Below are 144,179 nucleotides of genomic sequence, written 5' to 3'. Positions count from 1 at the left end.
TTCATGATTGGCTGTTGTGTTACTACTACACAAACAGTAATAAATGCTACTTGAAACAGAGAATGTTGACATGATGATCATTGAAACTCAAGTTCAAGCACATTCATGCACACTTGCAGTACTCAATTAGTAACAATGCTCTAAGTTCCACTAATAACATAAAATAGTGCCTATGATAAATGCTGTATAATGCTGTATCACATATCATACATAACATCTCCTCCCTTCCAGCTATGTTGTACTCTGTCAACATCAACGAGCTATGCATGTCAATTCAGCTGTAAAAAAAAAAATGAAGCCACTTACATTCTACGTAACAATTTTGTTTGACAACATTACATTTTTTTTAGGTTTTAGCTTCTTTTTTTTTTGGTTGTCAATGACAATTAAGTCCATTCTCTGAGGTGCTCTACAATTTCTCTCAGGGCATCGTTTTAGCTTGTGAACCAGTCAGTAGTTGTGGGACTCTGAGAGCTGGTATGCTCAACAGTCTCTTGAGGTTTAATGTCACCATTAGCAGGTAACACCTCTGGTGTTGCAGGGGCGAACTCGTCTAAGTCCGGTGAGGAAAAGCCACCAACAGCTTCGTCCTGTGTTTTTGTTTTGGGAATGCTGTTTATTTTGAACGTGTCTGCAGAGGTCTGACTTCAGAAGGTCCAAGTGAGATCAGAGGCTTCTTCCCATGAAGAGCATTGCTGGTGTCTGAACTGTTGTGCTGTGAGCCGTGTTTCAGTAAGCCAATAGGAATTTGCTTCTTTCTGCTGAAGTTACTTTCCCTCTTTTCCCATTGTTTTCAACTGTTTGAATGACTGGACAAAGCTTTCAGCTAGTCCATTTGCAGCAGGATGGTACAGCACTGAGGTGATGTGCTTTATGCTGTTCTTCCTGACAACTTTTAAACTCCAAGGTGAACTGACCTCATTATCACTAACCAACTGCTCAGGCAGGCAGGCCTGTGCAAGAGAACAGGGTGCAAAGGACGTCCACTGTCTTGATTGATGTTTCATTTTTAACAGTGAAGAGGCCATTTCGAATCAGTATCGACCACAATGAGGAACATCCTGTCCAGGAAGGATCCAGCATAGTCGACGTGAACATGTTGCCAGGAGGTAAGTAGTAGGCTACTCTCATGTGTGGTCTGTGGGTGTCACTGTGTCTGACATCCATTGCATGTCTTGGCCAGGTCCTCTATTTGATGGCCGATTCCAGGCCACCAGACATAGCTTCTGGCTAAGCACTTCATCTTAACCCCTCCCAAGTGTCCTTCTTGAAGCGCTTGAAGCACTCTTGAATGTAGCTTTGGTGGCACTATGATACATGTACCTCCTATGACACAGCCATGACACACTGATAATTGGTCATGTCGGGTGGAGAACTCAGGATGCAGCTAATCACCTTGAGCTGGCCAACCTTTCAGTCAGCTTGTAGACTTTAGCCAGTGTTATGTTTCTGTTTGCACTAGCACCCAAATCCAAAAACAGACTGAGGCATCATCTGAGTCAGGTGGAAGGCGCCAGCTGGGTCTGTAACTTTCTCAGCTTGAAGAAACTCCAGTGGAAGGCGTGAGGGTCTGTAGCGTTTCCATGTTGCTTAGTCCCCTTGAATTCAATGGTGTAGTCGTTAGCACCTAGAAACAACGCCCACCCCTGTAAACGTGCAGCTGCCATAACTGGAACACACTTCTGCGTGTTGAAGATTGAGACCAGGGGTTGGTGATCTGTGATTAAGGTGAAGTGTTTTCCATACAAGTACTGATTTAACTTCTTCACCCCTTATCCCAGACTCACGCCTTCTCTGTCAATCTGTGCATAGTTGCGCTCAACAGAGTTCAGAGACCTTGAGGCGAAAGCAATTGTTTGCTCAGATCCGTTAGCCATTTTGTAGGAGAGTACAGCGCCGGTGCCATACAGAGAAGCATCGCAGGCTAGGCGTAGTGGTATGCTGGGGTCATAGTGTGTTAACACCTCTTCTGAAGAGATCAGCTTTTTTTGTGGTCTCTTCGAGCTTGTTCAGACCACTTCCATTTGCTTTCCAGTTGCAGCCAACAGTGCAAAGGGTGCAACACAGTGGAGAGGTTGGGTAGTAATATTGACAAGGCCCAGGAATGAGCGGAGCTGGCTCATCTTCCTGCTTTGGTGCTTTCAGAACTGCGTAAATCTTGTCCTGACATTTGTGAAGGCCGTGTCTGTCAATTGCCCACAGTACTCGATGGAGTCCTTGAACTAATATTTGCTTTCAAGCCGTACTTTGCCCGTCGAGTGAGAACCTCCTGTAGGTTCGCTAGATGTTCGTCATCATCACAATGATATCGTCCAGATAGCACTGTGTGCCGGGAATTTCCTGGAGGACTTGGTCCATATCGAGTTGCCATATCGGTGGGGCACTGGAGACTCCAAAAACCAGCCGGTTGTAGTGCTAAAGGCCCTTGTGTGTGTTGATGGTGAGATATTTTCGGGATGGCTCCTCCATTTCCATTTGCTGCTACACTTGAGCCAGATCAATTTGTCAGTGATGTGAAGATATCCTCTATCCATGGCAGCGGGTACTGTTCTGGATGTAGTACAGGATTTACTGTGACCTTGAAATCCCCACAGATGCATACGGCACCAGTCTTTTTGGTTATGGGCACAATGGCTGTTTCCCTGTTAGACCAGTCGACTTTGGAGAGAATGGTTTCATCTTCCATACACTGGAACTTTGCCCCGATCTTGGGGCAGATGGCATACGGTACGGGATGAGCCTTTTGAAACTTCGGCTTCGCGTCATCCTTGAGTACAATCTGTGCTTTGTGTTTCAGGGTGCCTACTCCGTCTTGGAACACCTGTGTTCTGACTGAGACAGTAGCTGTGTTCGTCTTTTGTCTGTAGAGCGGCTGCTTTGTTTTGAAGGGATTTGCATCACCTTTACTGACTGCCAGATAAGCTAAATGCTCCTCAGCCATTCCATTACAAACAAAGGTACACCTCCTTTTTGTAGCATACATAACTCCAAAGTGGGTCTTTTGTTGTCTCACATTCACTGAGTTTTCCCATCGGAGCGACGTTCTCACCTGTGTGTTTTTAACTTCACTGTGGTAGGTTTCAGTTTCACATTTGGAAAGTTTTTCTTGTAGCCCGTATGAGTTGACAGACAGAGCTGATCATGTGTCTAATTCCATTTTTAGTGCCACCCCTCTACCTCAGGTGTCACCCAAATTATTTTGCAATCTGTCTCTTTAAGAAAGAGAAGTATTCTTCATCAGTAATTTTGAATCAGTTTCAGTAAACTGATGCACATTTTTGTCTTTTTTGGGACTTTATCACTGTGCTTTGATTTGCACATTTTCTGTATGTGTCCTCTTTTATTACATTGTCAACAGTCTTTGTCTTTAACCTCTCTAGGGTAGGGGGCAGTATTTTGGCATCCGGATGAAAAGCGTGCCCAAAGTAAACTGCCTGTTACTCAGGCCCAGAAGCTAGGATATGCATATAATTGGTAGATTTGGATAGACAACACTCTAAAGTTTCTAAAACTGTTACAATAATGTCTGTGAGTATAACAGAACTGATATGGCAGGCAAAACCCCAAGGACAAACCATCCCCCCAAAAAATATTTTCAGCTTACCACTTTTTTCAATGGCTATTACTTTAATTATAAGGCCAAGTCCTCCCAAATTGCAGTTCATAGGGCTTCCACTAGATGTCAACAGTCTTTAGAAAGAGTTTCAGGCTGGTTTTTGGAAAAATGACCCAGAAATGTTCGTTTTTCTAGGTGGCTCCCATTTTGGCTGTAGTGTTTCCAAGTGCGTGGAAGAAAGCGCGTTCTTTGGTATTTTTCTCCTGTAAAGACAATAACGATTCTCCGTCTTAAATTGTATCATTTATTTGCGTATTAGGATACCTAAGGTTTGATTATAAACATTGTTTGACTTGTTTGGAAAAGTTTATTAGTAACGTTTGGGATTCATTTTGTATGCATTTTTATGGAGGGAAAATGGGTGGATTATTGACTGAAGAGCCCCAGCTAAACTGAGTTTTTATGGATATAAAGAAGGACATTATTGATCAAAAGGACCATTTGTGATGTAACTGGGACCTTTTGGAGTGCCAACAGAAGAAGATCATCAAAGGTAAGGCATTTTTTATATCGCTATTTCTGACTTTTGTGTCGTACATGCCTGGTTGAAATATGATTTTTATGTGTTTGTATGCGGGTCGCTGTCCTCAGATAATCGCATGGTTTGCTTTCCCCGTAAAGCCTTTTTGAAATCTGACACGGCGGCTGGATTAACAAGAAGTTAAGCTTTATTTTGATGTATAACACATATATTTTCAAGAATGTTAAATATTTGAATTTAGTATTTTTGAATTTCGCGCTCTGCAATTTTACTGGATGTTGGCCAGGAAGGACGCTACCGTCCCACTTACCCTACCAGCATTCGGGCAGTCGTGACTTTTTACCGCACCGAAAGCATCCATGTGATTTCTCTTGATGTCAGGTGTGAAACTTGTTCACTGTGCATTCCACTGCATTTTTTACTCTGTAACCCGCCTGTGTCTTTAGCGGCAGTTCCCATTGATTTGGCGATCTTAAGTACGCTCACCAATGTCAGAACTCTTTCAGATAAGAGCTGTTTCTGTGTGCTCTCATTGTGTAACCCTCATACAAGCCTGTCTCTCATACAATCCCACTCCAAGCTGAGAGCTGCGAGAGTCGACGGAGCTCTGCAGTGTACTCCGGTGTTGACTCTGTCTTTTGCTGATTCCGTTTGTGAAATCGGAAACATTTGGCTATGTCCAGCGGCTTCGGATTTAGGTGAGTCTAACACATCTTTATGAAGGTTTCCTCTGCTGGCTTTGTTGGCGCTGTAAGGCTACGAAGCAAGTTAGATGTTTTTGCTCCTATTACACTGAGAAGTACTGCCACTTCCCTCATCTTCTACCCCATTAGCAAAGCAATACTGCTCAAGTCTCTCTACATATGTAGCCCAATCCTCTATGGTGCAATCGATGTTGTCCATTTGTCCTACACATACAAACATTTTCGCTTTGTTTGTTTTAGTTGAGCTAGGAAAGGGAGACAATCTGATCACTTTTTCCTTTATTCCTTTTTTACTCACACACCCCCGCATTTGTCCAGCAGCAGGCCGATTATGGGTTAATGTTAACAACGTGGTATCCTTAATATCAAGCAAATATAGACAATTTTTTGGTGTCCGTTGTCTCCCCGATTCCGGTGTCCATTACACGGTGGGGATTCCTTAAAAGCCTTGCCAATTCGGTTTTGTTCTTACTACAACACAAACAATAATACATAATACTTGAAACAGAGATAACGTTGACATGATTTATCGTTCAAGCACACTGCATTCATGCATAGGTGCAGTACTCAATTAGTCTCAATGCTCTAAGTTCCACAGTAACAAGATAAAGTAGTGCCTATGATAATGCTGTGTAAAGTTCCTTTAAAGTATTTACACCCCTTGACTTTTTCCACATTTTGCTGTGTTAGTCTGAATTTAAAATATATTAAATTGATATTGTCACTGGCCTGCACACAATACCCCATAATGTCAAAGTGTAATTATGTTTAAAAATGTACTAAACTTTTAAAGCTGAATTGTCAAGTATTCAATACCTTTGTTATGGCAAGCCTAAATAAGCTCAGGAGTAAAAATTTGCTTAACTAGTCAAATACATTGCCTTCAGAAATACCACTTGACATTCCACATTTTGTTGTGTTATAGCCTGAATTAGAAATTGATTAAATATGTTTTCCTCACCCATCCACACACAATAACCCACAATGAAGAAGTCAATTACACTTTTTTTGCAAGTTTAAAAAAATGATATACAGAAATATCTCATTTACATAAATATTCACACCCATGAGTCAATACATGTTAGAATCACCTTTGGCAGCAACTTTCCACACCTTGATTATACAATATTTGCACATTATTATTAAAAACATTCTTCAAGCTCTGTCAAGTTGGTTGTTAATCATTGCTAGACAGACATTTTCAAGTATTGCCATAGATTTTCAAGCCAAGTTAAGTCAAAACTGTAACTAGGCTACTTAGGAACATTCAATGCCATCTTAGTAAGCAACTCTGGTGTGTTTTACGTTATTGTCCTGCTGAAAGGTGAATTTGTCTCGCAGTGTCTGCTGGAAAGCAGACTGAACCAGGTTTTCCTCTTGGACTTTGCATGTGCTTAGCTCTATTCCGTTTCTTTTTTTCCTAAAGAACTCCCTAGTCATTTCCAATGACAAGCATACCCATAACATGACGCAGCCACCACCGTGCTTGAAAATATGAAGTGGTACTCAGTGTTGTGTTGGATTTAACGCTTGTATTCAGGACATAAAGTTAATTTCTTTGCCACATTTTTGGCAGTTTTACTTTAATGCCTTATTGCAAACAGGATGCATGTATTGGAATATTTTTATTCTGTACAGACTTACTCCTTTTCACTTTGTAGTTACTCCACAATACTAAAGTAAATGACAATGTTGTTGATTCATACTCAGTTTTCTCCTATCACAGCCATTCAATTCTGTAACTGTTTTAAAGTCACCATTGCCGCGTGGTATAGCAACTGCTTGGCATCCGATAGCAAGGCGCTACAGAGGATAGTGCATACATCACTGGGGTCGAGCTCCCTGCCATCCAGGATCTCTATACCAGGCGGTGTTGGAGGAAGGCCCAGCCACCCAAGTTATAGACTGTTCTCTCTGCTACCGCACGGCAATCAGTATCAATGCACCAAGTCTGGAACCAACAGGACCCTGAACAGCTTCTATCCCCAGACTGCTAAATGGTTATTTTAAAAAGTTAACCAAATAGCTACCTGGACATTGCGACAATCTGCATTTGCCCTTTTTTCATTAACTTCTTTGACATGCAATACGCTACTGCTACTGTTAATCTGCCACTTTATTCCTAGTTATTTGTACATATCTACCTCAATTACATTGTACCCCACCACATCGACTCGATACTGGTACCCCATTTGGAACCATTATTTCAGATCATCTGATGTTGGCTGGGCTCCCTGCTTGTGCCATCAAACCCCTGCAACTTATCCAGAATGCTGCAGCCCACCTGGTTTTCAACCTCCCGAAGTTCTCCCATGTCACCCCGCTCCTCCGCACACTCCACTAGCTTCCAGTCGAAGCTCGCTGCAAGACCATAGTGCTTGCCTATGGAGCAGCAAGAGGAACTGCCCCTCCCTACCTTCAGGCTATACTCAAACCCTACACCCCAACCCTTAGATAGGATCTTAAGATACTTGATTTATTTTCAAGTACTGTGGGGATGTTTTCAATGCTTGTAAAACAAATGTTACATTTTCGAGTAGACTTAAAGATATCAGTATTTGATCTTTTTTTAAAGGGAACTCTTCAGTACATTTCAGATATTTTATTGAAGAGATGGGACAAAGTAAAAGAAGGATAGTGAGGTGAGAGTTTGATGAGGTAGCGATGGGTATGGAATTGAGCACATATACTGTAGTACATTTGTGTTGAAGGTGGTGCTGTTAACCACTAGACCACCTCAAACGTGTTTGAAGATGGCACCGACAGAGAGGGCTGACGTGCTTCTAGCTCTTAGTTCTATCAACACATTGACTAGTACTCGCGCTGCTAAAACACTCGACCAGTGCTACTCCAACTTCCGGGATGCCTACAAGGCCCTCCCTGTCCTCCTTTCGTCAAATCTGACCACGACTCCATTTTGCTCCTCCCTTCCTATAGGCAGAAACTCAAACAGGAAGTACCCGTGCTAAGGACTATTTAACGCTGGTCTGACCAATTGGAATCCATGCTTCAAGATTGTTTTGATCCCGCAGACCGGGATGTGTTCCGGGTAGCCTCCAATAATAACATTGGCGAATATACTGATACGGTGACGGAATTTATCAGGAAGTGTATAGGAGATGTTGTACCCACTGTAACTATTAAAACCTACCCTAACCAGAAACTGTGGATAGATGGCAGCATTCGCGCAAAACTGAAAGCACGAACCACCGCATTTAACCATGGCAAGGTGACTGGTAATATGGCAGGATACAAACAGTGTAGTAGTTCCTTCCGCAAGGCAATCAAACAGGCAAAACGTCAGTATAGAGACAGTGGAGACTCAATTCAATGGCTCAGACACGAGACGTATGTGGCAGGGTCTACAGGAAATGACGGACTACAAAAGGAAAACCAGCCACGTCGTGGCACCGATGTCTTGCTTCTGGACAAGCTAAACACCTTATTTGCCCACATTGAGGATAACACGGTGCCACCGACGTGGCCCGCTACCAAGGACTGTGGGCTCTCCTTCTCTGTGGCCGACGTGAGTAAGACATTTAAGTATGTTAACCCTCACAAGGCTGCCAGCCCAGATAGCATCCTTAGCCGCAGTGTCCTCAGAACATGTGCAGACCAGCTGGCTGGTGTGTTTACCGGCATATTCAATCTCACCCTATCACAGTCTGTCCCCACATGCTTGAAGATGTCCACCATTGTTCCTGTACCCAATAAAGCAAAGGTAGCTGAACTAAATTACTATTGCCCCGTAGCACTCACTTCTGTCATCATGAAGTGCTTTGAGAGACTAGTCAAGGATCATATCACCTCTACCTTACTCGTCACCTTAGACCCACTTCAATTTTCTTACCGGCCCATTAGATCCACAGACGATGCAATCGCCATTGCACTGCACACTGCCCTATTCCATCTGGACAAGAGGTATACCTATGTAAGAATGCTGTTCATTGAGTTTAGCTCAGCATTCAACACCATAGTATCCTCCAAGTTCATTATTAAGCTCGAAGCCCTGGGTCTGAACCCCGCCCTGTGCAATTGGGTCCTAGACTTCCTGACGGGCCGCCCCAGATGGTGAAGGTAGGAAACAACACCTCCACTTCGCTGATCCTCAACACTGTGGCCCCACAAGAGTGCATGCTCAGCCCTCACCCATGACTGCGTGGCCATGCACGCCTCCAACTCCATCATCAAGTTTGCAGACGACACAACAGTAGTAGGCTTGATTACCAACAATGACGAGACAGCCTACAGGGAGGAGGTGACAGCCTACAGGGAGGAGGGCTCTGGGAGCATGGTGCCAGGAAAATATCCTCACTCAACGTCAACAAAACAAAGGAGATGATCGTGGACTTCAGGAAACAGCAGAGGGAGCGCCCCCCCCCCCCCATCCACATCGATGGGACCACAGTGGAGAAGGTGGAAAGCTTCAAGTTTCTCAGTGTACACATCACTGACAAATTGAAATGGACCAACCACACAGACAGTGTGGTGAAGAAGGCACAACAGTGCCTCTTCAGCCTCAGGAAGCTGAATAAATTTGGCTTGTCACCTAAAAGCCTGACAAACTTTTCCAGATGCACAATTGAGAGCATCCTGTCGGGTTGTATCACTGCCTGGTACGGCAACCGCACCGCCCGCAACCGCAAGGCTCTCCAGAGGATGGTGCGGTCAGCACAATGCATCACCGGGGGAAAACTACCTGTCCTCCAGGACACGTACAGCCCCCGATGCCACAGGAAAGACAAAAAGATCATCAAGGACAACAACCACCCGAGCCACTGCCTGTTCACCCCGCTATCATCCAGAAGGCGAGGTCAGTACAGGTGCGTCAAAGCTGGGACCGAGAGATAGAAGCTGTTGTTCAATCTCAAGGCCATCAGACTGTTAAATAGCCATCACTAGCACATATATATAGGCTGCTGCCTATATAGATAGACTTGAAATCACTGGCCTCTTTAATAAATGGAACACTAGTGATTTTAATATTGTTTACATATTTTGCATTACTCATCTCTTACGTGTATTTACTTTATTCTACTGTATCTTAGTCTATGCCGCTCTAACATTGCTCATCTATATATTTATATATTCTTAATTCCATTCCTTTACTTAGATTTGTGTGTATTGGGTATATGTTGTGAAATTGTTAGAAATTACTTGTTAGATATTACTGCGCTGTCGGAGCTAGAAACACAAGCATTTCGCTACACCCGCAATAACATCTGCTATACACGTGTATGTGACCAATAACATTTGATTTGAAGCGGATATGTTTAGAAACAGACATGTAGATTACCTACAGTTGAAGTCGGAAGTTTCCTTACACCTTAGCCAAATACATTTAATCTCAGTTTTTCACAATTCCTGACATTTAATCCTAGTAAAAATTCTCTGTTTTAGGTCAGTTAGGATCACCACTTTATTTTAAGAATGTGAAATGTCAGAATAATAGTAGAGAGAATGATTTATTTCAGATTTTATTTCTTTCATCACATTCCCAGTGGGTCAGAAGTTTACATACACTCAATTAGTATTTGGTAGCATTGCCTTTAAATTGTTTAACTTTGGTCAAACATTTCGGGTAGCCTTCCACAAGCTTCCCACAATCAGTTGGTGAATTTTGGCCCCTTCCTCCTGACAGAGCTGGTGTAACTGAGTCAGTTTTGTAGGCCTCCTTGCTCGCACACACTTTTTCAGTTCTGCCCACACATTTTCTATAGGATTGAGGTCAAGGCTTTGTGATAGCCATTCCAATACATTGACTTTGTTGTCCTTATGCCATTTTCCCACAACTTTGGTAGTATGCTTGGGGTCATTGTCCATTTGGAAGACCCATTTGTGACCAAGCTTTAACTTCCTGACTGGTGTCTTGAGATGTTGCTTCAATATATCCACATAATTTTCCTGCCTCATGATGCCATCTATTTTGTGAAGTGCACCAGTCCCTCCTGCAGCAAAGCACCCCCACAACACGATGCTGCCACCCCCGTGCTTCACGGTTGGGATGGTGTTCTTCGGCTTGCAAGCCTCCCCCTTTTTCCTCCAAACATAATGATAGTCATTATGGCCAAACAGTTCTATTTTTGTTTCATCAGACCAGAGGACATTTCTCCAAAAAGTACAATCTTTGTCCCCATGAGCAGTTGGAAACTGTAGTCTGGCTTTTTTATGGCAGTTATGGAGTAGTGGCTTCCTCCTTGCTGAGCGGCCTTTCAGATTATGTCGATATAGGACTCGTTTTACTGTGGATATAGATACTTTTGTACCTGTTTCCTCCAGCATCTTCACAAGGTCCTTTGCTGTTGTTCTGGGATTGATTTGCACTTTTGGCACCAAAGTACGTTCATTTCTAGGAGACAGAACGCGTCTTCTTCCTGAGAGGTATGACGGCTGCATGGTCCCATGGTGTTTATACTTGTGTACTATTGTTTGTACAGATGAACGTGGTACCTTCAGTCATTTGGAAATTGCTCCCAAGGATGAACCAGACTTGTGGAGGTCTACAATTTTTATTCTGAGGTCTTGGCGGATTTCTTTTGATTTTCCCATGATGTCAAGCAAAGAGGCACTGAATTTGAAGGTAGGCCTTGAAATACATCCACAGGTACACCTCCTATTGACTCAAATGATGCCAATTAGCCTATCAGAAGCTTCTAAAGCCAATTTTCCAAGCTGTTTAAAGGCACAGTCAACTTAGTGTATGTCAACTTCTGACCCACTGGAATTGTGATACAGTGAATTATAAGTGGAATAATCTGTCTGTAAACAATTGTTGGAAAAATGACTTGTGTCATGCACAAAGTAGATGTCCTAACCGACTTGCCAAAACTATAGTTTGTTAACAAGAAATGTGTGGAGTGGTTGAAAAAACGAGTTTTAATGACTCCAACCTAAGTGGATGTAAAATACCTCAGTTTTACATTTCCTGCATTACACTTTGTCTGAATTGGATCTTTAATTATGCATTGGATATTGCAGACATCCATACACAACATATTGTCCAGATGTCACGTCCTGACCAGTAGAGGGTGTAGTTGGGTCAGGACGTGGCAGAAGAGAAGTGGTTGTTTTGATTGTTTCGTTTATTTTGGCCGTGTGAATTCCAATCAGGCACAGCTGTAGAGGGTTGTGGCTGATTGGGAGTCACACAGAAGTAGCCTACGTTTCCTTTAGGGGTTGTGGGTAATTGTTCTTGTTACAGTGTTTGCACCTGACAGGACTGTGTTGGCTGTCAGTTTATTGTTTTTTGTAATTGTATAGTGTTCCGTTTTTATTAAATATGTTGAACACTAACTCCGCTGCGTTTTGGTCCACTCTCTGTAAAGACAGCCGTTACACCAGACCTATTCCCCTCAAAATAATTTGACTTCTGGGTCCAAAAGATGAATGAATTTTGTAAAAATACAAGTATTTTCCTGTTCAATCTGTTTTGATTTGTTTTCTATATATACAATGAGTATACAATGTTGTATTGTAGATATTGTAACATGTTTGGTTATTTTTGTAAATATTCATGGGAAACGACTGCTAGACAAAGCTGTTTGCTTTTAATGAACTGAGAAGCAGCACCAGGCTGTGTGTGTGTTTGTGTGTGTGTTTGTGTGTGTGTGTGTGTGTAACAACCGTCGCAATGAGGGGACCAAGGTGCAGCGTGGTAAGTGTTCATCTTGATATTTATTTTTTACTCAGAACACTAAAAACAATATAATAAACAATGGAAACGAAAGCGTACAGTTCTGTCAGGTAAAACACAAAACAGAAAACAACTACCCACAAAACACAGGTGGGAAAAGGCTGCCTAAGTATGATTTCTAATCAGAGACAACGATAGACAGCTGGCTCTGATTAGGAACCATACTCGGCCCAACACAAAGAAATACAACACATAGAATGCCCACCCCACACCCTGACCTAACAAAATAGAGAAATAAACCGTCTCTCTCAGGTCAGGGTGTGACTGTGTGTGTGTGTGTGTGTGTGTGTGTGTGTGGTGAGTGCATTTCTCTGATTTAAATCCAATGTTTTGATGGATAGAAAATTAACTGATACAGTGCATTCGGAAAGTATTCAGATCCCTTGACTTTTTTCAAATTTTGGTACGTCACAGCCTTACTCTAAAATTGATTCAATTATGTTTTTATCATCAATATCCCATAAAGATCAATGAAAAAAGTTGTTTGCTAATTTATAAAAAATTAAACAGAAATTCCTAATATAGATAAGTATTCAGGCCCTTTGCTATGAAACTTAAACTTCAGTTCAGGTGCATCCTGTTTCCATTTATTGTCCTTGATGTTTCTACAAATTGATTGGAGTCCACCTGTCGCAAATTCAATTGCTTGGACATGATTTGGAAAGGTACACACGTCCATATATGGTCCCACAGAGCAAAAACCAAGCCAAGCTGTCGAATTGGAGGTAGAGCTCCAAGACAGTATTGTGTCGAGTCACAGATCTGGGGAAGGGTACCAAAAAATGTCTGCAGCATTGAAGATCCCAAAGAACACATTGGCCTCCATTCTTAAATGGAAGACTCTTCCTAGAGCTGACCACCGGGCCAAACTGAACAATCGGGGGAGAAAGGCCTTGGTCAGAGAGGTGACCAAGACCCTGATGGTCACTGATAGAGTTCCTCTGTGGAGATGGGAGAACCTATCTCTGCAGCACTCCACCAATCAGGCCGTTATGGTAGTGGCCAGACAGCCACTCCTCAATAAAAGGCACATGACAGCCTGCTTGGAGTTTGCCAAAAGGCACCTAAAGACTCTCAGACCATGATGAAACCAAGATTGAACTCTTTGGCCTGAATGTCAAGCATCACTTCTGGAGGAAACCTGGCACCAAACCTACGGTGAAGCATGGGGGTGGCAGCATCATGCTGTGGGGATGTTTTTCAGCGGCAGAGACTGGAAGACTAGTCAGGATCAAGGGAAAGATGAACGGAGCAAAGTACAGAGAGATCCTTGATGAAAACCTGCTCCAGAGCACTCAGGGCCTCAGACTGGGGTGAATGTTCACGTTCCAACTGAACAACGACCCTAAGCACACAGCAAAGACAACACAGGAGTGCTTCGGTACAAGTCTCTGAATGTCCTTAAGTGGCCCAGCCAGAGCCCGGACTTGAACCCGTTCGAACATCTCTGGAGAGACCTGAAAATAGCTGTGCAGCGACGCTCTCCATCCAACCTGACAGAGCTTGAGAGGATCTGCAGAGAAATGGGAGAAACTCCCCAAATACAGGTGTGCCAAGCTTGTAGCGTAATACCCAAGAAGATTCGAGGTTGTAATTGCTGCCAAAGGTGCTTCAACAAATACTGAGTAAAGGGTCTTAATACTTATGTAAATGTAATATTTCAGTTTTTTTAATAAAAATGTTACACTTGTTTTTGCTTTGTCATTATGAGGTATTGTGTGTAGATTGATGGGGGAAAAGCAATTTAATCCATTTTAGAATAAGACTAATGTAACAAAGTGGAAAATGTCAAGGGGTCTGAATACTTTTCAAGTGCACTTACTAGGCTCTATTTTGTTTAGTCATTCCATACTGTCTTTTTCATGCAAATTGCTGTAGATCAAATTAAGTCATACCTGCAGTTGTGACAGACACAAACTTTTGTGTCAAATAACCGGAATTTAAATAAATTGAAAAGGAAATAACTCCTTTGTTCAAAGTTTCGTCATGCACTGTAACCACAACCATGTCTGCAGTTGGCATAAGTGCTTTACCAAATACCCATCCCAAAACAGCCACCTAACTGTAGCAGTCATTGGCTTTCTGCCCCCGCTACTCATCATCTTCTGCTACTCTGTCATCATCCTGCAACTGAGGATGAACAGGATGGCCAGGTCCTCCAAGAACTTCAGTCATGACTGCACTGATAGCCACGTTCTTCATCAGCTGGCTGCCTTGCCATGTCTTCATCAATCAGGAGCCAGGTATTACAATTTTCTAACTTTTATTCATGAAGGGCTAAAGATATCTGTGACTCTGGCTAGTGAAAACAGTTTTCTGAACCCATTTCTGTATGCATTCGTGAGCAAAAATGTCAAGCAGAAATGCTGGAGCTTTGTAGTCTCTAAAATAGAAGATGCTTTTGATGAGGAGGAGCGCTCTACAAGGAGTAGAGGGACCTCTTCCTCCCAGGCTGATTAAAAAAGGTCGACAAATGTCTGATTGCCTTTCAACAAATACTGTAATTACAGGCAAGTGTATGCTCCTTAACTTTTTTTCAATTTTCGCCTAAAATGACATACCCAAATCTAACTGCCTGTAGCTTAGGACATGAATTAAGGATATGCATATTCTTGATACCATTTGAAAGGAAACACTTTGAAGTTTGTGGAAATGTGAAATGAATGTAGGAGAATATATCACATTCGATCTAGTAAAAGAAAATACAAAGAAAAAAAACAACCCTTTTTTTGTATTTTTTTGTACCATCTTTGAAATGCAAGAGGAAGGCCATAATGTATTAGTTCAGCCCAGGCGCAATTTAGATTTGCTAGATGGCAGCAGTGTACGTGCAACGTTTTAGACTGATCCAATGAACCATTGCATTTCTGTTCAAAATGTTGTATCAAGACTGCCCAAATGTGCCTAATTGGTTTATTAATAACTTTTCAAGTTAATATCTGTGCACTCTCCTCAAACGATAGCATGGTATTCTTTCACTGTAATAGCTACTGTAAACAGTGCAGTTAGATTAACAAGAATTTAAGATTTCTGCCAATATCAGATATGTCTATGTCCTGAAAAATGTTCTTGTTGCTTATAACCTTACAACCTTAGCTCAACCGTCTCATGGGGGACCCACCGATCCTGTAGAGGTTAATTAAGGACATGTCCATATTGCCAATCAAATGATAAGGATTGTGACAATGATTCATAGAATGTTGGTTCTATGTTATCTATATCAGCTGCAATGCAAACTACCATATGCAGAACTTTTCATCATGTCACGTCCTGACCAGTCTAAGGGGTTATTGGTTATTGTAGTTTGTTCAGGACGTGGCAGGGGGTATTTGTTTTATATGGTTCGGGGAGTGTGTATGTAGAGGGGTGTTGGATTTATGTGTTCCGGGGTTTTTGGTTTATGTTCTTGTTTTGTATTCTAGGGTTTCTACGTTGTGTATTTCTTTGTTGGCCTGGTGTGGCTCTCAATCAGGAACAGCTGTACATCGTTGTTTCTGATTCAGAGTCATACTTAGGGAGCTTGTTTTTCACCTGTCCCTTTGTGGGTAGTTGTTTTTTGCATTGCTGTTTTGGATAGCCTGCGAAACTGTCGTACTGTCGTTTCTTTGTTTCTTGTTTTTTTTCTTCGTGTTCACATATAAATAAAATAATGATGAGCACGCAACCTGCTGCGCCTTAGTCTAATCCCTTCGACTATCGTGACAGAACTACCCACCAACCACGGACCAAGCAGCGGTGGAAGGAGCAGCAGGTGAGGAATTATATGGACTATCTGGAGACCTGGACATGGGAGGAAATTCTGGACAGGGCTGGACCTTGGCATCAGGCTGGGGAATACCGTCGCCCACTGGAGGAGATAGAGGCAGCCAAGGCGGAGCGGCGCCGGTATGATGCCTTGTACGCGCCGATGGGGAAGCACGGGGGGCACCCCCAATAATGTTTTTGGGGGGGCACACGGGTAGTTTGGCTGGGCCAAGGGTGCACCCTAAGCCAGCTCCCCGTGCTTATTACGGGAAGCATTTGGAGCGGAGAGCGCCGGAGTATGCTGTAGTACGCACGATCTCGCCCATGCGCACGCACAGTCCGGTGCGAGCGATCCCAGCCCCTCGCAAGTGCCGTGCTAGAGTAGGCATCCAGCCTGGAAGGAGGATGCCTGCACAGCGCATCTGGCCACCAGTGCGCCTCCTAGGCCCAGGCTACCCTACGCCTGCTCTATGCACGGCAACCATCAGGCCTCTGCACAGCCCAGTTCGCCCTGTACCAGCACTCTGCTCGTGCAGGGCTGCTATTACCATCCAGCCAGGACGGGTTGTGCAAGAGGTGCGCTCCAGACCTACATTGCTTACCCATGGCCCGGTGTATCCAGTTCCTGCTTCTCGTGCTGGCCCTGAGGTGCGAATCCCTAGTCTGGCACGTCCAGTACCAACACCACGCACCAGGCCTCCAGTGCGTCAGCCCAGTCCAACTAGGCCTGTTCCTGCTCCCCGCACTAGCCCTGAGGTACGTGTCTCCAGGCTGGTACCTCCACTACCAGCCCCACGCATCAGGCTTCCAGTGCGTCAGCCCAGTCCCGAGCTTCCGACGACAGTGCCCCGTCCAGAGTGTCCGACAACAGAGACCCGTCCAGAGTGTCCGACGACAGTGCCCCATCCAGAGTATCCGGCGACAGTACCCTGTCCAGAGTGTCCGACGACAGTGCCCCGTCCAGAGTATCCGGCAACAGTACCCCGTCCAGAGTATCCGGCAACAGTGTGCAGTCCGGAACCGAGGGACACGGCCTGCAGTCCGGAAACGAGGGAGACGGCCTACAGTCCGGAACCGAGGGAGACGGCCTACAGTCCGGAACCGAGGGAGACGGCCTACAGACCAGAACCGAGTGAGTCTGCTTACAGTCCGGAACCGAGTGAGTCTGCCTACAGTCCGGAACCGAGTGAGTCTGCCTACAGTCCGGAACCGAGTGAGTCTGAGTGAGTCTGCCTACAGTCCGGAACCAAGTGAGTCTGCCTACAGTCCGGAACCGAGTGAGTCTGCCTACAGTCCGGAGCTCCCAGAGTCGGCCTACAGTCCGGAGCTCCCAGAGTCGGCCTACAGTCCGGAGCTCCCAGAGTCGGCCTACAGTCCGGAGCTCCCAGAGTCGGCCTACAGTCCGGAGCTCCCAGAGTCGGCCTACAGCCCGGAGCTCCCAGAGGACAGTCCAGGGTCTTCAGGGACTGGCCTCTGGCAAAGGTATTCAGTGGGGGTGGACTGGTCAGGGAGGGGACCTAGGCCTGAGCCTGAGCCACCTCCACTGAAGGAGGTTTGGGGAGGGGGGGTGTTGCATGAGAGCCGTCGGTGACAGCAGCCACCCTCCCTTCCCTCCCTTTAGTTTAGGGATTTATTTTTGGTGTTGTTGTCAGGTGCATCCGGGGTCTGCACCTTTGGGGGGGTACTGTCACGTGGCAGGGGATATTTGTTTTATATGGTTCGGGGTGTGTGTGTATGTATAGGGGTGTTGGATTTATGTGTTCCGGGGGTTTTGGTTTATGTTCTTGTTTTGTATTCTAGGGTTTCTATGTTGTGTATTTCTTTGTTGGCCTGGTGTGGCTCTCAATCAGGAACAGCTGTACATCGTTGTTTCTGATTCAGAGTCATACTTAGGGAGCTTGTTTGTCACCTGTCCCTTTGTGGGTAGTTGTTTTTTGCATTGCGGTTTTGGATAGCCTGCGAAACTGTCGTTTCTTTGTTTCTTGTTTTTTTTTGTGTTCACATATAAATAAAATAATGATGAGCACGCAACCCGCTGCGCCTTGGTCTAATCCCTTCGACTATCGTGACACATCACCAAAAACGAGTAACAAATGTTGAATAATGTCTGTATGTTGACAGTCAGTAGTATTTGTATTTCCTGCCACACATCACCCATCTTATGTTTGACAGGTTTTTGTGTAATCAGATTTGTACCATGAAATGTAATTCAGCCCACCATGCCAACATTCATCTGTCAGATCATGTGCTGTGACACTGAAAGGTCAAGTGTAATTATATATCCTATAAAGCAGTTGTTCCCAAACTTTTTATAGCCCCGTACCTGTTCAAACATTCAACCTCCTGCTGCGTACCCCCTCTAGCACCAGGGTCAGCGCACTCTCAAATGTTGTTTTTTGCCATCATTGTAAGCCTGCCACACACACTATACGATACATTTATTAAAAATAAGAATGAGTGAGGTTTTTTTCACAACCCGGCTTGTGGGAAGTGACAAAGAGCTCTTATAGGACCAGGACACAAATAATAATATAATAATAATAATCAATAATTTTGCTCTTTAATGAGCCATCTTACATCTAAAACTTTATTTGTTCATCAAAAATTGTGAATAACTCACCATAGATTAATGAGAAGGGTGTGCTGAAAGGATGCACATAACTCTGCAATGTTGGGTTGTATTGGAGAGAGTCTGTCTTAAATCATTTTGCACACACAGTCTGTGCCTGTATTTAGTTTTCATGCTAGTGAGGGCCGAGAATCCACTCCCACATAGGTACGTGATTGCAAAGGGCATTAATGTCTTAACAGTGCGATTTGACAAGGCAAGAATCTCTGAGCGTAGCCCTATCCAGAAATCTGGCAGTGGCTTCTGATTTAAATTACATTTTCACAGAATCGCTTGTTGTAATTTCGATGAGGCTCTCTTGTTCAGATATGGATAAGTGAACTGGAGACAGGGCATGAAAGGGATAGCGAATCCAGTTTGTGTTGTCCATTTCGGAAAAGTACCTGCATAATTGCTCACCCAGCTCACTCGGGTGCTTTGCTATATCACATTTGACATTGTTCGTAAGCTTGAGTTCATTTGCACACGTCATACAATGATGGAAAGACCTGTGTGTTGTCCTTGTTAATGCAGACAGAAAAGAGTTCCAACTTCTTAATCATAGCCTCAATTTTGTCCCGCACATTGAAGTTGTGGAGAGTCCCTTTAATCCTAGATTCAAATCATTCAGGCAAGGAAAAAACATCACCCAGTGTTATAAGAATTTAATATCTTGATGATAATAATCAATAATCAATTCGCCTTGACTAATGCCCAAGGTTTGTAAGACAATGGGTTAAAATAATTAGGCAAGGACTCAGCTTTCTGCAAAAGGTTTCTGTAGCTTTATTCATGAGAACGTTCTGGCGTCAGGATAACAAAACAGTCAATATATAGTTCTTGCTTACTTACGCACATGCATTTACACACAATCCGTTGGTGACCTGCAACCCCCATAAACTTCTCACACTGTTTATCACCTTCTGGCTCAGCCTGTTCCTTTCATTCAAGGTTAGGAACTCTCTGAGGTTTTACTCCCTTGACCATCTGCTTCTCTATCTCTCTATACTAATTGCATACACACATTTCTTTCCCTCTCCAGTGGTTCCTGGACTTTCCGGAACTAATCAGACTAATCGATCCCTACATTGATTATTCATTAACCATGCTGTATGACTAATAATTAATCATGGTTTATTGATTCATTTACCTTTATAAGATAATTCTCTTATCACCCAGATAGGCCAGTTGTGTGAGAAACCCGTCATCATGCAAGCGGTCAGACAAGTGAAAATGATGGTCAGTGAAGAGAACTTTAAGCACATCTCTATTAAAAAAAACTTGTCAATACTTTTCTCCTTGATTACCAGCGCACTTCTGTATGTTGTAAAAGCGTTACACTGTCGCTGTCCACATCATTGCATAATGCAGAAAATACACGAGAGTTCAGTGGCCTTGTTTTAACAAAGTTAACCATTTTCACTGTAGTGTCGTAAACGTCTTTCAAGCTATCAGGCATTCCCTTGGCAGCAAGAGCATCTCTCTCGGTGGATGCTGCAGTGTACCCAAGTGGCGTCGGGAGCAACTGCTTGCACTCGCATTACTCCACTGTGTCTCCCTGTCATGGTTTTCGCGCCTACAGATACCAACACATCTTGACCACCAAAGTCCATCTGATGTCACAAAGCTGTCCAGTACTTTAAAAATATCCTCTCATGTTGACCTGGTTTCCAATGGTTTGCAGAAGAGGATGTCTTCCTTAATTGACCCCCTCATAAACGTAACGGACATATCCAAGGAGCTGTGCCAGGCCCGCCACGTCTGTTGACTCATCCAGCTGTAACACATAGAATTCACTGGCAGTAATTGTTTCAAAACATCTCCTGCCATGTCACTGATGCGTTGTGAAACAGTGTTGTTTGATGAAGTCATTGTCTGTATAGTTTTTTTGGCCTTTTACCCCAGCATTGTCCCAGCCATATCCGCTGCAGCAGGAAGAATTAAGACCTCCACAATAGTATGGGGCTTGCCTGTCCTAGCCACTCGGTAGCTCACCATATAAGACACTTCTAGCCCCTTCTTATTAATGGTATCTGTTGCTTTTATACATGTCTTACTACTCAAAATCAAATCAAATCAAATGTATTTATATAGCCCTTCTTACATCAGCTGATATCACAAAGTGCTGTACAGAAACCCAGCCTAAAACCCCAAACAGCAAGCAATGCAGGTGTAGAAGCACGGTGGCTAGGAAAAACTCCCTAGAAAGGCCAAAACCTAGGAAGAAACCTAGAGAGGAACCAGGCTATGAGGGGTGGCCAGTCCTCTTCTGGCTGTGCCGGGTGGAGATTATAACAGCACATGGCCTAGATGTTCAAATGTTCATAAATTTCGAGCATTGTCAAATAATAATAATCATAGTAGTTGTCGAGGGTGCAACAAGTCAGTAACACAAGAGTAAGTGTCAGTTGGCTTTTTCATAGCCGATCTTTGAGAGTATCTCTACCGCTCCTGCTGTCTCTAGAGAGTTGAAAACAGCAGGTCTGGGACAGGTGGCACGTCCGGTGAATAGGTCAGGGTTCCAGCAGGTATGGGACAACAGGTCTGGGACAGGTAGCACGTCCGGTGAACAGGTCAAGGTTCCATAGCTGCAGGCAGAACAGTTGGAACTGGAGCAGCAGCACGGCCAGGTGAACTGGGGACAGCAATTAGTCATCAAGCCAGGTAGTCCTGAGGCATGGTCCTAGGGCTTAGGTCCTCCGAGAGAGAGAAAGAAAGAAAGAGAAAGAGAGAATTAGAGAGAGCATATTTAAATTCACACAGGACACCGGAAAAGACAAGAGAAAAGAGAAAAGTCTTCTTTATTCTCGCTCAAACTCCCGTGGCTTATTTTTCAAATTGTCATGTTTTCGTTTCTAAATGTCTGCACAAGAGTGAAGGTTTCCCGCAAGAGAGTAACGGTTAATGTGATTGGATGTTAATTATTTGACTAGGCTACCTGTATTTGACATTGTGTTGTTATTTCGCTTAACACTAGATGGTTTAATTTTATTTTTGGCAGTGAAACAAGACTACACATGCGGGGGAAAAAAACCTCACCCAAATGTATAGCCCCGTTGGAAAATACAAATGTACTGTTTGAAAATGTGAATCACATTTTATTTGGCGTACCCCCGACGGTATTGCGTGTACCCCTTGGGAATACCTGCTATAGAGGATCTGAGAATTCAGCCTGGTCTTATAGACTAGACATAACATATTAAATGTGAATCCGGTACACTCAAATTAGTATGATATATGCTACGTTTGGTATGGTTACATAGGACAGACGGTTACTTAAGGCAAACATCTAGCAAACCAAATGTTGCGAGCTCGAATCTCATCATAGACATCTTTAGCAAATTAGCAACTTTTCAACTACTTACTACTTGATCAGCTACTTTGGATGTTAGCTAACCCTTCCCCTAATGCAAACGTCTAGCAAACTAAAGGTTGCTAGTTCAAATTTCATCACGGACAACTTTTGCATTTTAGCTAATTAGCTACTTTGCAACTACTTAGCATGTTAGCTAACCCTTCCCCTAATGCAAACGTCTACCAACCCAAAGGTTGCGAATTCGAATCTCATCACAGACAACTTTAGCATTTTAGCTAATTAGCAACTTTTATACTACTTACTTATTTTTGCTACTTTGCAACTACTTAGAATGTTAGCTAACCCTTTTAGCTAACCCTAACCCTAACTCTATCCTTAACCATTTAACCTAACTCCTAAACTTAACCATAACCTCTAGCCAAGCTAACGTTAGCCACCTAGCTAAAATTCATAACATATCATATGTTTTGTGAATTCTTAACATATTGTACATTTTGCAATTTCATAACATATAATAGAAATTGTAATTCGTAACATATCATACGAAATGGGTGATGGACATCCACAAATTAATACATACCATACGAAACGTAACATATCATACAAAATGGAGTATCTCAGATTTACATACAGAATAATACAATATGCTCTGAGACCAGGATGGAGAAAATAATTGGAGACTCCTGTGTTGATATTCAGGTTGAACAATACATGGAAAACACATTTCATACAACCGCTGTGAACTCATTGGGAGTTGGAATTGTTCATGTATTTGTAAAAACACAAGCATTGTTCTGTTCAATCTACCTGTTTAATTTGTTTCTCTGAAGAAGCTGACTAAGCGATGATCTTGTATTGTATTGGACCATGTTTGTGGTTATTTATGTAAATATTTGGTGTAAACCACAGAAAGAGAAGCTGCTTGTTAAAAGGAAATGAGTATGACAAGCAGAAAAAGTACTGTCCCCTACTAAACTGCATTTGTGATTCTGCAGCAGGCTGTTTCTGTTGTGTGTGTGGTGAGTGCCTTTTTCTGATTAAATCCAATGTTTTGAGGGATGTAATGTCAATTGATATACACTTATTAGGCTTTATGTTAACTTGGTTACAATATTGTTTATGTTTCATGCATTTTGTATTTATTTATCTAATTAAAAGTCATAAATACCTGTAGTTGTGACAGAAACAAATTGTGTCTAACCATCTTTGTGTTGGACACACCAAAGTAAAAATAAATAAATAATCAAATCTAATAACTAAAAAGTTATTTTCAAAACATGAACAAACATTTAAAAAGTATTATTTCAAGCTGTGTGAATCCAGGGTGAACAGTTTATTTGAAAAGTGAGTGTAATTACATTAGTTTATCAAGAGTTACAAAACAAGATTCAGAATATATTCACCTGCAGCCTCTGTAATATCCAAAGGGCCAAAGTCAGTGTTAGGTATTAGATGCTGTGCCTGACCAGGTTTAGGAGGAGGCTGCAATTCAAGTTGAGGTTCATTTTCACTTCATTCAAATTTTGAAATTGCATGTCAATTTCAGTTCCTGAATTTAAATAAATTAATAAGGAACCCTTAAAATAGGTCATTATAAAAGCATAGCTTAAAACCAAGTGCAGATAACTTGTACCTTCAAGCAAATCATGCATTTGTGTCAATAAGAGATTTTCATGACGTAGTGTGCCATTTAATGGCATTGTCACGGTCGTCGTATGTAATGGATCAAGGCGCAGCGGGTTGAGTGCTCATTTTAACGTTTATTAGACCACTAACAAAAACAAAACAAGAAAACGCTCAGTATCGCAGGCCACACACACACACACACACACACACACACACACACACACACACACACACACACACACACACACACACACACACACACACACACACACACACACACACACACACACACACACACACACACACACACACACACACACACACAGCTATGCAAAAACAACTTCCCACAAGGGACATGTGAAAACAGGGCTACCTAAGTATGACTCCCAATCAGCAACAACGATGTACAGCTGTTCCTGAGAGCCATACAAGGCCAACACAAAGAAATACACAACATAGACAGATCATAGAAATACAAACATAGAACATAACCAAAAACCCCGGAATACTCTAAACAAACACCCCTCTACATAAACACATATCCCAACAAACCCCGAACCACATAAAACAAACACCCCCCCTGCCATGTCCTGACCAAACTACATTAACAAATAACCCCTTTGCTGGTCAGGACGTGACAGGCATTGTGTTTTTTGATTTGTTTTACCCCACGGACATAAAATGGTATGAATATATTACAATGCAACTAATATTTTATCACTTAGTTAACTTAAGAAAATGTTCTGAGTTGACACAGCTAAAGCTTTTCAATAACATTCAAAATACTGACATTTCAATCCTCAAATCTTAAATTAATGTATTGAATGAAATGATATTCAAAGGTCCTACTGTTTGTTTTCTCTGAGGAAGCTGATTTTTATACTTGTGTTTGGACAGAACGAGAGAGCCATGGCAGCAGGGACATTAGACACAATTACAACGTATGATAATGATGATTATGATGATAGCAACAACCCCCCAACTCAGTCCTCATTTGGCCAACCACTGGATCCATCAGCCAGTTCACAAGGAGGCTGGGTCATACTCCTTGTGGTCAATGTTGTCATCTTACTGCTGGGGGTTTGTGGGAATGGGGTGGTCATCTGGATAGCTGGTCTCAAGATGAAAAAGACAGTCAACACCACCTGGTACCTCAGCCTGGCCATCTCCGACTTCATATTCTGTGCCTGTCTCCCCTTCAACATAATCTACATGGTAACAAAGGAGTGGATCTTAGGGCACTTCATGTGCAAGTTCACCTCTTTTGTGATGTTCCTCAATATGTTCAGTAGCATCTTCCTCCTGGTCGTCATCAGTGTTGACCGTTATCTACTTGTCGTATTCCCAGTTTGGGCCCAGAACCAGCGAACCGTGAGGAAGGCCTCTGCAGTTGTGGTTCTTGCCTGGGCCGTCTCTGTTGCACTGAGCATTCCCTCCACAGTGTTTCGTCAGGTAACCACAGACACAAAGTGCTTGAATTATTACCCACACCCAAACAGTCACATAACTGTAGCTGTCAGTCGATTTATCAGTGGCTTTGTGCTCCCGCTCCTCATCATCATCTTCTGCTACTCTATCCTCATCCTGCGACTGAGGACCAACAGGATGACCAGGTCCTCCAAACCCTTCAGAGTCCTGACTGCATTGATAGCCATATTTTTCATCAGCTGGCTTCCATACCATGTCTTCATCCTTCTGGAACTTAAAGCCCGCGATCAAACTTCTCTAACTGTTATTCATGAAGGGATAAATATATCTGCGACTCTGGCTAGTGCAAACAGTTGCCTGAACCCATTTCTGTATGCATTCATGGGCAAAGACTTCAAGCAGAAATGCTGTAACTCTTTCCTTTCTAAGATTGAAAATGCTTTTGATGAGGAGGAACGCTCTTCAAGGAGTAGAGGGACCTCTTTCTCCCAGGCTGATTCAAAAGTTTATACAAATGTCTGATTGCCTTTCAACAAATATTGTAAAACAGGGCAGACTTATGCCCCTTTTAAGTATATTTTATATATTGCCAATACAATAACCCATTAAGTTCACATATTAAGGTCCATAGTTGTAACAATATAAGATTTGCTCTGTCTTAGCCAACTGTAATGCAAACTATGCAAATGTTTTAACCCTGAGGAAATAACTAATTTAAAGTGGTTTCCTGTAACACCCACACAGTTGTTGTAACGGTATTGTTCAAATGTAGTTGAATGTAATTTTCACCACCACTCAAGTAACATGAGCAACAATATTGTACTGTATGTTGTCTGCATTTCCTGCCATGCATCACCAATCTTTTAGTTGACAGGTTTTTGTGTAATCAGATTTGTACCATGAAATGTAATTCAGCCCATCGTGCCAACATTCATCTGTCAGCTCATCTGCTGTGACACTGAAAGGTCAAGTGTAATTACATATCCTATAGAGGAGCTGAGAATCTAATTGAAGAGCCCTGTGTTTATACTTCACAAAACCGCTGTTGGTCAACAATTATTTTGGATGAACGTGAAGCCTTTGGAACTTCATACTGTACTAATATCTCTTACAAATTGTGAAATAGCTTTTTTCACATGTTAAGCTGAAACTTTCTCATGTGAATCCATATGTTCACATGTATTAAATTTAGAGTTTACAAGTTAACACCACCTTTCACATGTGAGGAGAATAACGTGTTTTCACATGTGAGGAGAATAACGTGTTGCAAGTTTACATGTAAAAAACATTCACATTTGCAATTTCACATGTAAGAATCATTCACATTGTGTAATTGCAAGGTCACGTATGGGGGTGAAATAGTGTTATTCTCCTCCCATGTGAAAAAGTGGTGTTAACATGTTGCAGTAGCAATTGTTCCACATGGGGAATTGCAAATTATGTAATGCCATTCTGTAAAAAAGTAATAATTAAAGTGTGTAAAAAATAATTATGGCGCCATCCACTTCATTTTTATTGTATTCCTCCGTGGTGTTGCATTGATATACATGTATATTTAGTGCTACCACGAGGAGGAGGCATTCGGAGTGTTTCTACTGCAGGCGCACGCTCTCTTCATACGTTGGTCTGTGGCCGTTGGAAGTAGCCCGGTGAAAAGAACCGAGAAGCTAGTTAGCTCGCTGTGTCTCCTTATTTTTAATATCCTGTGTTCCGGTTTGTATGCATGGTTCCGTTTTCAAAATCTAGAGAGAAAATGTTTAACTGAACTGTAATGAGTTTTTGGGTCATTTTGATATATAATTTAATTGTTTTGACCAAGTGAAAAACAAGTCAGATTTTTTCCATGAACATGAGTGTAGCGAAGCTAAGTAACTAGCTAGCTAAATCACTTTTGTATGCAAGTCAATGGTAACATGTTGGCATCTCAGATGATTTAATAAAAAATATTTGATACTTTTCGGATCTCTTAAATGGTAAAAATGTTTACAAAGAAGGGCTCATATTGAGTGTATTTGCATGTGTACATATGAACCACGCTAATTATATGTATTTTAGAATGTAATTTTTATTAAATCTATATCTAATAGCCGCATGCTAATTTCTAACTGCTAGCTTGCTAGCTAGCTTAGTGCTAGGTGCTAGCTAGCCTGCCATTTCATCCCAGCTAGCTAGTTTTAGCTTCCATTATTGTTAGTTGTCCATTTGGATTTTGTTAATTTTTATGCCGGTGTATTAAATGTATTTTAATGTATTTGAAAACTTGTGAATGTGTTTGCTATTAGAATGAATGTCAACAGATGCTTTTCTACAAAGAGAGGATTTTGAATTTGAAGAGTCAATTTTTTGAGATTGAGAGGAATTTGTAATAAATATACATTGGAAGAGAACCCCAGTGAAAATAAGCTTACTCCGTGTCTCCTTATTTATCGTGTTTAACATGTTAAAATTCACATTAAAATAGTCCCGCGATGAGGTATGCCCACCTGTGACTTCAGAATCAGTATTGACCCTCTTGGTCTAAAGGTCAAGACGTTGGTTTTAATCCCGGCAGTTACAAAAACTCACATGTGAAATATATAATATCACGTGACATTTTGGGAAACCACATCTGAGTTATGTGAAAAATGTACATGTGAAATCCATGTGAAACTTTACACGTATCCAAAAACCATGTGTCTGACTAAAAAAAAACTATGAAATAACACATATGGAATCAAGTAGTAACCAAAAAAAGAGTTAAACAAATCTATATTTTATATTTGTGATTATTCAAAGTAGCCACCCTTTGCCTTGATGACAGCTTTGCACACACTTGGCATTCTCTCAACCAGCTTCACCTGGAATGCTTTCCCAACAGTCTTGAAGGAGTTCCAACATATGCTGAGCACTTGTTGGCTGCTTTTCCTTAACTCTGCAGTCTGACTCATCCCAAACCATCTCAATTTGGTTGAGGTCGGGGGATTATGTAGGCCAGGTCATCTATGCAGCACTCCATCACTCTCCTTCTTGGTCAAATAGCCCTTACACAGCCTGGAGGTGTGTAAGGACCATTGTCCTGTTGAAAAACAAATGATAGTCCCACTAAGACAAACCCGATGGCGTATCGCTGCAGAATGCTGTGGTAGCCATGCAGGTTAAGTGTGCCTTGAATTCTAAATGAATCACAGACAGTGATTTATTTGGGCTGCAATTTCTGAGGCTCCTATGGCGATCCTCATGAGAGCCAGTTTCATCATAGTTTCATCATAGCGCTTGATGGTTTTTGCGACTGCACTTGAAGAAACATTCAAAGTTCTTGACATTTTTTTGTATTGACTGACCTTCATGTCTTGAAGAAATGATGGGCTGTTGTTTCTCTTTTCTTATTTGAGCAGTTCTTATGGACTTGGTCTTTTACCAAATAGTGCTATCTTCTGTATACCCCACCTACCAAGTCACAACACAACTGATTTGCTCAAACGCATTAAGACGAAAATAAATTCCACAAATTAACTTTTATGAAGGCACACTTGTTAATTGAAATGCATTTCAGGTGAGTACCTCATGAAGATGGTTGAGAGAACGCCAAGAGTGTGCAAATATAAAATATATTTTGATTTGTTTAAAACTTTTTTGGTTACTACATGATTCCATATTTGTTATTTTATAGTTTTGATGTCTTCACTATTACTCTACAATGTAGAAAATAGTAAAAATAAAGAAAAACCCTTGAATGAGTAGGTGTTCAATTGTTTTTGACCGGTAGTGTATATACTGCATACACTGAACAAAAATATAAATGCAACATGCAAAGTGTTGGTGTCATGAGCTGAAATAAAAGATCCCCAAAATGTTACATGTGTACAAAAATCTTATTTATCTGAAGTGTTGTGTACACATTTGTTTACATCCCTGTTAGTGAGCATTTCTCCTTTGCCAAGATGATCCATCCACCTGACAGGTGTGGCATATCATTAGCTGATTAAACAGCATGATCATTACACAGGTGCACCTTGTGCTGGAGACAACAAAATGCTACTCTAAAATGTGCAGGTTTGTCACCCAAAACAATGCCACAGATGTCTAAAGTTTTGAGGGAGCGTGCAATTGGCATGGAGACTGCAGGAATGTCCACAAGAGCTGTTGCCAGAGACTTTAATGTTAATTTCTTTACCATACGCCACCTCCAATGTCGTTTTAGAGAATTTAGTAGTACGTACAACCGGCCTCACAACTGCAGACCATGTGTATGGCGTTGTGTGGGCGAGCAGTTTGATGTCAATGTTGTGAACAGTGCCCCATGGTGGTGGTGGGGTTATGGGTTGTTTAGGCATAAACTACGGAAACGAACACAATTGCATTTTATCGATGGCAATTTGATACCATGACGAGATCCTGAGACCCATTGTGAGTCCCATTTTTTTTTTATAAGATATCTGTCACCAACAGATGCATATCTGTATCCCAGTCATGTGAAATCCATAGATTCGGACCTAATGAATTTATTTAAATTGACTGATTTCCTTATATGCACTATAACTCAGTAAAATCGTTTGAAATTGTAGCATTTTGAGTTTATATTTTTTTCATTGTACATATACAAAGTATTCAGAACCCTTGACTTTTTCCACATTTTGTTAGCTTAAAGCCCTATTCTAAAATTGCTTAAATAAAAAAATCAACAATCTACACACAATACCCGATAATAACAAAGCGAAAACAGATTGACATTTTTGCAAATATATATATATATATATATATATATATATATATATATATATATATATATATATATATATATATATAACTAAATAAATATTTACATAAGTATTCAGACCCTTTTGCTATGAGACTCAAAATTGAGCTCAGGTGCATCCTGTTTCCATTGATTATCCTTGATGTTTCTACAACTTGGAGTCCACCTGTGGTAAATTCAATTGATTGGACATGATTTGAAAAGGCACACACCTGTCTATATAAGGTCCCACAGTTGACAGTGCATGTCAGAGCAAAGAACAAGCCATGAGGTCGAAGGAATTGTCCATAGAGCTCCGAGACGGGATTGTGTCGAGGCACAGATCTGGGGAAGGATACCAAAAAATGTCTGCAGCATTAAAGATCACCAAGAACACAGTGGCCTCCATCACTCTTAAACGGAAGAAGTTTGGAACCACCAAGACTCTTCCTAGAGCTGGCCGCCCAGCCAAACTGAGCAATCAGGGGAGAAGGGCCTTGGTCAGGGAGGTGACCAAGAACCTGATGGTCACTCTGACAGAGCTCTAGAGTTCCTCTGTGGAGATGGGAGAACCTTCCAGAAGGACAACCATATCTGCAGCACTCCACCAATCAGGCCTTTATGGTAGAGTGGCCAGACAGAAGCCTCTCCTCAGTAAAAGGCACATGACCGCCCGCTTGGAGTTTGCCATAAGGCACCTGAAGACTGTCAGACAGTGAGAAACAAGTTTCTCTGGTCTGACGAAACCAAGATTGAACTCTTTGACCTGAATTCCAAGCATCACGTCTAGAGGAAACCTGGCACCATTCCTAAGGTGAAGCATGGGGGTGGCAGCATCATGCTGTGGGGATGTTTTTCAGCGGCAGGGACTGGGAGACTAGTCAGGATCAAGGCAAAAATGAACAGAGCAAAGTACAGAGATACTTGATGAAAACCTGCTCCAGAGCACTCAGAACCTCAGACTGGGGCGAAGGTTCACCTTCCAACAGGACAACGACCCTAAGCACACAGCCAGAATAACGACCCTAAGCACACAGCCAAGACAACGCAGGAGTGGCTTCGGGACAAGTTTCTGAATGTCCTTGAGTGGCCCACCCAGAGCATGGACTTGAACTTGATCAAACATCTCTGGATAGACCTGAAAATAGCTGTGCAGCAACGCTCCCCATCCAACCTGACAGAGCTTGAGAGGATCTGCACAGAACATTGGGAGAAACTCCCCAAATAGAGGTGTGTCAAGCTTGTAGCGTCATACCCAAGAAGACTTGATTCTGTATTCGCTGCCAAAGGTTCTTCAACAAAGTTCTGAGTAAAGGTTCTGAATACTCATGTAAAGGTTATCAGTTTTTTATTTGTAATAAGTTCGCAAACATTTCTTAAAACCTGTTTTGTTTGTCATTATGGGGTATTGTGTGCAGATTTGATGAGGAGAAAAAAACGATTGAATTACATTTAGAATAAGGCTGTAACGTAACAAAATGTGGAAAAAGTCTACGGGTCTGAATACTTTCCCGAAGGCACTGTATTCCTCACGTGACATTTTTCACGTGATTTGTTCACAGGTGTTCACACGTGTCCGAAAACCAATTTTTTACGTTTCTTTTTGTAAGGGTAGTCAAATGTGCAGAATGGGAATTAAATACATACTAAGCAACAACTTTGGTGAGTGATTCATAAAACTGGGAATGATGAATGTATATGTGTTGTTGATCTCAGTACTTTGAAACTGTATGTATGTATGCATGTATGTACAGTGAGGGAAAAAAGTATTTGATCCCCTGCTGATTTTGTACGTTTGCCCACTGACAAAGAAATGATCAGTCTATAATTTTAATGGTAGGTTTATTTGAACAGTGAGAGACAGAATAACAACAAAAAAATCCAGAAAAACCCATGTCAAAAATGTTATAAATGATTTGCATTTTAATGAGGGAAATAAGTATTTGACCCCCTCTCAATCAGAAAGATTTCTGGCTCCCAGGTGTCTTTTATACAGGTAATGAGCTGAGATTAGGAGCACACTCTTAAAGGGAGTGCTCCTAATCTCAGCTTGTTACCTGTATAAAAGACACCTGTCTACAGAAGCAATCAATCAGATTCCAAACTCTCCACCATGGCCAAGACCAAAGAGCTCTCCAAGGATGTCAGGGACAAGATTGTAGACCTACACAAGGCTGGAATGGGCTACAAGACCATCGCCAAGCAGCTTGGTGAGAAGGTGACAACAGTTGGTGTGATTATTCGCAAATGGAAGGAACACAAAATAACTGTCAATCTCCCTCGGCCTGGGGCTCCATGCAAGATCTCACCTCGTGGAGTTGCAATGATCATGAGAACGGTGAGGAATCAGCCCAGAACTACACGGGAGGATCTTGTCAATGATCTCAAGGCAGCTGGGACCATAGTCACCAAGAAAACAATTGGTAACACACTACGCCGTCAAGGACTGAAATCCTGCAGCGCCCGCAAGGTCCCACTGCTCAAGAAAGCACATATACATGCCCGTCTGAAGTTTGCCAATGAACATTTGAATGATTCAGATGACAACTGGGTGAAAGTGTTGTGATCAGATGAGACCAAAATGGAGCTCTTTGGCATCAACTCAACTCGCCGTGTTTGGAGGAGGAGGAATGCTGCCTATGACCCCAAGAACACCGTCCCCACCGTCAAACATGGGAGGTGGAAACATTATGCTTTGGGGGTGTTTTTCTGCTAAGGGGACAGAACAACTTCACCGCATCAACGGGACAATGGACGGGGCCATGTACCGTCAAATCTTGGGTGAGAACCTCCTTACCTCAGCCAGGGCATTGAAAATGGGTCGTGGATGGGTATTCCAGCATGACAATGACCCAAAAAACACGGCCAAGGCAACAAAGGAGTGGCTCAAGAAGAAGCACATTAAGGTCCTGGAGTGGCCAAGCCAGTCTCCAGACCTTAATCCCATAGAAAATCTGTGGAGGGAGCTGAAGGTTCGAGTTGCCAAACGTCAGCCTCGAAACCTTAATGACTTGGAGAAGATCTGCAAAGAGGAGTGTGACAAAATCCCTCCTGAGATGTGTACCAACCTGGTGGCCAACTACAAGAAACGTCTGACCTCTGTGAATGCCAACAAGGGTTTTGCCACCAAGTACTAAGTCATGTTTTGCAGAGGGCTCAAATACTTACTTCCCCTCATTAAAATGCAAATCATTTTATAACATTTTCGACATGCGTTTTTCTGGATTTTTTTGTTGTTATTCTGTCTCTCACTGTTCAAATAAACCTACCATTAAAATTATAGACTGATCATTTCTTTGTCAGTGGGCAAACGTACAGAATCAGCAGGGGATCAAATACTTTTTTCCCTCACTGTAACTGATTAGAACAAACATCAGTCATCCTTCATCAGAGTATTAATACACATTTAATACCAGGAATATCCTGGGCATATATTCAGGTCAATGTTACACAATATCATGTGTTATTCATTGATCAAGAAAGCGGGGGGGGGGTTGGGTTAATCTTTGTCCTTGTCGAGTTTGTACTTTTACTGTCATATTCTATCTTTTTTCAGATGTTTATTTGGAATCACTGTCCATTACTTCCATTGTATTACCTTATTTTTTGGGGGGTATAATCACATTACATTAATTCCATACAAAACACATTCAAATGTGACACCCCCTTTCAGATAGTGCCAGCCTGTTAATGAAAGTCTGTAACGAGTGTCGTAAGGATCAGACCAAAACGCAGCGGTAACGTGTATACTCATCTTCTTTTTAATGTGAAGAAGGAAAAAACAAACAAATCACGTATACAAAACAAACGAACGACACTAACAGTCCTATCAGGTGCTCAGACACTAAACAGGAGACAACTACCCACAAAATCCCACAGAAAAACACCTCTTAAATAGGACCTTCAATTAGAAGCAACTAGGAGCAGCTGCTTCCAATTGAAGGTCAACCCCATTAATTAAACATAGAACTAGACATACTAGATAAACATAGAAATATACTAACATAGAACATAGCCCAACAAACCCCGAAACACTCTAAACAAACACCCCTCTTACATAATAACATAACCCAACAAACCCCGAACCACATAAAACAAACACCCCCTGCCACGTTCTGACCAAACTACAATAACAAATAACCCCTTTACTGGTCAGAACGTGACAGTACCCCCCCCCCCCAAAGGTGCAGACCCCGGAGGCACCTTAAACAAAACACAAAAATAAACCCAAAACAAAAATAATCCCAAACTAAAGGGAGACAAGGGAGGGTGGCCACCGTCACCGACGGTTCTTGTGCTACACCCCCCCCCTCCCCAACCCACCTACTATGGAGGTGGATCAGGCTCCGGCCTTACTCCCCAACCTAACCTGTCTAACCCCACTAAATACTTATTAAATATTACCCCTCCCGAAGTCTCTGGGCTATGGCGCATCACTGAAGACCTCGGGTTGATGTGCGTTGCTGGAGACCTCAGGCTGATGCGCATCGCTGGAGACCTCGGGCTGAAGGGCGACTCTGGCTGCGCCGATTCCGGACTGTAGGGCGTTTCTCTCGGCTCCGGACTGTGGGCCGTCTCTCTCGGCTCCGGACTGTGGGCCGTCTCTCTATGGGGCACTGTCGCCGGACACTCTGGACGAGGCACTGTCGCAGGAAGCTCTGGACGAGGCACTGTCGCCGGAAGCTCTGGACGAGGCACTGTCGCCGGAAGCTCTGGACGAGGCACTGTCGCCGGAAGCTCTGGATGGGGACTGCGCACTGAAGACCTGATGCGTGGAGCTGGCTTAGGAAGTGCCAGACTAGGGACATGCACCACAGGGCTAGTGCGAGGAGCAGGAGCAGGACGAGCTGGACTGGGCTGACGCACTGGAGGCCTGGTGCGTGGGGCTGGTAGTGGAGGTACCAGACTGGAGACACGCACCCCAAGGCTAGTGCGAGGAGCGGGAACAGGACATCCTGGACTGGGCTGACGCAGTGGAGGCCTGGTGCGTGGGGCTGGTAGTGGAGGTACCAGACTGGAGACACACACCCCAAGGCTAGTGCGAGGAGCGGGAACAGGACATCCTGGACTGGGCTGATGCACTGGAGGCCTGGTGCTGGCTTAGGAGACACTCACCTCAGGGCTAGTGCGGGGAGCAGGAACAGGACGTACTGGACTGAGCTGACGCACTGGAGGCCTGGTGCGTGGGGCTGGTAGTGGAGGTACCAGACTGGAGACACGCACCCCAAGGCTAGTGCGAGGAGCGGGAACAGGACATCCTGGACTGGGCTGACGCACTGAAGGCCTGGTGCGTGGTGCTGGCTTAGGAGACGCCAGACTGGAGACACGCACCTCTGGGCTAGTGCGGGGAGCAGGAACAGGACGTACTGGACTGGGCTGACGCACTGGAAGCCTAGTGCGTGGGGCTGGTACTGGAGGTACCAGACTGGTGACACACACCTCAAGGCTAGTGCGTGGAGCAGGAACAGGACGTACTGGACTGGGCTGACGCACTGGAGGCCTGGTGCGTGGGACTGGTACTGTCTTCACCAGACGGCTAGCACGCACCGCAGGACAAGTATGGAGAATTGACTCAGGTGACATCAATTTGAGGACACGCTCCGTAGGGCGAATGTCGTGCCTAAAACACCAACACAGCAGCTCTCTTATAGCTTTCTCCTCCAATTTCCCCATGAACTCCTTCACTGTCTCTGCTTCGCTCACCTCCAATTTCACCCCGACTGGTTCTGGTTCCATCCTCGGCTCCGCCAATCTGTCCGTGTGCCCCCCCCCAAAAAAATGTATTTGGACTGCCTCTCAGTCTCCTCCAGCTTCCTTCGTTTGTCCTCCCAAAATCTTCGCTCATCCACCCATGTCCATCCTTCTCCCCGGTGCTCCAATCCCCGTGTATCTTCCCGGTCCTCTCCAGTCTTCCTCCATGGTCCTCTTCCAGCTAGGATATCCTCCCAAGTCCATGACTCCTTGTAGTCCACCTGCTGCTCCTTCCTCCGCTGCTTGGTCCTTTGGTGGTGGGTAGTTCTGTAACGGGTGTCATAAGGATCAGACCAAAACGCAGCGGGAACGCGTATACTCATCTTCTTTTTAATGTAAAGAAGGAAAAAACAAACAAATCACATATACAAAACAAACGAACGACACTAACAGTCCTATCAGGTGCTCAGACACTAAACAGGAGACAACTACCCACAAAATCCCACAGAAAAACACCTCTCTTAAATAGGACCTTCAATTAGAAGCAACTAGGAGCAGCTGCTTCCAATTGAAGGTCAACCCCATTAATTAAACATAGAACTAGACATACTAGATAAACATAGAAATATACGAACATAGAACATAGCCCAACAAACCCCGAAACACTCTAAACAAACACCCCTCTTACATAATAACATAACCCAACAAACCCCGAACCACATAAAACAAACACCCCCTGCCACGTCCTGACCAAACTACAATAACAAATAACCCCTTTACTGGTCAGAACGTGACAAAGTCAGAGCCACTTAAAGTCTGTGTCCAAAAATTGAAGTGATCATCTGTCCCATAATACTTGTTTTATTTTGTTGCACGTACTATAAAAATATGTGTATGTGTATGTGTGTGTATATATATATATATATATATATATATATATATATATAATATAGCAAGTAATCTTGTCTTTCATTGCTCTACAGTATGTCTTCAATAGAGACATATGCACATTGATCATCAGTCAACATAAAGTGGTGGGTGTAGAAAATTGAAACAGAATGCTTCACTTACAGATTATTTTGATTTATTTTTGTTTTTCTATGCTCTTGCTGCACAGTACCTACAGTATGGGTGGGACTATTGTATAGCTCGTTCTTCGATACCAAAGCAATCTACAATAGAAAATGGGGTGTGTCACTTTCAGTATTACTCACCTTCAATAACAATAATCAAGGATTGTATATCAAGAAAAACTAAGTATAGTAGATAACTCTAATCTAAACGAATCTATATCTTGAAGAAAATGCCTTTTGCTCCTTTGGAGTAGTAAGCTTTCAGTTATATAATTTACGGTGAAAGGCTTTTTGGGTCATATTCAAATTAAATAAGTGAACAAAAATATTTAATCCTTAAGAGTATATTGATGCACCCAATTTAAGTAACATAACCAAAAATAAAGGGTTAAATATGTGTCCAAAAAAACCAAAATATTTCCTGAGCTTTCGACATCGTCGGTGATGTCATCTACAAAATAGCTTCCATTACTCTACTCGGCAAACTGGATGTAGTCTATTACAGTGCCATATATTTTGTTACCAAATCACCTTATACCACCCACCACTGCGACCTGTATGCTCTAGTCGGCTGGCCCTCGCTACATATTCGTCGCCAGACCCACTGGCTCCAGGTCATCTATGAGTCTATGCTAGGTAAAGCTCCGCCTTATCTCAGTTCACTGGTCACGATAACAACACCCACCCGTAGCACACGTTCCAGCAGGTATATCTCACTGATCATCCCCAAAGCCAACACCTCATTTGGCCGCCTTTCCTTCCAGTTCTCTGCTGCCAGTGACTGGAACGAATTGCAAAAATCGCTGAAGTTGGAGACTTTTATTTCCCTCGCCAACTTTAAACATCATCTACCTGAACTGCTAACCGATCGCTGCAGCTGTACATAGTCCATCTGTAAATTGCCCACCCAATCTACCTAACTCATCCCATACTATTTTTATTTTATTTACTTTTCTGCTCTTTTGCACACCAGTATTTCTACTTGCACACCATCATATGCTCATTTATCACTCCAGTGTTAATCTGCAAAATTGTAATTATTCGCTCCTATGGCCTATTTATTGCCTACCTCCTCATGCCTTTTACACACACTGTATATATACTTTCTTTTTTCTACTGTGTCATTGACTTGTTTATTGTGTTATTGGCTTGTTTATTGTTTACTCCATGTGTAACTCTGTGTTGTTGTCTGTGTCACACTGCTTTGCTTTATCTTGGCCAGGTCACAGTTGTAAATGAGAACTTGTTCTCAACTAGCCTACCTGGTTAAATAAAGGTGAAATAAAAAAATAAATACAAATATCTCCTAGATATAGGCAGTTGCGTGTATTCATGGATGCCAAGGGAAGCCAGGCTTCCCCAAAAAATGTACCAAGAACATTTTGTAAAAACATAAAAAATGTAGCTTTCACCTCTCTGTGTTTCATAATTTTCCTTCAATTCGCAAGAGGCTGAATGCATCTCACCGAAGAAAGCATCAGAGTGAGCAAAACAGCACCCCTCTGTCTCTCTACGTGTAGGCCATCTATCTGATGCTGTCTGGTCCAAACGAGTATGACATTGATACAGCCCGTTGCATTGAATAGAATGAAAGTGAAGCCAGCGAACATTTGGCCTCCCTTGATAATGTATACAAATTTGCCAATGAGCGAGCTTAACTGTGAAAGGTCCTGGCGCACCAAAAAAAAGTGTCAAGTGAAGCCAGCCTGGATTTTGGCGTAACTGTCACGTCCTGACCATGGTAAGCTGTTATTTTCTATGGTAGAGTAGGTCAGGGCGTGACAGGGGGGTTTATTCTGTGTTCTATTTCTGTTCTTAGGTTCTAGTTTTTGTATTTCTATGTTGGTTTGTTTGGGATAATCTCCAATTAGAGGTAGCTGGTCCTCTCTCATTGTCTCTAATTGGAGATCATACTTAAGTAGGGGTTTTTCTTCCTGGGTTTTGTGGGTGATTATTTTTGAGTAGTGTTTGTTTCTCCTCTGCGTCACGGTTTGTTGTTTTGTCTATTCAGTTATTTGATGTATCGCATAGTTTCACAGAGTAAATAAAATGTGGAACTACACACACGCTGCACCTTGGTCCTCTCCTTTTGACAGCCGTGACAGTAACTCCTGTCAAATCGCATTGAGAGCATTCGTCATTGACAGAAACAACTTGAATTGTTACATCTCATTGTGTTGTCATTAGGTGGCTAGCTAGCTAAAATTGTCGCTTTCCTAAATTAGTCATGGATGGAGATAGGGATTATGACTTGTGGTTTTACTTATTTCTCCGTACTGGCCAATGATTATAACGCCGATTCTGATCCAACCATTAATTCATACATTGTTGTGCCCCTGGCCTGATAGGATGGAAGTTCAATATGTAGCTCGATATATATATATATATATTTTTTTTATGAATATTAAACTCCTTGCACACAGAACACCCAGCTGGTGATGGTGATAACTGAGTATACCAATCCTTGAATGGAAGTTCAGCTAGCTAGCAAGCATTTTCGCCAGGTAGCCTTGGACAACAAAAAATACAAGCGTGTACTTTATGACAGAGTGATAAACCTCTGGGGGATGGCATCAACATATTTCTCTACTTGCACGAACGTGCACACACACAGAAATCAGAACCATGGACATCCACATCATATTTAGTTTACGTTGATTGGACTTAATTGTTTTTGGTATCTTTTAGTTGCCACTGTATTAGACTAAGGAGAGGTGATTTGATGTTGAAATGTTGAAGTTGGAATAGTGGAGACAGTTCTTGTTTTCTTTGCAACTTGTGGTAACTCACTGTGGTTCTAAATCAATAGTTGTTTAGTGGTCCGAAAATGGGGGAAACATGAACTTTCTTGACCATGCTGTAGGTCATGTACTGTTTGTTACATGCAATATGCTTTGTTGAGTAAACCGGACAGAGGTTGCTATCCGGTTTTGTGATAAAACAAAGGTGTGATTGAATTTATTCTGACACTGTCTTCTTATTGTCTCGGCCTTTAGGCCTATATACTGTATCACGGTCGCAAGGCAAATTAATGAACAGGTTATAGAGCAAACAATGCAATTATCAAATAACATTGGTTGTAATATGACTGTTTTTTCTGGCTTCCACAGTGGTTTTACCCACACACCGCTACTGGATATAGGACAAATACTTCAAAACGTTATTCCTTTTTAGAATAATTTTGACTGTCTTTTTTGCAGTTCATTAATGTGTTATTCAATGCATTTCTATGGGCTATAGTAGTAAAGGCCAAATTCAATATTTTATCAAATAATGTAAGATTTTTTGTTTATCTAAAGGGTCCTAAAATTTTAAAATCAATAGCTAAATCATCCATGGTATGACCATCTTAAAACAATGCCATATGTTACAGTAGCTTAGTAGAACCCCTCCCCCCAACACCTTAGACTTTTAGTTAAATAATCAACCTACATTATCTCTTCATTATGAAGTCAATCATACAGACACAATATCAAAAAATACAGTTACAGTATACTATGTGGGTATGCTTGAGAACTCAATGGTGTTGAATAACATTCCTCGGCAACAATGTGATGTGGCATACTATCATTGATTGTAAACCCCAGCCTGTATTGAAATCTACAGTTATTTCAAAAAGCGTTAGGGTTAGGGTTAGTATTAAACTCCTTTGTTGTGGCAAGCCAAAATAAGTTCAGGGGTAAAAATTAGCTTAACAAGTCACTCTGTGTGCAATAATAGGGTTTAACATGATTTTTGAATGACTATCTCATCTCTGTACCCCACACATACAATTATCTGTAACTTAGTTGAGCAGTGCATTTCAAACAGATTCAACCACAAATACCAGGGAGGTGTTCCAATGCCTCGCTAAGGCACCTATTGGTAGATGGGTACAAAAAAGCAGACAATATTTCTAAGTTTGTGCATGGTGACGTTATTAATTACACTTTGGATGGTGCATCAATACACCCAGTCTCTACAAAGATACAGGACTCCTTCCTAACTCAGTCGCCGAAGAGGAAGGAAACCGCTCAGGGATTTCACCATGAGGCCAATGGTGACTTTAAAACAGTTAGAGTTTAATGGCTGTGATAGGAGAAAACTGAGGATGGATCAACAACATTGTAGTTGCTCTACAATACTAACCCAATTGACAGAGTGAAAAGAAAGAAGCCTGTACAGAATACAAATATTCCAAAACATCCATCATGTTTGTAACAAGGCACTAAAGTAATACTGCAAACAAATTGGCAAAGCAATGAACTTTTTGTCCTGAATACAAAGTGTTATTATTGTGGAAAATCCAATACTACACATTACTGAGTACCACTCTCCATATCTTCAAGCATAGTGGTGGCTGCATCATGTTAAGGGTATGATTGTAATCGTTAAGGACTGGGGAGATTTTCAGGATAAAAATAAATGGAATGGAACTGAGCACATGCAAAATCCTAGAGGAAAACCTGGTTCAGTCTGCTTTCCACCCGACAATGGGAGATGAATACACCTTTCACCAGGACAATAACCTAAAACTCAAGGCCAAATCTACAATGGCGTTGCTTTACCAAGAACATAGTTAATGTTCCTGAGTGGCCGAGTTACAGTTTTGATTTAAATCTACTTAGAATCTATGGCAAGCCCTGAAAATGGTTATCGAACAATGATCTACAACCAATTTGACAGAGCTTGAAGAATTTTAAAAAGAATAATGGGCAAATGTTGCACAATCCAGGTGTGGAAAGCTCTTAGAGACTTAACCAGCTGTAATTGCCACCAAAGGTGCAATCTACAAAGTGTGAATACTTATGTAAATTAGATATTTCTGTATTTCATTTTCAATAAAATGTGCAAAAATTTCTATAAGCATGTTTTCACTTTGTCATTATGGTGTATTGTGTGCAGATGGGTGAGAAATACATGTAATCAATTTTGAATTCAGGCTGTAACGCAACAAAATGTGGAACAAGTATTAATACTTTCTGAAGGCACTGTATTAGTCCAATGGAAATCTGTTTGAGTTCTCAAGCATTCTATCATTTCAGACACAGCAGTTGCATTAATTGCATAACTAGAACCTTGGTATTTTGTTCTCAGAAGTTAGAACACTCTCAACACTAAAGCGTTTGGTGATGCGTTAAGTGGCCAGTTTAATTAAGCAATAATCCCTGAGGAGGTGTGGTATATGGCCAATATATTACGGCTAAGGACTGTTCTTACAACGCAACGCGGAGTGCCTGGACACAGCCTTTAGCCGTGGTATATTGGCCATATACCACAAACTCCCAAGGTGCATTTATGCTATAATAAACTGGTTATCAACGTAATTAGAGCAATACAAATAAATGTTTTGTCATACCCACGGTATCCCATCTAATATACCACAGTTGTCAGACAATCAGCATTCAGGGCTCGAACCACCCAGTTTATAATATCAAATATCATCAACAATATATTCACATTACCAATAATATTTGATATTACTACTAATTTTCCCCCCTACATTTCAACTTAAAGCCAACAGCCAACTGACAGGAAAGGCACTGCATTATAATTTTACTTCAAACCACCATTATGAGAAAAAACTACTGGTTCTGCAGAGTCATTTAGCAGAAGTGGTAGATTCGAAATAGAGCTGTTTACAGAAAATTACATTCAATGAATCCACAATAAATTCATGTGCACAGTGTGGTTAGCTGACCACCTCTGTCGAGACGGATGAACAAGCAGTCAATGAGTTGATCAGTAGAATCGAGGCTAGTTATTGAAAGGGCTGTCTTGACAAGAGGCAGGAATGTTCCATTGAGCCTGTTGGTCAAAACAAACTATGGAGGGTTAATTATTCAGTGTTCCAGAGCTGTTGTCAGTAACCAAAAGGACTTCTGTACAGACATAATACATCAGTAGGACTGATACAGCACAGTTTTATGTGAGGCCACTGCTCCAGAAAACTAGAGATGCTGTATGATAGTGCTGTATCACCTCAGGCTCTCCTCATAGGAATACTGCTGAAGAATGAGGAGAAGAGTGGGGAGACCTGTCCTCATGGTGTGTCTGCAGGGATGGATGGATGGAGAGACGAGTGTTCAGTCCCATTCATTGCCTCTTCTAGGTGGACTTGGCTCTATTCAATCAGATCCGCTTTAGCCAATATCCGATAGCGGTTAGAGCTGTCAAATCCACTCAGCCAGCACAGCCACAAGTGGCTCCTGGCATTTTACCTAACACAGACATTGCCATTGGATCGCAATGAGTCGCATTATCAGAAACCCCATGCAGCATTGTTCAAAAATTAGAACACTGGAATGTGAGATGTAATCTACACCTCCATTAGGATGATAGAAACCCTCATTATTTAATTTAAAGAGTTTTACATTTGAATGTAATTATTTCTTATTTAGCCTACACTTTCTCGTTCTGAACTTCTAACTTGAGTTGCTTCATGACAATGATCGCAAGAGCAGCTGCTCACCGATTTGAAGGCTCCAATGCAGTTCCACCTCTGATTTGCCAAATCATCCTCTATTTGGGTGTCTGCTATCGCCAGTTAACTCTATATCTGATTCAATCTATGCCATGGTTGCTTTCGCAAGCTTGGTTGGTTGCTTTCTCCAACCAAGTCACGGATCAGATCCTGAGTGTCGCAGCCGTCTAAGGCACTAGTTTGGACCACATCCTCATTTTAAGTCCAGTAGCTTTCAAATATACAGCATTCAGCAAACGGAAGTATACATATAGTATATTTCATCTCTAACAAAACAAAACATTTAGTTGAAAATGACAGACCATTAAAAGGTTTTGTGACCATTTTTAAACCATTTCATAAAAGAGTATTTGTTATTCTAATCTGTGATAGCAGCAGATCCTATTCAATAACATACATTATGCATACAAATAGACTTCTTACAGTTCTTTTTAATCATCACTTTCAGATTAACAGGAATTTGCTCCTTGTGGTCAGCTGACAGTAATCCAACCATTATGTACTTGGATGTGCTTCCAACACAGCTACTGTACCTTAATGTTAAGTCATAGTGCACAACACATACATGTGTATAGAGGGGGAAGTGATTCTCATTGGTCCTTATTTGAGTTCCCCAATAAATCCATGTTCATCAGCCGAGTAGCTAAATGTCATTTCTAAAGTAGTATACATTATGATGTTGTTGTCAAAAATCAGCCAGTTAAACTAATAAAGAAAAAGGGATGTGAGAAATAAGGAGACAAATAAAGAGGTGGAGGGGAATAGGGAAGTACTTTAAATACAAATGTATTTCCTACACATAGATTTTCAGTTCCTGTGACTTTTTGGACATGGATGCCATTAATCCCAGTATGTGCGAAGGGAAGGGATATAAGAACAGAGTAAGAAAGAGAGAGAGAGAGGGAAAGGATATCATATCATCTCGAAGTTGGTCGGTACTCCTTGGGCACCCCGGCCATGTTCCTCTTCTTAAGGGCAGCGTCTACAGTCATGACCAGTTCGTCAATGCTAGCACGCATCTCGGGTGTGTACGGGTCATACTCTAGCTTACGCAGGCCAGAGCGCTTGAAGTTGCCATCCTTCTGTCCCTCTACACAGAGCAGGCGGTCCTCGGCCACCTCCAGGCCCAGAAACAGGACCATGTCCTTGAGCTTGGAGAACAGCTCCCTCTTCAGCTCTTCAAAGTGGACCACGTGGACGTTCCTCCCATAACGCAGCCAGTCCAGTGTGTGGGATGCCCACCAAGGAGCATAGTTCTTCACAAACTCAGGCCACTCTGCAAAATAACACAGGAAGCAGATTTATTAATATTTTTTTAAGGGTACACAATTGAGCCCCGGATACATCAAAGTGTAAATGATTCTAATAAAACATTTGAAAAAAACACCCATAAATGGCCCACTATTGGCTGAATGAACAGCAGTAAAGAATACAATTTGAGAGAAGCAGGTCATTTCTGCAGCTCTAAACATCCCCAGGGATTCCTGGGTAGTGAATTCAACAGAGGAGGCCTCTCTTCTAGCAGGCACATCCTTTTTTTTCATCAGGAAATTAAGCTGGGAAGAAAGGTACCCACCCCCTTCCCCCATCCCCTTTCCCTGCAGAATAATCTTCAAACACTGATGTTATTTCATTTGAGAGGTCTGGTGCAATTCAACTAGTGTAATCACAGCACATAATGCCTTCTCTGAGACACGGGCTTCCTTAAGGGGATTCAATTAATGACATGGAACAAAGCAAGTTTTAGTCCTTTTAGCAGACAGACAGACCTGCTGCAGTCTGGGAGGCTCAGGAATTACCACCAGGGTCAATGGAGAGCTGCATGGGAGAGCATACTGTTGAGCAGGTAACAGCTAGGACAGAGATCTCCTGTTGTGTACCAGCACCCCACAGTCTACACTGTTGTTCAATTGGCTGTTAAGACAGTTCACTTCACCATACCATTTTGGAATACTTTACTGGAGAAACTTTCCAATCATTTATAATCTACAGTTCATAAAGGAATTGGCAGGCAAAGCCAGGGCTGCATTAGCATGTACTGTATCTTTACTAGGAGGAGAGGGATGCTTGTTAAAGTGTAATCCCTGCTGAGTTAGCAGTGCAGGTTTGGGGATTCCGATGATATGGGAGTGGAAGCTACACTGCCACAGTGAACTACAGAAGGACATTGCATGTTAAAGTGAAACAGAGAAACTGTCTGCCACAGTTCTCTTCTCAGATAGCAACACAAAATCTGGAGGCCCAAAACACCACAGCTATTGAATCCCCCTTGAACAAACCTCATGTTTTCTATGCCAAGCCCAGGAAGGTTTGGTTAAATAACTACAGTAGACTGTCCTAATCAGAGCAGGAAAGTAAAATTCAACCATTTGAATGTAGTATGTGAATGGATAGACGTTTGTTTGCTTGTCAGCTAGTTGGGATTCAGTTAGAAGTCAGAATGTGCAGTTCATTTCTGGCCATGGACCAAGGTTGTTGAGCTCCTCTGGAAATCAGGAAGTACAGAATGTTAGCCTCTAAGGACAATATGAAAATGTGAAAGTAGTTGGGGCCCAGGGGGCCAAAAAGCTAATACAGTAAAGTGAAAGGAGCTGAGTGAATAACTGAATTATGTAGCCAAGGGACAATTGTTGGTTTAGAGATTGTCGGATAATGTTTTTGACAAATTCAATCATCCACATAATCATTCAGAGACCACTTCCGAATATGACACATAGCCTACTGATACTTATGCATGTGTAACATTCAAACTCTGGCCAAAATAAGTTATGCCCCCAAGGTAATTGTATGAGGCTACAGTGCGTTGAAAGGCAACAGTAACTCTAACGTTCTTACACAATATCCTGTTGACTCAGATATTCCATCCCAAACTGCACCCTATTCCCTATTTAGTGCAATACCCCTATGGGCTCTGGTCTAAAGTATTGAACTTTATAGGTATTATGGTGTCATTTGGAGCATGCCAGTGACTCTTCTTCCCTCCAGATCACAACTGGCAGCTATCAGAAAGCCTTTTCTCTCTCTAACGCTCTTACATCATCGCTACACCTACAAATAAAAGAGAAACAATCATGGCAGACAGCAGTCTGAATCTGCTGATGGTTTCGAATGCTGGGGTCTGCAAGTCTTCATCTCTCTCCCAGGAAAATCTCACTGGAGATTTCAGATAGGAGCCGGTTGCCATGGTTACCAACCCACTCGAGTGTGTCGAGGGAAAAATAGATAATGCGACAACACAACATAAAAAAAAATCTGCCTGTCGGAGAAGCTAAAATTGAGAAACTCTTATAACACGATAATCTGTTTATGTTTTTCTTTTTTTATCCGAAGACAATTCAAATTGAAAAAGGGATTGTAGAGTCTAGAAAGAGTGCAGAGAAACGGATCACTCAAACTTGTATTTTGGAGCAAACATGCAAAGAGAAGTCTTACCTCTGAAAGGCTCTTATCTTAAGCCTATTATCTTATCCCTTACTCTTATCTTACCAACATATACCAATGTTCATTTCTCAACATGTATACTGAAAGGTTAAATAATTTGTCTCCTCCCCTTCATCTACACTGATTGAAATGGATTTAACAAGTGACATCAATAAGGGATCATAGCTTTCACCTGGAATCACCTGGTCAGCCTATGTCATGGAAAGAGCAGGTGTCCTTAATGTTCTGTACACTCACACATCTATTGCACATCTGCTGTACTGGTCTCACAAAACAAAGCATAACCCAAAACGACATAGTGACAACATACTGGCACTTCCTCAAGGTCCTGAGTAAGGTCTTATCTGACTTATCATTTCCTGTTCTCTCTAAGGGTTAATGCAGAAGGCAGATCTCTGATCCTGCGAAGTCCAAAACCCCATTCTATCATTCATACATTACCAGTCAAAAGCTTGGACACACCTACTCATTCAAGAGTTTTTCTTTATTTTTACATGTGGTATCTTGTAGTAACCAAAAAAGTGTTAAACAAATCAAAACATATTTTATATTTGAGATTCTTCAAAGTAGCCACCCTTTGCCTTGATGACAGCTTTGCAAATTGTGGCTACTTTGAAGAATCTAAAATCTAAAATATATGTGTTATTTCATAGTCTTGATGTCTTCACTATTATTCTAAAATGTAGAAAATAGTACAAATAAAGAAAAACCCTTGAATGAGTAGACGTGTCCAAACTTTATTCTGGTACTGTAAATTGAAATCCTCTGTGGTTTACCACATTAATTGATAAGGAGAGAGCCACTGAACAATGGCACACAGTAGCATAATGGAGGAAGGGCACATCTACATTATACCAACCCTGTTCATATCTGTTGAGTTCACCTAGTCATGACTCATCAATAATGCAGACAATTGGGTAAAACTTTACATTACCCTTATTACTGTGCAACTATACTCATGTAATTACTGTGTAACAGTATTGTAAATACACACTGTACTTACACTGTACTTACAGCAGTAACCCTATTAACTTTAGCCCTAACCCTAGCCTCTTGTCCACATTCTGGCTCAACCCCAACCCTAAGTACAGTGTAAATAAAGTGATATAAAGAGAAATGCCAATAGTTGTTACACTGTAATTACAGCAATACTTACATAGCAATAAGGGCACTGTATCATTGGCTGAAGTCTCACCTTTCCCTCTCCAGTGGGCCTGTGAGGCAAATCCAATATGGCCGCCGTACTTGCGGTTGAACTCAGCCATGAGGGCTTTATAAGGGTTGCGGATCATGACGATGCTGGCGTCAAAGGCTTCAATCTCCTTCTTGCCGCTCTCATGTGTTTTAATGCAGACGTTCCTACCACTCCGCCAATGGTCTCGCTCACCTTTGAAGCCTTTTAAAAGAAAAAACAACAACGACAAAACGTGAACATGCTTAATAGTGTAATTTTGGCTGTTTAAGTGACTGTATGACTTCCCAATGTATAACTATCCAGTACCCATGTCACCTGTTACCTCCAGGTTAGGCCTACAGTACCTTTGTTGTAGAGGGAGCCATCAAAGTAGTAGCTGCCTGTGTAGAAGCCAGTGGCCAGCTCTATGAGGTGGCGGGCCCAGGTGTTGCCAGCCCCGGGGAAGCTGGCCAGGGCCATCAGCTGCTTGGAACGCGTGGGCAAGAAGTGCCGGTCCATACAACGGTTATCTGAGGGGACACAGGAAAGAACACAGGTCACACATGTGATACACAATAATACTTGATAATACATGAAATACTCAGAATTATTTGTGTTCCTTCCAAAAAAATGTATTATGAACCAGACACAAACTTTAAATACAATACTAGCTGGAGAGTGAGTGAGAATGTCCAAGTGCCTATGTACTTTAGCATGACACTAGGAATCTCAAAGGGCCTCTGTAAGCCCCTGAATGACTGGTGAACATAGAAAGCTATTTCAGGGTCATACATCCTACATTTCAAATTTTTGAGAAGGGGGATTATTTAAGATGTTCTTTGAGGAGGTAGGGTTTCGGGTGCTTTTGGAAGATGAACAGAGACTCTGCTGTCTTGCTTCAGGGGGAAGCTGGTTCTACCATTGGTGTGCCAGGACAGAGAAGAGCTTGGGCTGAGCTGAGCAGGAGCTGTCCTTCCTTCCTGAAGGGGTGGGAGGGCAAATAGACCAGAGGTGGCAGAATGGAATGCTCGGGTTGGTGTGTAGGGTTTGATCATAGCCTGAAGGTAGGGAGGGTAGTTCCTCTTGCTGCTTCGTAGGCAAGCACCATGGTCTTGTAGTGGACGCGAGCTTCGACTGGAAGCCAGTGGAGTGTGCGGAGGAGCGGATTGACATGGGAGAACTTGTGAAGTTTGAAAACCAGGCGGGCTGCAGCGTTCTGGATAAGTTGCAGGGGTTTGATGGCATAAGCGGGGAGCCCAGCCAACAGCGAGTTGCAGTAGTCCAGATGGGAGATGACAAGTGCCTAGACCTTGAGCAGACAGGTGCTTCTACTACAGAGAAAGAACTGGGCAAAGGTTATGTATATCGCCATTGAAATCCAGTCATTGCTTCAAATGTCCTGCACTATACAACACAATGACCCTCATGACCTAGAGACTGACTCAGTAGATGTGTAAGCTTTGTGAGTAATGTCGTTGGTGTGAGTGGAGCTCTGAGTTGATTATGATGTTGTAATTCTGGAGGCTGTTTAACCCTTTACACTGGTGGGAATTGGCCTATATGGATAGGGCTAAATGTAAATGTTGCATGGTAGCAATTGAAAGGGAACAGTTAGGAGATTATGGTGTTAGGTTCTAATTCTCAGAGTAAAAAACTCAACGGACACTATAATAGCTTAACCAAGTTAATTCTTCCCAGAGGGTCAATACAGCTGCATTCAGACAAAAACATTTTCACACAAGCACTGATATTTAACCCTTCATCCTAGGCTGAGTCTCCTCCTACACATCTGAACAAACATTGTATCTTTACTGCTAGGTAGGAAACTAAGTAATACGTCCATAAACTTTTCTTTCTCCCTTAACGTGACTTGAACTCGACCCCCTTCATCACTAATCCATGGCTCTCTCCCCTTATCAATGCCTGCCACATGTGATCGCTTCCCTGCACCCAGCACCTTACAAGCTTAATTACACACACTATATACCTTCCTCCCACAGATAAACATTAACTTCTGGTCTAGACCCTCTAACCCTAAGTACTCAATCTTTCAATAGGATACCTGATATAATGTAAATGTTATACATTACCCTCTCTCCCTCGGTGACATGAATAAGCATATTTCAAATTCTCAGAACCCAACAATGGGAAAGTTATAAGATCAAAGTTGAGAACACAACAGTTCACCTGACACAAGACTGAATCCAAACATTACCCTGTTGATTTTATGTGCATTTTACATTTACTATACTTTTCGCTGCCTGTTTTGATAACTAAATCGGAGAATACTCTGGATACATTCAGTAACATGATAAGAATATTCCTGGGAAAATGTGGCGTATGTACAACAAATAGACAAAAAAAATGTCAAAGGTTTGAGTGAGAGGACAAACTGGTGTCTCCACATGGCCACACATCTCTACAAAGTGTGCACAGTTCCTAAGTCATTTCAAAGCACTCTTATGACGCAATGAAGAGTCTTTAACTATAAGGTTATTTTTGAGCTCTCCCAGCTGTGCCGTTTACCACACTTTTAGTTGTTTTGTTTGGAACACAACCCTCCTACTAGACAGAAGCCAATTTAAATCTGCTGTGAATAAGAGTAAATGCCCATTCCGAGAGCAACACTCACACACTCACACACTATAGCGAGAGAGCACGGAAGGGGTGAAAAAGTAGGCTGTGTCGTTTTCATAGTATCACTTTTACAGTATTGACTCATTTTCACCTCAACTACCTCTTACCCCCAGCACATTGACTTGGTACCGGTACTCCTTGTATATAGCCTCAATATAGTTATTTTATTGTGTTACTATTTCCTTCTTACATTTTAACTCTGCATTGTTGGGACAGGGCTCTTGAGTAAGCATTTCATGGTAAAGTCTACACCTGTTGTACAGTACCTGTCAAAAGTTTGGACACCTACTCATTTCATGGTTTTACTATTTTCTACATTGTAGAATAATAGTGAAGATATCAAAACTATGAAATAACACATATGGAATCATAATGAAAAAAAGTGTTAAACAAATCAATATATTTTATATTTCAGATTCTTCAAAGTAGCCACCCTTCGCCTTGATGACAGCTTTGCACTCTTGGCTTTCTCTCAACCAGCTTCATGAGGTAGTCACCTGTAATCAATTTCAATTAACAGGAATTTTTTTCCTTCTTAATGTGTTTGAGCCAATCAGTTGTGTTGTGACAAGGTAGGGGTGGTATACAGAAGATAGCCCTATTTGGTAAAAGACCGAGTCTATATTATGGTAAGAACAGCTCAAATAAGCAAAGAGAAACGATAGTCCATCACTACTCCAAGACATGAAGGTGAGTCAATACGGGAAATGTCAAGAACTTTGAAAGTGTCTTCAAGTGAAGTCGCAAAAACCATCAAGCACTATGATGAAACTGGCTCTCATGAGGACTGCCAGAGAAAAGGAAGACCCAGAGTTACCTCTGCTGCAGAGGATACAATCATTAAAGTTAACGGCACCTCAGATTGCAGCTCAAATAAATGCTTCACAGAGTTCAAGTAACAGGCACATCTCAACATCAACTGTTCAGAGGAGGCCTTCATGGTCTAATTGCTGCAAAGAATCCACTACTAAAGGACACCAATATAAAGAAGAGACTTGCTTGGGCCAAGAAACACGAGCAATGGACATTAGACCAGTGGAAATCTGTCCTTTGGTCTGATGAGTCCAATTTTGAGATTTTTGGTTCCAACCGCTGTGTCTTTGTGAGACGCAGAGTAGGTGAACAGATGATCTCCGCATGTGTGGTTCCCACCATGAAGCATGGAGGAGGTATGATGGTGTGGAGGTGCATTGCTGGTGACACTGTCAGTAATTTATTTAGAATTCAAAGCACACTTAACCTGCATGGCTACCACAACATTCTGCAGAGATATGCCATAACATCTGGTTTGCGCTTAGTGGGACTATCATTTGTTTTTCAACAGGACAACGACCCAACACACCTCCAGGCTGTGTAAGGGATATTTGACCAAGAAGGAGAGTGATGAGGTGCTGCATCAGATGACCTGGCCTCCACAATCACCCGACCTCAAGCCAATTGAGATGGTTTGGGATGAGTTGGACCGCAGAGTGAAGGAAAAGCAGCCAACAAGTGCTCAGCATATGTGGGAACTTCTTCAAGACTGTTGGAAAAGCATTCCAGGTGAAGCTGGTTGAGGGAGTGCCAAGAGTGTGCAAAGCTGTCATCAAGGCAAAGGGTGGCTACTTTGAAGAATCTAAAATCTAAAATATAATTAGATTTGTTTCTCACTTTTTTGGTTACTACATGATTCCATATGTGTTATTTCATAGTTTCCATGTCTTCACTACTATTCTACAATCTATAAAATAGTAAAAATAAAGAAAAACCCTTGAATGAGTAGGTGTGTCCAGACTTTTAACTGGTACTGTATATCTGAAATGCAGCCATATACACAACAACTGTCATTTTGCACACAAGAAATCACGCTACATTATGTTGAAGAGAAGCACCACAAAGACTGATAGGCCAAGACGTGCTCATTAAAACAGCACAAACCGTAACCATCAATTTAGGACCATAGCCAGTCAACACGATGAAAGCATAACACTAGATGCACTGCCAATTTCGCCACCACCTGAGTGGCACAACCAACTGGCTACATTGGTCATTGTCCCTATACCCATCAATAACTCAAACCTGTATATCTATCAATAGCAATTGGACCTGCAAAAGCAAGCAATAACATTAAAAATCACAGTAAAAAGCAAAGGTCTAAATTGTACATTACATTCAGAAATCAACCAAACAAACAGTAGGCTTACATGAGGGAAAACCAATGAATTAATAATTATGTTGTTGTTTGCGCAATAAAAAAAAATGGCCCCTTATAAATGCAATCTTGGTCAGGTGGGCATAATTTGAAAGCTTGTTCTTTTGCCAACATGACTAAGTTATAAAATACGATCTTACAGTGTTAGGAGAAAGGAGTCATGAGCAATGTTCTCTCTAATTTTGGCGGGCACTGAGGGCATTTTTGGTTGTGCAAATTTTGTGCAACTTCCAGGCCGGGTTTACAGTGAACACTGAGGCTGTACCCTTACAGTTTTAGACAGTAGCCAATAGGCTATTGTGGCTATTTCGGTATAATGTAGCCCTACCAACAAAACCAATGGAGCAAATCCAATAACATGTTCACATGGAAATAGATTTTGATTTCTATGACATAGCCTACAGTAGCCTATATGTGGTGTTCAATGCAGGCTTACATTGCATCAGACTTTTTAAAAGGTTTTTACATTATGAAGGGCTTGACATTAATTAATGATTTTTTTACTTGGTCTGTAACACCATAGGCCAAATACTGTAGGTGACTGTAAATTGCATTGTATGGTGCAAGAAACCACTTTACAAACTACAATTAATTATTACTACTGTACAGATAATTAGACAATGTAGGCTATCCCTCTGCATATTGGCAATATTGAAGCCTGTCTCAAAATACAACACTGCCCCTTTAATTAAGACACAAGCTTTTTACCTGACTGGCTTTTCAAAGACAGCTTGAAATGTAGTCTACACGTTTTGTGCTCTTGTAGGAAGAAGCAGTAACTCCCCATTGCTGACCTATACTTATCTATAACTGGGTTAAGAATATCACCCAATGTTCACAGGTGCGGCTCTGCACTCTTGATCTGAAAAGCGCATTCACTTGCGGGTGATTGAAAGACTGCTCATGGGCTACCCCGCCAATATAATTTTACTCCATTGCGCTCTGGCTCTGCCAACAACAAAATGATAGACTCAAGCTTGCAAAGTTAGATTTGTTACGGTTTGTTGCATTGAACAGGGGCTGATATAATGTTGACTAGATCACAGGAAAAACGTGATCTATATAGTGCGAACTCAGTGAAGTTCAATCTCTTGCATCTCTGCACAGTTTAGTATTTCGTCTGCGCGGCAGTCCTGCAGGAGGTGCGCACGCGCGCAATTTAGAGGGAACATTGGTCATGTGAGGCGGGTGTTCCGCTATGAATTTTCTTCACAATAGACAAATATGGGTTCATTGTGTTCAGATCAACCCAGGGTATGAAGCAATGTCATCTTGTAACTGTACATCAAAGATAGTGATCATAAATGTTGACACTGTATATGACATGAGTTTTATGATGTGGAAATGTGAAGTGCACATCTGTTTGGCTTGCTTGTATGACATCAAAGCTGTATTTATTATAATCCTGAACTTCTTATCTTTCAAAATACATCTAGTCATCCTAATTTACATCATTTCCCTCACTCAGACAACAAAACGTGCAAAAGTTGCCCAATTAGCAACTTCTTGTTGCATGAGGTGCTTAAGTTCAGAACGGCTGTCAGTCAAACTCGACTCCTCTGATGTAAAAAACTACAGACCAGTATCACTTTTTTATTTTCTTTCCAAAACACTTGAGTGTGCCGTCTTTGACCAACTCTCTAGCTATCTCTCTCAGAACAATCTTATTGACCCTTACCAGTCAGGCTTCAAGACGGGTCACTCAACCGAGACTGCTCTTCTCGGTGTCATGGAGGGAGACTGCTCTTCTCTGTGTCATGGAGGCTCTCCGCACTGCCAAAGCTAAATCTCTATCCTCTGTTCTCATCCTCCTAGATCTATCCGCTACCTTCGACATAGTGAACCATAAGATCCTCTTCTCCACCTTCTCGGGGCTGGGCATCTCAGGCTCTACACACTCTTGGATTGCATCCTACCTGGCATGCCGCTCCTACCAGGTGTCGTGAAGAGGATCTGTGTCTGCTCCACGTACTCTCAAGACTGGTGTCCCCCAGGGCTCGGTCCTAGGCCCTCTCCTCTTCTCTCTATACACCAAGTCACTTGGCTCTGTCATATCCTCACATTGTCTCTCCTAGCATTGCTATGTGGATGACACAACTACTTTTCTCCTTCCCCACTTCTGACACCCAGGCTGCGACATGCATCTCTACATGCGTGGCAGATATCTCAGCTTGGATGTCGGCCCACCACCTCAAGCTCAACCTCGACAAGACAGAGCTGCTTTTCCTCCATCACAGTTGGCAACTCCACAGTGCCACCCTCCCAGAGTGAAAAGAACCTTGACGTGACCCTGGACAACACGACCCTACCTCACACAGGAACCGGCGCTGGTCCTAATCCAGGCACTTGCCTTATCCCGTCTGGTCTACTGCAACTCGCTGTTGGCTGAGCTCCCCACTGGTGCCATCAAACTCCTGCAACTTATCCGGAACCCTCCAGCCCGCCTGGTGTTCAACCTTCCCAAGTTCTCCCATGTCACCCCACTCCATCGCACATTCCACTGGCTTCCAGTTGAATCTCGTGTCCACTACAAGACCATGGTACTTGCTTACAGAGCAGCAAAAGGTACTGCCCTTCCCTACCTTCAGGCTATGCTCAAACCCTACACCCCAACCTGAGCACTCCGCTCTGCCAACTCTGGTGTTTTGGCCCTCCCACCTCTGCAGGAGGGCAGCTGCTGCTCAACCTAGTCCAAGCTCTTCTCAGTTCCACCATTGGGCTGCCAGGACAATCTTTCCCCTGAAGCTAGGACAGCAAAGTCCCTGCCTATTTTCCCGAAAACATCTGAAACCCTACCTCTTCAAAGAGTATTTTAAATAATCCCACAGCACCTCTTCTCACCACTAGCTTTGACTTTGTACTCACTGTGATATGTGGTTGTCCCACTTAGCTATCTTAACTGTAAGTCTGTAACTGTACGTCAGTCTGGATAAAAGCATCTGCTAAATGACTAAAATGTAAAAAAATAAATGTAAAAACCCATACAGCACTGTGAAGCGCAGAGCCTGAGCTCTGATGTTATTAATAGCATGTTACTTACAGCCACTGGGCCCAATTTAGGTGCTTAACAGAGCCTAAACCTGCCATTTTCAACCCGTTAACGGGTACGTGTGTAAAGGGCTACAGAAGCAAGAGATGCTACAGTACATCAGTAATGTGTGCTGAGACAGCTGGGAATGCACAGGCCTTCCTCATACTGGAGCAGAAAATAAAGGTCACACAAAACATGGCCAGTGAATAGTATAAAATATATAGCTTTTTAAACAACTACACAGTAGACTTCCTTTTTTGAGTTGCATTGACTGTTGTTTTTAATGGTATCCTTATAATATGACTGGTCCAGACCAGTATGTTGTTGTACACGGTTTATTTGAGCCTCTATTTCCGCTTCTGAATGTAATTAGAGTTGCTACAGCACTAAGGCTGCATTGCTCACAGCCTATCTGAGCAGCCATCTGCAGAAGTGTGATAAAACAGCCGGGTGCAGGGGGGGTGATGGTGTGAAATAAGTGAGCTAGCTGTTTCACAAGAACACCCTCCCAACACCGGCCCATGATCAGAAATACTGCCACTCCTGTACCACTTTCAGCACTCTGCCAATATCTTCTACTCAAAGAGCATCAATACAAATCTATGGAAATCCATCCTTTTATATGAATGACATTGGTAATGGTAATTGATATAGTTGGATCCAGTCATTACAACTAGAGAGGGCTTAGAGAATGATGAGGTCAGTGGCACATAGTGACTTGTTTACCTTGGACCTGTGTCTGGTACACCACAAAGTACTTGTCATTCCCACAGCTCTCAAACTCTTCGCCATGGCAGCGGTGCAGGCACATTTCCTCATCCTCCATCTCATGGAGGGAGAAGTGGGGGGTGGGGAACCCACAGAGACACCTGTCTCCAGCCAGGACCGCTAGGGACAGCTCCTTGAGGGCAGGAAGGAGGGAGGAGAGGGACGTCAGAGGGAGAAAGATATATGCATATGATACACATGCACACAACACTATAGCCGTGTTCGAATACTAATACTAACCGCACTAACCATACTATACTATTTGTGATGTAAATTGTGTATATAGTATGCTTATTGATCATAGTATGGATATAGTTAGTATGCCAAAAGTTCCCGGATGACATACTAAATTTGCCAAAATACGAAGTATACATACAGTGGACACTATTTCCGTGCTTTTAGGGTCCATAATGCAATTCTTCAGGAAATGGGAGTGGCTTCATACATTTTCAGATTTGAAGAAAATGGCGGAAAATATGCAGCCGAAGTCCGACGAGAGCGGATACAAATTGTTAATGTTAAGCAATGTAATAAAGTAATGACTTTTCAAATAAGTTACTTTACAAGTTATGTTGGCTGACAATTTGTTAGCTACGCTATCCTTATGAACCACATAGAATATCGTTACAGCAGTGTGTACTGGTATGTTAACTAGCTACTTAATGTGAGTTGGCTACTAATAAATCAAACCTGCCAGTATTTTACAGTGACAGAAAAAGTATTTGATCCCCTGCTGATTTTGTACGTTTGCCCACTGACAAAGAAATGATCAGTCTATAATTTTAACGGTAGGTTTATTTGAACAGTGAGAGACAGAATATCAACACGGTTGTGTATTCAGTCATCATGGAACTGTTGTGTGTGTGCCTTATTGCGCTACAGTCAATTATGATTGCATTTCATAGACAATGCATTCGCAGACATCGAATGTTTGCCATCCTACTATATCAGGTAAATCGAAAATTACAATGTATAAGTCAAGGAAAGTTATATGCGCAAGTTAACGTTTCCAAAAGCTAACTTAACAAAAACATAATTACTTTTATGTGACATGTTTGAGTCGTCATGGACATTAGCACAATTTCTAACTTATTTGCATTCGTTTTTACTTACACTTGTGTGTTGACTCCATATTAATGTTGGTTTTAAGTTTTGGCTGACTTTTCTTAGCGGATGTACAATCATCGCGAATTGAATTATGGGGCGTTTCAGGCCCGTAGTGAACATAATTGTACACTCGCAAACTCAATCAAAAACGAGGGCTGAGGGGCTTACGTTGCCAACTTCCCTTGCTTGGCTTATCATTTGGACCAACGGACAAAGATGGCCATGGGGACTGGAGGGTAAGTGGAGGAGGGTGTGCCTTATGAGTTTGAAACGCATCCCTAGTAGCTCATCTGAAAGGATAATGTTTGTTTACAGTATAATAAAATTAACTAATACTATATACTATGTAGTATATACTCATTAAGTATGTAGTATACAGTATGTTAGTATGGGTATTCGAACACAGCTAATCTCTCTCTCTTTCTCAGCAAACAAGCAAACAGACATCAAAATCTGACATCCCAACATGTACATTTCCCTCACCTTCTCTGTGCAAAAGTCCACACACTTCTCCACTGACATGTTCTGGATGACAGCGCTAACGGGCAGGGCCAGGGTGACGTTGTCAGGTCTGTGGAAGCACCCCTTAAAGATGGCACTCCCATCTGAACCAAGGAGAAACACAACAAACACAACATACTAGATTAGTATTTATCAGTAACCCATTTTGATGTGTGTTCTGACTGAACAAAGCTTTCAGTTTGACCCCTATAGTATCCATCGACCCCCTCCCTTGGCCTTGCTAGGAACCTAACACAGAGCATGAGGCCCTGACCCAGCAGCGGCCTGCCCTCACACAGCAGCGTGCCTGCCCTGACCCAGCAGCGGCCTGCCCTGACCCAGCAGCGGCCTGCCCTCACACAGCAGCGTGCCTGCCCTGACCCAGCAGCGGCCTGCCCTGACCCAGCAGCGGCCTGCCCTGACCCAGCAGCGTGCCTGCCCTGACCCAGCAGCGTGCCTGCCCTGACCCAGCAGCGTGCCTGCCCTGACCCAGCAGCATGCCTGCCCTGACCCAGCAGCGTGCCTGCCCTGACACAGCAGCGTGCTTGCCCTGACACAGCAGCGTGCCTGCCCTGAGCGGTTACCATCACACCAGGGACTGCCTGGCTCTCCTGCACTGGCTGTCTCAACAACCTTCCTCCCCAGACTGTCCCTATGGGCAACCACAGTGCACACAGGCCCAGCCATACTGTAGAACAGCAAAAAACAGGCCCAGCCATACTGTAGAACAGCAAAAAACAGGCCCAGCCATACTGTAGAACAGCAAAAAACAGGGAAGTGAGCAGTCTGTGTAGGTTATGCACCAAGAGAGGCGAGAACACTCATTGGTATGTACAGACAGCAGGGCACTACAGCCAATATATTTTCCATGGCAGGTGGTCCGTGTGTTGGAGACCTGGAGGAGTTAGTCATAGTGTGTGAGGGTCTAAATGTATTTTAGATGTGAATCCTGCCTCCAGAACTCTCACAGCTGCACACAGGGGAGGAGAGACAACCCAGCACCCACTCTTTTTCTTACATTCTCTCACTTCTTGTCTTTTGTCTTATGCTTTCAATCTCTTTCTCTGTCTCTCTCTCTCTCTCTCTCTCTCTCTCTTTCTCCCTCTCTCCCCCATCTCTCAGTTTCTCACTCCCTCCTCCCACCTTCTTTAGGTCTTCCTCTATCTCCTCCTGCCATCACTCACATAAGAAACCATTTCCTTCTTTGGTAATGAAATGCTTCATTGGAGCTTCCTGTGCTAGTCTGTCACGGAACTACAGTATACAGGAAAAATATATAAACGCAACATGTAAGGTGTTGGTCCCATGTTTCCTGAGCTGAAATAAAAGATCCCAGAAATGTTCCATATGCTACACAATGTTTATTTCTCTTACATTTTGTTCACAAATTTGTTTACATCTCTGTTAGTGAGCATTTCTCCTTGCCAAGATAATCCATCCACCTGACAGGTGTGGCAAATCAAGAATCTGATTAAACAGCATGATCATTACACAGTTGCACCTTGTGCTAGGGACAATAAAAGACCACTCCAAAATGTGCAGTTTTGTCACACGACACAATGCCACAGATGTCTCAACTGTTGAGGAAATGTGCAATTGGCATGCTGACTGCAGAAATGTCCACCAGAGCTGTTGCCGGGAATTACTTAATTTTAGAGAATTTGTCAGAACCTCCAACCAGCCTCACAAGCTCATACCACATGTAACCATGGCAGGTAGCCTAGTAGTTAGAGCATTGGGCCAGTAACCAAAAGGTTGCTAGATTGAATCCCTGAGCTGACAATGTAAAAACCTGTTGTTCTGCCCCTGAACAAGGCTGTTCCTAACCTGTTGTTTCTGCCCCTGAACCCATTGTTCCTAGGCCGTCATTGTGAATAAGAATTTGTTCTTAACTGACTTGCCTAGTAAAATATCCAGCAACTTTGCACAGTCTGATCAACTCCGTGCAAAGGAGATGTGTTGGAATGCATGAGGCGAATGGTGGTCACACCAGATACTGACTGGTTTTCTGATCCACGCCCCAAGCTTTTTTTTTAAGGTATCTGTGACCAACAGACGCATATCTGTATTCCCAGTCATGTGAAATCCATATATTAGGGCCTAAGGAAATTGATTTCCTTATATGAACTGCAACTCAGTCAAAACTTTGAAGTTGTTGCATGCTGTGTTTATATTTTTGTTAGGTATATATATTAGCCCAAGGCCATGAGAACCAGAGCACCTTTCTGACATGTACATGCAAATATTTAGCTGCATGAAGTGCAAGTATGTTTGCTTGGGTTTAATGTGTGGGGAGACCTCACATTATGTTTCTGCTTCCGTAACACAGAGGTGTATTTTATAGACACGACAATAGTCACGTCTGTATTAGGTTTTGAGCCAGCAATGCATGTTAAAGGGAGTTTTTCCCCTCGTCATTTCTTTGTAAATAGAGATTCGGGAAAGGAACATGATAAGTGGAAAGGAAAGAGGTGGGAGTTTTTACTCATGTCTCTCCGGTTCTTTAGCATTCTACATACGTTCTGCTGTTGATCAGAGGGGAAAATGGGAGGCTGCACTGTTTCCCAGGCAATCTGATGGTAACAGTTTGCAGTGCAGAGGACAGCAGAGGGCAAAACATCCTCCTTTTCATTTACTATTTTGAAATATTCAGCAGGTACTGAAATCAGCATCGGAGGTGTCAGAGCATGCATACACACATTGAAAAAGAGAATTGCTCAGCAATCTGCAATCTGCTTTAGCAGACAGGTAAAAAGAGAAATAACAACAATCACAATGTTGTTATTGTAACTCTGAATATAAACAAGCTTGGAGCCTCTTCCCTGAGCAATAGATATACTGCCAAAGATTGCACACTGGTGGCTATGATCTTGGGAGACAAAGAAGGGGTGGAGAGGGAGGAGGAGCACCCTCCCCTGTGGCCTCTGAACATCCCTTCACACTCAACGCCCCGTCCCAACGCAGCTCACGACATATCCATTTCCCCTCAGAGGGTTACATGGATAAACAAACAACAGCGTGCATTGTGGTGATGGGTGGTTGAGACTCACAGCGGCGCGCTGACCCCTGGCTCAGCTCCAGTCTGTAGATTGACAGGCGGTTGGCCCCTCCACACAGGTTGCCCTTCTCGCCCTTACACTCCATGTTGCATTCACTCTCGGATGCATTGGGGGCCTGGATCTTGTGGCCACAGTAGCACTCCGCCCCAAACTCTAGGCCTGAATACAGGTAGCCCCTAGTGAAAAGGAAATAGAGGGGGTAATGTTAATATCATCATTAATAAAAGAGGCTTGCACAAAAATGTTCAGCATTGGTTGCAATTAATGCAGCGAGACTCTTAGGGCTTCTAGTGGGGGGTGGGGGTGGTGGTTACTGCCCACAGGGCTGGTTCCAGGCATAAGCGACAAAAGCTTATATATAATATATATATACAGAGAGAGAGATTTATTTTGGAACTTACTATTGAGAGTAAGTATATAAGAATACACCAGTTGAAATTTCTAAATTTGGTTGTGCATCAGCTGTTTTCTCTTTTTATGTCAGTCAATGATAGTCACGCAATTAGCCAAGTCAGATATCGACTGGGCATGCAAGTCACGTGATTTTGTTAGTCATTTTCACACCGATATCATCTTAACATGGCATAAATTATTACAAAATGTGTAGAATTGCAGGAAACTAGCTTTAAAACTGCATAAAATATCTCTCCATCCCATTGCAAAATGAATAGAATTGCATGAAATTTGTTATAAAATAGAAGTTCTCTCTCCGCCCCATGGCAAAATGTATAGAATTTGCAGGAAATGTATGTTTCTCTCTACTGTCAAAAGAGGGGACACTAAAATATTTTGCAGTGAGGTGTGGGGGCCCCCCAACCAAATTTTGCTTCAAGCCTCCAAAAGTCTATACCTGGCCCTGACTGCCTGACAACCTGCCAACATCTTGTCTCTACAATGTCTGACCAGATGGAAGTGGTTTTGTATTTTAGCACTCGATTATTCATGCAACTGCAAGACGCCCACAACCCTCTCTCTCAGCAGCTCTCTCCACAGAGTCAGTCCACTAATAGGGTTGAATGACTCATAGACAGTCAGTTGGGAAACCAGCAGTAACCTCACTCACCCTCTCCAAGATGAAGAGAGCTCTCTGGGTGGACAAGGTCAGTATCAGAGAGAGAGTGCATGCATTAATACTGCACCAAGACACCAGAGCTTTTTTTAGGGTGATGCTGATTATGAGTCCATGCACAGTACAGTATACTGGAAGGCTCTATCCATCAAACACACAAGGCCTGTACACTCCCTGGGGAACAGTAACCTGACAGTGGCACATGAGGGATGCACACTTGACTTCTGAGAGGCCTTTATAGTGCCAATAGATTGCCAGCACAACACATCCTTTACCTTGAAGAAATCACACAGACTGCCAATCAAGGAAAGCCCTAGCTAGCTAGTCACAATGGTGCACTTCTCTGCTTCATTGATGTCTGTACAGTGCCTTCAGAAATACTCATACCCCTTGACTTATTCCACATTTTGTTGTGTTACAGCCTGAATTCAAAATGGATGAAATATATTGGATGAAATATACACACAATACCCCATAATGACAAAGAGAAAGCATGTTTTTAGAAATGTTAGCTAATTTATTGAAAATTAAATACAGAACATGACACAGTCAACACCATGCTTGTAAATATGAAGAGTGGTACTCAGTGATGTGTTGTGTTGGATTTGCTCCAAACATAATGCTTTGTATTCAGGACATAAAGTTCATTTCTTTGCCACATTTTTTGCAGTTTTACTTTAGTGGCTTATTGCAAACATGATGCATATTTTCAAATATTTTTATTCTGTACAGGCTTCCTTCTTTTCACTGTATAATTTACGTTAGTATTGTTGAGTAACTACAATGTTGTTGATCCATCCTCAGTTTTCTCCTATCACAGTCATTAAACTCTGTAACTGTTTTAAAGTCACCATTGGCCTCATGGTGAAATCCCCGAGCGGCTTCCTTCCTCTGAGTTAGGAAGGACGCCTGTATCTTTGTAGTGACTGGGTGTATTGAGACACCATACAAAGTGTAATTAATAACTTCACCATGCTCAAACGGAAATTCAATGTCTGTTTTTTTACCCATCTACCAATAGGTGCCCTTCTTCGCGAGGCATTGTAAAACGTCCCTGATCTTTTTGGTTGAATATGTGGTTGAAATTCATTGCTCGACTGAGGGACCTTACAGATAATTGTATGTGTGGGGTACAGAGATGAGGTAGATATAAAAAATAATGCTAAATACTATTATTGCACAAAGAGTGAGTCAATCCAGCTTATTATCAGTTGGTAGAGCATGGCGCAGGCAACACCAGGGTTGTGGGTTCGATTCCCAAGTGGGACCAGTACGAAAATGTATGCACTCACTACTGTAAGTCGCTCTGGATAAGAACGTCTACTAAATGACTAAAATGTAAAAAAAAATGTTAAGCAAATTCTTACTGCTGAACTTATTTTGGCTTGCCATAGCAAAGGGGTTCAATACTTATTGACTAAAGACATTTCAGCATTCCATTTTTAATTAAACATTTCTAAAAAGATAATTCCACTTTGACATCATGAGGTATTGTGTGTAGGCCAGTGACACAAAATCATAATTTAATCCATAAATAATTCAGGCTGTAACACAACAAAATGTGGAAAAAGTCAAGGGGTGTGGATACTTCCTGAAGGGGTGTGGATACTTCCTGAAGGCATTGTACACTGCTCAGAGATGGGCTGTTTTCCTCAGTTTGCCTTCCAGGTGTCAATCAGGTCTTGCAGGGCTCTAGCAAGTGATTCTAACGTTTATTGCAACCAAAATGTAATAGACACCACGGCTCGTCATGCACCTGGAACACCTCAACAGTGAGGATTCATGACACCCGGAGGGAAAAGTAATCAGTGGGACAGTACTGGGGCTGACTACTCTGGCCTAACCTTTGATGCAAGCCCCCCCCATGTCAAGGCCAATGGGGTCTACTGCCTGCATTAGGGGGAATTCCAGCCTAATAGAAGGGTACATCCATTCGAATTCAACACCATCTCTTGATTTAAACAACATTTTCCCATACATGTCAGCTCATGAAGTGGCCAGAAAGTGACTTTTTGGACCTGAATGCCAAAACATAAAATCAGTAAACTCTTCAAGCAGTGTGTGTTTGCGTGTAAACTAGACATCCCATTCTTGCTTTCTCTGTCCTCCTTGCCTCTCCTTAAAAGTGCATTGGAGCCTGAGGAGAGGAACCTTCACTCCTCTCCCCCAAATGTGCTTTGAGAGAGTTCAGGAATGGAGGGAACAAGGGGAGAATCTCAATATCATTTCCTTCATTCCTCACTTCTCAAAACCCATTGGATAAGAAGGCGAGAAGGGAGGGACCTCTGACCTTCTTATCCAAATGGGTTTTGAGAAGGATGAGGAGAGCGGATGCAATGAATCAAGGAAATGCAATTGAGGACAGAGGAAGCAAGTATTTGACAGCTATTATTTTTTGGGGACAGTGCCAGACTGAATGAATTATTGAGCTAACATAATATCCACTGCCTGTCCAGAAACAACCCCTAGGCTACTGCCCAGAGGAATTGATAGGTGGTGACATGGTGAGAGGTCCACCTTAACCTCTGATAGGTTGGTGCAATTTTGGCCATATTGCTTAAACCTGTCCAATTCTCTCATATTTCTACAAGTGTCTAGGGGTTGTGTCTGGACAGGACCCCACAACCTCCAGGTGTGTGGTGGACCTACAGCACTACACTTGAGGCATTGGTTGGATGTTTAATTCCTTTGATACACACAGATTTGCACAGGTGTATGCTGGACACACCCATGGCACCCGATCAGACAGGTCTGGCTAGCTGAGGACCTATTGTAAACAGTGAAAGGATACATTTACATGGCTACTATTCACACCCTTGCTTCATTCCAGCTAGTTAGATCTGCAACCACTCACTAACAAACTATAAGCTAGGGCAAATCTCTAGTCTAGCTATATATACACACTGTTGTTTGGGCTGTATCGCATCATTTAATAACATTACCCATGGTTAGCTAGGATATATCAGTCAGCTAACCATTTACAGTAACAGTTCATTGATAAGTCAATACACACAATTGTAAGCAGAAATTGAGAAATCTGCCCTTATCTTGGCACTGGTTGAGCAACCATTAATTCAGTCATAGATAGATGTATAGAACGGCGTTAGAAGGGTGACCACCTACTTTGAAAGGACAGGACGTGTTGGCTGTGCACTTGACCAGGCATTCCACATTTAACCCCACCCACATTTGAACATCAAAATATCAGGTTGGTTTTACATGCAATTAGATATATACACACACTGCTCAAAAAAATAAAGGGAACACTTAAACAACACAATGTAACTCCAAGTCAATCACACTTCTGTGAAATCAAACAGTCCACTTAGGAAGCAACACTGATTGACAATAAATTTCACATGCTGTTGTGCAAATGGAATAGACAACAGGTGGAAATTATAGGCAATTAGCAAGACACCCCCAATAAAGGAGTGGTTCTGCAGGTGGGGACCACAGACCACTTCTCAGTTCCTATGCTTCCTGGCTGATGTTTTGGTCACTTTTGAATGCTGGTGGTGCTTTCACTCTAGTGGTAGCATGAGACGGAGTCTACAACCCACACAAGTGGCTCAGGTAGTGCAGCTCATCCAGGATGGCACATCAATGCGAGCTGTGGCAAGAAGGTTTGCTGTGTCTGTCAGCGTAGTGTCCAGAGCATGGAGGCGCTACCAGGAGACAGGCCAGTACATCAGGAGACGTGGAGGAGGCCGTAGGAGGGCAACAACCCAGCAGCAGGACCGCTACCTTCGCCTTTGTGCAAGGAGGAGCAGGAGAAGCACTGCCAGAGCCCTGCAAAATGACCTCCAGCAGGTCACAAATGTGCATGTGTCTGCTCAAACGGTCAGAAACAGACTCCATGAGGGTGGTATGAGGGCCCGACGTCCACAGGTGGGGGTTGTGCTTACAGCCCAACACCGTGCAGGACGTATGGCATTTGCCAGAGAACACCAAGATTGGCAAATTCGCCACTGTCGCCCTGTGCTCTTCACAGATGAAAGCAGGTTCACACTGAGCACGTGACAGACGTGACAGAGTCTGGAGACGCCGTGGAGAACGTTCTGCTGCCTGCAACATCCTCCAGCATGACCGGTTTGGCGGTGGGTCAGTCATGGTGTGGGGTGGCATTTCTTTGGGGGGCCGCACAGCCCTCCATGTGCTCGCCAGAGGTAGCCTGACTGCCATTAGGTACCGAGATGAGATCCTCAGACCCCTTGTGAGACCATATGCTGGTGCGGTTGGCCCTGGGTTCCTCCTAATGCAAGACAATGCTAGACCTCATGTGGCTGGAGTGTGTCAGCAGTTCCTGCAAGAGGAAGGCATTGATGCTATGGACTGGCCCGCCCGTTCCCCAGACCTGAATCCAATTGAGCACATCTGGGGACATCATGTCTCGCTCCATCCACCAACGCCACGTTGCACCACAGACTGTCCAGGAGTTGGCGGATGCTTTAGTCCAGGTCTGGGAAGAGATCCCTCAGGAGACCATCCGCCACCTCATCAAGAGCATGCCCAGGCATTGTAGGGAGGTCATACAGGCACGTGGAGGCCACACACACTACTGAGCCTCATTTTGACTTGTTTTAAGGACATTACATCAAAGTTGGATCAGCCTGTAGTGTGGTTTTCCACTTTAATTTTGAGTGTGACTCCAAATCCAGACCTCCATGGGTTAATAAATTGGATTTCCATTGATTATTTTTGTGTGATTTTGTTGTCAGCACATTCAACTATGTAAAGAAAAAAGTATTTAATAAGATTATTTATTTCATTCAGATCTAGGATGTGTTGTTTAAGTGTTCCCTTGATTTTTTTGAGCAGTATATATCAGCAGCCTTCTCTGGGAGGGGTGTGGACAGAGAGAGAGAGAGAGAGGAGCAGAGGAGAAAGATGAAAATGTGCTCTCTACTGCACTTCTCACTCTCTCTCTCTCTCGTATATATATCTTCTCCTCTCTTTATATACTGTTTATATATATACAGTATATCGCCTCCTCTCTTTCTCTCCTCTCCTGTGAGTCAGTGGTGAGTGTTGGGCTGAGCCATTGGGCTGAGCCATCCATAGGGTGCGAGAGGGAGAGGAGGGGGCAAGGGGAAACTGGACAAACAGATGATGTGAAGAAAATATGGTATGAGGAGGAAAGAGGCAGGCAAAGAGAGAGACAGAAAGAGAGAGAGAGAGAGAGAGAAAGAGATACAGTGAGCGAGAGAGAGTGAAAGAGACAGAGAGAGAAAGAGAGCAAGGGAAAGAGACAGAGAGAGAAAGAGAGCGAGGGAAAGAGAGCAAGAGAGAAAAAAAGAAAGAGAGAAATAATGTGGAAAAGGTATGGACAGTACAGATATCGAGAGCTATGGAGCTAATGTGAAGGAGAGAGAGAGGGAGATGGTGTGAGACTATGTATGACAGCTGGCACAAGGCCCATGTTCATCTACACTCTGGTATACAACCTTTATTCCTCACTCCCATCCTGTGTTTGTGACTTTTTATATTCCCAGGCCTACCTTTCAGCACAGTTGTCCTGGCAACGGAAGACCGTCATTTTCTTGTAGTCAAAAAAGGACACTCCCCTGAGTGCTCTTTTCGCCGTGTTGTCTATATAGCAGCCGATGTAATTCGCTTTAAGAGAGAAGAACAAAACATTTCTCATAACAAATAAAAAATGCACAATTTAAGCAGAGCAATATTATGGGAGATAAGGGGGAGAGGCAATAATACAGTTTTGGGTAGAACATAAAGAAAATTGTAATTTAACAAGTTATTCCATAGCTTATGTGAGTAAAACATGCACATTTACAATAGTACATTTTCAATGGTTATTGCTTATCAATAGTCATGGTAAATTGTAGATTTAACAGAAAAAAAATGTATAAAAAAATTCTGTTGAGACATTCTGTATATTAGTAAAATAACTTTAAAGTCAAATCCAACATCATCATCCATCTGCTCCGTTCAATGCAGACATATTGAGGGCAACGTTGCTGCTCAAGGAATCAACAGCAGACGGGCATGTTTATTTATTTATATAGACACACAACCCCTTCTAGTGGCCTATTACTGCAACGACACTCAATACACTTCCTGACTTATTCAAAGTGAGTAGATAGGGAGGAGGTAAGGAGGGGGGAGGGAGGAAATTCTGGTAAGTCCTTCTGCAATGGGACTGGCTAATCCTCACCCTTCCTTCCTGCTCAAATAAAATAAAATTTTATTGGCCACATACACATATTTAGCATGTTATTGCGGGTGTAGGGAAATGCTTGCATTCCTAGATCCAACAGTGCAGTAGTATCTAACAATTCACAACAATACACACAAATCGAAAAGTAAAAGAATGGAATTAAAAAATATATACATATTAGATCGAGCAATGTCGGAGTGGCAATGACTGAAATACAGTAGAATAGAATACAGAATATACATATGAGATGAGTAAAGCAGTATGTCAACATTATTAAAGTGACTAGCATTCCATTATTAAAGTGACCAGTGATTCCAAGTCTATGTATATAGGACAGCAGCCTCTAAGTTGCAAGGTTAAATAACCGGGTGGTAGCCGGCTAGTGATGGCTATTTAACAATCTGATGGGCTTGGGATAGAAGCTGTTTATCAGACTCTCGGTCCCAGTTTTGATGCACCTGTATTGACTTCGCGTTCTGAATGATAGCTGAGTGAACAGGCCATGGCTCGGGTGGTTGATGTCCTTGATCTTTTTGGCCTTCCTGTGACATCGGATGCTGTAGGTGTCCTGGAGGGCAGGTAGTTTGCCCCCGGTGATGCGTTGGGCAGAACACACCACCCTCTGGAGAGCTCTGCCTTGGTACAGTTGCCATACCAGGCAGTAATACAGCCCAACAGGATGCTCTCAATTGTGCATCTGTAAACGTTTGTGAGGGTTTTAGGGGTTAAGACACATTTCTTCAGACTCCTGAGGTTGAAGAAATGTAGAGGAGCTGTTGCGTCTTCTTCACCACACTGTCTGTGTGGGGGGGGGGGGACCCTTTCAGATCGTCAGTGATGTGTACGCCGAGGAACTTGAAGCTTTCCACCTTCTCCTTCACCTTTTCCAGTCGATGTGGATAGGGGCGTGCTCACGCTGCTGTTTCCTGAAGTCCACGTTCAGCTCCTTTGTTTTGTTGACGTTGAGTGAGAGGGTACTTTCCTGGCACTACACTTCTAGGCCCCTCACCTCCTCCCTGTAGGCCGTCTCGTTGTTGTTGGTAATCAAGCCTACCACTGTAGTGTCATCTGCAAACTTGATGATTGAATTGGAGGCGTGCATGGCCACGCAGTCATGGGTGAACAGGGAATACAGGAGGGGGCTGAGCACATGCCCTTGTGGGGCCCCTGTGTTGAGGATCAGTGAAGTGGAGGTGTTGTTTCCTACCTTCACCACCTGGGTGCGGCGACGTCAGGAAGTCCAGGACCCGGTTTCACAGGGCGGGGTTCAGACCCGGGCGGTAAGCAAAGTGAAGTGGGTCTAGGGTAAGGTAGAAGTGATAGAAGAAGGTGTTTAGCTTGTCCGGACACATCGGTGTCCTCGGCGTGGTTGGTTTTCCCTTTGTTGTCCGCGTTTGTCTGTAGACCCTGCCACATATGTCTCGTATCTGAGCCGTTGAATTGCGACTCCACTTTGTCTCTGTACTGATGTTTTGCCTGTTTGATTGCCTTACGCAGTGAATAACTACACTGTTTGTATTCGGCCATATTCCCAGTCACAATGGTTAAAAACCGTTTAAAACATTTTTATTTAACCTTTATTTAAATGCGGTGGTTCGCGCATTCAGTTTTGCGCAAATGCTGCCATCTATCGACGGATTCTGGTTTGGATAGGTTTTAATAGTTACAGTGTACAACATCTCCTATACACTTCCTGATGAACTCAGTCACCATATCCGTGTATTCGTTGATGTTATTCTCAGAGGCTACCCGGAACATATTCCAGTCTGCTTGACCAAAACAATCTTGAAGCATGGATTCCGATTGGTCAGACCAGTGTTGAATAGACCTTCGTACCGGTACTTCTGTTTAAGTTTCTGCCTATAGGAAGGGAGGAGAAAAATGGAGTCATGAACAGATTTGCCAAAGGGAGGGCGGGGGAGGGCCTTGTAGGCATTTCGAAAACTTGAGTAGCAGTGGTCCAATGTTTTTCCAAAGCAAGTACTACAGTCAATGTGTTGGTAGCGTTTTCTTCAAATATGCTTTGTTAAAATCCACAGCTACAATAAATACAGCCTCAGGATATATGGTTTCCAGTTTGCATAAAGTCCAGTGTAGTTCTTTGAGGGCATCGGCTTGAGGGGGAATATTCACGTCTGTGACTATTATAGGTTGGGTGAACAAAAGTACTTGAGTTTCTGTATGTGATCACAATCACACCATGAGTAGTTAAGCATGAAGCATACACCCCGCCTTTCATCTCCCGGAGTGTTCTTTATTCCTGTCTGTGCGATGTACTGAGAACCCAGATGGCTGTATAGACGGGGACAGTATATCCCGAGAGAACCATGTTTCCGTGAAACAGAGTATGACACAATCCCTGATGTCTTTCTGGAAGGAGATCCTCGCCCTGAGCTCATCTACTTTATTATCCATAGACTGAACATTAGCGAGTGATATACTTGGTAGCGGTAGATGGTGTTCACGTCTCCTGAGTCAGACTAGAAGTCCACTCCGAATACCTCTTCTCTGCCAGCGATGTTTTGGAGCAGCCTCTGGAATAAGTTCAATTGTTCTGGGGGGGTACGAACAAAGGATCCTCCAACTCGGGAAAGTCGTATTCCTGGTGAGTTACCGCCGCAAAATTCTTTCCGGCTGTATGTAATAACACAAAAAACTCCGGGTTAATAATGTAAGAAATAACACACAAAAAACAAAATACTGCAAAGTTGCTTAGGAGCTAGAAGCAGAGCTGCCATATCTGTCGGAGCCATTTTCTGTGAGGTAGCATGTTGGGGGGGGGGGGTTGCACAATGCACGTCCTAACCCACCACATTATTGTAATGATATAAAAGGCGGTTGAGCGGCAGCATGTGGTGCTCTGTAGGTCCTGGGCAGTAATCTTCCTCCCAGACATGGTAACGGAGCGGACTGAGTATGATCACTAATCTGCTTTAGGACAAAGGGAAGCGGTGATTTAGCTCAACTGAACTGTGCTTCAATTGGGCTGATCTTCCGCCTTCCTTTTTTGTGCTTAGTTTATGAAATGAAATAATCAGCTCAGAAGCCAGTTGTTCAGGGAAGCAGAGATACACTCCCCTATGTATTTATTTGGACAGCAAAGTTAAACATTTTAATTTGTCTCTATACTCCAGCATTTTGCATATGAGAAAATGTTTCATATAATGCAACAGTACAAAAGGTCACCTTTAATTTGAAAGTATTTTCATACAGTACATATCTATTTTACCGTTTAGAAATTAAAGCACTTTATGTATCTAGTCCCTCGATTTGAATGTGTCATAAGTATTTGGACAAATTAACTTACAGTGTATTAAAGTAGTCAAAAGTTTAGTATTTGGTCCCATATTCCTATCACGCAATGACTACATCAAGCTTGTGACTCTACAAACTTGGAATTTGTTTTGGTTGTGTTTCGGATTATGTTGTGCCCAATAGAAATGAGTGATAAATATTGTGTCATTTTGGAGTCCCCTTTATAGTAAATCAAAATAGAATATGTTTCGGAAAACGTTTACATTAATGTGGATGCTGCCATAATTACGGATAATCATGAATGAATCGTGAATAATGAGTTAGAAAGTTACAAAGGCATAAATATCATACCTCCAAAAACTTGCACAAAAGGAACACTTGCTGTTCATTGACTACAGCTCAGCTTTCAACAACATTGTTTTTACACTGCTGCTCCTCGCTGTTTATTATCTATAGATAGTCACTTTACCCCTACCTACACTAATATTCAAAAGTTTGGGGTCACTTAGAAATTTCCTTGTCTTTGAAAGAAAACCAAATCTTTTGTCCATTAAAATAACTTAAAATTGATCAGAAATACAGTGTAGACATTGTTAATGTTGTAAATGACTATTGTAGCTGGAAACGGCAGATTTTTTTATGGAACATCTACATAGTCATTCAGAGGCCCATTATTAGCAACCATCACTCCTGTGTTCCAATGGCACGTTGTGTTAGCTAATCGAAGTTGATCATTTTAAAAGGCTAATTGATCATTAGAAAACCCTTTCGCAATTATGTTAGCACAAATGAAAACTGTTGTTCTGATGTAAGAAGCAATAAAACTGGCCTTCTTTAGACAATTTTTATTTATTTTATTTTTATTTCACCTTTATTTACCAGGTAGGTCAGTTGAGAACAAGTTCTCATTCACAACTGCGACCTGGCCAAGATAAAGCAAAGCAGTGCGACCAAAACAACAACACAGAGTTACACATAAACAAACGTACAGTCAATAACACAAAAGAAAAGAAAAATAGAAAAATCTATGTACAGTGTGTGCAAATGTAGAAGAGTAGGGAGGTAGGCAATAAATACGCCCTAGAGGCGAAAATAATTACAATTTAGCATTAATACTGGAGTGATAGATGTGCAGATGATGATGTGCAAGTAGAGATACTGGGGTGCAAACGAGCAAGAGGGTAAGTAATAATATGGGGATGAGGTAGTCGGGTGTGCTATTTACAGATTGCCTGTGTACAGGTACAGTGATCGGTAAGCTGCTCAGACAGCTGATGATTAAAGTTAGAGAGGGAGATATAAGACTTCAGCTTCAGAGATTTTTGCAATTCGTTCCAGTCATTGGTAGCAGAGAACTGGAAGGAAAGGCAGCCAAAGGATAGGTTGGCTTTGGGGATCACCAGTGCAATATACCTGCTGGAGTGCGTGCTACGGGTAGGTGTTGCTATGGTGACCAGTGAGCTGAGATAAGGCGGGGCTTTACCTAGACTTATAGATGACCTGGAGCCAGTCGGTTTGGCGACGGATATGTAGTGAGGGCCAGCCAATGAGAGTATACAGGTCGCAGTGGTGGGTAGTACAGTGGTGGAAAAAAGTATTTGATCCTCTGCTGATTTTGTACGTTTGCCCACTTACAAAGAACTTATCAGTCTATCATTTTTATGGTAGGTTTATTTGAACAGTGAGAGACAGAATAACAACAAAAAAATCCAGAAAAACGCATGTCAAAAATGTTATACATTGGTTTGCATTTTAATGAGGGAAATACGTTTTTGACCCCTCTGCAAAACATGACTTAGTACTTGGTGGCAAAACCCTTGTTGGCAATCACAGAGGTCAGACGTTTCTTGTAGTTGGTCACCAGGTTTGCACACATCTCAGGAGGGATTTTGTCCCACTCCTCCTTGCAGATCTTCTCCAAGTCATTAAGGTTTCGAGGCTGACGTTTGGCAACTCAAACCTTCAGCTCCCTCCACAGATTTTCTATGGGATTAAGGTCTGGAGACTGGCTAGGCCACTCCAGGACCTTAATGTGCTTCTTCTTGAGCCACTCCTTTGTTGCCTTGGCCGTGTGTTTTGGGTCATTGTCATGCTGGAATACCCATCCACAACCCATTTTCAATGCCCTGGCTGAGGGAAGGATGTTCTCACCCAAGATTTGATGGTACATGGCCCGGTCCATTGTCCCTTTGATGCGGTGAAGTTGTCCTGTCCCCTTAGCAGAAAAACACCCCCAAAGCATAATGTTTCCACCTCCATGTTTGACAGTGGAGATGGTGTTCTTGGGGTCATAGGCAGCATTCCTCCTCCTCCAAACACGGTGAGTTGAGTTGCTGCCAAAGAGCTCCATTTTGGTCTCATCTGACCACAACACTTTCACCAGTTGTCCTCTGAATCATTCAGATGTTCTTTGGCAAACTTCAGACGGGCATGTAAATGTATTCTTGAGCAGGGAAACCTTGCGGGCGCTGCAGGATTTCAGTCCTTGACGGCGTAGTGTGTTACCAATTGTTTTCTTGGTGACTATGGTCCCAGCTGCGTTGAGATCATTGACAAGATCCTCCCGTGTAGTTCTGGGCTGATTCCTCACCGTTCTCATGATCATTGCAACCCCACGAGGTGAGATCTTGCATGGAGCCCCAGGCCGAGGGATATTGACAGTTCTTTTGTGTTTCTTCCATTTGCGAATAATCGCACCAAATGTTGTCACCTTCTCACCAAGCTGCTTGGCGATGGTCTTGTAGCCCATTCCAGCCCATTCCAGCCTACAATCTTGTCCCTGACATCCTTGGAGAGCTCTTTGGTCTTGGCCATGGTGGAGAGTTTGGAATCTGATTGATTGATTGCTTCTGTAGACAGGTGTCTTTTTTACAGGTAACAAGCTCGGTTAGGAGCACTCCCTTTAAGAGTGTGCTCCTAATCTCAGCTCGTTACCTGTATAAAAGACACCTGGGAGCCAGAAATCTGATTGAGAGGGGGTCAAATACTTATTTCCCTCATTAAAATGCAAATCAATTTATAAAATTTTTGACATGCGTTTTTCTGGATATTTTTGTTGTTATTCTGTCTCTCACTGTTCAAATAAACCTACCATTAAAATTATAGACTGATCCTTTCTTTATCAGTTGGCAAACGTACAAAATCAGCAGGGGATCAAATACTTTTTCCTCCACTGTATATGGGGCTTTGGTGATAAAACGGATGGCACTGTGATAGACTACATCTAGTGTGCTGAGTAGAGTGTTGGGGGCTATTTTGTAAATGACATTGCCGAAGTTTACAGTCTAATCAGACACCTAGGTATTTGTAGTTGTCCATATATTCTAGGTCAGAACCATCCAGAGTAGTGATGCTAGTCGGGCGGGAGGGTGCGGGCAGCAATCGGTTGAAGAGCTTGCACTTAGTTTTACTAGCATTTAAAAGCAGTTGGAGGCCACGGAAGGAGCGTTGTATGGCGTTGAAGCTCGTTTGGAGGTTTGTTAGCACAGTGTCCAAAGATGGGCCAGATGTGTACAGAATGGTGTCATCTGCATAGAGGTGGATCAGAAAATCACCAGCAGCAAGAGCGACATCAGTGATATATACAGAGAAAAGAGTCGGCCCGAGAATTGAACCCTGTGGCACCCCCATAGAGACTGCCGGAGGTCTGGATAACAGGCCCTCCGATTTGACACATTGAACTCTATCTGAGAAGTAGTTGGTGAACCAGGCGAGGCAGTCATTTGAGAAGCCAAGGCTATTGAGTCTGCCGATAAGAATGCAGTGATTGACAGAGTCGAAAGCCTTGGCCAGGTCAATGAAGACGGCTGCACAGTACTGTCTTTTATCAATGGCGGTTAGGATATCGTTTAGGACCTTGAGCGTGGCTGAGGTGCACCCATGACCAGCTCGGAAAACAGATTGCATAGTGGAGAAGGTACGGTGGGATTCGAAATGGTTGGTGATCTGTTTATTAACTTGGCTTTAGAAGATTTTAGAAAGGCAGGGCAAGATGGATATAGGTCTATAACAGTTTGGGTCTAGAGTGTCTCCCCCTTTGAAGAGGGGGATGACCGCGGCAGCTTTCCAATCTTTAGAGATCTCAGATGATACGAAAGAGAAGTTGAATAGGCTAGTAATAGAGGTTGCAACAATTTCGGTGGAAAATTTTAGAAAGAGAGGGTCCAGATTGTCTAGCCCAGCTGATTTGTAGGGATCCAGATTTTGCCGTCCTTTCAGAACATCAGGGGGGGGGATCAAGTTGTTGCAGGGGGTGCTGAGATGTTGGCCGGGGTAGCGGTAGCCAGATGGAAAGCGTCGCCAGCCGTGGAAAAATGCTTATTGAAATGATCGATTATCGTAGATTTATCGGTAGTGACTGTGTTTCCTATGCTCTTATTCTCCATGGACTTTACAGTGTCCCAAAACTTTTTGGAATTAGTGCTACAGGAAGAAAACTTCTGTTTGAAAAAGCTAGCCTTAGCTTTCCTAACTGACTGAGTATATTGGTTCCTGACTTCCCTGAAAAGTTGCATATCGTGGGGGCTATTCGATGCTAATGCAGAACGCCACAGAATGTTTTTGTGCTGGTCAAGGGCAGTCAAGTCTGGGGTGAACCAAGGGCTATATCTGTTCTTAGTTCTACATTTTTTGAATGGGGCATGCTTATTTAAGATGGAGAGGAAAGCCCTTTTGAAGAGCATCCAGGCATCCTCTACTGACGGGATGAGGTCAATATCCTTCCAGGATACCCGGGCCAGGTCGAGTGGAAAGGCCTGCTCGCTGAAGTGTTTTAGGGAGCGTTTGACAGTGATGAGGGGTGGTCGTTTGACCGCGGACCCAGTACGCATGCAGGCAATGAGGCAGTGATCGCTGAGATCCTGGTTGAAGCAGATGTGTATTTAGAGGGCAGGTTGGTCAGGATGATATCTAAGCGGGTACCCATGGTTACGTATTTAGGGTTGTACCTGGTAGGTTCCTTGATGATTTGTGTGAGATTGAGTGCATCCAGCTTAGATTGTAGCACGGCCGGGGTGTTAAGCATATCCCAGTTTAGGTCACCTAACATTACGAGCTCTGAAGATAGACGGGGGGCAATCAATTCACATATGGTGTCCAGGGCATAACCGGGGGCCGAGGGGGGTCTATAACAAGCGGCAACGGTGAAAGACTTGTTTATGGAAAGGTGGATTTTTAAAAGTACAAGCTAGAATTGTTTGGGCGCAGACCTGGATAGTATGACCGAACTCTACAGGCTATCTCTGCAGTAGATTGCAACTCCGCCCCCTTTGGCAGTTCTACCTTGTCGGAAAAAGTTATAGTTAGGGATGGAAATTTCCTAAGCCAGGATTCAGAGTGGAGTGTGCTAAATCAGTGAATAAAACAAACTTAGGGAGGAGGCTTCTAATGTTAACATGCATGAAACCAATGCTTTTACGGTTACAGAAGTCAACAAATGAGAGCGCCTGGGGAATGGGAGTGGTGCTGGGGGCTGCAGGGCCTGGGTTAACCTCTACATCACCAGAGGAACAGAGGAGGACTAGGATAAGGGTACGGTTAAAGGCTGAAAGAACTGGTCGTCTAGTGCGTTTGGGACAGAGAGTAAAAGGAGCAGGTCTCTGGGCGCAGAAGAATAGATTCAAGGCATAATGTACAAACAAGGGGATGTGAGTACAGTGGAGATAAGCCTAGGCATTGAGTGATGATGAGAGAGGTTTTGTCTCTAGAGGCACCATTTAAGCCAGGTGCGGTCACCACATATGTGGGGGGTGGAACATAAGGGCTAGCTAAGGCATACTGAGCTGGGCTGGAGGCTCTACAGTGAAAGAAGACAAAAATTACTAGGCAAGGCATATTGACATTAGGGAGAGGAATGTGTAGCCGAGTGATCATAGGGTCCAGTGAGTAGCTAGGCGAGCTGGAGGCACGGCGATTCAGAGAGCTAGCAGGCCGGGGATAGCAGCAGGCTAGCAGATGGGCCTCAGGGGGACGTCGCAAAGGGAGAGCCTGTTGAAACCCCCTCGGACGGTTATGTCGGCAGACCAGTCGTGATGGATCGACGGGGCTCCATGTCGGCAGCAAAGGGTCCAGGCCAATTGGCAAAAGAGGTAATTGAAGCCCAGGGATTGCTTGATGGATCTCTTCAGCTAGCCGGGAGATGGGCCTAGTTCGAGGCTAGCTCCAGGTTAACTGGTGCTTGCGTCGGGACAGAGACATTAGACAGGAGTAGCCACTCGGATAGCAGCTAGCTAGCTGCAATGATCCAGTTGAAAAGGTTCAGAGCTTGCGGTAGGAATCCGGAGATGTGGTAGAGAAAAGCAGTCCGATATGATCTGGGTAGATATCGCGCTGTGGCTGGCAGTCCAAGTTAACGGTGATGACCGCTAGCAGTGGCTAACTAACTACTAGCTAGTAGCTAGTTAGCTGGCTAGCTACTGAAGAGGGTTCCGGTTCAAAAGTGTAAAAATAGCAGATCCATACCACATTGGATGAGGCCGGTTGCAGGAGAGTATGTTCAGTCGTAGGTGAGAAAATGAGATTAAAAATTGTAAAAATATATACGAAGAAAAACGATATTTACAAGGGACGGGACAAGACAATCAAAACAGACAACCCACTGCTACACCATCTTGGACTAGTGGAGTATCTGGAGCATCAGCATTTGTGGGTTCGATTACAAGCTCAAAATGGCCAGAAACAAAGTACTTTCTTCTGAAACTCGTCAGTCTATTCTTGTTCTGAGAAATGAAGATCTCGTACAACGCTGTGTACTAATCCCTTCACAGAACAGCGCAAACTGTCTCTAACCAGAATAGAAAGAGGAATGCTGATATTCCAGATACTCAACTAGTCTAAAGAAGGCCAGTAAATGTATGGAATTGCTTTCCTTCTTAATGCGTTTGAGCCAATCAGTTGTGTTGTGACAAGGTAGGCTGGTATACTGAATGTAGGGGTGGGTATACCTATTTGGTAAAAGACCTAGTCCATATTATGGCAAGAACATCCAACCTTGATAGAGAGCCCCATAGGGCGGCGCACAATTGTCCCAGCGTCATCCAGGTTTGACTGGGGTAGGCCGTCATTGTAAATAAGAATTTGTTCTTAACTAACTTGTCTAGTTAAATAAAGGTTAAATAAATAAAAAAAAATAAAAACCCAGCTCAAATAAGCTAAGAGAAATGACAGTCCATCGTTACTTTAAGACATGAAGGTCAATCAATTTGGAACATTTCTAAAACCTTGAAAGTTTCTTCAAGTGCAGTCGCAAAAACCATCAAGCGCTATGATGAAACTTGCTCTCATGAGGACCGCCACAGGAAAGGAAAACCCAAAGTTACCTCTGCTGCAGAGGATAAGTTCATTAGAGTAAACTGCACCTCTGAAATTGCAGCCCAAATAAATGCTTCACAGAGTTCAAGTAAAGGACACATCTCAACATCAACTGTTCAGAGGAGACTACGTGAATCAGGCCTTCATGGTCGATTTGCTGCAAAGAAACCACTACTAACAGACACCAATAAGAAGACAAGACTTGCTTGGGCCAAGAAACACAAGCAATGGACATTAGACCAATGGAAATGTGTCCTTTGGTCTGAAATCTGTCCTTTGGATGATCTGCTTCTCTGAGTTTGACGCCACAGTATCAGCTTACTGTCTCCACTCTCGTATCATGTTATTATCTGATCATATAATCTTGTTATATGTACAGTAATGCTCTGGCCTCATGAGGGATGTCAACACATAGCATTAATCTGTACTGGATAACAACAATACACTTGCTGGATTATTCCTTAAAACAGGGTAGATGAGGAGGTTGGATACAGTGTGTGTGTCAGACAGTGTGTGTGTTTTCTCTGTGTGTGTGCAGGTGTGCGCGTGCATGCGTGTGTCTATAGTGGGGAGCAGGTTGGGTGTGGCTGCTCTTGAAGAGAACATGACAAGGGCCTGGTACTGTGGGACAGAAGAGTCATGGATGAAAGGGAGCGGCGCTGCTTTGAAAGCACTAATCACGACGGCAGGTAGCCTAGCTCTTAGAGGGTTGTGCCAGTAACAGAAAGGCCGCTAGTTCTAATCCAATATGAAGAATCTGTCAATGTGCCATTGAGCAAGGCATTTAACCCTAATTGCTCCAGGGTCGCCATTGATAATGGCTGAGCTTGTTTGTGACCGCACTCTCCGAGTGTGTCTCAGGGGGAGTTGCAATATGAAAAAAGCACATTTCCAATTCACACATGCGTATAATACACACTTGTACATGAGTGAAATAGGACAAATATAAGCACCCACCAAATTATTATTATTATTATTATTATTATACATACTACGTAGAGATCTTTGAATCCGTAGCTCTATTACATGTACTACATAAAGCATGTTTGTGCTTCTCCCCATTCGAATGCCACAAAAACAATCACTGTGCAAATCAATTCCAATCAGGAAGTGCTTGTGCTTGTAATACATATTTCTCTAATGCATATTCTTACTATAAGTAGCTAGTTATCCTCGTACTACGAAGGATAATATTATATTTCTATGATTACACAGTTAACTGCTGTCCTCTGGTATAAATTCTACTATATACTTTATTGTCCAGTATGGGAAGTGTAAAGATCAATGTGGAGGATAACATGATTAGATGTGAGTGAATCAGGGCACTGTGCTGTGCTGCGCTGTGCTGTGCACTCCTGACACTGCCAGCTGTTCACAGCAGCCAGCCATGCGGAGTCCCAGGCTAAATGAATCTCCATCACTTTACTAAAGCTCAAGCCAGTTCTTTTTGGGAAAGGTTAATTGCCATGGACATGCTATATATGGCAAATGAAAACAAGCGGTGTAGGATTTTACCAAAGATCTATACTTAGAAACCTTCTGTTGGGAGTTGGAGCCCTTCAAACATCAGACTGGATTAGCCTAGTGGGCAGGTATGGAGACAATCCTCAAATTATTATTATACATATTTTTTTGGATTTTGTGGTTTGGTTCCAAGTCACTTGTCTGTGGCATCTGGGTACCTAGTAAATATATACAATGTCACACAAGGTGTTGCTAGGGATAGCTCTATGATATGGGTAAACGTATTTGGGGAAAACCTGCTATCACTGTGAGATGAATCTGTACGTTCTGAATATCACCCCAAATAACCATGCTTAATGGCCTGCTGGTGGGTATTGCCTGACTGTGGCTAAGGAGGACCAGGGTGGGTGGGACCACTGAACTAACTAAGCCTCTGGTTCTAGATCTCCCTGGGAGAGAGAGAGGAGTCACTCTGTTCACACAGGCTCTTTATCGCTCTGGAGAGGCATCACCTGAAGTGCCAATTACCTCTTAAATATACAATCACAATATCCAAGTAAATTAACCTTGAGCAACACTGAGTGTGAATGTGCATGTGCCTATCCACATGTGTCTGTGTGTATAATGGAATATAATATAATTCCATAATGAACAGCGAATACACAAGGTGAACTTTAGGTATGATAGTCACTAAAATTGTCAGTTTATTTCTTCAGGCTGTTTATTTCTTCAGGCTATCTATAAACAAAAATTAACTGTAGTCAGTGGTGTTTTTAAGAGATACTGATTGTTATGTGTAAAATCAAGTTAAGAGTCCCAACAGTACAAACCATGTAGGTACTATCCAACTAGTACATCTCGACATAAACTGTTAACTCACCCCGTCCGTCGTCCAGATCTTTGGCGTTGCGTCCTTTGAGGGCGCGGTTCCAGCTGCTTGTGTAGTCTCCTCCCCGGGCCCTCCAGTCATGGCTGTCCTTCCCAGCAGCTCCTTTCATCCATGGAGGGCCATACCTCCTCGGAGTGGGTCTGCGGTTCTCCTTGAACACCCTTCCCATCATCCCTACCCGCCGGCCGTCTGAGGAGGCCACCCTGTTCCCCATCTCAGACGCCACCAGAGGGTCCCGGCCCCCATTGGCCCCTGTGGAGTTGTCCCCTACGAAGCCAGAGTGCAGGAACACCAGGCTCCCGGCTGTCAGGTAGAGGAGGATGAAGGAGAAGAAGCGCACAGGTTTCCTCCGGAAGTAGCGCTGAATCTTCAGCAAAGGCCTAGCCATGCTGGCTCCACCTGCCGCTCAGTCACAACGTCCCAGAGAGACACAACCATAAAGCAGCAGGACAACAACCCTAAAGCTACTGAGAGGTCCAATCACACAGGAGAGAGAGCCACAATATAAAATCTCAATCCAATTCTGGGAAGGGACAAATAATGACCTATCAGGCTAAAACATACAACAAAGGTGTGTTGTGCTCCTGAGTGTGTGTGTGTATGGGATCTCTGCATGAGGTCTGTCCACACTCCTCGTGGAGGTGAGTGGGTGTGTGTGGAGCTGGAGAGTGTGTCTCCAGTGTGTGTCTCTCTACGTTCCCACTGAGAGAGCATCAGGAGGACAGAGAGCTGACGGTAGGGCCATGGCAGGAAAGGTGAGTGGCTCAGACAGAAAGACAATCACCGAAGCAGCATTACTTCTCTCTCGCTATCGACCTCTGGCTTGTGCCTCCCCGGCTCCACAGAGGCTCTTTCCCCCGCTGTGCAGATGGAAGAGGCTTTAATTCACTCTCTGAGCTGAGATCCTTGTGCCTTTGTGTGTCCATCCATTCACCGTGACGGTCTGTGAAGGAGGTCGAGGCTCGTCATCTGAAAGTATAATAAGACACATTAATCCTCTCTGTGGGCTCCTACAACACACACCACCTCCCCACCTCCTCAGCAACACTCAACCATCATGCACCAGAAGGTATAGAAAAAAACAAAAGCTTAACACAATCAAGGCAGAAGCAGTAGCAAACAGCACATTAGGGTGGATGAAAATCCTTGGGCTGTGGATGTTGTTTTCTTCAGTTCATAAACCCAATGTGGGTGGTCCTCTGTTCCAACCAGCTCTGAGCTCTACAGGCTTCTTTATCTCTGCTAAATGAAGCTGGAATAGCGCTGGAACTCTCTTCCGATTTCATGGTTGGGTAGAATATCCCTCTTGAAAATGAACATTTTACCTAGGCTACTTTACCCAATCCAAATGATCCCAGTATTACTCTCCAATAAGGTAATAAAGGATGTAAATGGATGGCTAAGTTCCTTTATATGGAGTAAACGCAAGCCAAGACTTAAGATGGCAATATTGCAGCTGCCAAATTCTATGGGTGGCTTGGATCTGCCCAATATCAGGCTCTATCAGTGGTGTGCCCACCTATGTTATATTTCAGACTGGATCACAAACAATGACTCCTCTATTTGGTTAGACATTGAGACTTCTCTTTCAAAATACCCTTTACAGGACCTTTTGTTTTTCACAAGTTTCAAGTCTGTAAAAGATCGCTGTAACAACCCCATTACACTTAACACACTCAAAGTATGGAGGTCAGTTCAACGTTTCCTGGGAAGGTCCAAACTAACCTCTGCTCTTACCCCAATTCTTAACAACCCAGATTTTGTCCCAGGATTGCTGGATGCTGGCTTTAACGTTTGGCTTAATAAGGGCATACGCAGACTAAATGACTTATTTGCGGATACGATTTTATTGTCATTTGAGCAGATGGTCGAGAAATATCAACTCCCAAAGCAGGACTTTTTCCGTTTCCGACAAGTAAGACACTATATTCTGAAGAGCACCACCTTAATTGGTAACCCTGATATGTCTGTCATTGAAAGAATGCTTTTTTCCCCACAAAGGAAAATGTCTGTAAGTCTGTTTTATGATGCTTTAAGGTCCTTTTCCGCTGTCGACACACAGAGGGTGAAACAAGTGTGGGAGAAAGAACTGTCTGTTACCATTGACGAAGAGATGTGGGAGGACATTTGGAAATATGCAAAAACAATATCTATATGTAATCGTACTAGAGCAATTCAATTAAGAATAATACACAGATTGCATATATCCCCAAATCGCAGACATGCATTTAGCCCCGCTTCCTCCTCTCCTCAGTGTCTCAAATGTAAAACTGATACAGGCACCCTAACACATTGTTTATGGTCATGTCCCAAAATACAAAGATATTGGTCTGGTGTTCTGCAAGAGATTGAAAAGATCCTAGGGGTCGATCTAGAATTGGACCCAGTTTCTCTACTGTTAGGTCTCCCTAGTAGGCATGTAACTTCTGTGGGTAAGAGGAGGCTTTACAACATCCTCACCTTTACAGCGAGGAAAAACATACTTTTACAGTGGATTAGTGATAAGGTTCCCTCTATTAAAGATTGGCATATGATACTATTTGATTGGGTGCAGCTGGAATATCTGACATGTACATTGCACTCTAAGACAGATCAGTTCTACAAAGTATGGGAACCTTACCTAAATTACCTAGAACCTGAAGTATCAGCTATTATGCTGCAAGGATTCTCTTAGAATGGTGATCTATGTATTCCAGAATTACACTGTACGGTCCGTGTGGGGAACTCAACTTCTTGGTTTAAACTGAGCTTTTTATTTTATTTTATTTTATTTATTTATTATGTCTTTATTGTTATTTTTTTTCTGTTTCTGTTTGTTTAAAATGTATGTATTGAGAGACACAATGAGGGGGATGGGGTGAGAGAAGCGCTGAGCGGGGAGAGGGAAATGGTGGGTGTGTGTGTACGTGCGTGCATACATACGGATATGTGTAAGCGAGTGCTGTTTTTTTTTTGCCTTGTCTTTGTTGTTGTATCTCTTAATATGGGTGAAAATTGTGAAACTCCAATAAAAATACTGTTACAAAATGAAGCTGGAATGGGAACATTGGATGGGGAGGGGAAACAAGAGTTCTACCCTGTAGCATCTCCACTGGTTCTATTTCTGTTAATCAAGGTGTTTCAGTAGGTAATAAAAAACTGCCAACAATAGAGTCTAGCAGTATACGTAACATCCTCTTCGTTATGGATGGTATGAGTTGCTGAATTGGAGAAAATATTTGATTTTCATTCTTCTCTCTTTCTGTTTCAGTGTTCTCAGATCAGGATCTGGCTACATACTTTGTCTTAAATTAAAATAACTTTGAGCTGATTTCCTGGTGTGTTTATTTATTTATTTTATTTATTATTATTTTTCTCCGAAAACTTGGGGGCCAAATAAAACCATGCGAGGGCCAAATTTGGCCCACGGGCCGCCAGTTGGGGAACCCTGCTGTAGCGGCTGAGTGCCCACTCCCCAGGTCCTCTCTATCCCTGTGAAAGGCCTCTCTGTTCTGTTCTGTCCAGGGCCACAGCGGCACTTGGCTGGGAGGGGATTCACACCGAGTTGGTAACAGAACACCGTCCAGAGGCCCATGGAATTTTACAGAACCCCCATGGTGACACTCGCCTCCGTGCCTTGCTGTCTGGTTCAGGACAAATTAACAAAGCACCTGTGTCACCTGAAACCCCCAGCAACCCCGAACAACCCAATCTCCCTGTCTGCATTACCCCCGTGGTGGTCTGAGTACGATCCAGGACCCTCCTGGGGGAGTGGATCACATCCAGGTGTGGATAGAAACTACAAGATTAATACCAGCAATGTGTCCAAAATGGCACCCTATTACCTTTTTACTGCACAACCTTCGACCAGGGCCCATTAGGCTCAAAAGTAGCGCACTATAGGGAATAGGGTGCTATTTGGGACGCACTCCAGGCACCTCTGGGTTATTATGAGTGGGACTCTTCTGAGCTCTGTCTTTCTGTAAGCTGATGAGGACTGAGAGGAACCAGGAACAGTGCATATGTTTGTTGACATGGACTTTATTTAGCTTACCGCTATCACTTACTCAGATATTATGCTCTGGTATCAAGATAAATCATGAATCAGTTCAAGTCAAATTAAGTTCAGACACACACATGTCCCAACTCTCTCCACACAGTATGAATGATAGTTCCTCAGTGACAAGGCCTGGTTGTGTTTGACTGAAACATTGGGGTGATGAGGTTAGTGAAATGTGAGTACATGGTCGAAGTGAAGTGCAGCCTATGTCATGTTATTGTCCTTATAAGGCATGTGGCTACACCCGATGGTTTGTGGAATTAAGGTGTAGAGATCAGAGCAGGTTTTCGGGGGGAGGGGGGGGGGGGGTTTATCTTAAAACTGGGAGCATGTCTGCTCAGATAAATGGACCTTTTGTCATGCCTGATTTTGGCTTTTCATCACTGCAGCTTACAGACTCAGGCCTTAATAAAACATCTGTCTGTCTGTCTGTCTGTCTGTCTGTCTGTCTGTCTGTCTGCCTGCCTGTGGCAGAACACTCCTGTTGATGGGTGGTTGGGTAGAAAGATAAAGGGTACACATCTGATGGCAGAATGTTACAGGTCACACGCGCAAAGCACCTGTCATGAAATGACGAAGGCGGAACAAGAACGAGGCCATAATATTGCACATTCCACCATAAGTTTTACTGTTTACTCACAGGAGCATCGCTGTCAACATTGGAGTGTTACTATGGAGGGAATACTAGTCCAAAGGCCGGCAACATTGCAGTATTGAGTCGTTTCATCTTACCGTTTAAAGGCAGTGTACGGTATGCCGGTTCGTACCTAATACATTCTCTATTCAGATTGCAAAGGCATCTATTTCCTCCTTATCTTGATTGAATGGCAAAGACTAAAAATAAATTGGGAAAATATGCACACTTACTTTCTAAAACACCATTTTAAAGCACCATGCTAGAGTGGCTTAAGCCTAGGAATGCTAGTCCCGGATGTTGCGTATCGTGTTTAGCCAATCAGGTTGCAGCAGTCTGTTGTTTACCCCTGGCTGAACACGGGGCGCAACTTTCACAAACTTGCATAATTTAGAGCATTCTGTTGGGCTGCATCACTGCCTGATACGGCAACTGCACTGCCCGCAACCACATGGCTCTCCAGAGAGTGGTGCGGTCAGCCCAACTCATCACTGAGGGCACACTGCCTGCCCTCCAGGACATCTACAGCACCCGGTGTCATAGGAAGTTCAAGAAGATCATCAAGGACCTCAGCCACCCGAGTCACGGCCTGTTCACCCTGCTACAATCTAGCAGACGGAGCCAGTACAGGTGTATCAAAGGCAGGACCGAGACACTGAAAAACAGTTTCTATCTCCAGACCATCAGACTGAACATCCATCACAAGCCGGCTATCGCCCGGTAATCTGCCCAGCACCTTAGCGACTGCTGCCTCATGTATACAGAGACATTGAACACTGATCACTTTAACAATGTTTACATATTGTTTTTTTTACCCACTTTATATGTATTTACCATATTTTAGTCATGACTCCTGGCTCATCCTATATAACTACTGCTGTACACACCTTTTCTATTCATGTACTCTCCATACTGTCTATACACACCGGGCTCATTGTAATGGCTGGAATGAAATAAATGGATTGGTATCAAACACACATATGTTTGACTTCGTTCCATTTATACAATTCCAGCAATTGCAATGAGCCCATCTTCCTATAGCTCATCCCACCAGCCTCCTCTGGTTGAGACATATTTACTGTTCCCTGTTTTTTTGTGCCTCAGGACCATTTGAAAGAGCCGGATCTGGGCTCTATCTACTAGAAGGAGCAGGAGTAAAAGAAGGATTGGTGTGGACTTTGCAGGCTGCCCGATTTCACCCACCCTTTACAACATGAGAAACAATTTTTCCCTTTTGTGGAATTGATTTCACCCTAACCCCTTTATATGGGTGGCCTACAGAATTTTTTATACATTTTCCAATCTACCTAGTTTTTTATTAAATCTAGCCTCCTTGTGTTTCATGGTTCCTCTGGTTCCCAACTGGTCACTACAACTTTTACATTTGACCTTACTGTGATTGTTTTCTATTAAAATGGTCCAAAAGAAACACAAATCAATTCTTAGCAAAGGGAAATTTCTCAAATCAATAATTTTGCTAGGACTGTCTGGGAGTGGTCTGAGTTTAGTTTAGTTTAGTATATTAGGATCCCCATTAGCTACTGCACATGCAGCAGCTACTCTTCCCGGGGTCCACATAAAATATACAATACATGACAAAGTACAGAACAGTTATAGACATGAATAAAATAAATACAAGTTTAAATAAAATAAGACAACAAAAATACTATTTACACACTATTCATATATACATATTCATTCTTATATACAGTACAGTTAAAGTAGATCTTTAGAAAGAGGAGAGATGCTGTGATACACTAGTTTTTTAAAGCTAAACTTGCTTTTTGCCTGAGTAACCTCTGGTGGCAGAGCATTCCACAATGACATGGCTCTATACATAACTGAGTAACGCATGAAATCTGTTTTTGGTTTGGGTACTATGAAGAAACCCATAGTGGTCGTGTCTGGTGGTGTATGTATGTCTGTTTGAAGTGTATTGGTCTATTAAGTAATTTATCGCCATTGTGATGTCACCAGGCAGTCAAACTCCATCCCACCAAAACAGCCTGAAATTTCAGGGGGTCTTTTCAAACCGCTCTTACACTAAAGGGCATTATCATAATTTTCACAATTTCACAGTATTAATCCAACCTCTTAGTGTGGAAGTACAGTATATATAAAACACATAACAAATCATGTTTTTGATCGCACTGGGGCTTTAAGGGTACTGGTGCTCCAAACCTCCACCAGGTGCCGTAGTCGGGTACTTTATGGCACACACACAGACACACAGACACACAGACAATCACCCTATTCATTATTTAGAAGCATGTAATGGAAAAAATGAAATTGAACTTCAAACTTTACTTGATAAGAGCATTTCTAAATTTGCAAGGTCAAATTATTTTATTAATTAAGAGTGGTCACTGACTTCAAAAGTAGACATTGAAACAGATTTTGGATGGCTTCGACAGTGGGCTCTATTTTAACAAACCTAACGCAATGTTAAATCTTAGTGCTGGCAGTAGTGTTATATGTTCGGGGCTGTGTTAGAAATATATTTGCTATTTTCAGAAATGTAATTATTGGCACAGTAGCTGGTGGTGGTGCAAAAGGGATGGGTTTTTATTAATAAACATGTTATGGTGTGTAGAGGCATGGCCCCTCACTGGCCAATCAGAACGTGCTCCATAGCTAAATATGTGTTTTGTGTATTTATGGCCTTTTATGTATTGCACTGTCATCAACTTCAATTAGAATGTTAGTCCATTATAGCCTAGTTCGTTAAATAGCCTGCCCCATATTTGCTAAATATGTTGAACATTTTTACAGTCCACATTGTTCTAATTGCATTGCTTCAATATGAAAATACATTGTTAAATGTAGGCTATCCAACATTCACTGATATAGGGGTTAGGCCTGTAAATTGCAGTCTGTCTAAATACAGTTACAGGCACCACAATTGCTGGATAAAGATCCAATATAAAGAGAAAGGGGGAATGTCCACTCAGCATTATACTGCTCACAAATGTAAACATCATGGAACCATCTTACAAATCCTATTTGCCCTTCTCCAAAAATAGCAGACAAAATTGCAATGCATTCGAGCACTGTACTTTCTCACCATAAACCCATGGATGTTGAGTCTATCTAATAAGTTACATTTTTTTTATTAAATTAAATGAAAAAGAACCAATCTGCTTTACTAACAACAATATTTCTAAATAGGATTTGGTCAGAAGCATTATATCATAAATCCAGTGGAGGCTGTTGAGGGGAGAACGGCTCATAATAATGTCTGGAATGGAGTAAATGGAAGGGCATCAAAACATGTTTGATGTATTTGATACCCTTCCATGAATTCCGCTCCATCCATTATCACAAGCCGTCCTCCCCAATTAGCTCCTGTGCATAAATCGCTTCTCTTGTTCCATGGTACTGTGTGCACATGTACTGTAGGCCTCAATATCTTTATGTCTACAAAATACTAGACTCCTGTCAATTGTATCGTTGCCTATGTGCGAAGCGGATAAAAAAAATAAAAATTATCTGCTGTTGATATGGCATTATAGGATGGGATAGTTTGGAGGAACACACTTTTTTATTAATTGGATGAGGGGCGCTCTTTGAAAATGGTGATGGATAGCCTACTCTGAAACAAGCGAAATGAAGTATAAGGTATGGGAATAATGAAAAAATCCAGGCTGTATCACATCCGGCCGTGATTGGGAGTCCCATGGGGTGGCGCACAATTGGCCCAGCGTCGTCCAGGTTTGGCAGGGGTAGGCCGTCATTGTAAATAAGAATTTGTTCTTAACTGACTTGCCTAGTTAAATAAAGGTTAAATAAAATAAAATACATTTTAAAAAGCACGAGGGCAATAAACAGAAACAAATATTGTTTAGGGCCCCGCTAAAGGCTAGAGCCCGCCCTGGCTGCGCTTCTCCTCTCAAAATCCATGCCATTATCAACTGCGTTACCTTTTTCTGGGAATTAAAACTTCCCATTAGCGCTGCATGAAATTGTCACTTTTGCACTTGTTTTTAAGGACACACCAAAAATATTGCAACCCCTCCCACCTCAGCGCAAGTGATCTGATGTTAGACAGATAAATTGCTGGGCCTGGCGTTAGGGCTGGAAAATGCCAGTGCGCCAGTTTTTACATGACGAAATTGCAAACTAACGTGCGTTTGACACTTGCGCCTCCTTAGCGCCAGCCGAAAGTAGAGCCCAGTGAGACAGAAGAGATAGGAGGGGGCAGAGAGCGACAGGTGTCCTGATTCTGTTTACAATTACAATGTTTATATGAGCTATAAGAGGCCCTTGTTGCTGCACTCTGAACCTCCTCCAGTATTATCCAGAAATGATTGAGAAAAATGGGAGCATGACTTTTTGTGGAGAGCAGTTGAGGAGGTTAGGGGAGGAGAGAGGGGAGGGGGTTAGTGGTGAGAGTGGCGAATCTGTCAGCCAAGTCATGGCTGAGCCATCAGTCATACAGGACAGGCGCTAGCCCTCTGATTGGCCATTAATTCACATTCATATTAAATGAGCCAGCAAATATTTAATCAGAGCGGATTCTTGGAGGAGAAATGTCAGAGTTAATCGTTGAGCTCAGCACGTGCAGTGGACCATGGCGCTGCAGGACACTCCATAAATATACTTCATATCTGTCCTGGGACTCATTGAGCACTAGGCACAGAGCCATCCTGCAGCGTGGCGGCAGTCCCCTCCCTCTGTCAGGGAACAAATCAACTGGGACCACCTGCCCTGACCACTTACTGTCTGTCCTACCCTGTCCTACCCTGTCCTACCCTGTCCTACCCAGTCCTACTTTGCTGGCTTTCTGACAGCTCTGTCACAACCTTATTATATATCTTCCCCATATGACACTCAGTTACCAATCTCATATAGCTTCCCCACTGTGCAGATACAAAATGGATTGGAATGACTGGATGGATTCAGTTTTCTTCCACTAGGTTTTAGAGAAAGTGTATTGGGTTTAAGAGACAGGATTGGGTTTTAGAGACATTGTATTGGGTTTTAGAGACAGGATTGGGTTTTAGAGATAGTAGCTCGAGTGGCAGTGTGAGCATTGTTTGTAGAGGAGTGGAGTGGTTAAAGCTGTTAAAGAAGGCGAGGGAGAGAGAAAGGCAGTAGCAGCCTGAAGAGTGTTTGTCTTTTGGAGAGGTGGCTGTGTTAGTCCTGTTTAAATGCCATGTATTTGGCCCCAGATGAGGATAATACAGACCACTTATATATAATTCAATTGGAACTACTTATTAAATCTGTTTTCATTCATTATCCTTATTTGTCTATGTAAGGTTATTGGATTATCTTTCGTTTAAACCACGTACAGAAAGACCTTTCTCTAGATATTATTTTCAGGATTTCATGCATCATGAAGGGACAGTCCCACATTGTTCCCATAAATGTCTTTAAAAAATGATCATGTTCCAATGCCAAGAAAACAAATTATGTGGAAATGTCCTAGTAAGGAATGACATTCTGATGAGAGGGAATTGGAGAACTGTGTTGTGCAGTACATCAATAAAATAAAACAAATCAGTCCCAGAAAATAAAATTCTCCCATGGTCAAACAACTACGACATGAAACGTGGTTTGGCTTGGACCTTACAGTACAGATGTGTCCAATTTCCGATATTTTGTATTTTCTTTGCCAAGAACCCTATTCCACTCCTGAATTCTTGGGAAACATGGAGAGGCTCTTAAACAGTTAGACCAAGGCTGCATCTCAAATGGCACCCTAAAGGCAACTCTCTCCTATGGGCCCTTGTCAAAAGCAATGCACAATATACTGTAGGGAGGGAATAGGGTGCATTTTTGGAAACAGTTGGCAACAGCTGAGTTGTATTTATTTTAATCGATCCTCTCCCTTGTTTGTGTTGGGCTTGGCTGTGACTGCTTTCCTCTCTCATGAGATTGTGGTCTACAGCAGAGATAACAGCATAATAACATGGCTGAGCAGGGGCTGACGAGAGGACTGTGTGGGGCTGATGAGAGAACTGTGTGGGGCTGATGAGAGGACTGTGTGGGCTTGACGAGAGGACTGTGTGGGCTTGACGAGAGGACTGTGTGGGGCTGATGAGAGGACTGTGTGGGGCTGATGAGAGGACTGTGTGGGGCTGATGAGAGGACTGTGTGGGGCTGATGAGAGAACTGTGTGGGGCTGATGAGAGGACTGTGTGGGGCTGATGAGAGGACTGTGTGGGGCTGATGAGAGGACTGTGTGGGCTTGACGAGAGGACTGTGTGGGCTTGACGAGAGGACTGTGTGGGCTTGACGAGAGGACTGTGTGGGGCTGACGAAAGGACTGTGTGGGGCTGACGAGAGGAGTGTGTGGGGCTGACGAGAGGACTGTATGGGGCTGACGAGAGGACTGTGTGGGGCTGACGAGAGGACTGTGCGGGCCTGACGAGAGGACTGTGTGGGGCTGACGAGAGGAGTGTGTGGGGCTGACGAGAGGACTGTGCGGGCCTGACGAGAGGACTGTGTGGGGCTGACGAGAGGAATGTGCGGGGCTGACGAGAGGACTGTGCGGGCCTGACGAGAGGACTGTGCGGGGCTGACGAGAGGACTGTGCGGGCCTGACGAGAGGACTGTGCGGGCCTGACGAGAGGACTGTGTGGGGCTGACGAGAGGACTGTGTGGGGCTGACGAGAGGACTGTGTGGGGCTGACGAGAGGAATGTGTGGGGCTGACGAGAGGACTGTGTGGGGCTGACGAGAGGACTGTGTGGGCTTGACGAGAGGACTGTGTGGGCTTGACGAGAGGACTGTGTGGGGCTGACGAGAGGACTGTGTGGGGCTGACGAGAGGACTGTGTGGGGCTGACGAGAGGAATGTGTGGGGCTGACGAGAGGACTGTGTGGGGCTGACGAGAGGACTGTGCGGGCCTGACGAGAGGAATGTGTGGGGCTGACGAGAGGACTGTGTGGGGCTGACGAGAGGACTGTATGGGGCTGGAGAGGGGCTAGTGTGGGGCCATAGAGAGGACTGTCTGGGGCCATAGAGAGGATTTTGGGACCAACTCTCCTTAACGCCCCTTATTGTCCAAGGAGACTGCTAGCAGAACTGATAGCAGTCATTAACAATAATAGAGAATAGACACAGACAGATTACTACAGCACTCTAGTATTCAGCACTACCATCGCCAAGAACAACAGGGTGTCAGGTGTTCTGGCACCACTATGCAACAGAGGAAATTGCTTGTGAGTGCCTCTGTGTATACGTGTGTGCCTGTGTGTTTGTGTGCATGTGAAGAAAATATGCATGTGAATAAAGCCCACCTCCATCTATCCCTACATTCCATAATTGTCCATCAGGTACTAAATTGGATAAAAGCATTATCTCCTGTTAAACAGGCACGACAAACCCTTTTACTCAGGGGCCCCTCTTTCCTCTCTCCTCTCCCGATATATTTACCCTGCTAGCTGCCGGTATATATCAGTCAAGGCTCTCAAACCAAATCACACTAAAAACCTCAACCCTCCCCCAGTGATAACAATGACCATGTTTACTTTAGAACCTAGTGCAGTGATTGCACGTCCCCTGCCTCCCACTCTCATAGTGCATTCAATCACTTTGGGTGCATGGCTGATGGGTGCCTGCTTCATAGTAATGCTAGCACAGACACCTGTGGAAATCAGCCATGTTCTAAAGAGCACTACACTGATTGAGTGTTAAAACAACCCTTTTTTTAAAGCTACCATTTTTTGGTCAATGCATTGGATTTCATTTGGGATCATTAAAGCATCGTCATTTGGTGAGCAGAAGATCGTAAAAGTACCATCGAAGGAGGAGTAAACGCTTATATATATACACACTCAGCAAAAAAAGAAACATCCTCTCACTGTCAACTGCGTTTATCTTCAGCAAACTAAACATGTGTAAATATTTGTATGAACTTAACAAGATTCAACAACTGAGACATAAACTGAACAAGTTCCACAGACTTGTAACTAACAGAAATTGAATAATGTGTCCCTGAACAAAGGGGGGGTAAAAATAAAAAGTTACAGTATCTGGTGTGGCCACCAGCTGCATTAAGTACTGCAGTGCATCTCCTCCTCATGGACTGCACCAGATTTGCCAGTTCTTGCTGTGAGATGTTACCCCACTCTTCCACCCAGGCACCTGTAAGTTCCCGGACATTTCTGGGGGGAATGGCCCTAGCTCTCACCCTCCGATCCAACAGGTCCCAGACGTGCTCAATGGGATTGAGATCTGGGGTCTTCGCTGGCCATGGCAGAACACTGACATTCCTGTCTTGCAGGAAATCACGCACAGAACGAGCAGTATGGCTGGTGGCATTGTCATGCTGGAGGGTCATGTCAGGATGAGCCTGTAGGAAGGGTACCACATGAGGGAGGAGGATGTCTTCCCTGTAACGCACAGCGTTGAGATTGCCTGCAATGACAACAAGGTCAGTCCGATGATGCTGTGACACACCACCCCAGACCATGACGGACCCTCCACCTCCAAATCCATCCCGCTCCAGAGTACAGGCCTCGGTGTAACGCTCATTCCTTCGACGATAAACATGAATCCGACCATCACCCCTGGTGAGATAAAACCGCGACTCGTCAGTGAAGAGCACTTTTTGCCAGTCCTGTCTGGTCCAGCGACGGTGGGTTTGTGCCCATAGGCGACGATGTTTCCGGTGATGTCTGGTGAGGACCTGTCTTACAACAGGCCTACAAGCCCTCAGTCCAACCTCTCTCAGCCTATTGCGGACAGTCTGAGCACTGATGGAGGGATTGTGCGTGGAGGGATTCCTGGTGTAACTCGGGCAGTTGTTGTTGCCATCCTGTACCTGTCCCTCAGGTGTGATGTTCGGATGTACCAATCCTGTGCAGGTATTGTTACATGTGGTCTGCCACTGCGAGGATGATCAGCTGTCCGTCCTGTCTCCCCGTAGCGCTGTCTTAGGCGTCTCACAGTACGGACATTGCAATTTATTGCCCTGGCCACATCTACAGTCCTCATGCATCCTTGTGGCATGCCTAAGGCCCGTTCACACAGATGAGCAGGGACCGTGGGCATCTTTCTATTGGTGTTTTTCAGAGTCAGTAGAAAGGCCTCTTTAGTGTCCTAAGTTTTCATAACTGTTACCTTAATTGCCTACTGTCTGTAAGCTGTTAGTGTCTTAACGACCATTCCACAGGTGCATGTTCATTAATTGTTTATGGTTCATTGAACAAGCATGGGAAACAGGGTTTAAACCCTTTACAATGAAGATCTGTGAAGTTATTTGGATTTTTTACGAATTATCTTTGAAAGTCAGGGTCCTGAAAAAGGGATGTTTCTTTTTTGCTGAGATATATATATATATATATATATATATATATATAGATATCAAAAATTACATAAAACACCTAAACCAAGCACTTCGTGAATCTGTTGATACAGTATCCCAAGACAATGCTTTAACTGAGGTTTGAAAATGAAGACCCATTCCAGGATTAGTTCTTCAGTGACACAGCTCTTTCTACATATTACCACAAATGGTGCCTTTTCAGTGTTACTGGAGCCTTGAGAACGGCTGTGCCCAGGATGTCCCGGCAATATAAGTATTGAGGGGCAGTGGGGCCAGAGCATGGGAGCCGCTCTGTTTGCTCTGTGTCTCCGGCAGTGGTGCAGTGGTAGCCAGCCACACAGCGTGTGGCGAGGGTTTCACATCTTCATGCCAACCATATTAATTAGACCCCATGGTTGATCCTAGAGTGTGCCGCCCGGCCTCAGTGATTGGCTCAATTCCAAATACAATTAATTAATGGTAGCCACTCAAAGGCTGTGGAAGCTCATCAGTGGGGCTGTGTGGGACAATCCCCAGACATTTCCTGTGTCGTTCGAAGCTCCTCTGAAGCTAAAAAAGAGGCTGACATCACTAGCGCTCCTTTATTATCTATAAGTCTCTCATAAAGTAGCACAAGGAAATATGTTGTCCCTGGCAACTGATGAAACACTGTTTACTAAGGTTAGTGACAAGACAGAAGTTGTACAGATATGTCGCACACCAGCTGTATTTGGGTACAGTGTCTAACACTAGCTGTAGTAGGGTACAGTGTCTAACACTAGCTGTAGTAGGGTACAGTGTCTAACACTAGCTGTAGTAGGGTACAGTGTCTAACACTAGCTGTAGTAGGGTACAGTGTCTAACACTAGCTGTAGTTGGGTACAGTGTCTAACACTAGCTGTAGTAGGGTACAGTGTCTAACACTAGCTGTAGTAGGGTACAGTGTCTAACACTAGCTGTAGTAGGGTACAGTGTCTAACCCTAGCTGTAGTAGGGTACAGTGTCTAACACTAGCTGTAGTAGGGTACAGAGTCTAACACTAGCTGTAGTAGGGTACAGTGTCTAACACTAGCTGTAGTAGGGTACAGTGTCTCACACTAGCTGTAGTAGGGTACAGTGTCTCACACTAGCTGTAGTAGGGTACAGTGTCTAACACTAGCTGTAGTAGGGTACAGTGTCTAATACTAGCTGTAGTTGGGTACAGTGTCTAACACTAGCTGTAGCAGGGTACAGTCTCTAACACTAGCTGTAGTAGGGTAAAGTGTCTAACACTAGCTGTAGTAGGGTACAGAGTCTAACACTAGCTGTAGTAGGGTACAGTGTCTAACACTAGCTGTAGTAGGGTACAGTCTCTAACACTAGCTGTAGTAGGGTACAGTGTCTAACACTAGCTGTAGTAGGGTACAGTCTAACACTAGCTGTAGTAGGGTACAGTGTCTAACACTAGCTGTAGTAGGGTACAGAGTCTAACACTAGCTGTAGTAGGGTACAGTGTCTAACACTAGCTGTAGTAGGGTACAGTGTCTAACACTAGCTGTAGTAGGGTACAGTGTCTAACACTAGCTGTAGTAGGGTACAGTCTCTAACACTAGCTGTAGTAGGGTACAGTGTCTAACACTAGCTGTAGTAGGGTACAGTCTAACACTAGCTGTAGTAGGGTACAGTGTCTAACACTAGCTGTAGTAGGGTACAGTCTAACACTAGCTGTAGTAGGGTACAGTGTCTAACACTAGCTGTAGTAGGGTACAGTCTCTAACACTAGCTGTCGTAGGGTACAGTGTCTAACACTAGCTGTAGTAGGGTACAGTGTCTAACACTAGCTGTAGTAGGGTACAGTGTCTAACACTAGCTGTAGTAGGGTACAGTGTCTAACACTAGCTGTAGTAGGGTACAGTCTAACACTAGCTGTAGTAGGTTACAGTCTAACACTAGCTGTAGTAGGGTACAGTCAAACACTAGCTGTAGTAGGGTACAGTCTAACACTAGCTGTAGTAGGGTACAGTCTAACACTAGCTGTAGTAGGGTACAGTGTCTAACACTAGCTGTAGTAGGGTACAGTGTCTAACACTAGCTGTAGTAGGGTACAGTGTCTAACACTAGCTGTAGTAGGGTACAGTGTCTAACACTAGCTGTAGTAGGGTACAGTCTAACACTAGCTGTAGTAGGGTACAGTGTCTAACACTATCTGTAGTAGGGTACAGTCTAACACTAGCTGTAGTAGGGTACAGTGTCTAACACTAGCTGTAGTAGGGTACATTCTAACACTAGCTGTAGTAAGGTACAGTGTCTAACACTAGCTGTTGTAGGGTACAGTGTCTAACACTAGCTGTAGTAGGCTACAGTGTCTAACACTAGCTGTAGTAGGGTACAGTCTAACACTAGCTGTAGTAGGGTACAGTGTCTAACACTAGCTGTAGTAGGGTACAGTGTCTAACACTAGCTGTAGTAGGGTACAGTGTCTAACACTAGCTGTAGTAGGGTACAGTGTCTAACACTAGCTGTAGTAGGGTACAGTTCTAACACTAGCTGTAGTAGGGTTACAGTCTAACACTAGCTGTAGTAGGGTACAGTCTAACACTAGCTGTAGTAGGGTACAATCTAACACCTAGCTGTAGTAGGGTACAGTCTAACACCTAGCTGTAGTAGGGTACAGTGTCTAACACTAGCTGTAGTAGGGTACAGTGTCTAACACTAGCTGTAGTAGGGTACAGTGTCTAACACTAGCTGTAGTAGGGTACAGTGTCTAACACTAGCTGTAGTAGGGTACAGTGTCTAACACTAGCTGTAGTAGGGTAGTGTCTAACACTAGCTGTAGTAGGGTACAGTCTAACACTAGCTGTAGTAGGGTACAGTGTCTAACACTAGCTGTAGTAGGGTACAGTCTAACACTAGCTGTAGTAGGGTACAGTGTCTAACACTAGCTGTAGTAGGGTACAGTGTCTAACACTAGCTGTAGTAGGGTACAGTCTAACACTAGCTGTAGTAGGGTACAGTGTCTAACACTAGCTGTAGTAGGGTACAGTCTAACACTAGCTGTAGTAGGGTACAGTGTCTAACACTAGCTGTAGTAGGGTACAGTCTCTAACACTAGCTGTCGTAGGGTACAGTGTCTAACACTAGCTGTAGTAGGGTACAGTGTCTAACACTAGCTGTAGTAGGGTACAGTGTCTAACACTAGCTGTAGTAGGGTACAGTGTCTAACACTAGCTGTAGTAGGGTACAGTCTAACACTAGCTGTAGTAGGTTACAGTCTAACACTAGCTGTAGTAGGGTACAGTCTAACACTAGCTGTAGTAGGGTACAGTCTAACACTAGCTGTAGTAGGGTACAGTCTAACACTAGCTGTAGTAGGGTACAGTGTCTAACACTAGCTGTAGTAGGGTACAGTGTCTAACACTAGCTGTAGTAGGGTACAGTGTCTAACACTAGCTGTAGTAGGGTACAGTGTCTAACACTAGCTGTAGTAGGGTACAGTGTCTAACACTAGCTGTAGTAGGGTACAGTCTAACACTAGCTGTAGTAGGGTACAGTGTCTAACACTATCTGTAGTAGGGTACAGTCTAACACTAGCTGTAGTAGGGTACAGTGTCTAACACTAGCTGTAGTAGGGTACAGTGTCTAACACTAGCTGTAGTAGGGTACATTCTAACACTAGCTGTAGTAAGGTACAGTGTCTAACACTAGCTGTTGTAGGGTACAGTGTCTAACACTAGCTGTAGTAGGCTACAGTGTCTAACACTAGCTGTAGTATGGTACAGTCTAACACTAGCTGTAGTAGGGTACAGTGTCTAACACTAGCTGTAGTAGGGTACAGTGTCTAACACTAGCTGTAGTAGGGTACAGTGTCTAACACTAGCTGTAGTAGGGTACAGTGTCTAACACTAGCTGTAGTAGGGTACAGTGTCTAACACTAGCTGTAGTAGGGTACAGTCTAACACTAGCTGTAGTAGGTTACAGTCTAACACTAGCTGTAGTAGGGTACAGTCTAACACTAGCTGTAGTAGGGTACAATCTAACACCAGCTGTAGTAGGGTACAGTCTAACACTAGCTGTAGTAGGGTACAGTGTCTAACACTAGCTGTAGTAGGGTACAGTGTCTAACACTAGCTGTAGTAGGGTACAGTGTCTAACACTAGCTGTAGTAGGGTACAGTGTCTAACACTAGCTGTAGTAGGGTACAGTCTAACACTAGCTGTAGTAGGGTACAGTGTCTAACACTAGCTGTAGTAGGGTACAGTCTAACACTAGCTGTAGTAGGGTACAGTGTCTAACACTAGCTGTAGTAGGGTACAGTGTCTAACACTAGCTGTAGTAGGGTCCAGTCTAACACTAGCTGTAGTAGGGTACAGTGTCTAACACTAGCTGTAGTAGGGTACAGTGTCTAACACTAGCTGTAGTAGGGTACAGTCTAACACTAGCTGTAGTAGGTTACAGTCTAACACTAGCTGTAGTAGGGTACAGTCTAACACTAGCTGTAGTAGGGTACAGTCTAACACTAGCTGTAGTAGGTTACAGTCTAACACTAGCTGTAGTAGGGTACAGTCTAACACTAGCTGTAGTAGGGTACAGTCTAACACTAGCTGTAGTAGGGTACAGTGTCTAACACTAGCTGTAGTAGGGTACAGTGTCTCACACTAGCTGTAGTAGGGTACAGTGTCTAACACTAGCTGTAGTAGGGTACAGTCTAACACTAGCTGTAGTAGGGTACAGTCTAACACTAGCTGTAGTAGGGTACAGTGTCTAACACTAGCTGTAGTAGGGTACAGTCTCTAACACTAGCTGTAGTAGGGTACAGTGTCTAACACTAGCTGTAGTAGGGTACAGTGTCTAACACTAGCTGTAGTAGGGTACAGTGTCTAACACTAGCTGTAGTAGGGTACAGTGTCTAACACTAGCTGTAGTAGGGTACAGTGTCTAACACTAGCTGTAGTAGGGTACAGTCTAACACTAGCTGTAGTAGGGTACAGTGTCTAACACTAGCTGTAGTAGGGTACAGTGTCTAACACTAGCTGTAGTAGGGTACAGGTGTCTAACACTAGCTGTAGTAGGGTACAGTGTCTAACACTAGCTGTAGTAGGGTACAGTCTAACACTAGCTGTAGTAGGTTACAGTCTAACACTAGCTGTAGTAGGGTACAGTCTAACACTAGCTGTAGTAGGGTACAATCTAACACCAGCTGTAGTAGGGTACAGTCTAACACTAGCTGTAGTAGGGTACAGTGTCTAACACTAGCTGTAGTAGGGGTACAGTGTCTAACACTAGCTGTAGTAGGGTACAGTGTCTAACACTAGCTGTAGTAGGGTACAGTGTCTAACACTAGCTGTAGTAGGGTACAGTGTCTAACACTAGCTGTAGTAGGGTACAGTCTAACACTAGCTGTAGTAGGGTACAGTGTCTAACACTAGCTGTAGTAGGGTACAGTCTAACACTAGCTGTAGTAGGGTACAGTGTCTAACACTAGCTGTAGTAGGGTACAGTGTCTAACACTAGCTGTAGTAGGGTACAGTCTAACACTAGCTGTAGTAGGGTACATTGTCTAACACTAGCTGTAGTAGGCTACAGTGTCTAACACTAGCTGTAGTAGGGTACAGTCTAACACTAGCTGTAGTAGGTTACAGTCTAACACTAGCTGTAGTAGGGTACAGTCTAACACTAGCTGTAGTAGGGTACAGTCTAACACTAGCTGTAGTAGGTTACAGTCTAACACTAGCTGTAGTAGGGTACAGTCTAACACTAGCTGTAGTAGGGTACAGTCTAACACTAGCTGTAGTAGGGTACAGTCTAACACTAGCTGTAGTAGGGTATAGTGTCTAACACTAGCTGTAGTTGGGTACAGTGTCTAACACTAGCTGTAGTAGGGTACAGTGTCTCACACTAGCTGTAGTAGGGTACAGTGTCTAACACTAGCTGTAGTAGGGTACAGTCTAACACTAGCTGTAGTAGGGTACAGTCTAACACTAGCTGTAGTAGGGTACAGTGTCTAACACTAGCTGTAGTAGGGTACAGTCTAACACTAGCTGTAGTAGGGTACAGTGTCTAACACTAGCTGTAGTAGGGTACAGTCTAACACTAGCTGTAGTAGGGTACAGTGTCTAACACTAGCTGTAGTAGGGTACAGTCTCTAACACTAGCTGTCGTAGGGTACAGTGTCTAACACTAGCTGTAGTAGGGTACAGTGTCTAACACTAGCTGTATTAGGGTACAGTGTCTAACACTAGCTGTAGTAGGGTACAGTGTCTAACACTAGCTATAGTAGGGTACAGTCTAACACTAGCTGTAGTAGGTTACAGTCTAACACTAGCTGTAGTAGGGTACAGTCTAACACTAGCTGTAGTAGGGTACAGTCTAACACTAGCTGTAGTAGGGTACAGTCTAACACTAGCTGTAGTAGGGTACAGTGTCTAACACTAGCTGTAGTAGGGTACAGTGTCTAACACTAGCTGTAGTAGGGTACAGTGTCTAACACTAGCTGTAGTAGGGTACAGTGTCTAACACTAGCTGTAGTAGGGTACAGTGTCTAACACTAGCTGTAGTAGGGTACAGTCTAACACTAGCTGTAGTAGGGTACAGTGTCTAACACTATCTGTAGTAGGGTACAGTCTAACACTAGCTGTAGTAGGGTACAGTGTCTAACACTAGCTGTAGTAGGGTACAGTGTCTAACACTAGCTGTAGTAGGGTACATTCTAACACTAGCTGTAGTAAGGTACAGTGTCTAACACTAGCTGTTGTAGGGTACAGTGTCTAACACTAGCTGTAGTAGGCTACAGTGTCTAACACTAGCTGTAGTAGGGTACAGTCTAACACTAGCTGTAGTAGGGTACAGTGTCTAACACTAGCTGTAGTAGGGTACAGTGTCTAACACTAGCTGTAGTAGGGTACAGTGTCTAACACTAGCTGTAGTAGGGTACAGTGTCTAGCACTAGCTGTAGTAGGGTACAGTCTAACACTAGCTGTAGTAGGTTACAGTCTAACACTAGCTGTAGTAGGGTACAGTCTAACACTAGCTGTAGTAGGGTACAATCTAACACCAGCTGTAGTAGGGTACAGTCTAACACTAGCTGTAGTAGGGTACAGTGTCTAACACTAGCTGTAGTAGGGTACAGTGTCTAACACTAGCTGTAGTAGGGTACAGTGTCTAACACTAGCTGTAGTAGGGTACAGTGTCTAACACTAGCTGTAGTAGGGTACAGTGTCTAACACTAGCTGTAGTAGGGTACAGTCTAACACTAGCTGTAGTAGGGTACAGTGTCTAACACTAGCTGTATCAGGGTACAGTCTAACACTAGCTGTAGTAGGGTACAGTGTCTAACACTAGCTGTAGTAGGGTACAGTGTCTAACACTAGCTGTAGTAGGGTACAGTCTAACACTAGCTGTAGTAGGGTACAGTGTCTAACACTAGCTGGTGTAGGGTACAGTGTCTAACACTAGCTGTAGTAGGCTACAGTGTCTAACACTAGCTGTAGTAGGGTACAGTCTAACACTAGCTGTAGTAGGTTACAGTCTAACACTAGCTGTAGTAGGGTACAGTCTAACACTAGCTGTAGTAGGGTACAGTCTAACACTAGCTGTAGTAGGTTACAGTCTAACACTAGCTGTAGTAGGGTACAGTGTCTAACACTAGCTGTAGTAGGGTACAGTCTAACACTAGCTGTAGTAGGGTACAGTGTCTAACACTAGCTGTAGTAGGGTACAGTGTCTAACACTAGCTGTAGTAGGGTACAGTGTCTAACACTAGCTGTAGTAGGGTACAGTGTCTAACACTAGCTGTAGTAGGGTACAGTCTAACACTAGCTGTAGTAGGTTACAGTCTAACACTAGCTGTAGTAGGGTACAGTCTAACACTAGCTGTAGTAGGGTACAATCTAACACCAGCTGTAGTAGGGTACAGTCTAACACTAGCTGTAGTAGGGTACAGTGTCTAACACTAGCTGTAGTAGGGTACAGTGTCTAACACTAGCTGTAGTAGGGTACAGTGTCTAACACTAGCTGTAGTAGGGTACAGTGTCTAACACTAGCTTGTAGTAGGGTACAGTGTCTAACACTAGCTGTAGTAGGGTACAGGTCTAACACTAGCTGTAGTAGGGTACAGTGTCTAACACTAGCTGTAGTAGGGTACAGTCTAACACTAGCTGTAGTAGGGTACAGTGTCTAACACTAGCTGTAGTAGGGTACAGTGTCTAACACTAGCTGTAGTAGGGTACAGTCTAACACTAGCTGTAGTAGGGTACAGTGTCTAACACTAGCTGTAGTAGGCTACAGTGTCTAACACTAGCTGTAGTAGGGTACAGTCTAACACTAGCTGTAGTAGGTTACAGTCTAACACTAGCTGTAGTAGGGTACAGTCTAACACTAGCTGTAGTAGGGTACAGTCTAACACTAGCTGTAGTAGGTTACAGTCTAACACTAGCTGTAGTAGGGTACAGTCTAACACTAGCTGTAGTAGGGTACAGTCTAACACTAGCTTGTAGTAGGGTACAGTCCTAACACTAGCTGTAGTAGGGTACAGTGTCTAACACTAGCTGTAGTTGGGTACAGTGTTCTAACACTAGCTGTAGTAGGGTACAGTGTCTCACACTAGCTGTAGTAGGGTACAGTGTCTAACACTAGCTGTAGTAGGGTACAGTCTAACACTAGCTGTAGTAGGGTACAGTCTAACACTAGCTGTAGTAGGGTACAGTGTCTAACACTAGCTGTAGTAGGGTACAGTCTAACACTAGCTGTAGTAGGGTACAGTGTCTAACACTAGCTGTAGTAGGGTACAGTCTAACACTAGCTGTAGTAGGGTACAGTGTCTAACACTAGCTGTAGTAGGGTACAGTCTCTAACACTAGCTGTCGTAGGGTACAGTGTCTAACACTAGCTGTAGTAGGGTACAGTGTCTAACACTAGCTGTATTAGGGTACAGTGTCTAACACTAGCTGTAGTAGGGTACAGTGTCTAACACTAGCTGTAGTAGGGTACAGTCTAACACTAGCTGTAGTAGGTTACAGTCTAACACTAGCTGTAGTAGGTACAGTCTAACACTAGCTGTAGTAGGGTACAGTCTAACACTAGCTGTAGTAGGGTACAGTCTAACACTAGCTGTAGTAGGGTACAGTGTCTAACACTAGCTGTAGTAGGGTACAGTGTCTAACACTAGCTGTAGTAGGGTACAGTGTCTAACACTAGCTGTAGTAGGGTACAGTGTCTAACACTAGCTGTAGTAGGGTACAGTGTCTAACACTAGCTGTAGTAGGGTACAGTCTAACACTAGCTGTAGTAGGGTACAGTGTCTAACACTATCTGTAGTAGGGTACAGTCTAACACTAGCTGTAGTAGGGTACAGTGTCTAACACTAGCTGTAGTAGGCTACAGTGTCTAACACTAGCTGTAGTAGGGTACAGTCTAACACTAGCTGTAGTAGGGTACAGTGTCTAACACTAGCTGTAGTAGGGTACAGTGTCTAACACTAGCTGTAGTAGGGTACAGTGTCTAACACTAGCTGTAGTAGGGTACAGTGTCTAACACTAGCTGTAGTAGGGTACAGTCTAACACTAGCTGTAGTAGGTTACAGTCTAACACTAGCTGTAGTAGGGTACAGTCTAACACTAGCTGTAGTAGGGTACAATCTAACACCAGCTGTAGTAGGGTACAGTCTAACACTAGCTGTAGTAGGGTACAGTGTCTAACACTAGCTGTAGTAGGGTACAGTGTCTAACACTAGCTGTAGTAGGGTACAGTGTCTAACACTAGCTGTAGTAGGGTACAGTGTCTAACACTAGCTGTAGTAGGGTACAGTGTCTAACACTAGCTGTAGTAGGGTACAGTCTAACACTAGCTGTAGTAGGGTACAGTGTCTAACACTAGCTGTATCAGGGTACAGTCTAACACTAGCTGTAGTAGGGTACAGTGTCTAACACTAGCTGTAGTAGGGTACAGTGTCTAACACTAGCTGTAGTAGGGTACAGTCTAACACTAGCTGTAGTAGGGTACAGTGTCTAACACTAGCTGGTGTAGGGTACAGTGTCTAACACTAGCTGTAGTAGGCTACAGTGTCTAACACTAGCTGTAGTAAGGTACAGTCTAACACTAGCTGTAGTAGGTTACAGTCTAACACTAGCTGTAGTAGGGTACAGTCTAACACTAGCTGTAGTAGGGTACAGTCTAACACTAGCTGTAGTAGGTTACTTTCTAACACTAGCTGTAGTAGGGTACAGTCTAACACTAGCTGTAGTAGGGTACAGTCTAACACTAGCTGTAGTAGGGTACAGTCTAACACTAGCTGTAGTAGGGTACAGTGTCTAACACTAGCTGTAGTAGGGTACAGTCTAACACTAGCTGTAGTAGGGTACAGTGTCTCACACTAGCTGTAGTAGGGTACAGTGTCTAACACTAGCTGTAGTAGGGTACAGTCTAACACTAGCTGTAGTAGGGTACAGTCTAACACTAGCTGTAGTAGGGTACAGTGTCTAACACTAGCTGTAGTAGGGTACAGTCTAACACTAGCTGTAGTAGGGTACAGTCTAACACTAGCTGTAGTAGGGTACAGTGTCTAACAATAGCTGTAGTAGGGTACAGTCTCTAACACTAGCTGTAGTAGGGTACAGTCTAACACTAGCTGTAGTAGGGTAGTAGGGTACAGTGTCTCACACTAGCTGTAGTAGGGTACAGTGTCTAACACTAGCTGTAGTAGGGTACAGAGTCTAACACTAGCTGTAGTAGGGTGCAGTCTAACACTAGCTGTAGTAGGGTACAGTGTCTAACACTAGCTGTAGTACGGTACAGAGTCTAACACTAGCTGTAGTAGGGTACAGTGTCTAACACTAGCTGTAGTAGGGTACAGTGTCTAACACTAGCTGTAGTAGGGTACAGAGTCTAACACTAGCTGTAGTAGGGTACAGAGTCTAACACTAGCTGTTGTAGGGTACAGTGTCTAACACTAGCTGTAGTAGGGTACAGTGTCTAACACTAGCTGTAGTAGGGTACAGTGTCTAACACTAGCTGTAGTAGGGTACAGTGTCTAACACTTGCTGTAGTAGGGTACAGTCTAACACTAGCTGTAGTAGGGTACAGTCTAACACTAGCTGTAGTAGGGTACAGTCTAACACTAGCTGTAATAGGGTACAGTGTCTAACACTAACTGTAGTAGGGTAAAGTGTCTAACACTAGCTGTAGTAGGGTACAGTGTCTAACACTAGCTGTAGTAGGGTACAGAGTCTAACACTAGCTGTAGTAGGGTACAGTGTCTAACACTAGCTGTAGTAGGGTACAGTGTCTAACACTAGCTGTAGTAGGGTACAGTGTCTAACACTAGCTGTAGTAGGGTACAGTGTCTAACACTAGCTGTAGTAGGGTACAGTGTCTAAAACTAGCTGTAGTAGGGTACAGTGTCTAACACTAGCTGTAGTAGGGTACAGTGTCTAAAACTAGCTGTAGTAGGGTACAGTGTCTAATACTAGCTGTAGTAGGGTACAGTGTCTAACACTAGCTGTAGTTGGGTACAGTGTCTAACACTAGCTGTAGTAGGGTACAGTGTCTAAAACTAACTGTAGTAGGGTACAGTGTCTAACACTATCTGTAGTTGGGTACAGTGTCTAACACTAGCTGTAGTAGGGTACAGTGTCTAACACTAGCTGTAGTAGGGTACAGTGTCTAACACTAGCTGTAGTAGGGTACAGTGTCTAACACTAGCTGTAGTAGGGTACAGTGTCTAACACTAGCTGTAGTAGGGTACAGTCTAACACTAGCTGTAGTAGGGTACAGTGTCTAACACTAGCTGTAGTAGGGTACAGTGTCTAACACTAGCTGTAGTAGGGTACAGTCTCTAACACTAGCTGTAGTATGGTACAGTCTAACACTAGCTGTAGTAGGGTACAGTGTCTAACACTAGCTGTAGTAGGGTACAGTCTAACACTAGCTGTAGTAGGGTACAGTCTAACACTAGCTGTAGTAGGGTACAGTGTCTAACACTAGCTGTAGTAGGGTACAGTGTCTAACACTAGCTGTAGCAGGGTACAGTGTCTAACACTAGCTTTAGTAGGGTACAGTGTCTAACACTAGCTGTAGTAGGCTACAGTGTCTAACACTAGCTGTAGTAGGGTACAGTCTAACACTAGCTGTTGTAGGGTACAGTGTCTAACACTAGCTGTAGTAGGGTACAGTGTCTAACACTAGCTGTAGTAGGTTACAGTGTCTAACACTAGCTGTAGTAGGGTACAGTGTCTAACACTAGCTGTAGTAGGGTACAGTGTCTAATACTAGCTGTAGTAGGGTACAGTGTCTAACACTAGCTGTAGTAGGGTACAGTGTCTAACACTAGCTGTAGTAGGCTACAGTGTCTAACACTAGCTGTAGTAGGGTACAGTCTAACACTAGCTGTAGTAGGGTACAGTGTCTAACACTAGCTGTAGTAGGCTACAGTGTCTAACACTAGCTGTAGTAGGGTACAGTCTAACACTAGCTGTAGTAGGGTACAGTGTCTAACACTAGCTGTAGTAGGGTACAGTGTCTAACACTAGCTGTAGTAGGGTACAGTGTCTAACACTAGCTGTAGTAGGGTACAGTGTCTAACAATAGCTGTAGTAGGTTACAGTGTCTAACACTAGCTGTAGTAGGGTACAGTAGCTAACACTAGCTGTAGTAGGGTACAGTCTAACACTAGCTGTAGTAGGGTACAGTGTCTAACACTAGCTGTAGTAGGGTACAGTGTCTAACACTAGCTGTAGTAGGGTACAGTGTCTAACACTAGCTGTAGTAGGGTACAGTGTCTAACACTAGCTGTAGTAGGGTACAGTAGCTAACACTAGCTGTAGTAGGGTACAGTCTAACACTAGCTGTAGTAGGGTACAGTGTCTAACACTAGCTGTAGTAGGGTACAGTGTCTAACACTAGCTGTAGTAGGTTACAGTGTCTAACACTAGCTGTAGTAGGGTACAGTGTCTAACACTAGCTGTAGTAGGGTACAGTAGCTAACACTAGCTGTAGTAGGGTACAGTCTAACACTAGCTGTAGTAGGGTACAGTAGCTAACACTAGCTGTAGTAGGGTACAGTCTAACACTAACTGTAGTACGGTACAGTGTCTAACACTAGCTGTAGTAGGGTACATTATCTCACACTAGCTGTAGTTGGGTACAGTGACTAACACTAGCTGTAGTAGGGTACAGTCTAACACTAGCTGTAGTAGGATACAGTCTAACACTAGCTGTAGTAGGGTACAGTGTCTAACACTAGCTGTAGTAGGGTACAGTGTCTAACACTAGCTGTAGTAGGGTACAGTGTCTAACACTAGCTGTAGTAGGGTACAGTGTCTAACACAAGCTGTAGTAGGGTACAGTGTCTAACACTAGCTGTAGTAGGGTACAGTGTCTAACACTAGCTGTAGTAGGGTACAGTCTAACACTAGCTGTAATAGGGTACATTATCTCACACTAGCTGTAGTAGGGTACAGTGTCTAACACTAGCTGTAGTTGGGTACAGTGACTAACACTAGCTGTAGTAGGGTACAGTCTAACACTAGCTGTAGTAGGGTACAGTGTCTAACACTAGCTGTAGTAGGGTACAGTGTCTAACACTAGCTGTAGTTGGGTACAGTGACTAACACTAGCTGTTGTAGGGTACAGTGTCTAACACTAGCTGTAGTTGGGTACAGTGTCTAACACTAGCTGTAGTAGGGTACAGTCTAACACTAGCTGTTGTAGGGTACAGTGTCTAACACTAGCTGTAGTAGGGTACAGTGTCTAACACTAGCTGTAGTAGGGTACAGTGTCTAACACTAACTGTAGTACGGTACAGTGTCTAACACTAGCTGTAGTAGGGTACAGTAGCTAACACTAGCTGTAGTAGGGTACAGTAGCTAACACTAGCTGTAGTAGGGTACAGTCTAACACTAGCTGTAGTAGGGTACAGTGTCTAACACTAGCTGTAGTAGGGTACAGTGTCTAACACTAGCTGTCGTAGGGTACAGTGTCTAACACTAGCTGTAGTTGGGTACAGTGTCTAACACTAGCTGTAGTAGGGTACAGTGTCTAACACTAGCTGTAGTAGGGTACAGTGTCTAACACTAGCTGTAGTAGGGTACAGTGTCTAACACTAACTGTAGTACGGTACAGTGTGTAACACTAGCTGTAGTAGGGTACAGTGTCTATCACTAGCTGTAGTAGGGTACAGTAGCTAACACTAGCTGTAGTAGGGTACAGTGTCTAACACTAGCTGTAGTTGGGTACAGTGTCTAACACTAGCTGTAGTAGGGTACAGTCTAACACTAGCTGTTGTAGGGTACAGTGTCTAACACTAGCTGTAGTTGGGTACAGTGTCTAACACTAGCTGTAGTAGGGTACAGTGTCTAACACTAGCTGTAGTAGGGTACGGTGTCTAACACTAGCTGTAGTAGGGTACAGTGTCTAACACTAGCTGTAGTTGGGTACAGTGTCTAACACTAGCTGTAGTAGGGTACAGTGTCTAAAACTAACTGTAGTAGGGTACAGTGTCTAACACTATCTGTAGTTGGGTACAGTGTCTAACACTAGCTGTAGTAGGGTACAGTGTCTAACACTAGCTGTAGTAGGGTACAGTGTCTAACACTAGCTGTAGTAGGGTACAGTGTCTAACACTAGCTGTAGTAGGGTACAGTGTCTAACACTAGCTGTAGTAGGGTACAGTCTAACACTAGCTGTAGTAGGGTACAGTGTCTAACACTAGCTGTAGTAGGGTACAGTGTCTAACACTAGCTGTAGTAGGGTACAGTCTCTAACACTAGCTGTAGTATGGTACAGTCTAACACTAGCTGTAGTAGGGTACAGTGTCTAACACTAGCTGTAGTAGGGTACAGTCTAACACTAGCTGTAGTAGGGTACAGTCTAACACTAGCTGTAGTAGGGTACAGTGTCTAACACTAGCTGTAGTTGGGTACAGTGTCTAACACTAGCTGTAGTAGGGTACAGTGTCTCAAACTAGCTGTAGTAGGGTAGTCTAACACTAGCTGTAGTAGGGTACAGTCTAACACTAGCTGTAGTAGGGTACAGTCTAACACTAGCTGTAGTAGGGTACAGTGTCTAACACTAGCTGTAGTAGGGTACAGTCTAACACTAGCTGTAGTAGGGTACAGTGTCTAACACTAGCTGTAGTAGGGTACAGTCTAACACTAGCTGTAGTAGGGTACAGTGTCTAACACTAGCTGTAGTAGGGTACAGTCTCTAACACTAGCTGTCGTAGGGTACAGTGTCTAACACTAGCTGTAGTAGGGTACAGTGTCTAACACTAGCTGTATTAGGGTACAGTGTCTAACACTAGCTGTAGTAGGGTACAGTGTCTAACACTAGCTGTAGTAGGGTACAGTCTAACACTAGCTGTAGTAGGTTACAGTCTAACACTAGCTGTAGTAGGGTACAGTCAAACACTAGCTGTAGTAGGGTACAGTCTAACACTAGCTGTAGTAGGGTACAGTCTAACACTAGCTGTAGTAGGGTACAGTGTCTAACACTAGCTGTAGTAGGGTACAGTGTCTAACACTAGCTGTAGTAGGGTACAGTGTCTAACACTAGCTGTAGTAGGGTACAGTGTCTAACACTAACTGTAGTACGGTACAGTGTCTAACACTAGCTGTAGTAGGGTACAGTAGCTAACACTAGCTGTAGTAGGGTACAGTAGCTAACACTAGCTGTAGTAGGGTACAGTCTAACACTAGCTGTAGTAGGGTACAGTGTCTAACACTAGCTGTAGTAGGGTACAGTGTCTAACACTAGCTGTCGTAGGGTACAGTGTCTAACACTAGCTGTAGTTGGGTACAGTGTCTAACACTAGCTGTAGTAGGGTACAGTGTCTAACACTAGCTGTAGTAGGGTACAGTGTCTAACACTAGCTGTAGTAGGGTACAGTGTCTAACACTAACTGTAGTACGGTACAGTGTGTAACACTAGCTGTAGTAGGGTACAGTGTCTATCACTAGCTGTAGTAGGGTACAGTAGCTAACACTAGCTGTAGTAGGGTACAGTGTCTAACACTAGCTGTAGTTGGGTACAGTGTCTAACACTAGCTGTAGTAGGGTACAGTCTAACACTAGCTGTTGTAGGGTACAGTGTCTAACACTAGCTGTAGTTGGGTACAGTGTCTAACACTAGCTGTAGTAGGGTACAGTGTCTAACACTAGCTGTAGTAGGGTACGGTGTCTAACACTAGCTGTAGTAGGGTACAGTGTCTAACACTAGCTGTAGTTGGGTACAGTGTCTAACACTAGCTGTAGTAGGGTACAGTGTCTAAAACTAACTGTAGTAGGGTACAGTGTCTAACACTATCTGTAGTTGGGTACAGTGTCTAACACTAGCTGTAGTAGGGTACAGTGTCTAACACTAGCTGTAGTAGGGTACAGTGTCTAACACTAGCTGTAGTAGGGTACAGTGTCTAACACTAGCTGTAGTAGGGTACAGTGTCTAACACTAGCTGTAGTAGGGTACAGTCTAACACTAGCTGTAGTAGGGTACAGTGTCTAACACTAGCTGTAGTAGGGTACAGTGTCTAACACTAGCTGTAGTAGGGTACAGTCTCTAACACTAGCTGTAGTATGGTACAGTCTAACACTAGCTGTAGTAGGGTACAGTGTCTAACACTAGCTGTAGTAGGGTACAGTCTAACACTAGCTGTAGTAGGGTACAGTCTAACACTAGCTGTAGTAGGGTACAGTGTCTAACACTAGCTGTAGTTGGGTACAGTGTCTAACACTAGCTGTAGTAGGGTACAGTGTCTCAAACTAGCTGTAGTAGGGTACAGTGTCTAACACTAGCTGTAGTAGGGTACAGTCTAACACTAGCTGTAGTAGGGTACAGTCTAACACTAGCTGTAGTAGGGTACAGTGTCTAACACTAGCTGTAGTAGGGTACAGTCTAACACTAGCTGTAGTAGGGTACAGTGTCTAACACTAGCTGTAGTAGGGTACAGTCTAACACTAGCTGTAGTAGGGTACAGTGTCTAACACTAGCTGTAGTAGGGTACAGTCTCTAACACTAGCTGTCGTAGGGTACAGTGTCTAACACTAGCTGTAGTAGGGTACAGTGTCTAACACTAGCTGTATTAGGGTACAGTGTCTAACACTAGCTGTAGTAGGGTACAGTGTCTAACACTAGCTGTAGTAGGGTACAGTCTAACACTAGCTGTAGTAGGTTACAGTCTAACACTAGCTGTAGTAGGGTACAGTCTAACACTAGCTGTAGTAGGGTACAGTCTAACACTAGCTGTAGTAGGGTACAGTCTAACACTAGCTGTAGTAGGGTACAGTGTCTAACACTAGCTGTAGTAGGGTACAGTGTCTAACACTAGCTGTAGTAGGGTACAGTGTCTAACACTAGCTGTAGTAGGGTACAGTGTCTAACACTAGCTGTAGTAGGGTACAGTGTCTAACACTAGCTGTAGTAGGGTACAGTCTAACACTAGCTGTAGTAGGGTACAGTGTCTAACACTATCTGTAGTAGGGTACAGTCTAACACTAGCTGTAGTAGGGTACAGTGTCTAACACTAGCTGTAGTAGGCTACAGTGTCTAACACTAGCTGTAGTAGGGTACAGTCTAACACTAGCTGTAGTAGGGTACAGTGTCTAACACTAGCTGTAGTAGGGTACAGTGTCTAACACTAGCTGTAGTAGGGTACAGTGTCTAACACTAGCTGTAGTAGGGTACAGTGTCTAACACTAGCTGTAGTAGGGTACAGTCTAACACTAGCTGTAGTAGGTTACAGTCTAACACTAGCTGTAGTAGGGTACAGTCTAACACTAGCTGTAGTAGGGTACAATCTAACACCAGCTGTAGTAGGGTACAGTCTAACACTAGCTGTAGTAGGGTACAGTGTCTAACACTAGCTGTAGTAGGGTACAGTGTCTAACACTAGCTGTAGTAGGGTACAGTGTCTAACACTAGCTGTAGTAGGGTACAGTGTCTAACACTAGCTGTAGTAGGGTACAGTGTCTAACACTAGCTGTAGTAGGGTACAGTCTAACACTAGCTGTAGTAGGGTACAGTGTCTAACACTAGCTGTATCAGGGTACAGTCTAACACTAGCTGTAGTAGGGTACAGTGTCTAACACTAGCTGTAGTAGGGTACAGTGTCTAACACTAGCTGTAGTAGGGTACAGTCTAACACTAGCTGTAGTAGGGTACAGTGTCTAACACTAGCTGGTGTAGGGTACAGTGTCTAACACTAGCTGTAGTAGGCTACAGTGTCTAACACTAGCTGTAGTAGGGTACAGTCTAACACTAGCTGTAGTAGGTTACAGTCTAACACTAGCTGTAGTAGGGTACAGTCTAACACTAGCTGTAGTAGGGTACAGTCTAACACTAGCTGTAGTAGGTTACTTTCTAACACTAGCTGTAGTAGGGTACAGTCTAACACTAGCTGTAGTAGGGTACAGTCTAACACTAGCTGTAGTAGGGTACAGTCTAACACTAGCTGTAGTAGGGTACAGTGTCTAACACTAGCTGTAGTAGGGTACAGTCTAACACTAGCTGTAGTAGGGTACAGTGTCTCACACTAGCTGTAGTAGGGTACAGTGTCTAACACTAGCTGTAGTAGGGTACAGTCTAACACTAGCTGTAGTAGGGTACAGTCTAACACTAGCTGTAGTAGGGTACAGTGTCTAACACTAGCTGTAGTAGGGTACAGTCTAACACTAGCTGTAGTAGGGTACAGTCTAACACTAGCTGTAGTAGGGTACAGTGTCTAACAATAGCTGTAGTAGGGTACAGTCTCTAACACTAGCTGTAGTAGGGTACAGTCTAACACTAGCTGTAGTAGGGTAGTAGGGTACAGTGTCTCACACTAGCTGTAGTAGGGTACAGTGTCTAACACTAGCTGTAGTAGGGTACAGAGTCTAACACTAGCTGTAGTAGGGTGCAGTCTAACACTAGCTGTAGTAGGGTACAGTGTCTAACACTAGCTGTAGTACGGTACAGAGTCTAACACTAGCTGTAGTAGGGTACAGTGTCTAACACTAGCTGTAGTAGGGTACAGTGTCTAACACTAGCTGTAGTAGGGTACAGAGTCTAACACTAGCTGTAGTAGGGTACAGAGTCTAACACTAGCTGTTGTAGGGTACAGTGTCTAACACTAGCTGTAGTAGGGTACAGTGTCTAACACTAGCTGTAGTAGGGTACAGTGTCTAACACTAGCTGTAGTAGGGTACAGTGTCTAACACTTGCTGTAGTAGGGTACAGTCTAACACTAGCTGTAGTAGGGTACAGTCTAACACTAGCTGTAGTAGTGTACAGTCTAACACTAGCTGTAATAGGGTACAGTGTCTAACACTAACTGTAGTAGGGTAAAGTGTCTAACACTAGCTGTAGTAGGGTACAGTGTCTAACACTAGCTGTAGTAGGGTACAGAGTCTAACACTAGCTGTAGTAGGGTACAGTGTCTAACACTAGCTGTAGTAGGGTACAGTGTCTAACACTAGCTGTAGTAGGGTACAGTGTCTAACACTAGCTGTAGTAGGGTACAGTGTCTAAAACTAGCTGTAGTAGGTACAGTGTCTAACACTAGCTGTAGTAGGGTACAGTGTCTAAAACTAGCTGTAGTAGGGTACAGTGTCTAATACTAGCTGTAGTAGGGTACAGTGTCTAACACTAGCTGTAGTTGGGTACAGTGTCTAACACTAGCTGTAGTAGGGTACAGTGTCTAAAACTAACTGTTGTAGGGTACAGTGTCTAACACTATCTGTAGTTGGGTACAGTGTCTAACACTAGCTGTAGTAGGGTACAGTGTCTAACACTAGCTGTAGTAGGGTACAGTGTCTAACACTAGCTGTAGTAGGGTACAGTGTCTAACACTAGCTGTAGTAGGGTACAGTGTCTAACACTAGCTGTAGTAGGGTACAGTCTAACACTAGCTGTAGTAGGGTACAGTGTCTAACACTAGCTGTAGTAGGGTACAGTGTCTAACACTAGCTGTAGTAGGGTACAGTCTCTAACACTAGCTGTAGTATGGTACAGTCTAACACTAGCTGTAGTAGGGTACAGTGTCTAACACTAGCTGTAGTAGGGTACAGTCTAACACTAGCTGTAGTAGGGTACAGTCTAACACTAGCTGTAGTAGGGTACAGTGTCTAACACTAGCTGTAGTAGGGTACAGTGTCTAACACTAGCTGTAGTAGGGTACAGTGTCTAACACTAGCTTTAGTAGGGTACAGTGTCTAACACTAGCTGTAGTAGGCTACAGTGTCTAACACTAGCTGTAGTAGGGTACAGTCTAACACTAGCTGTTGTAGGGTACAGTGTCTAACACTAGCTGTAGTAGGGTACAGTGTCTAACACTAGCTGTAGTAGGTTACAGTGTCTAACACTAGCTGTAGTAGGGTACAGTGTCTAACACTAGCTGTAGTAGGGTACAGTGTCTAATACTAGCTGTAGTAGGGTACAGTGTCTAACACTAGCTGTAGTAGGGTACAGTGTCTAACACTAGCTGTAGTAGGCTACAGTGTCTAACACTAGCTGTAGTAGGGTACAGTCTAACACTAGCTGTAGTAGGGTACAGTGTCTAACACTAGCTGTAGTAGGCTACAGTGTCTAACACTAGCTGTAGTAGGGTACAGTCTAACACTAGCTGTAGTAGGGTACAGTGTCTAACACTAGCTGTAGTAGGGTACAGTGTCTAACACTAGCTGTAGTAGGGTACAGTGTCTAACACTAGCTGTAGTAGGGTACAGTGTCTAACAATAGCTGTAGTAGGTTACAGTGTCTAACACTAGCTGTAGTAGGGTACAGTAGCTAACACTAGCTGTAGTAGGGTACAGTCTAACACTAGCTGTAGTAGGGTACAGTGTCTAACACTAGCTGTAGTAGGGTACAGTGTCTAACACTAGCTGTAGTAGGGTACAGTGTCTAACACTAGCTGTAGTAGGGTACAGTGTCTAACACTAGCTGTAGTAGGGTACAGTAGCTAACACTAGCTGTAGTAGGGTACAGTCTAACACTAGCTGTAGTAGGGTACAGTGTCTAACACTAGCTGTAGTAGGGTACAGTGTCTAACACTAGCTGTAGTAGGTTACAGTGTCTAACACTAGCTGTAGTAGGGTACAGTGTCTAACACTAGCTGTAGTAGGGTACAGTAGCTAACACTAGCTGTAGTAGGGTACAGTCTAACACTAGCTGTAGTAGGGTACAGTAGCTAACACTAGCTGTAGTAGGGTACAGTCTAACACTAACTGTAGTACGGTACAGTGTCTAACACTAGCTGTAGTAGGGTACATTATCTCACACTAGCTGTAGTTGGGTACAGTGACTAACACTAGCTGTAGTAGGGTACAGTCTAACACTAGCTGTAGTAGGATACAGTCTAACACTAGCTGTAGTAGGGTACAGTGTCTAACACTAGCTGTAGTAGGGTACAGTGTCTAACACTAGCTGTAGTAGGGTACAGTGTCTAACACTAGCTGTAGTAGGGTACAGTGTCTAACACTAGCTGTAGTAGGGTACAGTGTCTAACACTAGCTGTAGTAGGGTACAGTCTAACACTAGCTGTAATAGGGTACATTATCTCACACTAGCTGTAGTAGGGTACAGTGTCTAACACTAGCTGTAGTTGGGTACAGTGACTAACACTAGCTGTAGTAGGGTACAGTCTAACACTAGCTGTAGTAGGGTACAGTGTCTAACACTAGCTGTAGTAGGGTACAGTGTCTAACACTAGCTGTAGTTGGGTACAGTGACTAACACTAGCTGTTGTAGGGTACAGTGTCTAACACTAGCTGTAGTTGGGTACAGTGTCTAACACTAGCTGTAGTAGGGTACAGTCTAACACTAGCTGTTGTAGGGTACAGTGTCTAACACTAGCTGTAGTAGGGTACAGTGTCTAACACTAGCTGTAGTAGGGTACAGTGTCTAACACTAACTGTAGTACGGTACAGTGTCTAACACTAGCTGTAGTAGGGTACAGTAGCTAACACTAGCTGTAGTAGGGTACAGTAGCTAACACTAGCTGTAGTAGGGTACAGTCTAACACTAGCTGTAGTAGGGTACAGTGTCTAACACTAGCTGTAGTAGGGTACAGTGTCTAACACTAGCTGTCGTAGGGTACAGTGTCTAACACTAGCTGTAGTTGGGTACAGTGTCTAACACTAGCTGTAGTAGGGTACAGTGTCTAACACTAGCTGTAGTAGGGTACAGTGTCTAACACTAGCTGTAGTAGGGTACAGTGTCTAACACTAACTGTAGTACGGTACAGTGTGTAACACTAGCTGTAGTAGGGTACAGTGTCTATCACTAGCTGTAGTAGGGTACAGTAGCTAACACTAGCTGTAGTAGGGTACAGTGTCTAACACTAGCTGTAGTTGGGTACAGTGTCTAACACTAGCTGTAGTAGGGTACAGTCTAACACTAGCTGTTGTAGGGTACAGTGTCTAACACTAGCTGTAGTTGGGTACAGTGTCTAACACTAGCTGTAGTAGGGTACAGTGTCTAACACTAGCTGTAGTAGGGTACGGTGTCTAACACTAGCTGTAGTAGGGTACAGTGTCTAACACTAGCTGTAGTTGGGTACAGTGTCTAACACTAGCTGTAGTAGGGTACAGTGTCTAAAACTAACTGTAGTAGGGTACAGTGTCTAACACTATCTGTAGTTGGGTACAGTGTCTAACACTAGCTGTAGTAGGGTACAGTGTCTAACACTAGCTGTAGTAGGGTACAGTGTCTAACACTAGCTGTAGTAGGGTACAGTGTCTAACACTAGCTGTAGTAGGGTACAGTGTCTAACACTAGCTGTAGTAGGGTACAGTCTAACACTAGCTGTAGTAGGGTACAGTGTCTAACACTAGCTGTAGTAGGGTACAGTGTCTAACACTAGCTGTAGTAGGGTACAGTCTCTAACACTAGCTGTAGTATGGTACAGTCTAACACTAGCTGTAGTAGGGTACAGTGTCTAACACTAGCTGTAGTAGGGTACAGTCTAACACTAGCCTGTAGTAGGGTACAGTGTCTCTAACACTAGCTGTAGTAGGGTACAGTGTCTAACACTAGCTGTAGTAGGGTACAGTGTCTAACACTAGCTTTAGTAGGGTACAGTGTCTAACACTAGCTGTAGTAGGCTACAGTGTCTAACACTAGCTGTAGTAGGGTACAGTCTAACACTAGCTGTTGTAGGGTACAGTGTCTAACACTAGCTGTAGTAGGGTACAGTGTCTAACACTAGCTGTAGTAGGTTACAGTGTCTAACACTAGCTGTAGTAGGGTACAGTGTCTAACACTAGCTGTAGTAGGGTACAGTGTCTAATACTAGCTGTAGTAGGGTACAGTGTCTAACACTAGCTGTAGTAGGGTACAGTGTCTAACACTAGCTGTAGTAGGCTACAGTGTCTAACACTAGCTGTAGTAGGGTACAGTCTAACACTAGCTGTAGTAGGGTACAGTGTCTAACACTAGCTGTAGTAGGCTACAGTGTCTAACACTAGCTGTAGTAGGGTACAGTCTAACACTAGCTGTAGTAGGGTACAGTGTCTAACACTAGCTGTAGTAGGGTACAGTGTCTAACACTAGCTGTAGTAGGGTACAGTGTCTAACACTAGCTGTAGTAGGGTACAGTGTCTAACAATAGCTGTAGTAGGTTACAGTGTCTAACACTAGCTGTAGTAGGGTACAGTAGCTAACACTAGCTGTAGTAGGGTACAGTCTAACACTAGCTGTAGTAGGGTACAGTGTCTAACACTAGCTGTAGTAGGGTACAGTGTCTAACACTAGCTGTAGTAGGGTACAGTGTCTAACACTAGCTGTAGTAGGGTACAGTGTCTAACACTAGCTGTAGTAGGGTACAGTAGCTAACACTAGCTGTAGTAGGGTACAGTCTAACACTAGCTGTAGTAGGGTACAGTGTCTAACACTAGCTGTAGTAGGGTACAGTGTCTAACACTAGCTGTAGTAGGTTACAGTGTCTAACACTAGCTGTAGTAGGGTACAGTGTCTAACACTAGCTGTAGTAGGGTACAGTAGCTAACACTAGCTGTAGTAGGGTACAGTCTAACACTAGCTGTAGTAGGGTACAGTAGCTAACACTAGCTGTAGTAGGGTACAGTCTAACACTAACTGTAGTACGGTACAGTGTCTAACACTAGCTGTAGTAGGGTACATTATCTCACACTAGCTGTAGTTGGGTACAGTGACTAACACTAGCTGTAGTAGGGTACAGTCTAACACTAGCTGTAGTAGGATACAGTCTAACACTAGCTGTAGTAGGGTACAGTGTCTAACACTAGCTGTAGTAGGGTACAGTGTCTAACACTAGCTGTAGTAGGGTACAGTGTCTAACACTAGCTGTAGTAGGGTACAGTGTCTAACACTAGCTGTAGTAGGGTACAGTGTCTAACACTAGCTGTAGTAGGGTACAGTGTCTAACACTAGCTGTAGTAGGGTACAGTCTAACACTAGCTGTAATAGGGTACATTATCTCACACTAGCTGTAGTAGGGTACAGTGTCTAACACTAGCTGTAGTTGGGTACAGTGACTAACACTAGCTGTAGTAGGGTACAGTCTAACACTAGCTGTAGTAGGGTACAGTGTCTAACACTAGCTGTAGTAGGGTACAGTGTCTAACACTAGCTGTAGTTGGGTACAGTGACTAACACTAGCTGTTGTAGGGTACAGTGTCTAACACTAGCTGTAGTTGGGTACAGTGTCTAACACTAGCTGTAGTAGGGTACAGTCTAACACTAGCTGTTGTAGGGTACAGTGTCTAACACTAGCTGTAGTAGGGTACAGTGTCTAACACTAGCTGTAGTAGGGTACAGTGTCTAACACTAACTGTAGTACGGTACAGTGTCTAACACTAGCTGTAGTAGGGTACAGTAGCTAACACTAGCTGTAGTAGGGTACAGTAGCTAACACTAGCTGTAGTAGGGTACAGTCTAACACTAGCTGTAGTAGGGTACAGTGTCTAACACTAGCTGTAGTAGGGTACAGTGTCTAACACTAGCTGTAGTAGGGTACAGTGTCTAACACTAGCTGTAGTTGGGTACAGTGTCTAACACTAGCTGTAGTAGGGTACAGTGTCTAACACTAGCTGTAGTAGGGTACAGTGTCTAACACTAGCTGTAGTAGGGTACAGTGTCTAACACTAACTGTAGTACGGTACAGTGTGTAACACTAGCTGTAGTAGGGTACAGTGTCTATCACTAGCTGTAGTAGGGTACAGTAGCTAACACTAGCTGTAGTAGGGTACAGTGTCTAACACTAGCTGTAGTTGGGTACAGTGTCTAACACTAGCTGTAGTAGGGTACAGTCTAACACTAGCTGTTGTAGGGTACAGTGTCTAACACTAGCTGTAGTTGGGTACAGTGTCTAACACTAGCTGTAGTAGGGTACAGTGTCTAACACTAGCTGTAGTAGGGTACGGTGTCTAACACTAGCTGTAGTAGGGTACAGTGTCTAACACTAGCTGTAGTAGGGTACAGTGTCTAACACTAGCTGTAGTAGGGTACAGTGTCTAACACTAGCTATAGTAGGGTACAGTGTCTAACACTAGCTGTAGTAGGGTACAGTGTCTAACACTAGCTGTAGTAGGGTACAGTGTCTAACACTAGCTGTAGTAGGGTACAGTGTCTAATACTAGCTATAGTAGGGTACAGTGTCTAACACTAGCTGTAGTAGGGTACAGTCTAACACTAGCTGTAGTAGGGTACAGTGTCTAATACTAGCTGTAGTAGGGTACAGTCTAACACTAGCTGTAGTAGGGTACAGTCTAACACTAGCTGTAGTAGGGTACAGTGTCTAACACTAGCTGTAGTAGGGTACAGTGTCTAACACTAGCTGTAGTAGGGTACAGTGTCTAACACTAGCTGTAGTAGGTTACAGTGTCTAACACTAGCTGTAGTAGGGTACAGTGTCTAACACTAGCTGTAGTAGGGTACAGTGTCTAACACTAGCTGTAGTAGGCTACAGTGTCTAACACTAGCTATAGTAGGGTACAGTGTCTAACACTAGCTGTAGTAGGGTACAGTGTCTAATACTAGCTGTAGTAGGGTACAGTGTCTAACACTAGCTGTAGTAGGGTACAGTGTCTAACACTAGCTGTAGTAGGTTACAGTGTCTAACACTAGCTGTAGTAGGGTACAGTGTCTAACACTAGCTGTAGTAGGGTACAGTGTCTAACACTAGCTGTAGTAGGCTACAGTGTCTAACACTAGCTATAGTAGGGTACAGTGTCTAACACTAGCTGTAGTAGGGTACAGTGTCTAATACTAGCTGTAGTAGGGTACAGTGTCTAACACCAGCTGTAGTAGGCTACAGTGTCTAACACTAGCTGTAGTAGGGTACAGTGTCTAACACTAGCTGTAGTAGGGTACAGTGTCTAACACTAGCTGTAGTAGGCTACAGTGTCTAACACTAGCTGTAGTAGGGTACAGTGTCTAACACTAGCTGTAGTAGGGTACAGTGTCTAACACTAACTGTAGTAGGCTACAGTGTCTAACACTAGCTGTAGTAGGGTACAGTGTCTAACACTAGCTGTAGTAGGGTACAGTGTCTAACACTAGCTGTAGTAGGGTACAGTGTCTAACACTAGCTGTAGTAGGGTACAGTAGCTAACACTAGCTGTAGTAGGGTACAGTCTAACACTAGCTGTAGTAGGGTACAGTGTCTAACACTAGCTGTAGTAGGCTACAGTGTCTAACACTAGCTGTAGTAGGGTACAGTGTCTAACACTAGCTGTAGTAGGCTACATTGTCTAACACTAGCTGTAGTAGGCTACAGTGTCTAACACTAGCTGTAGTAGGGTACAGTGTCTAACACTAGCTGTAGTAGGGTACAGTGTCTAACACTAGCTGTAGTAGGGTACAGTGTCTAACACTAGCTGTAGTAGGCTACAGTGTCTAACACTAGCTGTAGTAGGGTACAGTGTCTAACACTAGCTGTAGTAGGCTACAGTGTCTAACACTAGCTGTCGTTGTGTCTCACAAACTATCCGGAGGCAGTGCTGTAATTACCACAAGACAGTGAACAGCAGCCACACAGTGTATATATTTAACACCAGTCATAGTTTGAATACCTACAACTCTTCAGATGAGCCATAATTGTCAACATCTGTCTATGGGAGAGAGATACAGTATATAGCCTATATAGATTGGGTAGAAGATACAGTGCTTTTCTGACTGTGAAAGTATTCAACACCTTTCTTGGTGAGGTTAGCAAATAAATGTTATTTACTGCTACCAAGGGAAGGAGTAAAACAAAAGTAGACATGTAAGACGGGTGGAAAATGAAGGATGTGAATAAGGCAGTACAGTATAGAGCAGGAGATTAAGAGGTGCATAATTCAAAATCACATTTCGAACATTTGTAAACAAGTGAATTCTAACACAGTGGCACGCATTGAAGTGGCAGATCCCAATAATGGTGTTTTAGGTCAGCCATATAAAGCTTAGAAATTAAGCTCATGGATGGCAGGGAAAAGGCTCATTGTAATCCTTATAATACTCAATGGACCATTAAGCTCATTGGTGTCCTTTTTACAGTGAAAGAGAAGAGGTAAATAAAAGACCCCAAAATAATGTAATCCTATACTGTAGCAACTGGCCCTATACAGTAGCCTTAGCTGAGTGTGTTGTAATGGAGTCACTACATTGGTGATGAGAACCATTTTCTGAGCATATGGTGCCATGGAAACTACAGAGTACAAAGAAATGGGCGGAAAGGGATAATAGCTTTCCTTTGATTATGGAAAGTGCCCAAGAGCAGTGAGGTGCAATTAAGCAAATCAAAATTGGACTGTACAGGTTCCACCTACCATTTCCACAAAAGCTGAATCAGCTTTCTTTTTGTTCCACAGGACAATAGGCTGTGTGAAAACATAATCTATCCATGAAGCTTTCCGCTTTAGAGAGAGAGGGAGGGAAGGAAGAAAGGAGTGAGAGAGAGAGAGAGAGAGAGAGAGAGAAAGAGGGAGCGAGTGTGAGTGAGTGAGGGACAGTGAGAATGAATAAAACATTGCAGCAGCCCCTTCACCTTTACAGTTTGAGAGGAACCAAAACCAGAGAAGGAGCCATTGATGGGCCCAACAGAGGAGGTTCTGTCATCCTGTCCTCCTTACCCATGTGTCACCCATACCTCAGATTCCTCAACTCCTCTGAGCCTCTGGCCCCCCACGCTGTCTCTCCACCCAGCCCACCCAGCACTCTGTCCGGTAGCCATAGACAGACATTTGAAAAACAATTGAGTGAATTGGCCCTCTCTGATGGCTCCCTAAAATAAGTAATTATGTGCAGTACTGCTGAATGGGGAAGCTCTGTCAATGGGAGATCAAATGATGTCTTCCACTCACCAGCCTGAACAAAGCGATCATTCAGGGCCCACAGAAAATCTGTATTTTTCCTCTCGGTGGAAACGCTTCTCCTTGGTTTCAGCATTCCCACTCGCAGGATCCCGTGGCTTTAATTACGAAATAAATCTTATAGCTACGTTATTCTATGAAATTCAGTCCACTGTGATTGAAAGGAGAGACGTTTGTTTTGGGTCATAGTGAGTTTAGTCTGTGGAAATATAGAGAGGGCAAGGAGGAGGAGAGGATGTGTGTTTGGAAATGAAGGCAATTGCAGCGATTTGCAGCAGCACTTCAGAAATATATTTGAAACGCCCTTTAAAAACAGTCTGAATATCTAATTACATATCTGTATACAAGGCGAATGCAGGGTTCCCAACAAATGACTAGCTTTACACTTTACAGTAGTTATAGTAGAGACCCATCTTAACAAATCAACACAAATCAAGCACCAACACACACTTGGAGTCATTCATTAACTGAAAAGAAGGCTCTACTTTTTCCATATTGACCGAACAGGAAGCCACATCCGTGAGCCTGCCAGAGAGATAGGTTGAAGATGACAAAAATGAAGACAACAGGATTCTAATATCTTTTAACTCTTTGCAACAATGGGACCGGCTATGCTAGTTAGTAACGCCACTAGTAGTTAGCAATGCCGCTAGTAGTTAGCAACGCCGCTAGTAGTTATCAACGGCGCTGGTCCAATGTGTTTATTTTCTAACCCTGCGGCATGGAATTATTACATTGTCTTAACCTGTATATTTTCAACCTAGCCAGAGAGGGGGAGGCAGCTCCCACTCTCTCCCAGTTCCTACATTACACCATATCTCACATCAGCCTTCCTGCCCTTTGACTCAGATCTGAATCTATTCCAGGAAAAGATTAACATCTAAGTAAAGCCTGCATGCCTGAAACAGGACACCACAGACTGGCTCCTTTTCACCAGCAAGACAGACAGACAGACAGACAGACAGAGAGAGAGAGAGAGAGAGAGAGAGAGAGAGAGAGACGTGTTGTTGTGGAATAAATATTCAATTACCATTACTTCCTTGATAGCAGATTCACTTAGTGTGAGAGCCTCATTACTCAACATGTTCCATACTATCTGATACAGCCTTGTACATACTGTACCCAAAACCATACTATCTGATACAGCTTTGTACATACTGTACCCAAAACCATACTATTTAATAAGAGCTTTGTATATACTATACCCAAAACCATACTATCTGATACAGCTTTGTACATACTGTACCCAAAACCATACTCCCTGATACAACCTTGTACATACTGTACCCAAAACCATACTATCTGATACAGCTTTGTACATACTGTACCCAAAACCCTACTATCTAATACAGCTTTGTACATACTATACCCAAAACCATACTATCTGATACAGCTTTGTACATACTGTACCCAAAACCATACTCCCTGATACAACCTTGTACATACTGTACCCAAAACCAAATCACTTGTGGCCTGTTCATAGATTCCAAATACACTGAGAACAGAACCTGTAACTAATGCTGTAAATTGGTTACTAATCCAACATCCTGGCCAGTCATTACTCCACACCACCATTCACCCCAGCCTTACCTTCACTCTAATTAGCAAGCTAATCAGACGGCAACAAACACATTTATCCAATCAGAGCCTGCTGCTATTGACTGAGTGGGAGAAAGAGAGAGAGCGATGTTGGTGTATTTACAAGCAAACCAAGTAATGGTAAATTGAAAGAGCTTGTGTTGTACAGTACCTGTGGTTTTACCTGTACCTGTGGTTTTACCTGTATCTATGGTTTTACCTGTTACCTGTGGTTTTACCTGTACCTGTGGTTTTACCTGTATCTATGGTTTTACCTGTACCTGTGGTTTTACCTGTACCTATGGTTTTACCTGTACCTGTGGTTTTACCTGTACCTGTGGTTTTACCTGTACCTGTGGTATTACCTGTACCTGTGGTTTTGAAAACCTGAATGACAAACTGAAACCTGACTTCACCAGCAGCCAAGGATACCCTAAAGCCCAGACTCAGCAAAAGAGCCAAGCAGCCAGCTCACGTATGGGCTGCCCTGACCTCTGACTCCTATTTATCTAAATATAGTAGCTGTTTATTTCTGGACAGAATTAGTCACCAAACCCCCCATCCTGTCCTGTCCATTGGCACACATACACACACACACACACACACACACACACACACACACACACACACACACACACACACACACACACACACACACACACACACACACACACACACACACACACACACACACACACACACACACACACACAGTGTAGATAATGTCAAGACGGTGGCATGAGCAGGTTTCAGGTGGACGGCAGTTGAATCTGAATTGTGTAAAGCGTTATCCTGCTTCCCCTTGTGTAAAAAACACATGAATTTCACGTGATCACATATGATCTTATGTGGAGTTAATGTGATAACTAATGTGATAACTCCTCCATGATTTATGCTGCAGTAGTTTATGTGTCGGAGGGCCAGGGTCAGTCTGTTATATCTGGCGTATTTCTCCTGTCTTATCTGGTGTCCTGTATGAATTTAACTATGCTCTCTCTAATTCTCTCTCTCTTTTTCTCTCTTTCCTTCTCTCTTTCTCTCTATTTCTTTCTCTCTCGGAGGAGGACCTGAGCCCTAGGACCATGCCTCAGGACTACCTGGCCTGATGACTCCTTGCTGTCCCCAGTCCACCTGACCGTGCTGCTGCTCCAGTTTCAACTGTTCTGCCTGCGGCTATGGAACCCTGACCTGTTCACCGGATGTGCTACCTGTCCCAGACCTGCTGTTTTCAACTCTCTAGAGACAGCAGGAGCGGTAGAGATACTCTGAATGATTGGCTATGAAAAGCCAACTGACATTTACTCCTGAGGTGCTGACCTGTTGCACCTTCGACAACCACTGTGATTATTATTATTTGACCCTGCTGGTCATCTATGAACATTTGCACATCTTGGCCATGTTCCGTTATAATCTCCACCCGGCACAGCCAGAAGAGGACTGGCCACCCCTCATAGCCTGGTTCCTCTCTAGGTTTCTTTCTAGGTTCTGGCCTTTCTAGGGAGTTTTCCTAGCCACCGTGCTTCTACACCTGCATTGCTTGCTGTTTGGGGTTTTAGGCTGGATTTCTGTACAGCACTTTGTGACATCAGCTGATGTAAGAAGGGCTTTATAAATAAATGTGAGTGATTGATTGATTGATAACATGAAACGAAACATGTGAAGTGTTCCATGTGAAATCATGTGGTTTTTCTGTAAGGGTCCCACTCCCACCCGTCCCTCACCCCCGTCCACCATCCCCTTTTGGCAAAGCCGTCTCCTCCTTTTAGCATCAACACCTAAGCTACAGGGAGCATAATGAGATTCCACATGAACAAAACAGCCGCTCTGAGCTGCCGCACCAGCATGATGATGAAATTATAATTCTTTACCTTTGCCTTATCAAGAGTAGGATATCTAATGGCATTAACCTTTAGGTGCTTCCTACTGAACATTAACGTCTATGTCTATTAACATCTATTAATGTCTAATATCTCCCCTTTCAACATTCAATATGCAATACTCCTCCTCTTGGCTGTGTGACAATGTCTCAAGGCCAATTCAGATAGGATGACACATGATTAGGGGGGGAGCAGAAAGTTCTCTGTCTGCCAGTCTGACTCTAGACCAGGATGTGCTTATACCGTGAGGGGCGCAAGGAACAGCCTGGGAGTCTAATGAAACTGAAAGGCACATTCAAATTGGAACATTTCACTATGCAGCAGAAAATGACTGCATATTATACTGTACTGTACATTAGAGGTCGACCGATTATGATTTTTCAGCGCCGATACCGATACCGATTATTGGGGGGCCAAAAACCCCGCTACCGATTAATCGGACGATTTTATATATATATTTCTAATAATGAAAATTACAACAATACTGAATGAACAATGAACATGTATTTTAACTTAATATAATACATCAATAAAATCTATTTAGTCTCAAATAAATAATGAAACATGTTCAATTTGGTTTAAATAATGCAAAAACAAAGTGTTGGAGAAGAAAGTAAAAGTGCAATATGTGCCATGTAAAAAAGCTAATGTTTAAGTTCCTTTCTCAGAACATGAGAACATATGAAAGCTGGTGGTTCCTTTTAACATGAGTCTTCAATATTCCCAGGTAAGAAGTTTTAGGTTGTAGTTATTATAGGACTATTTCTCTCTATACCATTTGTATTTCATATAGCTTTGACTATTGGATGTTCTAATAGGTACTTTAGTATTGCCAGCCTAATCTCGGGAGTTGATAGGCTTGAAGTCATAAACAGCGCAATGCTTGAAGCATTGCGAAGAGCTGCTGACAAACGCAGTAAAGTGCTGTTTGAATGAATGCTTACGAGCCTGCTGCTGTCTACCACTGCTCAGTCAGACTGCTCTATCAAATCATAGACTTAATTATAATATAATAAGACACAGAAATACGAGCCTTAGGTCATTAATATGGTCAAATCCGGAAACTATCATTTCGAAAAAAAAGCGTTTATTCTTTCAGTGAAATACGGAACAGTTCCGTATTTTATCTAACGGGTGGCATCCCTAAGTCTAAATATTGCTGTTACATTGCACAACCTTCAATGTTATGTCATAATTACGTAAAATTCTCGGAAATTAGTTCGCAACGAGCCAGGCGGCCCAAACTGCTCCATATACCCTGACTCTGCGTGCAATGAATACAAGAGAAGTGACACAATTTCCCTAGTTTAATATTGCCTGCTAACCTGAATTTCTTTTAACTAAATATGCAGGTTTAAAAAAATATACTTCTCTGTATTGATTTTAAGAAAGACATTGATGTTCATGGTTAGGTACATTTGTGCAACGATTGTGATTGTTTCGCAAATGCGCTTTTGTTAAATCATCCCCCGTTTGGCGAAGTTGGCTGTCTTTGTTAGGAAGAAATAGTCTTCACACAGTTCGCAACGAGCCAGGCAGCCCAAACTGCTGCATATACCCTGACTCTGTGGCACAGAACGCAAGAGAAGTGACACAATTTCCCTAGTTAAAAGAAATTCATGTCAGCAGGCAATATTAACTAAATATGCAGGTTTAAAAATATATACTTGTGTATAGATTTTAAGAAAGGCGTTGATGTTTATGGTTAGGTACACATTGGTGCAACGACAGTGCTTTTTCGTGAATGCGCTTGTTAAATCACCCGTTTGGCAAAGTAGGCTATGATTCAATGATAAATTAACAGGCACCGCATCGATTATATGCAACGTAGGACAAGCTAGATAAACTAGTAATATCATTAACCATGTGTAGTTAACTAGTGATTATGTTAAGATTGATTGTTTTTTATAAGATACGTTTAATGCTAGCTAGCACCTTACCTTGGCTCCTTGCTGCACTTGCATAACAGGTAGAGTGCCTGCCATGCAGTCTCCTCGTGGAGTGCAATGTAATCAGCCATTATCGGTGTCCCAAAAAATAAATGCAGATTACTGATTGTTATGAAAACTTGAAATTGTCCCTAATTAATCGGCCATTCCGATTAATCGGTCGACCACTACTGTACATGAATCATCAGCAAGAGCAGAGATTTACTGAGCTACATTTCAGCTTTCCAAATAGTCCTTCATTGTGGATTGCTTTTAAGGCATTATTTTCTATTCAGCAAGCATTTCTAGGTACAGAAAGCTCAATGTCCTCACAATGACCATGGACTCTACACTCTGTTTCTAGTTATCCTCAGGAAAACCTGAACAGCCTGATGACTATTTTGAGCCATAGAGATTGAGCAGACTCCAGAGGCCTTGGCCTGAACCTTAGCACACCAAGAGAAGGTATGATGAGGATGAGAAGAGAAGCGTGTGAACCTGCCTCTCACCCTGATGAACACTGCTTTACCACTGCAGTGGATCGCCTCCAAAAGCCCAGGGCATTTTGTCTTTTCATCAGAGCTCTGCAACAGTGAGCAGTCATGTCAGGCAGTGGCCAGGACCCACAGGGCTGGATGTACTTGTTTTGGGGGAGAGGGAGGGTGATGGGGTGGTGTGGGGTAAGGTTGGGGTTGAGAGTTCCGTGAGCATGCCTCCTCTTGCGGAACGGCCAATGAACCATGGGCCTACTCATCACGCCAATCTGCCTGAAAAGGCTGAGTAGCACCGGCAGCCGGATATCATCACAGCCACATTAATTAAAGAGGGGCCATCGTTAGAGGGAGTCCCTGTTGCTCACTGCTGTTTCTATTTGTGGAAGACTGATGTTGTTGTTATTGTTGTTGCTCTTTTTGCCTCTTCACTCAGACAGGAAGGAAGAAGCTAATGGAGGTGTGTAGCCCTAAAGGGTTGATGGATAATGAAGAGGAGCATGGTGAAATCAACTGGAACCTCAATCTCCTATCCAGCAGTGGAAGTTAACAATTTAAAAAAGGCCATTCCTGTTGCACATCACTAATTAGTGTAGGTGCTGCTTTTTAGAGATCAAATTTCCAGATTCTTAGTAAACTGATTAAACAAAAGGAAAAGGTGCAAATCTGTTAAGAATCAGTATCATTGCTTTTCAGATATCAGAATGCACTGCCTTTTTGTGTCCATGCAATCAGAATATCACATGACATGAGATTGAGGAAAAGGAAATCAAGGAACTGCAGCTTTTGTATTTCATGGGGAGGTATGCATGTGTTGTGTGTCCAGTGGAGAGTGGTGTGATATGAGTGTGTGCTGCTGCCGCAGAAGGGAGAATACGTGCAGCTGGGCTGCAGACAGTATGACAGCTGCCGAGACGTGCTCTGGGCTCACAGGACTGAGGAAGCCTCTGTACTGCAGCCTCTCACTCACAGGATGAATAAAATATGAAGTGCACAAAGCACTCAAGTCCCAGCTGAAATGGAGAGAGAGAGAGATTCTCTCTCATTCTCTCTCTCCCTCTCAGGGGAAGTGGCCATGCAGAGTTGTAGTAGAGACTTGGAGGAAAAGATAATAAAACTGATGAAGAGGAAGAGAGAAAAGAGGGGGGTAGAGGAAGGCAAGGAGGAAATTGTATGAGGCTCTTCACAGAGCCATGAAGGTTGCTAAGGGAAAATAGTAGTAATAAATCCTAATTCAAACATTGCTTTAAATATGGGTACGATGAGAGGAGAGTAGTGTATTCAGGGGCAAGCACTTTGCCCCTGAATACACACCATGCATGCCAACACACATATTTCATACACAGCTTCCTCCGTCTGGGTTGAGGGCTGTATTCAACAGAATAATAGTATAACATCCACTTAGGATTTGAAGCATCATCCATCCACAGAAGTCACACAGCCTTTTCCCAGCCTAGGTATAATCATACCAGCAACACTTGAGGTTATGTTCCCCATGAATAAGTCATAGCTACATACTGTAGTAGCAGCAATATAGCATTCCCAACCCTGGCCTCAATCTAACCTTTCAGCAAGACCTTGTTTACGTCCATGGGGCTGCATGGGGAAATGTTTCCACCAGGGAGTCAGTGAGGGACTGAGTGAGCTGAGTCATCCTCAGGCACATCTATAAGAGACCTGGTACTGACACATGCTGTCAACACAGAGTAGACACAGGAGATGATGGGAACCAACATGGCATGGGCCCTGCCACGTGGATGACCAGGCACTGTGTAATAATGTGACACCACCTATCTCACCAGACCTATGTGACTTCACTGACAGATGGAGAATGAATGAGCGTGCTTACTGCTTATCACCAGACTAGAAACAATGCCAGGCTAATACTTAAAAGGTCCAATGCAGATGTTTTTATCTCAATATCAAATCCTTTCTGGGTAACAATTAAGTACCTTACTGTGATTGTTTTAAACATTTTTTAAAAATAGCTTCTTAGCAAAGAGCAATTTATCAAGCAAGAATTTTGCTACGACTGTCTGAGAGTGGTCCGAGTGGCCAGGAGAAAACCTAAAACTAGCTGTTATTGGCAGAGAGGTTTGTCTCTCTTTCTTATTGGTCTATTAACTAATTTACCACCTGGTGATGTCACCGGGAAGGCTAAAACTCCATCCCACCAAAACAGACTGACATTTCAGGCGGCCCTTTCAAACAGCTCTTACACTAAAAGGGAATTATCATCATTTCACAGTATTATTCCAATCTCCTAGTGTGGAAATATATATAAAACACAGGAAATCATGTTTTTGACTGCACTGGAAATATATATAAAACACAGGAAATCATGTTTTTGACTGCACTGGAAATATATATAAAACACAGGAAATCATGTTTTTGACTGCACTGGCCTTTAAGACATCCTATTTGATGCTTGTAGTGCAGGAGCCAACTCTTTGTATTAAAACATTGTGGAACGGTAACAATTGCAGGTCTTATAGTAAAAAAACAGAGCTTGGCTACTGCATTACATTACAAAATCATAGTCATGAAGAGCAGAAAACATATTGTAAGAACATTTAAGGTTCATCCTTCATGTAATTGTTCCCAACGGTGCATAACCAACTGTGGGCCCCTCATTAGTGCTCGTTTAACCACTTATTCCATGATAATAGTTTTTTTCCTCGTGTTATTACTTTTCTACTATTTATCTTTTTTTTTCTCTCTACACTGTTGGGAAGGGCCCCTAAGTAAGAATTTCACTGTTAGTCACCTCTTGTTTAAGAAACGTGAAAAATACAATTGGATTTGATTTGAATTACACAGCAGTAACAGGCCTGTTGTATGTAGAGACTTCTAGCAGGAACAGTGGGATGCACCCTGTGATTTTGCGAGGAACTTCACTTCACAGCATTCTGACAAATCTGCATGGCAGGTGTGACAGCCCAATTAGGGCCCACCAAGAAGAGGGGAGAGGAGAGGAGATCTGATAGGCTGCTGCCTCTCCCTGTAGACAGACAGACAGACCCACAGGGGATCTCTCTTCTCATATCCTTTATCAGACCAACAACTGGTGCTGCATTGGAGGGAGGAAGGGAGCATTAATATGAAATATCTCTTCCCTTTCCTCTTTTAAGTGAAGCTTGTCTGATTCTTCACAGAGCTTTCTGAATATGGGTTTGGATCCACTGTGTCAGTCCATTTCCTAAACTAGATTATTGTGCATGAAGATTATTGTGAAGATGAGGAATGTGTAACTTACTACAGACCATACTATAGTTGCATTCTTCTACCAGCAAGGGGAAGATCTGGGTAATATCTGCAACTTGTTACCCAAACAGAGCCTGAATTCATCAGTCAGCAACTGTAGCTCAAAACAAAAAGATAAATTATGAAATAAATGTTGTGTTTATCTTTCTTCCCACATGTTCCAACGCTCATCAGCCTAAGGAGGCATTAATTACTTTAATATGGGAATTCATTTGCAGAATGGAATATAATAGCGTGGAAATCTCCAGGCTTTGGAAGTTGTGTGTTAAATATCAATGGGGCTTTAGTTTAAGGCTCAGGATTAACCCAAGATAAATGGCTCTCTGAGTTACACACTGGCGCCAGTAACTACATCTCTCTGCTTTAAGACGCGCTAAAAGTGGAACCAGAGAACTAAAGTCTGTGTTTTAGGAGGATGGGTGTTGGCAGGTAGTGCCCTCTTGGTAAACCAGGAAGAGAAAACATGATCCAGTAGTTTGATGCAGACAAAGGGTTGTTTGTGTGTCAGCAACCAAGTTCAAGAATGAACAAGAGGGTCTGTTATTGTAGGTCAGCAATTACAGTTGGCTGGTGTTCTAATCCCTATGACTGGCCGTATCTCAAGGTCAGCCAGTGACTACATAATGGACTAATCTTTCTCTCTTTTTCCCCTCATTCTCTAATTCTCTAGTGTCCACACTCTTTCTCTCTGTCACACGCACACACCCCCACACCCACACACACCCACACACAAGGGGAGAGTAGAGTAGTGTTAGAGTTAGTATTGATGAGGGAATCACGTGATTAGGCCTTGGGAAGGTTCTTCTACCTAATCAGCCATTTTGGGTTAATAAGCATGTGTTTGTCAGGGAAGAGCTTAATAGCATATGCATTATCTACTTCAACTCTGCCAACTGAGAAGACCTGGTATCAACCTTTCAAAACCAGTTGATTGATGGATGGTGTGAATGCTGGGTATGATGAGCATACAGGTACTGGCCTGTTCTGATGACTTCCTCTGCAATACAATGTCTAATAAATAAATGACTGACAAAGCCAACTGAATACATTTAAATCATCATAACACAACACCAATTGAAGTTCAAGGATACAATAAGGACCAGAGGGTATGAGCCCGCTGTTGATAACCACATTACAGTATATAAACAAGCCAGCTCTGAACACAACCGGCATTATAGAGTGGATTCACACACTGACTAGCAGTGTTACAGTAATGACCTTGGCTATTGACAGGAATGATGACAAATCCACTCCTTGTTTCTGTGACGGTGCTGACAGTGGCCTGCCCTTTCTACGGTGTCCCTCAGTCATCCTTCGCCATTGGGACGCCTCTAACACAGCTGATCCATCATCCTTCCTCCTCGGTGGGCAGACCCCACAGCTAATGGCCAGGCAGACACTGTTAGAGATTGTGGTGGCCGAATTTACCACAACAACATGTTAACAGTGACAGACTCCACAGGGCGCAGGGAAACACACTGGTGATTCACTGACAGCCGCATCCCAGCATGCTGGACTCCCCAGCCACCCTGGACTCCCCAGCCACCCTGGACTCCCCAGCCACCCACACACACCAATACCAGCCCACTACCACCTTCCTAAAACTGTACACAGGGTGCTTTGCTCTATGTGCTGTCTACTGGAGGAGGCCCAGCAGAGGAGTATTACTCTAAGTGGACAGGCCTGGGTTCCCATCCTTCCGAGAGGAACATCTGTCCACAGGCTGGCTCTTAAAACTCCTCAAGAGTAACAACATCAGCATAAACATGAAAGTGTTCAATGAGGATGAAGTGAATGGAATGCATAACAGCGACATACGCACACACGCACACACACCCACATGCGTGCACACACACAATGTCAATGTTAGGACATTAGGACATCATATTTGAGGGTTTTCCCATAGTCTGGCCTTTCTCCACACAATGTTAATTTACCATTTTCAGGCAGTTATTACTTGAGTATTATTTACTGAAAAATCCCACTGTTACAGATGAACCCGGTCTGAGCAAAAAATCTGTCTGAGATATGAATACAGCAAAGCCAACCCTCCTCGGGCCTTCCCTGGAACTGATCAAAGAGTCTTGCAGATAATCCCCACTCCAAAATCATCTTGTCCTTTAAGGAAATATTAGCAGGAAAATAGAGCATTTTCCTCTGTGCCACAAAGGAGAACATGAAACATATAGTCATACTTACTTATACTAGAAACAATCACAGAGCTGAAAGTGTACGAATGTTTCTGTCATTTCCCTCAGAAAAACATATGACTGAGCCATCACTTTATATATATATATATATATATAAGTCCTGTGTCTCACTGTTTATAGAGGTCATAGATGAGACAATGCCTAATTAACCTGTCTGAATTTGGAGGCGTTATACTGTTTGCATTGAGATGATGGGCGTGTATTATTCACTGTTCTTCACTTCAACCCCTGATTCAACTCCTTAGAACTGACAGGTCAGAGATCTGCTGTTCTGTCTGTCTATGATTCTTCCTTGTCTGAAACATTCAGCCTTATTCTGCTCCAAAACAGCATTTGACAATGAGTACAGAAAACCATCAACTCCCTCTGTCTAATGTATCACTTCACTGAGATACTGCACTGATGAAACCCAGGGAGCAGTGACGTGCCATTGTCCACATGCCAGAGCTTAAGCACTCAACACTGATTCTCAGTTTTTTATAGCCAGGCTATTTCTGTATACACTCTAATGAGAATCTTGGCATCCATTCATGATGGCGAAATATCGATAGAGAGAGCACATCATCAAACATACATACAGTAAAGTACAGTGCCTCCCCATAAAGCAGCAGGGTTCAGAGGGTTTAAATGCTAAGACAAGCTCAGACATGGATGTTCTCCTTCATGTCAGTTCCCCTGGTTATCTTCACAAACCAGAGCCACTGGTTCCGATCCATGAGGAGTCACTGAGAGGTCAACAAGAGGATAAAGAGATAAGGAAGCAACATAAATGCTGAAGAAATTCAAAGCCTTCATCACTGTGATTCTGGACACTGTGCTGCTCTGGTCATGGCTCTACAGAGGGCTGCATATCTGAGAGGCTTTAAAGTGCTCCATTGAGCTGGGTGCTAAGCCTCCTAGCAATAAACCCCTCTAAAATTCAAAATTAAATACTACAGGTAACTGTCAAAATAAAGGAAACACTGACATAAAGTGCCTTAATAGGGCATTGGGCACCAAGAGCAGCCTGAACAGCTTCAATGCACCTTGGCATAGATTCTACAAGTGTCTGGAACTCTATTGGAGGAATTCGACACCGTTCTTCCATGAGAAAATTCCATAATTTGGTGTTTTGTTGATGATGGTGGAAAATGCTGTCTCAGGCGCCGCTCCAGAATTTCCCAAAAGTGTTCAATTGGGTTGAAAGCTGGTGACTGAGACACACACCCTTTAAGCACCCTATGCTCCTTTGAGAGCCCTCTTTCAAAGTCACTGGGATCTCTTCTTCTAGCCATGGTAGCCAAAACAATGGGAAACTGGGAGTTTTTATACATGACCCAAAGCATGATGCGCAATTAACTCAGGGACCACACCTGTGTGGAAGCACCTGCTTTCAGTATACTTTGTATCCCTCATTTACTAAAGTATTTCCTTTTTTTGGCAGTTACCTTTATTTACATACTATATTTTGAAAAACTATTCTTTGAAAGATTCTTGTAAGGTTGACAGGAATGAGCACTCACAACGAACGTGTCAGCTGCCCTGGTGTATAATTGGAATGAATGAATTCTCAGTATTCTCCTGAGAATGCTGAGAATTCAATCGTTTTGATAAGAATGAATGGGTAATACTACAAAATACTGTACCATGTATCAGTTATCACCATGGTTAGCTAACATTCCAATAACAGTCATTGAGAGCACCTGGCTGCTTCTTGTTCCAAGCTAACTGTGAGGTGGCTAGAGGAACATTATTTAGATATCCTGTTTCTGCTTCGCACAGCCTCACTCAGAATTGAATCCCCCTTAAGCGTTCATGTAGCTAGCCTGTCCCCCCATTTTCAGCCTCAGGCTAGTAGATGGCTGGGGTGCGGGAAAGCTTCTGTCAGCTACAGTAAAGATAATGATGTTTTTTTTAAATGTACGTAAAGTGTAAAGTATTTTGTCTGTAATGTATGTTTCGTTATATGTTGGACCCCAGTAAGACTAGCTGTCGTCATTGGCGTCGACTCATGGGGATGCTAATAAATCAAATCAAAATGTAATTTCTCAAAATGTGTGACTTATAATTAATCCATCTGATTTAAAAGTAGAAGGTGTTGACACTTATATAATATATACAACCTGCCATTAATAGTGGGTATTCGGGTTTTATACCCGTTATCTCGAGAGCGTGATGACAACGGGTATTTCCATGGAAAAGGACCCATGAGGAACAACGTGAAGTTCAGTGAAGTTCATAGGAGCATATCAAATTGGGTGTCAAATGGAAGCTAAGACTCTATATTTTTGGGAAATGAAGGCATAGATACATTTTTCAACCATTTTCCATCTTAAAAAGTAGACATACATAAGTAAAGGCTTTGATTTATGGATGGAAAAGAGGTCTTAAAAAACATCAACAAGAAAAAGTCTTAAAGGGTATCAGAAATACATCAAAATACAATAATGTTGACGTAAACACCCCTGTCAACTAATACCAACACTTATATTGAGTTTTGGAGATATTGTTTACCTTCTGTAAGTTTAAGAAATATTGCCAAAAACCCACATATCTTTAAGATATTTTCTCATTTGTCATGAGGGAGGATAATGAAAGTTCACAGAAACAACATGTAAAGATAGACCTACCAATTTTGTTTATGAATTATTAAGTGATTAAAACTCGTAATTCCATTGTCCAAATTGGTAATGGAATTACTGCAACTGAATTGGCTACAATGGGATATCATAAAAGTCCAAACCACAGTCGTGTTACCTGCTACTGTCCTCCCTTCCACTGGCGTACTGTTATGTTCAACTGATAACTGTTTTCTTTGTCTTTCTGTTGTCTGGTGATGAAACCAAGAGTAAAACAGTCAGTCTGGACAACCCCTCCCTCTCTCTCTCCCTTTCCCTCTCCCTTTCTCTCTCTCTCTCTCTCTCTCTCTCTCTCTCTCTCCCTCTCTCTCTCCCTTTCTCTCTCTCTCTCTTTCTCTCTCTCTCCCTTTCCCTCTCCCTTTCTCTCTCTCTCTCTCTCTCTGCCTTTCTCTCTCACTCTCCAGTTAATTTCACCTCTCCCAGCTCTTACTGACACCTACCCATGAGCCCCTCTCTTTCCATTTACTGTAACCAGCATCCTCACCCACTGAGCACCGACCGACACCGGACGTCATAGACGTTGAAAAGTTGTTGAAATTTGGTCAGTCCACCCTGGCCTTGATGTTAACGTCCACAGACGGACCGGACTAGACCAAATCTTAACCTATCATAGACATATGTTTCCCAAGTTTAGATAGTACAGTACAATACAGTACATTTAGTAGAGTACAGTGCAATACAGTATATTGAGTAGAGCACAGTAGAGTACAGTACAATGCAGCACAGTAAAGAAAAGTATAGTATAGTATATTGTACTGTATACTGTATTGAACTATACTCTAGTTTACTGTACTGACTGCACTGTACTAAACTCTACTCTGCATTGCTGTGCTGTATTGTACTGTGCTGTATTCTACTGTGCCCTGCAATTCTCAGCTGTGATGTCCAAACTTGTGAAACAGAGAATGACATTCATATCCATAATTATGGATATGTGTTGTACAGATCAGGGACCCATGATGTAATTCCGTTACCGGGTGTAAATTCACCTCACTTACTGTAGTTCAATAAGCAAACTCAAGGTGCCATGTCATAGCTGACAGCCCTATCTTTCTGCAGAGTTTTTGGAAAACGTGGTCATATAAAAACCTGAGGGGGATTTTACTGTAATTCCATTACCCAACTTTGCATCTGCACAGTTATTCCACTGAATTTGTTTTTGTATGTTTTTCTGTGGTAATTGTTAAAAGTAGTCCTTGTGCATAGAGTTGTATGGTTTGGTAAACTTTCAAATCAATGGTTTTTGTTTGTCATACATTTCTGTTATCGTGGAATTGCCCAAAGGCTACTGTACAATGGCAACAATCCTAGCATTAATAACTGGGCATTTCAAGGCCTTGTGGTCATTTTACAGACTTAAGATATTGCTATTCTGTTATTCTGACCCAAGAAAGCTATTACATGTGGGAATGTTTGCTTACCTCCAGTCCTTACTGAATAAATATGCTTCTGGAGAGCACCTGCTGACAGATGATGATGTTTCATGATAAATACCCCTGAATATCACTTCAGTCAATTGCCCCATTACTGAGCTGCCACAAAGGAGAATACATCTCCTAACATATATCTAAGCATGTCATTAGCTCTAGTAACAGAACAACAGAGGGTGAAGGAAGTGAAAGCAGAAAGTCAGGAAGGCAGAGAGACAGGCAGGTTTCCTGTGCTCTCTGAGGTGGATCTGCAAATCATTATGCTAGTTAAACATTAGCATGAGGGCTCTAAAGAAAGTCCAGCTACTTCACACTTTGGGTAAAGTGAGAGTGGCGATGTGTTGATTCAAGGCCACATGATATTTACATAAAGCCAGCCCTCCAGAACAGGCAGGGGAATAATTACTTGCAGCCTAGCTGAGCCACTGACTTGGCATGATGGCACACGCTGGGATGAGTTGGCTACTGGTGGAGACTAGGGCGCTCTCACATTTCCATTAGCACTTAACTAATCCAAATAAACCCTGCATGTATCACAAGGTGTTGTTGTGAGATCCACACTGTGTTCAGTGCTGGCAGTAACAAATTAAACAAATTGATCTTATTTGGGGTTGAGGTGAATCAGATAGATATAGATAGCATCACATACCCAGTCCAAAATCAAATAACTTGCTAATGAGACTATTGTTTTACCCTCTTTTCTGACCTCTTTCTTTGTAATATATGTAGAACATATGCAAGAAAATGAATTAAATAAAACTATTCTTGCTTTTAGAGTCTGTTAGAAGAAATAAAGCAGGCATCCTGGTCCGGTAATGGTAGGCCCTCAAGGAAATCTTGACACCATCTGTTATGTTTTCCATGTCAGCTCAGTGATAATGACTCTTTCCAACATTAGCAGTGATCCTTTGGTTTTTTATTTTTATTTTGTTTCCCATTAGCTGACACCAATGGCGGCAGCTAGTTATACTGGGGTCCGACATGTAACGGAAAAGACATTGCAGACAAAAGACTTTACAATTTACATATATTAACATGCAGTGTGTGTGTGTGTGTGTGTGTGTAGGTGTGTAGGTGTGTGTGTAGGTGTGTGTGTAGGTGTGTAGGTGTGTGTGTGTGTGTGTGTGTGTGTGTGTGTGTGTGTGTGTGTGTGTGTGTGTGTGTGTGTGTGTGTGTGTGTGTGTGTATCTATCAGTTACAGTACATGTCAGTACATACAGTAAACACAACAAGTAGGTCTCTCACCACAACCTTCAGCAGGCTGCAAAAATAATGGTCTACTTTTAATAAGCTATAGGCTGTAGGCTACATTCAGATGTTTGCATTACTTACATTTATGTCAGAGCCCACTGCAGCATACATAAAGATCCAAGGGGAGAGAAGAGGACCAATGATGAGTAGTGAACAAGTTGTAACACTGCATGGGGTTTGCTGAAATTACACTACACGGTCTGAAAGTCAACAATTGTGATGGGGCACATTTCTCACATATTATACTGAAGAAACCAGCTGATAGAACCAGATGTTATACATTAGAAATCTGCTGATAGATGTTATAACGTACAATACATTTACATGTAAATGTGCATCTGCTTAAAGAAAACGCCCATAATAGCCTACAATTTCATATCTGGCAAATAATAATAATTGTTTGACAACTTTAATTTAAATATATAAAATATGATAAGGTGCATAACCTACCTCAAATAGGAGTCATAAGAGAGTAATCCAAGGGAGAGTCGAATACAATCCGTTACCGCATATACGGAAATATTTGGCTGAACCTAATGGAAAGACGCAACTCTGAAATAAGAATCGGTCTGATACAGCTCTCATTCACAATCTTGGTCCGTGCTCCGTGAAAATTCCTCACAAAATTAAGAGTATAGATCCAGTGGTAGTCTAAATGTTGCGATAGGGTATCTCATTTATGTATTCACCATAACGTCCGTGCGTCTGTCCTCTGTCACTGCGATTCTCAATCCCGTTACAAACCAATCTCTGTCTAGTTCAATACAGCATTCTGTGGATGCTGCCACACGCTTATTTACAAGGACAGAATAAGGCAGAATAGCATATGGTCCTTGAAGCAAACTCAATTATGTTGATGACGGTACGCAGGAGACGATCATTTCCGTACCTCGTAATCTGCTGTTAGGTCAAAGTCGGTATGATGCAGCCAGCGTGTCACGGCGAGGGGACTTGACACTCCGTGTCCAGAGTGCCTGTCAAACAGCCCTGCGGATCGTGCACACCACAGCGGTAACTGCGCTCTGCGCTCCACACAGGCCGACAGCACTGCCTACTGTATTTAAAGAGACACAGCATAAAATACGCGCAACCAAGGGCGCAGTGACTGTGGATTACACTGCGCGGTTTTCTATTCCATATATGAAACATTATAAACCATATAGGCCACCGTGCACGTCAAACGAATCATGGTACATTTATCCTACAGTTTGAGCTATTTATGTACGTTCATGTCTTGAATTATTTATATGGGGCAGGGGCGGGTCAAAGCATGGTCACCTTGACAAGATGACAGATCAGCTTCTACTATGTAATGTCACAACAATGCACCAAAACATTCTACCTCTAATTCTGTTTTCATGAAAACAGGATTAAGTTCTCCAACATGGAACCTCTACAGTTTACAGCAGTTGGCTTGAGAATCATACTAGCCTAATGAAAGTCTCTCGCTCGCTCGCTCTCTCGCTCTCTCACTCTCTTTCTCTCTCCCTCTTTCTTTCCCTCTCCTTTATTTATTTCTCTCTCTCCATCTTTCTCTCTCTCTTCATCTACTTACATATTGAGGGGTGTTGCTGCCTTGAACCACAATGGTCACATTTTTACTTCTCTTGAATTGAGTATTTTTCACCCACTCTCTTCTGTCTCCATAACTACAATTTCAGCCATATGGCCCTGACTATAAATTGGATGTATTGGATAGAGCTGATACCTTCACTGCTGTTCATCTCATTTGAAGAAGCCTATACAGAGCACCACACAATCCTTGCCTCAGCCTTCTCAAATCCAAGTCCAGCAGTTCAGCTGCTGCATGCTTAACCGGCACACACAAGGATCTCTTAACTTAGTGGCTAGAGCTATCATATGCTCTGCTCAGAAACAGATCTTCCTCGAGTGTAAAATACTCTCGCTGATCAAAGTTTGATCAGTCTCCCACTGCAAATGATGACATTGGAATCAATAGCACAAAAACAGCATTAAGCAGGCTTATAAAGGCCAGCATGCACCCACTCTCACAAATCTTCCTTGAGTGTAAAACACTCTCGCTGATCACAGTTTGATCAGTCTCCCACTGCAAATGATGACATTGGAATCAATAGCACAGAAACAGCATTAAGCAGGCTTTTAAAGGCCAGCATGCACCCACTCTCACCCCCCCCCCACAGACACACCCCCACACACACATAATGAAAAACAGACACAGACACTCACAGAACCAGAACATAAGTACAATGAAATACCCCCTGAGCCAATAAGACCAGGTAAGCAGAAACTCAGGCACTCCATGCGCATGAGTCATCCACAATACATGGAAATGAAAACAAATAGCTTGTGTAAGCAAACCTGTTTGTTAATCAGAGCTGAGCTGAGTAATGCAAAGTATGAATATTCTATGCTCTAAAAATATCTCAAAACATTTTCACTTGGATTAGACATCAAAAATCACACTTCTCTATTAGAAATATGACACGTTTTCCATGAAATTGAGCTTAAAGAGCATTCCACTTCACAGCACGTCAACAGTCAACACATTGCACTTGTTATTGTTCAGTAGTCAAGTGTGATCAAATGCACATCATTTAGTGGGGTGCAGGGCTGAACAAAGTAGATATAAAAGAAATAGAGCCTGCACACTTACATATGGAATTGTTTTAAGACGGTCAAACCATGAATCATTTAGATATTTGATTTTGAATTTTCGGACCCCTTTTGGTATCCCCAAAAATATAAAACAATTATTTTATAAAATATTGAATTTGGCCTTTACTACTATAGCCCATAGAAATGCATTGAATAACAAACACATTCATAGATGGCAAAAATACAGTCAAAACATGAATTGTAAGGAATAAGGTTTTGAAGGTTTTTTTGACACATATTTAACCTCTTTTTTTTAACTGTGAACATCATCGTGTTCATGTGAGTCTGCCCGTTCCCTAGAGTGGTCATATTCATTTGTAGGCCAAACCGTTTGGGCGCTACAGACGTTTTCGTGAGAAGACCGATTTTCAGAATGTCCCGTGGTCTGACAAACACCGTCATAACCAGATGGGATAGATTGAGACGCAGACCACGCAAAAAAACCTTAGATCTCTAGTTTAAATTGACCGATTTTTATGGGGATTTTTTTTATTATGCTACTTAGACCGACGCACAGATGTGGGCACAGGTGCGTCAAATGACTCTTATTAAGGATGATTTAATTTTCAAATATCGTTTCGAATCAAACAGGGATCTTCCTCAGGTCATTTCACCAGAAGTGTATTACACCCATATTTATAGACATAAGACAAGCACCTATTAGGGTGGTCTATACATATTTCAGATGAAATGGGCAGCACTTCTCAAATATTATGACTGTATAACCATTCATATCAGGTAGACAAAGCGTATGCTCCAATACTCAAATATGGTTGTCATAATAATGAATGAATCAGATGGCGTTCACAGGAAATGGCCAATGGGAAAATCCTCATTAATTTCTTTTGGATACATATTGTCCAATTGGAATATCCAGTAGGATTCTCTTTGCAATAGAAGTCTATCGATGTCCTCCCCTCGCCTCAGGACTTTGACATGCTCGATACCCATGTACTTTAATGAGGCAACATTGTGTCTGGCAGTCAAAGCGCATAGCGACTAGACATTTGAGGTCTTAGTTTCTGATGCTACTTCTATGTTCAGATATGCGTGTCTGGAGTGCCCGGCGCGTCTTGCCCACATAGGCCAGCCTACAAGGGAATTTCAGTAGGCAGAATACATTCTTTGTAGCGGATGTTATAATACCTTCAGTTTAAAATGTTTTCCTGTCATAGGATGGTTGAATGTGTGGCATCTGCTTGTGAAATTACACTGTGGGCACCTGTAATTGCCCTCTTGGACATGGTCAAGGAAGGTGTCCGTTTTTTGGGGGGGACAAATCTGACCTGACAACCATTCTGTCTGACAGAAACTCACTACTGCGGGTAAACAGTTTCCATCCTTTACCCCCCTTTGCCCATTTCAACTTAATTATGTATAGACCGCGCTAATTGGTACTTGTCTTGTGTTTAAAAATGTGGGTGTGGTGAACTTCCGGTAAAATGACCTGAGGAAAATCCTTGTAGGATCGTA

At 43.1% G+C, this 144,179-nt stretch overlaps 2 protein-coding genes across 6 annotated transcripts; one reads left to right on the top strand and one right to left on the bottom strand.

Annotated features, from left to right (window-relative positions):
* Positions 1-23,148: 23,148 nt before the first annotated feature.
* On the top strand, positions 23,149-27,621 carry LOC115200207 (C3a anaphylatoxin chemotactic receptor). The gene is made up of 2 exons (XM_029763070.1): positions 23,149-23,181; positions 24,686-27,621. The coding sequence occupies exon 2, from the start codon at positions 24,698-24,700 to the stop codon at positions 25,736-25,738; it is 1,041 nt and encodes a 346-aa protein (XP_029618930.1). The 5' UTR covers positions 23,149-23,181; positions 24,686-24,697; the 3' UTR covers positions 25,739-27,621.
* A 15,947-nt stretch (positions 27,622-43,568) lies between these two features.
* LOC115200206 (WSC domain-containing protein 2) lies at positions 43,569-141,100 on the bottom strand. Of its 5 annotated transcripts, none has more exons than XM_029763066.1 (10): positions 140,520-141,100; positions 140,151-140,269; positions 81,218-82,195; positions 67,634-67,748; positions 61,058-61,242; positions 57,990-58,111; positions 56,358-56,532; positions 48,138-48,302; positions 47,794-47,994; positions 43,569-44,433 (listed from the first exon to the last, which is right to left on the bottom strand). In XM_029763066.1, exons 3-10 carry the CDS (start codon positions 81,612-81,614, stop codon positions 44,075-44,077), a joined length of 1,719 nt encoding a protein of 572 aa, XP_029618926.1. In that variant the 5' UTR covers positions 81,615-82,195; positions 140,151-140,269; positions 140,520-141,100; the 3' UTR covers positions 43,569-44,074. The 5 variants fall into 5 exon arrangements, with proteins under 5 accessions (XP_029618926.1, XP_029618925.1, XP_029618924.1 ...); XM_029763065.1 differs by having other exon boundaries at positions 140,151-140,260; XM_029763064.1 differs by having other exon boundaries at positions 140,151-140,167.
* Between the last annotated feature and the right edge of the window lie 3,079 nt (positions 141,101-144,179).

This window comes from Salmo trutta, chromosome 9, assembly GCF_901001165.1.
Source record: "Salmo trutta chromosome 9, fSalTru1.1, whole genome shotgun sequence".
NCBI classification, from domain to species: domain Eukaryota; kingdom Metazoa; phylum Chordata; class Actinopteri; order Salmoniformes; family Salmonidae; genus Salmo; species Salmo trutta.
The sequence above is the reverse complement of the archived record's forward strand: the minus strand, read 5'-3'. Positions and strand labels throughout refer to the sequence as shown.

Coding starts and splice junctions, on each gene's coding strand:
- LOC115200207 (XM_029763070.1), top strand. CDS start 24,698: ATGGCAGCAGGGACATTAGACACAATTACAACGTATGATAATGATGAT.
- LOC115200206 (XM_029763066.1), bottom strand. CDS start 81,614: ATGGCTAGGCCTTTGCTGAAGATTCAGCGCTACTTCCGGAGGAAACCT. Junction 48,303..56,357: donor GTACCAGACACAGGTCCAAG/GTAAACAAGTCA, acceptor GTGTCCCCTCAG/ATAACCGTTGTATGGACCGG. Junction 44,434..47,793: donor GGCCCACTGGAGAGGGAAAG/GTGAGACTTCAG, acceptor GTTATTTTGCAG/AGTGGCCTGAGTTTGTGAAG.